Genomic DNA, 118,983 nt, shown 5'->3' with positions numbered 1-118,983 from the left:
AAGGCAATGGAAATGGTCATGAAAATAAAAAAACCCATTGAATGAGAAGGTGTGTCCAAACTTTTGGCCTGTACTGTATATTTACAATCAGCCGTTACAGTGAGGGTTTTGAATCTGTGACTTGTCTGCTATGCACCACAGAAACGTATATTATGGGATGTTTATGGGTGCATTGACAGCTGTTACTGGTGTAGACCCCTTTAAGGTGCTTGTTGTCTACTCTAAGGTTACATAAATGTACATTTCGACCCTTAAAGGTGTACACGGGGTTACTTTAAATGGTCAATAATTGGCCCGTTGTACATTGGGGAACAGAAATGGACAGTGCAGGCGAAACTCCCGTCAATCCCGAGGGAAGGTCCCGAAGGGCCCAGACACCATGACAGAGTTATTTCAGAAGTGAACCGATTTGGCGATCAAGCACAGAAGTGTCATTTCCTTTGTTGCACGCCATGAGGACATATTGACTTCCCTATCTTCTGTTTGCTCAGCTCGGCTTGGACACTCTAATCAGGGGTCCGCCTCCGTATTGCATCGTCTTCTTTGAAGACGAAATCATCTTTGGTGTTGTGTTACACTGACGTTCCGATTTGCATGTGAATTCCAGGCCGTTGAGCAAGAAAATATGGAAATTGTGCACAGAGGTGACAACTGAGCGCCGTTCACCTCCCTTCCTTCATCCATGTTCCGATGGCGTGCTTGATAAAAGCTTATCGAGCTTTTTGTTTCATGCACTTTAACCCCGGACATAACCTGCCAAGGCAAGTCGGCATGCGGATCTGCGATGATTTGGAAGAAAGGCGATAAGTGATGCATCGATCGCCGCACCACACGCGCTCATCGGGTTCCGTAGTGCGAGGGACTAAATTGACTTTTTTCGTAAAAGCCATCTGAGGCGGACGACGTCGGGGTGATTACGGCGAGTCCAGAGCCATTATGTCCCCCCTTTTCGCCCGGGAAGAAAGCGCAGGCCCGACCACGTGCACATCTCGGAGGCCGGGACCGCAACGGCGAATCCATTACCGCCTAATAGAGCTAAGAGCATCGGACCAGAGATGTGCGTGTGTGTGTGTGTGTGTATGTATGTGTGTGCGTGTGTGTGTGTGTGGGGGGGGGGGGATTGAAGTGGTAGGAGTTCCATTTTCTCCCAAATTGACATGTTTATTCATGACACAGCACACCGGCATGCGGAGAGACTTTGCACTTTATTTCATCTGTACAGCTAAGTGATGCAGACAGGAGACAAAGAAACGAATAGAGAGCAGGAGCCAGCGAAAAGAGAAACGTGACGGCCACTACGTCAGAGGAACAGAAGCCACACGGGAGTAGAGGATTGTGGGTAAGCGTGGCTGACGCGGTAGCGACCTACCATCTTTATTACATTGTCAGCGCCTCTTGGAAAATGAGACGTAAGTCCTGTCGATAGCAGAGCTGAGAAACGCGTGTGCTTGTGTACGTCCACATGGTGTCATGTCTTGAGGATTGAGGCTGGAGGAACAAGAAAACAGCAGATCTAACCAGAATGTAGCAGAACAAGAACCAGACAGAACCGAGCTGAACAGGAACAAGGCAGAAGAACACCAGGGGGGGGGGCAGAACAGAAGATTTTTTTTATCAATCAGTGTCTTTTGGGCCACTCAATAGCCCATAAATCCTCCATATCTCTTCTCCATCTCCGGCTCGTGCTCTTCATCATCGTCCTCGTCCTCTTCCTTTTCCTCCTTGGAGCGTTTCAGGAAGCCGCCGTAACGTTTGGCCTCCACAAGCCACTCGGGCCTGCCCACCCGCCTCATGAAGCCCCCGTAGCGCTTCTGTAGAGGTTTGGTCCCGCCCTCAGAGTCATAAGCCCCTCCCCTCCTCATAAACCCACCATAGCGTTTAGCCACGCCCTCTGAGCCTTCCTTGCCACTGAGCAGCTGTCTCAGCAGGCTGAGTGCCTCCTCCTGGTTCTCGTGGTCGCCGAGGTCGCGACTGGTGAGGATTTCCCAGCCGTGGTCGACGTCGTCTGGCTGCAGCTCGTCGCTCTTTTTCATGAAGCCGCCGTAACGCTTCATGAAGCCGCCGTAGCGCTTCATGAAGCCGCCGTACTTCTTCTCCAGTGGGTGAAGCTGGGCTTCCTGCTGCTTCGTCTCCATGAGAACGCTGTCACCCTCTGCGCCGTTGGCCCTCCGTAGGAGGTCTCGGCACAAACCCCAGGAGCCGCCAACACTGAGCTCACCCTCACACTGTAACACACACATCTGGAACAAACACACACACACACACACGCACAGTTGAGTATTCTTGTGTTCAGCTGATATTTATTCATATTTCAGCCTGCGCAGACACATCAAAGGCTCTGAAAATGGTCTTTTAAAGATTTCCACTTAAATCCTCCTACTGATGTCTACCCCCCCCCCCCCCCCCCACACACACACACACACACACACACACTCACACTCACACTGCTGTAAACCCCCATTCATTCAAGTATTCTAAACTCTGATGGAGGGAGCTAGACGATAGAACACTAAAATGTTAATACGAAAGACTGCGCCTCTGTATTTCACTGTAAATTCTGATATTCCTGGTTAATTACATGTGGACATCGCGGAATTGCATCACTCGTGCTATCACGTGAGAGGACGTTCTCTCTAACTGCTGATTGACAGTCCGTTTTGTGGCCTGGTTTGACACAGCGCTTTATCAGCTGCTATATTAAAGGCGCTGCCCCGCCCTGATTACCACGCTGATAGATAAACTGCGTTCTGTAAGGACTTTGATCCCATAATGATCTCAGCTGTCACAGGTCTGTGGAATTCTGCCTTTAATAAGGTTCGGCCAAACAGCACAGCACTGCTCTTTAAAATTCAATTGCAGTATTTAGGAGGCCTTTAATGAAGAAAGATTTTTCTTGATTTCAGAATTGCGCACCAACAGAACAATGCAAGGTTGTGCAGACTTTTGATGAGGATGTGTCCTGAATAATTCAAAAAGATATATATCGTGATGTTTTAGTGCTTCCTGGTGGCGCGGGGCGGAACAGCCCACCCTGAAAAGTAATTTTAAAAAAGGACACCCAAGCTGCGAATCGGGGGGTCGTAACTGCTGTCGGATAAGAAAATCCGATCTATTGCGACATTCGAAAGGCGGATGAATACATGGGGATGAATACGCGAGAAAAAGGCACTTTTTGCGCCTGTATTTGGTGTGTGAATCCGCATATTGCGTGTTGGCTATAAGTGCCCCCCCCGGCTGCCCCGTTAGAAGGAGTCGGGGCAGCCGCGGTCTGCCGGTTACCGGAACCTCAATTGAACCGCGCTCGGGTTGCCAGGTTGCGCGCGTTTTCAGCAGCTCACCGTGGGGCTGACGTCGCCGTGGCCGGCGCAGGACGCGCAGTCGGCACCGCAGTCCGCGCTCACGGTCAGCGCGAGGCAGGCGCCCAGGACCGCCGTCCAGCTGCAGGTGACCGGTACCGCCATGTGGAGCTCCGGGAGGAATCCTGTCCGTGGAGAAAGAGGCGAGGCGGAGTGAAGAAACTTTTCTTTTTGCGGTTTTATCTTTTGATTCGCGTGAAACAACTCAAAATGTTTTTATTCCCAAATAAAAATGAATAAGACAGACTAAAGTCGTGCGAGCTTTCTGTGAGTGACGCCTGGGTTTGAATGAGACTGGGACCCGGTTTTTGGGTCGATCCCTGAATATTTCAGTAATCTAATAAAAGACTGCTGCTCTCCCAGGACCGGGCTCCCTGGACCAGGCGCACCGGACCGGGCTCCCTGGAACGGGCGCACCGTACCGGGCTCCCAGGACCGTGCTCCCTGGACCGGGCTCCCTGGACCGGGCTCCCAGGACCGTGCTCCCAGGACCGGGCTCCCTGGAACGGGCGCACCGTACCGGGCTCCCTGGACCGGGCTCCCTGGAACGGGCTCCCAGGACCGGGCTCCCTGGAACGGGCTCCCATAACCGGGTTGAGGATACTCACTTGCTGGCGGGGGGAGGGTCGTGCGCTCTGAAGTCCGCTCAACTTCGGCTGCGCTTTGGTGCGTCCTCGATGCGCACGAAAGATGAAGCCACCGGACACGCAGCCTCGACAGTGCGGGTGTGTCTGTGGTTCACCGTGTGTGTGTGTGTGTGTGTGTGAGAGAGAGAGAGAGAGAGAGTGGTCCCACCAGCGCTGTCCCCGTTAAACTCGCCTCACTGTCTCGGGGGTCTCCGCTGCATCAGAACCCGAGACCCTGCTGTCTTAAAAGCGGCTGCATGTAGCGCTGCAACGGTTCCCTCTCGATGGGGGGAGGACGCTGCTCATCCTGATGTTAAATGACGCACAAGGAGCTCTAGGGGGGGTGGGGGGATGGGGGGGGGGTTAAATGATGAACCAAATATGGTAATGGAGTTAAAATGAAGTTTTACCCCAGACTATCAAAAAAATGACAACTCTACCTCTGTTCAGCCCCTGCATGCTTTTCCAGCCATGATGCAAAGGAGGAACTCCAAAAGATCCAGAAGATGCATTCATGGCCACCTGCTCTCCATCATGGCCAACATTCCCAATCTTCCATTCAAGGCCCATGTTCACTGTGCCTCCGTCTCTAACCACCAGGCCACGGACCTGAACTGGGCCACACAGGAAAAAGGAATCTTTTTGGCGATGGAGAACATAGAAGTGTGGAGGAATCTGATGCAGTAGTTGGATTGTTTAATTGCATTTGACAGTGAAAACGGTGAAAAAAAAGGCAAAATGGTGGCCGCTCGTCACAGGCATGTTAACTGAATCTCTAACATTGTTATTTATAACTGCATGGTATTCTGCAATTCTACAGCCAAGCACAGAGGGAGAACACATATTCTACCTTATGCAGAGGTTTCATTTATTTTGCACACATTAGCATGAAAATTGCATGAAAAATTAAGGTCTAAGAAAGTTTTCGTCTGCAGTTCAGTTCTTGACGATATCAGCGTTTATGACCTTACTCTGGGTAAGATTCAGAGGCAGCTGACTTAATGTATATAAATATGCTTTTACGACTACGAAGGTATTTTTCTCTAGTATCAGAACGTGGCAACAAAAACAAAACGACTGTCTGGAGCTCTACGGCTCTTCCTCAAAGTGCACATCAAGAGTCCCATTATGACTAAGTAGTGAATCACCGAGGGGGGAAAGTGAAGCGGCTGGTGTCACGTCTCGCTCTTTGATGGAACAGCACTTTCAGACGTTGAGATGTGGACAGAAGTTTTAAAGAAAGTGGAAAGAAACTCATTTTCAGCCGCAATAAAAGCATCAGGTTACAGTCCATTTGAATTTAACCAAAGTGGACAGGTGACAGGCAGACAGCATGGATGTGCAGACAACTTTTATACATCTTTTATTATATATATGAATTGCCGAAGTGAACACCCTTCAGAGGCAGCTGACTTATTTTAAATGTTTTCTATATTTTTCTGCTGCTATATGAGAATAACTGCCCAGCCAGGCTCCTTTTGTTGGTGTGTAATTATTTATGACACCTAGAAGGTGAACTTTAATGATGTATAACAATGTTCAAAAAGGGGAGGAGCCTGTAGGCATGATTGACAGCTCCCTCATTCTGAACAATTTAAACCCCGTCCTGTCAATACATGACACGCCCTCCCCCACTTCCCCCTCCGTTCTCTGTACTCATCACAAAGGTGACCACGCCCACCACCAACATGCAGATTGCACCGCTTTCAGTCAAGCATTCTGATTGGTGAACTGGTACAGTTGACATTAGTCTTAGACAGTGCCGGGAAAGTACAGGCCTTAATTTTATCCATGAGACGTGGTCCTCAGAGACAGAACAATCTGATTCAAATAAAAGCTATTAAATTTTCAAATCCCTTCAGATGGGGGACCAGCCCGCAATATCTCATAATAGCCTGTTAGAACACTCAATTAACCCTCAATTAACCCTCATGTGAATATTGTCTTTGGTTTGGGGTCACGACCACCAACTTCCCCTTTCCAACTTAGATCATTAATTTCCGCAGAAGATCGCACACCATTTCCATGTGGTAGTGGCATAAACGGATTTGTGAAGATTAGAAACACTGATAACTCAGTTTTGTGGTCAAAATGAGAGGTAATAAAATGATCAGCGAGGGGATATTAAGCCGTCCCCTGGACGTGAGTGTACTCGTTTTGAGGGCCATCTCACGTTGAGATACATATCTTTGTACTGCCTGTAATGATTTTAACGTACGTTTCATTTACTGCTCATTTACTGAGAGCCCAGGCTCCAGGGACAGGCGGTTAACGTTTGAATGCCTTTCTGAACATTATAAATGTCACCGCAACCTGACATCCTGTCACATATGAAGCATAGTCGCGTCTGATTAAGACTTTTTTTAAATAATCTGCCTACTCTTGTCCATAAATTGCATCCATTGACATCAGGGTTATTGCATTCATCAATATAAAACATTCACTGTCGTGGGTTTGACTGGATATGGCAGGTTTAATGTGGCTTTAATGAATATGGCTTTTTCGGTAATATATTTCCAGAGCTGCTTTAAATGCTAAAACAACACACATACACACACACACACAACTCTGTCTGGTGTCTGTAACGAACTGAATCTCCTCACTTGGGAGAAACAAACCAAAAAAAAATGCATTTGTTACAGATTTTCCAGCTTTGATCTTGTCAGTCAGATTCAAGACGAGAAACAGCAGCCCAGTGACCAAGACTTAACATGACGTTGATTCACCACTTCTTTCTGTTTTTTTGCTCTATAGCAGTAGATAATAGATTCTAGGAGGGAAGGTGGTGGCCAGAAAAGCCACAAGAACCTTGTTGGTCATTGCTCCACCAACCCAGAGTCATGGACCAGGGGCAGGCAAATAACAAGGGAAACATTCGCGGGTAAATCATGGGGCAGTTCATCATTTCGCTGAAAGCCATCACAGAAAAGGTAGAAATACAGACTGACTGGTGTGATTGACTGGTATTGGTTTTGATTATTTGCTGCAAAAATTCTGCTGCCAAATAATTCAAATAAATCGATTGATCTCTTCGGGCGTGTGATCAGCAACGGTGATACACACCAATACGCCCCTCCATTGTGAATCCCTGGAGCCAGACTTGGATTGGGTCTATCGTCAGTCTCTCAGTGCAAATTCGACCAGCCTGTCTGGAAAAAAACGGCATTTCCCGGAGCGTCCGTGAAATCCGGCGCTGACCTGCATGGCGGTGACACTCTGGCCCTTATCAGTCTTGTGCTTATTTGGTTCAAGTGTTGCATCTGGGTCAGATGGATATTCCCACCAATGCTGAACTAATTTGGGAAACCAACTTTCGATGCATAGGTACAAAACAGCAACGAGAAAAAATCTGAATATCACCGTGTCACCTTGAACATTTCTGACCACTCTGACCTTTATTCAAGGTCTTTGTTTTCATAAAACGGATGTATTTTTTTTACAAATAATCTCTTTAATGTACACCAGATTCTGGGTGAAACAGAGAGTGGCGAATCTGCACTTCAAACCGTGACAGGGCGCGAGACGTACGGCTCTTATAAAGGGTTTTATGTTACAATTTGTCCTCCGTTTTATTGCTCATTTGGCGAGTAAATGATCGCCGCCTGCCAGCGCATTCTTTGTTAAAATCACAAATCAAGCGCTCAGTGGTAAATGCAGACAAGCGTATAAATATTTCAGCCCCTTTTGTGTACAAGTAGGCCTTTCAGGCGGCGAAACAAATGTGGAACCGAGAGCCGCTCGACATTTAAACACCGCCGCTCGGGGGCGGAGACGCACACAGTGCTCAGAGGTGTAGCAATGTTGGGGCTGTATGCATGAGTGTGTGTGTGTGTGTGTGTCTGTGTGTGTGTGTGTCGATCCTTAAGGTGTTTTTAAAACTTTATAGGTTAAATCAATAGCTTTTATAGCAGCAGCACTGCAGGCAACGCAAGACAGCTTTTGTCTGCTTGGACCAATGGACCTACTCAACATAAAGTGAAAGAAAGATGTTAGACTTTTTATATACACACAGCCTCAATCCCATAACCTTTCTCCTGAGCATGAGGCTGTGTGTGTGTGTGTGTGTGTGTGTGTTCTCTGTAATAGTTGGGTTATTGATTGACTGTGCAACGGAATGGGATAAAAGCAGAAATGTCAGTGAGGAGGAGGTTGAGGGGTTGTTAGATCACAGTCCTTTACAGAAGTGTTTATAGAAGTGTCGACCAGTGGGAGTCTCTCGTTCTCTCAGACACTTATCGCATCGCAAGGCACTTCACTGGCGTGGGGTTTCACGGGGTTATTTTACGTTTGCTGTGCATGAATAATGTTGTGTTCATGAGCCAGCAGTTCTGCTATAGAAAACTACACAACAGCGAACAATGGCCACCTATGCAGCGTTCTGAAATAATGAAATTGCCTCATTTATTTTTCTTCCATTAATGACAGTACTACATTGTTATCACACTAATATTGTTATACTTTTGTGAAAGTAATCAAAAAAGGCTGTATGCACAATGAGGCAAAGCGGTCGAAAAGAACACAACTCTTATGCAAATGTGAACAAATATATCTGCAGTCCACTATAGAGGCGGGAGGCTGCTAAGGTGAGAATATGGTGAGGAATCTCCAGTCTGCCTGAAAATGTCCTTTCCACCACCGGGTCTGATTGTTTCAGTGCATCCAGAAAGTATTCACAGCACATTTTTAAATTAAATATAATAAATTTTAAATTAAAATTTATTATATTTAAATTGAGCTCAGTTGTCTCCTGTTTCCCATGATCATCCTTGAGATGTTTCTGCAGCTTAGTTTCTGTAACCTGGGGAAGGTTACAGAAACATTTCTGCTGCTTTTGAACGTTCCAAATGAGCAAAGAAGTTCAAAACCACCGGACTCTACCTAGAGCTGGCCGGCCACCTAAACTGAGCGACCGGGGGAGAAGGACCTTAGTCAGTTAGGTGACCAAGAGCTCAAGCAACGTCCCTAAACACACAGCCAAGATATCAAAGTAAGGCTTCAGGAGAACTCTGTGAATGTCCTTGAGTGGCCCAGTCAGAATCTAGACATGAATTCGATTGAACATCTCTGGAGAGATCTTAAAATGGCTGCACCAACGCTTCCCAACCAACCTGATGGAGCTTGGGAGGTGCTGCAAAGAGGAATGGGCCAAACTGGCCAAGGATAGATGTTCCAACCAAAAATTTGTTACAGTCACTACCAGCAAGTGTTTCTCTGCTGGAGGTGCGGTTGAACAGCACATGTAAGCAAAGTTCAGCGAAGGAGTTAATTGTTCTTGTCACAGGCGGTAAATTGAAGTGAATTAGCTGCTGGTTAATTTTGTTAAGTGCAAATCTTTGGAAAATTCCTAGAACACTAGCACATCCTTTACACGTTTCTTTTCCTTTTTGAAAGACAGTGATGTTCTTGTCTGTTATTGCAATGGTTGGCCATCGATGTGACAGACACAATAAAGCCGGTCTGCGAAATCAATAAATCAATGAACATTAACGAGCTGATAAATGGCCTCATTGACTGTGTGCGATTTTCGAAGTGAGCAAGTGGACTGGCTATTGTACTAAACTCGGCTGATACTAATGAGTGAGTCACTCGTCGTAGTCAATATTTGATCGTTTCTACGTACGTAGCCACGTTAAGTGGCTGCATCTGGCCATATTATTTCGATTTGTATGCCTGCTCCCAGAGGAAGGGGTGTAACCCAGTTATAACAGGCATAACAATAAGGCATAATAATAACATCAAATCAACTGTGAATGAAACATACATTTGTTCAGTGTATGGTGCACAGTGTTGGGAAGGTTACTTTTAAAATGTATTCCACTACAGATTACAGAATACATGCCCCAAAATGTAGTTTGTAACGTATTCCGTTAAGTCACTCAATGTGAGTGATTCAACGTATTCTGAATACTTTGGATTACTTTGGATTGTCATGCTTTTAACAACTACATGTGGAAATCACAGATATAAAAAAAAACCCTGTTTTTCCTCAACCATTTCTTTATTTATTAAGCTGAAAAGTGGAAGAGTATTAGACAAACATAAAATATGGCATTGAAAAGTATTTACTGTTATGGTCACCAACATATTCCATTACTTAAAATAAAAAGTAGCCTTGCACAAGGAAAAAATCTGCATTTTCAATGACCGTCTTCCTGACGAAAAAGGTAATATATAAAACAATTCTAAAAAATTAAAAATATACTTTTTTGGCATTTACTGTCAATATTATTCTTCTAAAGATTATTCAATACAAATCAGATATTTTAAACTCGATGTGACAATGACAAAATGCATTTTAAATCTTGCCACCAGATATAATTTTTAACACAAGACAATATATGATTTAATGCAACCCAGCAACATTAATTCATGGCCATTTAACAAAGGTATGCAAGTAGAACCATCTAAGGTGTCAGGGCTGAACTGTTTGTTGAAAAACTTAAACCCCCCCAAAAAAAATCCAATAATTGATTAACAATTGCCATAAACATATGAGGTGCTGCTTTTCTAATGCTTGCAAAAAAAAAAAAACACTAAGTTTACAAAAAAAATAGATTACAAGCCTTGTCAGTGAACAATACCAAGATATTTATTATAAAAATGATTATAAAAATGCATACTGTACTTGGAGAAAATGGAACATTTTGCGGAAACGTTTGGCAATTTTACGCGCAATATTACGCGCACTATTACGCGCACTATTACGCACACTTGTGTTTGCTCTGGAACGGGCAGGTGTCGCGGGGCGCGGATCAGACCGCCGTGTAATCCATTTATTTCAACAAAGTAACTGTATTCTGATTATCACTCATATAAACGGTAACTGTAACGAAATACGGTTACTAATGTTTTGCATTCTAAATACGTAACGCCGGTATATGTATTCCGTTACTCCCCAACACTGTTGGTGCACTACATAATCCTCTTTTTCCACGCAAGGATTACACGTTTTCTTCATAAATTGGGCAAAAAATAGTCACTCCACGAAAAAAAGGGAGAATTCATATACGCAGACACTTTCCTAAACACACATGCTCATAGCATGAGATGAACCCATAAAATAATTTAGTGCGTAGGCCACAGGCTTCAGAATTCTTTTGCTGCCATAGATTGTTATTTTCATGTATACTGACATGAAAATAATGATATGTTTACATGGCTATATAGGTGCACTTATTCCTGATTTTTTACTTTTTAAGGCCAGCATTCACTGGTGTCGAGAATGTGCAAAATGTACAATATCAGAAGCCTTTTCAGGCAAGCCAGGAAAATGGCTCTGCTCATATTTAAAAGAGCCTTTTCCTTTCTAAAGAGAGATTCACTAAGCCTCAGCAAATTAGCTTAAAGGATAGGAAGACTGGATTATTTTCTTTTTTTTTTTTGCTTATTCTGAGCATGGGGTGCAAAAACTGACATTTTGCAGCCTTGGCAGGAGAGCAGATAATGTCGCTGTGTTTAGGTTGGTTCGAAACACATGCATTTTCAACAAGATGGGATTAATGCAGGTGTCCTGAAGAGCTGTCATCTTCTCCCTGCTTGATAATTATAAGATTTCTAATAAGTCGAGGCTGCATAAATGTTTCATTTCTGAACAACTTAGCAGGGTTTGCTGTTAATTCTCAGTTTAATTTTTGTTTTTTTCCATATATTACCTTTTACAACTCTAAGCAGTTATTCTGTTATTGGGCACGCAAGATGATTACCCATCTGGAGATGCCTACAGACTTCCATTCTTCAGATGAAATGACTGGAGCCGATCGATCAATGATTGTTTCCTCTTGGCACTCCTTCAATCTCATTTGGGTCTCTGTGATTGAATCTGGAACGTTTAGCCGGCGGCAGTTCATCTTTTTTTATTGGGGTGAAGGGTTAAGGGTTCTCAATTTCAGTTTGGTTGGAGTTCCCTGAATGGTACAGTGTGTGTGGGCAAAGCAAAAAGGTTTGAATTTTTTTTTTTAGCAGACATTGGCTGTGCTTTGAAGCACTGACATCAAAGCACAGCACACATATAAAAAAGCACGACAACCCAATTTTCAACAATTTCAGTTCTTGTGTATATGCACAAATATACCTCTATTACCACATATTTCAGGATCAGTCGTACAGTGCCACCGCCTGCCGCTGCTTGTTTGTTCTCTCCGAATCAAGCGCACAGACCACCAACAGACTCCAGTGAAGAGACCACCAGGTCCCTGATAACTGAAAGAAGACATGAAAGTGAAGTGATTGTGAAACACTGCAGCACAGCAAACAGTGACACAACGAAATATGTTCTCTGTTTTTAACCATCAGCCTTGGTGAGCAGTGGGCAGCCATGACAGGCACCCGGAGAGCAGTGTGTAGGGATGGTGCTTTGCTCAGTGGCACCTCAGTGGCACTTTGACAGATCGGGATTCGAACCACCAATGTTCTGTTTACTGATGACTTAGCATGAAACGAACCAGAGTGTCACCACAGCCACCACCATAACAACTAAAGCTTCAGGGATCTTCAAATGGACAAGTAGCATCATAATGGACACGTATTGTACTCCATGACACTGTACTAAAAAACTACTCTGCACTGTCCAGCACCTCCAAACATGGACGAATACTACGAATATACTACACTTTGGACTTCTCCACCTCTACAACTGTAGGACTTTTTCTCTTATTGGACAAATCATCACCAACCCTGCACTGACACCAACTGCAGGCTCACCATACCCTGGGTGGCAGTAGCCTAGAGGGTAACACACTTGCCTATGAACCAGAAGACCCGGGTTCGAATCCCACTTACTACCATTGTGTCCCTGAGCAAGACACTTAACCCTAAGTTGCTCCAGGGAGACTGTCCCTGTAACTACTGATTGTAAGTCGCTCTGGATAAGGGTGTCTCATAAATGCCGTAAATGTAATGTAAATGGAAGGGGGTACCTCTCTGTATTACTCCTTCCCAAGGTTTCTACCTTTCTTTTTCTCTCTCCTAGAGTTTTTCTTTAATGGAGTTTTTCCTTGTGTGCAGAAGGGTCAAGTGTGGGGGTGTCAACTGTAGGGCCCATTGAGACATACTGTATCTGATTGTAGGATATATAAGAAATAAATGTTGTTGTTGTTGTTGTTGTATGAGTGTACAGTATGTGTGTTTTTGTGAGTCTGTGCACTCTCAGAGGCAAAGAAATAAGTGGTCTCTCCATCTTTCGCTCTTCCTGATAAGGTCATATAGATGCTGATTATCAGCCATTTCTCCAAAGAGGGCTGCGATCGTAATAATGACAATTATGGTAATAACAGTGGTCATTAACAGTGAGAGCAGATGTCACAGTGTGCCGATACGCACAAACACACACACACACACACACACACACACATAGAGTAAAACACACTGAAGCATATGCATGGCTTGTTTTGAGGACAGAAACCAAATACAACATTGACTTCTGGTCCGTGGCGCAGTCTGTCTTTTGCTAAGGAACAGAAATATGCCAAAGATATGGGATAAATACTAATATAAAAAAAAAAAAAACAGTATAGTGAGATTTTATATCTGATGAACACTGACAGGTTGTATTTTTTTTCTGAATTCCTTATTCCCACACATCTGCAGGTGCTCCTCAGGTCACCAGAGAGATTCAGTGTGGATCGCTTCGTGCTGCAGCGCCACTGCATTCATCAAATCATGCTGCTGCATCGCAATCCCCCTGCAAATTACCTGGACGTTTTCAATTTTCAAATTTTCAAATGGTGATTGTAACATGGGAGGGAGCGTAGTTATTTTAATTTGTGTTCAGAGACACCAAGTTGCTGAGGTGCTGGACCATGACTGAAGTAATTATGCAGTGTATTGTGGGGGGATGCCAGGCGACGCCCCTCTTCGCCTCCTCATTTGGCTTCAGGACGTCTTTTTTTTTTTTTTACAAACTTGTTTTTTTGCGGTGGCAGATGTCAGGTCTGCTGAAGGAAGTAAAGCCTCCCAGCTCCTGTACTGTTCTGATTCAGCACTCACAAGGAAGACACCCGTGTGTGTGTGTGTGTGTGTGTGTGTGTGGGAGGGAGAGGATGCACTTCATTAACCGCTGTGCAAAGAGAGAGGGAATACTTTATTTATTTTTTTATTTATTTTACTTGTCCATCTGGTGACACTGAATTACGTTGCCTATTGTTGCACTAATTGAATGTATTTCAGGCATTGATTTTCGGCCGGTAAAATAAACAATAAATTAGAACCGGCGGCTGCAATTGTGTTTTATGTCCAAATGAAACGAGGAGGTAATGTGTTTGTGTAGATAAACCATGCAAGTATGTAATAAAGCGGCCAAGGTGTCTGTGTATGTGTGTGGGAGGAGCGCCGGGCAGGCCCAGGGCTCGCGGCGGGAGCTTAACTCTCCTATTACAGAAACAGCAAGAGCCGGACTAACATAGAATCACCTTCACCTAGTCCGCTCCGGTTGAACACCCACCCACCCACCCACCTACCTACACACACACACACACACACACACACGGCGTTTGCATTTTCCCCTGCACCCTCTGTGTTTAAGCTAAGTTGTCACAATATTAGAATTTCAAACTCGATACCAATACCCAGGAAAATGCATGGATTCTTGAAACCGAAATTTGCAAAAATTCAGAAGCATATTCTAATACTGATAATTAAATTTTAATAATAATGATGTTACTACATAATTGTCATAACTAATGTATGACAATTATTCATCTAATAGTGGTAGAGATAGGCAGGATGATAAAGTTTGCTGCCAAGCTCCCACGAATAATGTTATCCTTTTATTATTTTTCGCTACGGCCGTTAACCGCTACATTAATGATAACGTAACAGACGGCTAATCTGCTAATTGCAAACATTTTGAAACACTCTCATTAGTTGACATTTAATAAACTTTCCTCCATCCACAGTGGATGTGAAGGCCACCAGCAGCATCACTTGCCGCGTTCTGTCGGCGTGTTGTGTGGCTCTGAATGTTGTGGGGCTGCACTGGCAATATCGATACTGTTTAAGATCAAAATTCCCTTTTAAAATAATGACTAGTATTTGAAAATTTATTCATGCAAGAATGTTTGTTATGGGTGCTTTTCAACATTTGAAAGTGAAGTGAAGTGATTGTAAAGTAAAGTGAAGTAGTTGTCACTTGTGATACACAGTCAATTGTGAAACACATCAGCACAGCACACAGTGACACGGTGAAATGTGTCCTCTGCTTTTAACTCATCACCTTTGGTGAGCAGTAGGCAGCCATGACAGGCGCCCGGGGAGCAGTGTGTGGGGGCGGTGCTTAAGATAAGGTAAGACGATCCTTTATTAGTCCTACAAGTAGGTAATGTACAGTTTTATTCAGAAACTGAAGGTAAGTTGTGCCGTTATACACTGATGGGGACTAAATCCATTATAGACATCATGAGGTTTTCGCTATTATTAGCTAGTTAGAACCACATTTATATTTATGGCATTTTTATCAGTGGGGTTTGAACCTGTGACAGTTTTGAGGTCTTCTGGTTCGTTCCCACTAGGCTACAACTCAGCTGCTCTGTGTTTTCACCGGCACCTCTCAGCTTTTCCCCACTATGGTACCGCAAAGAAAAACTAAGGAACGTATTGACGATGTAGTGATTTTGACTGCGCATATGACCAACTTGCTTTTTAACTGCACAATGCGGAGAATATGTTTATCCCAGATTACTGCTTATTCACAGTTTTGCTCCGTGATCAACGACAGTTTTTTATCTTGGCACCAAGAGCTTCTGCCTGAACGGCGTTCGCCACCCTGGCACCTCTAAATCTTGTTTCCATTATCTAGTCACACTCCGCGGGCCTTGGGGAGCGACTTCACCGCTGTCTCCCACTGCTCTTGTGTTCAGAAGTTCCGTCACAGAGGCGGGGAAGAATGAGATTTAGCATTTTTTTTCACTGACACCTCCATTGTCACGGCTGTCACGCTAGAGTCTCATGTCCTCAGCTGTTGGTTAATTGAGGCCTTGCAACTTATTTCTTTTCAGAAGATGCACAAGGCAGACACACACCCACATGAGAGCAGCGAGATATGCAAAGCCGTGCAGCTCAGCTCTTTTCAGAGCTCTTTGGCATATGAAATGAGGTTTTAATTGCTGGCCAGGCACTTGGAAATTTGTAGCATGAAAATGATGGCACTGGCTCTATTGTTCAACCACAAAGTGCATAAAGAAACAACGGCGGCATTGTACAGTTTGGATGGAATACATGGTTTTCATTTGCATGTCTGTGTGCATACAACGTGTGCCCACAGTTCATTTGAACTGTGAGTGTGTGTGCTCAGTATGTTCAGTTTAATCTTTCAGACACATACAGAAATATTCGTTGGGATCTATAAACTGAGGTAACGTATGGGGCTGTGCTCAGTACCACTAATTAATTTAATGGTTTACAATGTCCAATGCTGCACAAATGATGTAGGGCTGCAACAAAATTTTTTTTTAAATAATCAATTAATTTGTTTTTATATATATATATATATATATTTATATATATATATATATATACATACATACATACATACACACACACACACACCTCTAATATATATATATATTAGAGGTGGGCATAGATTAATTTTCTTAATCTAGATTAATCTCACTGTAATCTTGGAATTAATCTAGATTAATCTACATTAATCTATATTTTAAATTAATCTACATTAATCTAGATTGAAATGGCTCATTTGAATTCTGCTGAAGGCATTCAGAATATGTGTGTTGAGCACGTATATATATTGGATCAGATAAAAAAAATAAAAACACACACGCACTTACTTGCTCTCGCTCCCTTTGTCCACATGCTCCTGGCTCAGGCTCGCTCTTCGAGGCCATGTTGCCTGCTGCAGAAAACAGATTTTGTTGATGTGGCAGGGCTGCAGAGGTAAGAAGTGAAGTGAGCACTGCAGCACAGCACATGGTGACACAGTGAAATGTGTCCTCTGCATTTAAACATCACCCTTAGTGAGCAGTGGGCAGCCATGACAGGCGCCTGGGGAGCAGTGTGTGGGGACGGTGCTCAGTGGCACCTCAGTGGCACCTTGCCGGTTCGGGATTGGCGTCACGTGTTATTTATTTTAGACAAGTAATGCGTGGCAGTGTTGAGCATGTTCACACACCAGGTGTTCAAAGCGGCGTTTTTTTTCATAAAAACATGTGTGTTTAGTGTAAAACCACCCGTTAAAATGCAGGCGAATTCCTCTACCACCCTGTCTATGAGGCGCCAAACCACCCTGTCTATGAGGCGCCAAACCACCCTGTCTATGAGTGCGTGAGAGGGATGGAGTGCCAACTAAAGTCTTTTTTTAATAATCAAACACGACACAACAAATCGATTATGAAATTCGTCACCAACTCTTTTAGCAATCGATCTTTATTGATTTAATCGATTCATTGTTGCAGCCCTAAAATTATATGTTCTGTTCTATTGTCTCCATCACTTGGGACACCATCCGTTTTCAATATATATTAATTTGTTAGTATTCTTCTGTGCTGACATGTGCTACTAGTGCATCCCACTAAATGTGTCACTTAATCTGTGTCTAAGTCACACCCTTAGGTCAGGGACCTTCCCATGGGATTCACCTCCTCGCCTTTTCCACACCTGCTCCCTGTCCCTGACTAAGACAAATGTAAAGTGACACGTGCACACACACACACACACACACACACACACACCTGGACTCTCCTGTTGCTGATGTAGAAGTAGTAGACCACCTATAGCTTCTGGCACACCTGTTGCACTATCACAGAGATAAGTAATGCCATTGAATTTGTACCTAAATTGTTTTGCAAGATACTTATTTGGTCTTTTTTTTAAACACTTGTACACTCCATGTTCCCAGTGCGGGGTCCATGTGTTGTGTGCGTGCATGTCTCAAATGTAGGCCACCAGACACCGGTGCTCATGTGGAGCAGATGTTCTGAAAGGGAACGCTGGGAGCCTTTTGTGTGTTCGAACGAAACAGTTAAGATAAGAGCCCTGTCTGCCGCTCAATAAAGCCTGCAAAGTTCCCGTGGCCCCGTTTCCAGGGTGCGCTGAAATGAAAACGGCCTCCATGTGGTTCTTCCATAAGGATGGGAATTAGCACTAAAACCAGTTTTTCCGAATGATGTAAATCAATACATGTCAGTATATTTACATTGACTTTTAAAATTTGTCAGATGGGCCAGATCAGCACCAGTTGCAGACATGGCATTACAGTCGTAAAATTTACATTCACTTTTAGTGGGATCTGAGTTGCTTATCATCCTTCACTTCGGAGAAAGGCGTGCAAGACTGTGAAAGAATCGGAAATGAACGTGTTGGATGTAAATAGTTGAATGTTGCACGATGAGCTGTGAGTTATATGGGGGTTAAACACGGTTTAATGTAGGTGGGTGGTTGGGCATCGGCTCCATTCCTTGGTGCCAGAGAGTAAGATGCAGACATGGCGTTCTCGCTAGTCAGTAAGTCGTACTGTGGACTTCGGCTACCAGCTTGTACAAATAAAAAGCTTTTTCCAGCCAGAGTGAGCGCCGAGCCACATCATTCAAATTTTACTTTCTCAAGAATATGTCGTTTATACATTTATTCACATCGTGGTCAAAGTTGTCCCACGTCCCAGAAAACCAAAACGTGATCTCCAGAGACTCGAGTCGAAGCACATCACCTGACCGCTCATTTACCGCTCATTTACCGCGCAAGTGTAAGACAAGTAGTGTAATAGCAGCGTAAGAACGCGTCGGGATCTTCTGCTCCATCTGTGCCAAATGTGCCACAGGGTGGGACGCCAGGCTTTGCAGGACCAGTTCAAATGAGAGACGTCATAATTAGGACTTTATTTGAGCAATTCTGTGCCGATCTTCATCTTGCCGGGCTAAAATGTGTCCCGCAGACCGTACTTTACCCACCGCTCTGTTATACGGTAAATAGTGTAACGAAGCAATGTTATTCCGGAACCTGGTGCTGCATGTAACATTTGAACATTGTTAGATACTGACAGAAAGTGACCGTTTGTGACACCGACAAGCCGGGCAACATAAAAGTTCTTCCATGTGTCATTACTACATAATTTATTATACGTGTTTTATAACAAGTATTCCCCTTGTGTTAAATAAATGCAGGTTGGTTATTTCTTTTTCATCCAGTATTATTGAGAAATGCGGGACGTCCATGTTTGCGAATGTTTGGCTTGTGGTCTTATTTTATTGTGCCTGGCACAATTGTTTGGCACAGATGCTGTTTATTTCACAGATTCAGGTCGCAAGTCCCAACCTGCAATTTCAACAGGCAATCATTCTTTCAGTGGCGGCCACTTCAGAAAAAGACGTAACAAGCAGGATCGACTCGCTGCATTGAAGCATCTGAAGTAGAGCACATCCACATAATTCCACGCGAGCGCAGAACGGCGTCCTCACGCCCGCCGCCCGCTCTCATTTTTGCCCTCTCTTGCTTCCAAGCCCAGAACCAGACCCACGTGTTTACGAGAGATTTATTCATTCTGCAATTCCCCCATAACTAAAAAGAGAGCAGAGAAGATATTTTATTGTTCTCCGATTGACACTTATGTACTTTGAAGTTGCTGTAAGAAGAGAGGTTTTTGAAGTGATATTCATTTGAAGGGCTATCACTCAAATGATTAATGCTTTGCAACTTGTGGGATCTGATTGATTAATACATTTTGTGCGAGACAAACATATCCGAACATATCATTAACTTCTTTCTTCAGTCCAAAATATTGGATTCTACCCACGCACTCTCAAAAATTTAACAATTTACAGGCTGGGTTCTATTTAGTGGAATATGTAAAACAAAAAGCCTACACATTTTCAGGACGATATAGAGCACAGAGGCCGAGAATTATCATCTTTTTTATTAACTTTACAGCAAAATGACTCACAAGTAAGATAAGATATTAGTCCCCCAAGTGGGAAATTGCACTTGTCATGGCAGAAAGTGCATAGAAACAGAGGTAATAGCAGCAAAAACAGAGGTAATAGCAGCAAAAAAAATGTCTATGTATATATCTACAAATGTACAATTGAAATCTACACCTGTACAGTTAGTAATTACCGTGATGTATTTGAAGTGTGTGTTTGTTTGTCTGTGTGTGTGTGTGTGTGTGTGTGGTCAACTGTGAGGTCTTTGACATCGTGGGTGCAGTAGCCTGCCACTGAAGGAGCTTCTCAGTGCTGTCAGAGTTTCCTGCATGGGGTGGGAGATGTTGTCCAACAGGGATGACAGCTTATCCACCATTCTCCTGTCACTCACCACCTCCACTGGGTCCAGAGGGCATCCTAGAACAGAGCTGGCCCTCCGGATCAGCCTGTTCAGCCTCTTCCTGTCCCCAGCGGAGATGCTGCTACCCCAGCAGACCACACCGTGAAAGATGGCTGATGCCACTACAGAGTCATAAAAAGTCTTCAGGGGTGGCCCCTGTACTCCAAAAGACCTGAGCCTCCGCAGCAGGTACAGCCTGCTCTGCCCTTTTTTATAAAGTGCATTCGTGTTATGAGTGTCAGATGAACACCAAGGTACTTGTAGCTCTCCACAGCCTCAATGCGCACCAAACACCAAACACCAAAGCTATTATTCCAGGTACACACACTCCACAAACTCTTCCTCCGGTTCCATCTCCTGCGCCGGAACCATGGTGCACATCTAAATCAGATATGAGAACAAGAGCGGTTAAAATTGAAATATAATTTGTGACCCTCCTTCACTGATGTGATCTTTGCTTCTCTTCCAATGACAAAGCAATAATTAAAAAAAAAAGGAAAATCCATTTTGCCAAGCAATTAACAACAGAAGGATAATCTCCAGAGTGACTGTCCCCGGTTCAATCATGTCCTCATGGCACAGCGGCACAAAGCCAATAAAAAGAAAAAACGGACAGATAATAGTCTCAGTGATGGTATTAGAATTAATTGAGCTCGTCTAATAAACAGAGACCACGACTTAGAGCGCCTTATCTGGAATTAGCCCTGCTAGCCTCCCTGCACCCACCCAGACTTTCGCGCCATTTCTGGCTTCCGGTGTTTACTGGCGCTTTTCTAATCTCACATGAACATGCGCCCGAGGTGCGTGACAAATTTACATTTTACACACATTTTATCAACTTCAATAATAATAATGGCTTGACTGATCAACGCAGATCACAACTGGTCTGTTGCCATGGCAACGCCGTACCGCCACCGTTTTTCTTTTTTTTTTTTGCTTTTTTAATGTTTCGCTGAGCCCTTAGAGTGCATGAAACGGCGTGTTTAATTAAGCCCCGGGGAAACAAGAACAGGCTGCGTGACACTAAAGAGCTAGAGGGAAAAAAAAACAAGAATTCCATATGCAGTCCAACACCAACATTTCCGCTTCTAGACTGCGTCCAAAACCATCTACATATTTAGCCAATTAAGTGAAGTGAAAGTGAAGTGACTGTGCACAGCACACGGTGACACAACAAAATGTGTCCTATGTATTTAACCATCACCTTTGGTGAGCAGTGAGCACCATGACAGGCTCCCCGGGGAGCAGTGGGGACGGTGCTTTGCTCAATGGCACCTCGGTGGCACCTTGGAGAAACGGGATTCGAACCAGCAAACTTGATTTGATACGTGATGAAACATCCTCCCCAAAGTTCATCCTGTCTAACCAGCAGCATGACTGATCTTCAATCTTCCCAAACTCTCCACACCAGCCCACTGCTACGCTCCCTCCACTGGCTCCCAGAAGCTGCCCCCACCACATCAGATTCACTAACTTGTAACTTTCTTCTAGTCTCTTCTAAACTACAACAGAGTGAGTAAAATGATTGTATTCATGGTTGGAGTCCTAGTGAACCAGAACTGACTACCTCATTGATGGTAACATGGAAGCACGTTGTAAGTCGCTCTGGATAAGGGCCAAATACCGTTAATGTAAATGTCATTCTACTTCCTTAGGCTCCTCCAGCCAAACAAACTGCGTTAATCTTCAATAATCTTCACCCTCACTGCCAACGTGTATATTAAATGGATATACAGATATGTTTTCGTGTTTGAAATTCGCAGATTTCAGCGCCTCTTCCATCAGCCTCCCAAGTTTGTTTTCTGAATATATTTTAGTCTCCAGCAGTTTTCAGATCGTGTTCATGAGAAGACCTCATCGGCGTGGCATCAAATGGAGCATTTTCACAGCGTGGGCCCCGATCTCATCTTGCGGGTGCCGGGTAATGTACCGAATAAAAGCGGCTCTTTCAGCTCGAGTCCCTCCGACCTGAGCACGCCGGGCATGACACCCATCTGTGCTGGGAGCTGGTGAGCGGCCTGTTACGACTCCGCCTCCCACCTCCGTGTTAAGATGGGACAGCCTCTCCCTGCCATTGCTCACCGAGAGATGGAACAATACATTCTGGTAAAGTTTACAGGGGCTCATAAAAATGACTACTTTAATTATTTAATAAAAATCTAACTAAATGGGGATTCATGCTGCCATGGAAACCCACTTACGTAGCCTTCATTAGTTTTGACTAGTCAACATCAACAGTAAAAAAAACATTACTCTTTAATATGCTTTTTGCTTAATAATTTCTGCCAAAAATACTAAATATAGAGCACTGAACAAATGGCAGTAGTGAAACATTAAGGGATATAAAAATGTAAAACTCAGAAATGACATATTAGAAATTGCATATTTAATATTTAAACATTAAAAGGTGAATGTGTCAGTAATGGTGATGCTGATGTGTAGAGACGGTGCTAGAAGAACTTGTTGTCGGTCTCTCCCAAATCTGTAAAATAATAAATGATCTCCAACCAGTAGAAGTCTACAGATGGAGAACGTCAACGTTCTGCAATAAACACTTTTTTTTAAAAAATCAATATTTGCTTTTTTGTTAGGTTATTGCTTTAATCCTAGATAAACAGAGGGTTGTATTGGTACACATTATTTTGCACAGTACATCGCACATCGTCTACACAATGTGAATTTTTCAAGGTGGAGTCAGGACCTCATTAACTGGTGTTACTCACAGATCGAAAGCTGCTCTTGGACTACCTTTAATCTGCGCTTTAATCTGATCCTTTTAGAAGAAGAGCCTTTTCTTTGTGAAAATTCTCCTGGTTTATTCAGCATCAGAACGTGATTTTAGTGGTTTCTGTCGCCATCTAGTGGAATGAAAACTTTGTCACATTCCTGCGAGCTTCTAATTCTTGTATCTTCCCCTTAATCCAGGTGTGATGTAATGCATGTAACTGCTAGCTGTAACCGCCACACCACAGACTCATATCTGACTATGCTTCAAGTTTATTTATTTGTGCATTTTTGGGGGATAGTTTGAGATTGACGTGCACATACACACACACAAACACACACACACATGCATCCAGTCTTGACGTCAACTCAGGAACAGCTTCTGGCTGGATTGTCACACACATTGCAGCTGCACTTTAATATTTCTGTAATCTGCGTATTTTCTGTATATAACATTTGGTCTACATTGTGTAGCGTCGTTAATCTTTAAACCGCTGTGCTTGAGGGCCTTCGACTGGAATCAAATTCCTTGCACGCGTTCGGAAACATACTTGGCCAATAAATTGCGCTTGTGATGTAATTCAGAATGAATCAGAAGGTAAAAAGAAAAAGTGTGCAATCCAACTTGAAACATCTCAGATCCGAGAAAGCGAGGAACTCGTCGGGCCTTTCTTCAGGTTCAGGGCCCATGTGGGCACCGTGCGTTTATATCTTCCATCACCTTTTCACTCTGCATCGGAAATTGTGCAGAAATAGAGAATGTGGTGTGTGTGTGTGTGTGTGTGTGTGTTTGTGTAACTCGTGGTCTCGCTCTTGCAAGAGGAAATGATGCCACTTGGGGAACAACGGACACGCCAGGCGGTGAAGCGGCAGGAGCGGTGCGACGTGACCTCTGGTGCACCTCGCCTGCTCTTCGCCCGAGAATAAAAGCCCTCGGCACCTCTTTGGAGTCCCTTTTTCCTTTTTTTTTTCGAGAGAGGTGGGCCGCTCCTGCAGCAGGGCGCCAGGGAGGAGCGTCAGACCGCTGCTAACCGGACCGGAGGAGCGATGTCGGCGCTTCTCCTCGCGGTCCTGGCGGTGCTGCTGCCCCCGCTGCTGCTCTGGGCGTGTTGGGGAGCCCGGACGAGGTGCGTACGCGCCGCGTAATTAGCGAGGGACCGTGCGGAGACGTTCTGAACGCTTGCGTGTGTCCCCAGGCGCGCCGGCGAGCCCCCGCTGGAGGGCGGCTGGATCCCCTTCTTCGGGGTGGCGCTGAGCTACGGCAGGGACCCGCTGGCCTTCCTCCGGCGGACCCGGAGCAAATGCGGCGACGTCTTCACTTGCAGGCTGGCGGGCGGCTACATCACCTTCATCACCGACCCCTTCTCCTTCCCCGCCGTGGTCCGCCAGGGCAGGAACCTGGACTTCCAGAAGTTCGCCCAGTCCATCTCCTGCAGGGTAAACCCCCTGGGGGCGTGGCCCCCTGACGGCCACGCCCCCTTAGTACTGCTTCTTGCTAATTGGTTGACGCGTGGATCCCGGATTAAGAAAGTTGACCCGCCACTGTAACCATGTCGCGTGTGTTGTGGTGTAACAAGCTGAAAAACCTTCCTCCAACCTTCTCCAAACCTTCCTTTTACGAATAACGCAGCGACCTTTCACACTGAGCACAGGGCGGGGCGTCACTTTTCCATAGTAGCAACAGCTCTGGTCTGAAAAACGTTTGTGCAATGAATTATGGGATGGGTTGATGGTGAAGGATTCTTCAGATCTCAGGTTGTTACAACCGACTGTGTTTAATTATTTGATCACTTTCAAATTCAGGTGTTCGGTCATGTAAATTTCAACGCACCGATGTACACCAGCGGGTTTCAGGAGGTCCACTCCCTCTACCGTGAGATGCTGCAGGGACCATCGCTCACTCTCATCACCCAGAGCATGCTGGGTCATTTACAGACCGTGTTGTGGCGAAGCCTCCCAAAGGGTGGGGCCTGGGAGGAGGATGGCCTCCAGAGTTTCACCAATCGGATCATGTTTGAAGCGGGGTTCCTCACCGTGTTCGGCCAGGAGCGAGGTCTTCAGGCGGGCGGAGCGGGCCCGAAGGCGGGGCCATGCATGCGGCAGGTGATGCGCAACTTCATGGTTTTCGACAGCGCGTTCCCGGAGATGGTGGCTGGCCTGCCCATTCACCTCTGTGTCCGAGCGTGGCTGGCCCGCAAAGCGCTGGTGGAGACGTTCTACCACGCCTACCTGCAGCAGCACTACTGCGTGTCTGCCCTGATCCAGAAGAGGATGGACGCGTTTGACCGCATGCGTGTGGACGAGAGCTCAAAGGCCCAGACAAACCTGTGCATGCTGTGGGCTTCCCAGGCCAATACTCTCCCTGCCACCTTCTGGAGCCTCTACCACATGCTGAGGTAATTCTTTTTTTTACGGTAATGACACCTATTGAATCATTGGTTAGTTTGTGTAGAAGAACATTAGCATAACGAAATGAGTAGATTTCAATTTCAAAGAACTTTATTTGTTACCGAGGGGCAATTTATAAGGCACAGTGGAGCAGCTCATATATAACACTTGTTACACAATAGACGTAACATATGACACACTATGCACTATGAAAAATGATAAATAACTGTACATAACAGGAGCAGTAAGGTGCATCTTTTAAAAAGTGTGTGAGGTTATAATGGTTGTTTTGGGGGGATGTCCAGCGTTCAATAGAAGGACAGCTTTAGGAACAAAGGTGACCTTCCTCCTCTGTGTCTGCTGGTCACAGGATCTCACAGACAGTCTTATAATGTTGGAGCACACATTGACAGCGCTCTGTAATCGATTTCTGTTCTGCATACTGGTGGAATTGAATCAGCAGATGATGGGGAAAATGCACAGTATAGGACAAAAGTTTGGACACACCTTCTCATTCAATGTGTTTTCTTTATTTTCATGATCATTGACATTGGTAGATTCTCACTGAAGGCATCAAAACTATGAATGAACACATGTGGAGTTATGAGACCTGGCCTCCACAGTTGCCGGACCTGAACCCAATCGAGATGGTTTGGGGTGAGCTGGACCGCAGAGTGAAGGTAAAGGGGCCAACAACTCTGGCATCTCCTTCAAGACCCTTTCAGGTGACGACCTCTTGAAGCTCATCGAGAGAATGCCAAGAGTGTACAAAGCAGTAATCAGAGCAAAGGGTGGCTATTTTGAAGAAACTAGAATATAAAACATGTTTTTGGTTATTTCACCTTTTTTTAAGTACATAACTCCACATGTGTTCATTCATAGTTTTGATGCCTTCAGAGAAAATCTACCAATGTAAATGGTCATGAAAATGAAGAAAACACATTGAGAAGGTGTGTCCAAATTTTTGGCCTGTACTGTAGGTCGTAGGTTGTACACTGCATGGTGATCGTCTCACACTACAACACAGGACCACCGTTTAGGAACCATGACCAAATATATCTCCACGATTGTATCACGATTGTCATCTTTCATCTGGCACCGCCCGGAATCGTACAACAGCTACTGGGCATTCGGCAGTAGTGAGTGCGGATTTCCTGGCTGCCACCCCTGGCGTTACACAGTGGTATTACACGGTAACTTAGCTAAAAATTAAAAAAGATCACAGATTTAACCTTTAAGCCTTGCATTTTTTCCCAGGCAGTCTCCTCGACTACAAACACGTCTTTGGTCCTGAGCGTCTGAAATCTGAATGTGTTTCTCTTGTCAGGTCCCCCGAGGCTTTTCAGGCAGCACGTGCTGAGGTGGACAGAGTGTTGTCAAAGTCAGGCCACCAGTCAAGCGGCACAGAGACAATGATCAGCATCTCCAAGGATCAGCTAGACTCGATGTTTGTTCTTGGTACAGTACTGCATTAATAAAGGTTATTTAAAGACTCATCGGTACAGTAGGGTTGTCCTGAGCATTTGTTCGTTCCCGCTTTCCAGGCAGTATCGTAGAAGAAGCCCTGCGATTGTCCAGCGCCTCCATCATGATCCGGGTGGCCAACAATGATTTTGAGCTCACGCTGGACAGTGGTCAGACAGCCGCTATACGCCAAGGAGACTACATTGCCCTCTACCCCCAGTTCATACACATGGACCCCGATATCTACCCCAATCCCACGGTAAATTCTCACACCTGCCTTAATTACGGAAGGCTCAATTGCTGACTGCTGTCAGTCAATTAAAAGTTCATGGAACTTCTAGGCATGGTATTACACCACAAAGTCCCAGGTTCGAACCCCACTTACTATCGTTGTGTCCCTGAGCAAGACTCTTAACCCTGAGTGTCTCCAGGGGCACTGTCCCTGTCACTACTGATCGTAAATTTTCTGTCATACAAATCACCGATCTATTGCCATGTAGAATATTTGTTCATATTTGTTAATATTAATATTAGTTAATATTTGTGAATTATTTGTTAAATAATTCAGAGTAACTCTCTCCTGCAGGAGTTCCAGTTTGACCGCTTCCTGGACGAGAGCGGCCAGCGGAAGAGCGACTTCTACAAAGCCGGCCGCAGGCTGAAGCATTACTTGCTGCCTTTCGGCTCCGGGGCCAGCGCGTGCCCGGGGAGGTTCTTTGCCATGAATGAAATCAAACAGTTCCTGGCGCTGATGCTCTGGCACTGCGACCTGGAGCTTCCGCACTCAGGTGCCCCATTGGAGACGGACTGCAGCCGGGCTGGGCTGGGCATCCTGCCACCCACTCACGACGTCCTGCTCCGCTACAGGCTGCGTGACAGGGGCGCCAACTCCGGCGGGCGCAGGGAGGGCCAGAAAGAGGGCGAGGGGGAGACTGACGGGGAGAAGAAAGGAGAGGAGGCTGGGGGACTGGAAAAAGGGAAAGCGCTGGTGAAAACAGATTAGTGGCAGGGAGGTAAAGACATGCTATAAAGGGGGAAACCATGGCAATAATTTGTTAAGAAGAATAGAAAAGCTATAAAAACTCTGTATAAAGCCACAGTGAATCCAGTTTCAGATGCTTCCCAAAGACAAAATTGCTGGGGCATTGCAGGAAAGATTGGGAATAAGAGGGAATTTTTTATTTTTGTCTTTTGCCATGCGTTAATTCTACGTTCTGTGCACCATTAGGTTTGTTTGCAAGGCTTAACATTTCTCAGTGTGCTGATATATAATGAATAATATTTACTTTCAAGTATTATAGAGAATAATTTTAATGATGCTTGTCGCCGGTTGCTGGTCTGATCACAGCTGATTATGAAAATTTGCCAACTGTCAGAGAGATTGTTCAGGATGATTAACCCATGTGCCTTAATTTCCACAAGATTCTGAATGTGTGTGTTCTCCTACAAATAAAGCATGCTGCAAAGAAGGTCACTAATTAAATTTTCCTTGAAATTGTTTTGTTATTATACTCAGTTGAGCATTTAATAGGGTCAATAGGGCCCTTTTAACCACTCTTAGGTTAAAGGATGACATCCTTTATTAGTCCCACATGTGGGACATTTCCAATACAATTTTTATAAATATGAAAGAACTTCAGATTAGGTCTAAAGCAGAACTATTACAATAGGCATATTTTTGCCAAGGTTAAAGAGACTTTTCATGTAGAAACAGAATGAAAAATGTAAATAAGTATTCATTTACTTAATACCATTTTTACTTGTAACTTACTTAGTAGCACTTTGATACAATTTCATACGTTTTTCTGCTAGTAATTGAGGCCATGATGCAGATCTTTACTCTGCCCTCTAGCGTTTCCACGAAGAAGTACAAGCGACCTTGATCGATAAACCAGCCAACCTGCTTTTTAAAAAAAACAGACTTTTTGCAAGATGAGTGCACAGTGCAGAATAACAGCGTCGCGCAATTTCTAAGACGTGTAATCTACCGAGGCTAAAATTTCCGGGTGAGGACGCCTCCCGTTGCAGTACCCGCCCTCTGCGGACAGGGGGCGCCCTGGCGCCGCGCCGGGAGCCGCGCAACGAGCCGCGCATCGGGGCTGTGAAGCAAGGTCGTCGTCCCGGCGACACATCGTTACCGGTCAAACGGACGAGGGTCTCCGCCGACGCGACGCAACGCGACGCGTCCAGGCCGCGGTCGCCTTCAGGTGGGTGAAGACGCGTCGTGCACGAATCGAGTTCCATTCCGCCCTCGTCCTCCTGCCGGCAGTAAAAGCCGACGTTATTATTACTGTTATTACAGTCGTTGTTCATCATACTGCTTTTTCATCTAATGCTGGAATAGTCCGGGTTTTTGGACGCCTGGGAGGTTTTTATTACGTCATAAATGCTTATAAATGTAAATGCGGTCCTTCTTTCTTTCTATCATTTTTTATTTATTTCTCTTTTTTTTTGCAGCTGACAGGTAATCCATCCGGAGCCCGGACCAGAAACCCGAGAAGCATGTCACTCTATCCTTCGCTGGAAGACATGAAGGTGGACAGACTCCTGCAGGTCCGCCCCGGCCCGTCAATGATGCATGCTCCCTGCTCGGTCCGCGTTCGCACTGACCGTGCCGCTGCGTGCGTTCGCAGGAGGTCGCGCATGCGCAGAGCGCCGCCGCCGCCGACCGCCCGTCCGGAGCGACCTCGCTGCCGGAGCCCGGCGCCGGCCGAGAGGTGGAGGGCGGTGGCTTTGGAGGACCAGCGTCTGGAGGTGTGTGTGCATGCAACCTTAATGGCAAAAGAGGATGACTTGTTTGAATGTGTGTATGTGTGTCAGGTCTGTACCCCAGGCTGTATCCTGAGCTGACAGAGTTTATGGGACTGAATCTGAGCGACGAGGCTCTGCAGCGGGTGCTCGCGGTCCCGTCCGTGGAGAAGGCCAGCGGCGTAAGGCTCCGCCCCTCTTTGGGCCGACTGCGCGATTCCGCCAGATGGCGTTTGGCTTGCAGAATGAGTCTGTGCTGTGTCCCGTAGGCTGTGGCAGTCCAGTCGCCGGGCATGACCTGGGCGAGCGCGCCGATAAGCGGGAGTGACCTGGGCATCCGCCGCGCCGAGATCCGGCAGGGGGTGAGAGAGGTGGTGCTGTGCAAGGACGGCGAGGGCAAAATCGGCCTGCGCCTTAAAGCTATAGACAACGTAAGCCGCGCTTCGCCTCACACTCGCCAAGGGAACCAGGCCATCCTGTGTGTGAACATGCTTGTGCGTTTCAGGGTGTGTTTGTGCAGCTGGTGCAGGCGAACACCGCCGCGGCGCTGGCGGGGCTCCGCTTCGGGGACCAGCTCCTGCAGGTCAACGGGGACTCGTGCGCTGGATGGAGCAGCGACCGCGCCCACAAGGCGCTGAAGAGCGCCAGTCCGGAGAGGATTACGCTCGCCGTCCGTGACAGGTACGCACACCGGAAACGCGCGCTGGTGTCAGCGTGCTCGTGGTCACTGTGTGTGTGTGTGTGTGTGTGTGTGTGTCTCAGGCCGTTCGAGCGCACGGTCACCCTGCACAAGGATCTGAACGGCCAGCTAGGCTTTGTGTTCAAAAAGGGAAGAATCACTGCCATTGTTAAGGACAGCTCCGCCGCTCGGAACGGCCTCCTCACCGACCAGCAAATCTGCGAGATCAACGGGCAGAACGTCATCGGGCTCAAGGTCAGGCGCCGCGCCCGCCGCTCGGAGTAGATCTCTTGCACCTGCCGGCCGCTCACCCGCTTGCCCTGTGTCTGCCAGGACTCCCAGGCCTCCGACATCCTGAGCTCCGGCGGGAGTGTGGTCACCGTCACCGTCATGCCAGTGGTCATATACGAGCACATGATGAAGAGGTGCGTGACAGATGCGGCGAAGGCCCCGTCCACGCGAGAACGCTTTTCTCTAAAGCGGGTTTTCGGTTTCCGAAACGTGTAATCTGAAATGCTGCCATCCACACGGAGACGCAGAGTACGTCCCGAACGCTCTTGTAACCCCCCTCCAGACCGGAAGGTGGCGCTGTAGCTCCCCGCTCTCCTTGTTTGGCATCTAGTTCTCCAACACACGCATATTTTTATTGGATTTCGGGTACCACTTGCCAATCGGTTCCGTGCATGCGCTACGGTTAGGGTTAGGCTGTAACAGGGCGGGCTGCGTTCAGCAAGTGGTACCGACTGGGTACTGACAAGCACAACGTGTTATCCGGCATTTTTGTATGCATGACGGGTGTGGGGTTATAGGTCAGGCTGATATGTCAGCATCCCCACTACTGCCCCAAAAACCTTCTCGTGTGGATGGGATTAGGACATCTAGCGAATTCATTTTGTCGGTAGTGTAGTTTAATTTTGCATGAGCCATCAATGCATAGCCAAACATTCCTTTAGATTATAAGCATTGTGGGGGAAAAAAATGCAATTAGCATCAAAAGTGCAGAAGAATAACACCGTTTATCAGTAAAGTGCTGGGAAAAAGTGAAAACTACAGATCTCCTAAGCTGCCAATGATGCATCCTGCTGCTATAATACAAAGGGACACACTAGTTTTATTCTCCTTAACAATAAAGCAATTAGTAGACATCATGAAAAATGGCTTATCTTTTTAGCAGTTAAAACCTTTGGTGACGTTTAGATATAAAGAAACAGATTAAATCATTAAGTACGCACACTTCAAATACACAAAATGCACATATCTTAAACGTGATCATGACTTACAAAAGAATGATTACTTGAGTGCAGTGTAGGAGGTCTGTCCTTGACTCTCTGTGTTACTGATTGTGTAATTCTGAATGCCGTAAAGCCTTTTTGTCTGATATGTCTGCATCTGGTGCTGGTACGAGACAATACTATATAATAGAAGTCAATGTGGCCCCCAATAGAAGTCAATGTGGCCCCCAATGTGGCCCATTCCTGTACTAGACAATACTATATAATTGTGAATAATATAATATCCTACCCTGATGACCCAGTATAGCCTCTGGCACCTATGACCCTGGTGTAAATTAAGCCTGGTTATATTTCATGCGTATAATAATTTGTATTACGTTGCCTCACACTTACTAACTCCACGCTACTGCACTTCTCTTTGTAAGAGAAACCCTGTTCTGCACAATAGGTAATTTATTTGTATTTACTTACCTTCTTCCTGTAATTAATACTATTCTCTCACGCACGTCCGGTTACATGCCTCCTGCCAGTGAAGTAAAATCTGATGCTAAACAACTAACTGAGCAAGTTTATATCCAATGTTAAATCTGAATATTAAATATTACTGAATATTCACTGTGTTTTTCTCCGTCTCGCTCTGCAGGATGTCCTCCAGCATTGTGAAGTCTCTGATGGACCACTCGCTTCCCGAGGTTTAGGTGGGAAGGAGAACATTTTTGCAACGGTCCGTGCGTGTGTTGGGATTACGGTTGTCAGATTGAGAGATTGTAGGTCCTTCCTCTAGCTCGTTAAATTACTTGCATCCTTGAAAATTAACACAATTCCAATGTGAAATTGTTTGAAAACTATGCAGGGAAGGAAAAAACACGAATCTCACACAGCGTGAAAGTTTTTCTGTTTTCAATTTGTTGTTGTATACATGTGTATATTGGTTAGTATTGGGAATACCTTCTTTTAGGCCTCAGGAAAACTAGATCACTAGGATCCCGCGTCCAGGCCACTGTCAGCACGTCTCCCATGCCCTCAAACCCGATTATCTGGTTTGGGTGTCTTGGGAACCGGGACAGAAAAAGCCTCTGAAATCTGGGTTGGAAGCAGAAATGAATTGTTAATAGAACTGAGGTATGTCTTGACGTCCAGAGATGTGTACGGCACTGTGCCAAAGTCATAGGCACTGATACAAACCAGTGAAATTAAACCACTGTCAATTTGAAAATTCCTGTACGTCAAATTGGAATTGGATTTACCTGAATGGTTTCTTGCAGAATTTTCTTCTTTTCATGAAAGAGTGACATGATGTGTGTAGAAAAAGAGACTCTGTTCTCCTATTCTGTATTGTTTTGCTTGTAGGAGATCATACATTAGTTTGCAGTGTTGGAAGAGACCAACACCCAGTTCTTCGACCGCATCTCTATATATCGACGTCGACAGTGGGGTGGTAGTAGCCTAGTGGGTAACACACTCGCCTGTGAACCAGAAGACCCAGGTTCGAACCCCACTTATTATCATTGTGTCCCTGAGCAAGACACTTAACCCTGAGTGTCTCCAGGGGGACTGTCCCAGTAACTACTGATTGTAAGTCGCTCCTGGATAAGTACATCCGATAAATTATTAAATTTGTGTATTTCAGACATTTCAGAGTACCTGTTGGGAAACTAATTAGCTTTACCACTGCCTAACAGGTTTGCACAGTACTGTATATATAAAATGGACGTTTTTAAAATGTTAAATGCCTTTAGAAAATAAACCATCATGTGTTTCCAACTGCCAACGACTCATCTGTCATTTTTAATGCTGTATTAACAAGAATATTTAATGTATATATGCATGTAGGTCCTGCCCATGGGGTTTATATGAATATTTGCAGTTACGTGACCAGTGGAGAAATAAAGAAATAAACCCAGACGCGCCAACTATCGCGAGAAAACGCACCTCTCATCTTGCCACGTTCTATTGTCGCGAGTAGCGGGGACTTTAAATTAGGAAAGGCAACCTGCCACTTGATTGGCCCCGGAGTAGACATGTCCCGCCTACTGCCACTTCAGACGCCAGCGATTGGCTGCGCCACGCCTACGTCAGAGACGCACAGCTTTGGACTTTGCCGAACAAGGATTCTCACGCAGGCGGCGCAGCTGATTCGAAAAAGCGAAACTACAAAAATAAAACAATCTACGTCCTTCAGCTCGGAGGCAGAAATGGGCGAGAAGAAAAAAACGCGCAGCCAAGGCAAAAGAGGTGAGCACCCTCCTCCGCAGTGATGCAGAGGGCCTGGATGAACTTTGTCCGGCCGGGGCGCGTTCGCGGCCACTGGCGCCGCGCCGCGGAGGAACGTCCGGACCCGAGAGAAAAATGTCTGTCTGCGGCCAGCCTGCTGCTTTGAATTCGTGCCACACATGATTAAAGACCTTCCTTGTTGCGCGCTGCCTGGCTCGGATTGGTCGGCGCCCTCGAAACGCCGAGGCGGAAGTGACGCACTTGCACGTGTTTCGCGGTGCTGCTTCTGCAGGATGGGAACGCGGGTAGACAAGGCCCCAGTGTCAAACAGAACAGAACACGAGGCATTTACTGCCACTTTACCCACTTACAGTGAGATGAAATCAACTCCTTTAGTGCAGACATTTACAGTACAGGCCAAAAGTTTGGACACACCTTCTCATGCAATGTGTTTTCTTTATTTTCATGACCATTTACATTGGTAGATTCTCACTGAAGGCATCAAAACTATGAATGAACACATGTGGAGTTATGTACTTAACAACAAGGGTGAAAAAAGGGGTTGGCCCCTTTGCCCTCACTCTGCGGTCCAGCTCACCCCCAAACCATCTTGATTGGGTTCAGGTCCGTTGACTGTGGAGGCCAGGTCTCCACTTTTTGTTAACTATATAACTCCTATTGACATAAATGGTGGTATGGCAGTATTTCACGCTCGCTACACCAACCGGTTACTTGCGAAATCTGCTGCATCGATGTTTCAAGGGGCCGCAAATGAAAACGCGATGTCTACAGGCATCATGCAGGAGAACACGAGGGGATCATTGAAAACACAAATAGTGGACAAATACTTATATTTGTGAAATTGTTACATTTGTCTTTCAAGTAAAGAAAATAGCATGAAGTCCGTTGCAGTGTATTCTCAGGCTCCGTCCACACTACAACGCTTTTCTGTAAAACAGGTTTTCGGATAAAAAAAACCTGTGTCCCCGCGGAAGCGTTATCTGAGGTGTTGTCATCCACGCAGAAACACAGAGAATGGTCGCCCTCCACACCTGTAGGTGGCGCTGTAACTCCCTCCGGGGTGTGTGTTGACCGCCGTTGTTGTACATAGGCCGCGTTTGGGGTTATCGGTCGTGTACGGGTTTGGGCCTGAAACTGTTCAGGGTCCCCTGAAACACCGTTTCCAGATCAGGAAAACGCTCTCGTGTGGACGGGGCCTAAGCCTTCTCCTCCTTACATGCTGTATCTGATTGGTACTTGTGTTTGGCCGAGATCCAGACACCCCGTATTTCGGTATTGGATCTGCGAAAGCTGGGCCTGTGCGTCCCTCGTCGAGACAGCTGTAGAACTGGTGCGGGTGTAAGGCGAGTGACTTCATGCAGTGTGTGTCGGGGTGTCAGCCGGCGTCCTCTCCATATGTGGCCCCGTTGAGAGAGAGCGTGTGTTCAGGACGGCACTAAAAATACCCCTTGCGGGTATCGGGTTCCCGCTGAGTTAGCGGCAGCCGAGTTACAGCGCGCTCCCTCGCCCACTTTTCCGCGCTCCTCGCCCTGGACCCGTAGAAATGGCAGAGAACAGTGCAGATGGGAGTAACATGGTGCCAGAGACAGGTAACAGCGTGCCTGTGATGACCAGGAGTGTGAATAAATTCTATACGACCAGCTGTCATGTAAAGGGGCGTTTTTGTGTACGTGTGTGAGATATGGAAAGGGCCTACTGATTTTTTCGGGATTGTTATTATTTATAGGCAACAAGGCCTAGTGGCAGCAAATGCAAATTTCAAGTTGCCACTATGTATCTTGTATCTTTGTAATTTTAATTCAGAATCTTTGATGGTACCCAGTAGATCTCAGTTTCCTCTTCAGGTCCAACCTTGTGTGTGTGTGTGTGTGTGTGTGTGTGTGTATACCGTGAATACATTTTTGACCGATCGTAGGTAATATACTGGTAATCTGCGGTGCCGAGAGACCTGTGTTGTGCTAATTGGCCGCCTGACTGCTTTGCAGTAGATGGTAGAGAAGATGCATCTGGCACTTTCTTGTTCGCGACCTCGCGGAATGTTTTGTTAAACATGCCAGTTCTTGATTAGCCTTGTTGACACGTATCCCTAAATGTGTGTAGTTTTCAACACGTAGGACATTGTCTCCTGGCTGCAGGAATTCTTTCGGAGCACATGATGCCATTATACATGGCATGTGCTGGTGTCCGTGTGCCCATGCAGTCTCGTCTGCACATATATACACATGTACAGTACACGACCTTGCACTGGTTGGCCTGACAGCTATTTGATCCCATGGTTATTTTGGACACGACCCTCTGGTCCCTTACCATTGTACCTGTTCCGGCTAGTGTCTAGTACTAGAAAATTGGCCAACCAATCACCGATACATACAAACTACCCACCCATATTTGGCTACATTTATCATTACACTGGCTTATCATGAATGAGAATGTCTTCTCGTATGGTTTGACAGTCCTCAGAAAAGTGCAGCCTGAATGTCATATACTGTCTTATTGATATCGTATCTTATTGTTGGACTTGTGTGCAAAGCATCTTGTGGAAATGTAACCTGTGCTGCTTTTGACCGAGGTGTCTTAACCATGGTTTCTTTTTAATAAATTAATTCTGTATCCACTGCATTTATAGAACTCCTGAACAAAGCAAGCTAAATTAGTGCCTATGTGCCTTGTGTTACAACAGCATGGTCTATAGTAAAATTCTTACTTCTTTGAATGTTTATGCTTACATTTTACATTTACAGCATTTATTAGACTCCCTTATCCAGAACGACTTACAGTAGGTACAGAAAAAGTCCCCCTGGAGCAACTTAGGGTTAAGTGTCTTGCTCAGGGACACAATGGTAGTAGGTGGGATTTGAACCTGGGTCTTCTGGTTCATAGCCAAGTGTGTTACCCACTAGGCTACTACCAGACAATTAGGACAGGTTAAACCAACATATAAAGGGTAACTAAAAATGTAACTATGTAATGTGTGTTATGTATATTAGATGTGCAATATACATAACACACATGTTTTGTTTAATACAGATTTTTTTTTTGTGGCAGCTAGCTCCTTAAAATACCAAATAATTTGAAAAATTCTCCTACACCTACATTTGAATTGAATTACCAGGTGTTTTTGTTGTTGTTGATTTGTGCTTTTTCTTTTATTTGTTGTGTTCACCAGAACCTGCTCCAGTGCCAGTGAGCAAGAATGGGAAGAAGACAGAGGGTAGCTCCATCTTCACCTGGTTTTTCGTCTTGGCTCTTCTGGGCGTCTGGACGTCCGTCGGATTTGTGTGGTTTGACCTGGTCGACTATGACAGTGTAGTAGGTGTGTCTCAGCACACATGAACCCTTATTATAATCAGTATAATCACCCCACGCCCCCTTACCACCAACCATATACAAAAAAAAAATATGATGGACGTGCTGTATCTCTATAGTGATAGCTGACAAGCAAAGTAACTAGAAATGTCTGGTTACCAGCACTAACAAGTTTTTACTTTCACTATTAAACAGATGAAAAATCTGTCTTCACCAAACGATTCATCTCCTATCACAGTCACTTATTCCTTCGGAGCTAATAATGCTGTTCTTGACCAATTTTTAGTAATTTTGCTTGATGCCATGTGAAACGGAGGGTTTGGTTTAGGGATGGGGCATGTCTTCTGTCATTCTTCTTCACCGCATCAGCTAAGAGTAACATATTGACACTAATTAACCAATCAGAGGCTCTTTTAAATCCCGGTAGTGAATGTATTTTTTGGCAGGGCGGCATATCATGATGAACAGAACTGTCTGGATGTGTATCTGCTGTTGTGCTGTGCTGAGGATTGTGGTGCTGTTTTTAGAGATTTTTGACTATATTTATAGCCGTTGTCCGAGGAAAAAGATCCCGCTCATCCAAGATCTTAATATAACTCACAGAACTGTAAGACCCGGCCAACTATGCTACCCTTCCCAGTTTAAACAGCCCTGTTGACTATCCTGACCATGCGTTAGTGCTGCAACTAATGACTAGTCATCAGCTATAATTGAATAGTCATCGACTAGACTATTTACAAATTGCATAACAATAAAACTGTTCCTATTTAGCTATGAGCTTTTACAGTTAGCATAGGTGTGGAAAAACACCATGTCAGAGGGTCTTATTTTTTGGAAATTGCTGGCTATGTGAAGAACATCTTATCTTCCTTTATCACCATTTTGATGTTGTCTTTTCTTTGCCCATGGTGCATTGGTGGCCTAGCCGCTAAGAAAATGGACCCGTAATAGGTTTCCAGTTCAAGTCTCGAACCACCAAGGTGCCACTGTGGTGCCATTGAGCAAAGGGTCAAAATGCATTTCATTGTGTGCACCGTGTTCTGTGCATCACTTCACTTTGACTTTATATAGGCTTTCACTTTAACTAGGCAGTTAATATGCAATAAGCAATGATGCCTGATTTGTGATATAGTTGGTATAGTTACAAAACTCATTATGTGGTGGGATTGTGAGGGTGGTGGCGAGAACGGCGCTTTTACAGGTCTGAAAGCATAAGCACAACCGGCTTTTCTCCATTCAGAAATACATCTAGTGCTGATTATCGACAATCAAATTTGACTGTAACTGTTTTCACTCGCACAGTGCATGCACGGTTCCACACTACACTACCCATAGAACTCATGTGCAGCATGCACGGTGCACCAGCTCAGAGAGATGTTGACGCCTGTTTCTGACCCCCTCTTTTAATGTCTCTGGCAGATACGCTGGCCATATATGATGTTGATGGAGATGGTCACTTTGGTGTGGAAGATGCCAAAGTGTTGCTGGGTGAGTACTTTTTTCCACGTTATCTCCAGCTCTCACTTATATCAGCTAAGAGCCTGTCACCATAACCATATGAGGATATCATAAGAGCCTAAAATGAATGACAGCAGCTGTGTGTGTGTGTGATTCCATTTGCGTTCCTTACACACATTGGCCACTTGTTTGTACATTTTCCCCTCCTTACTTACGTTCTGGTGCTTTCACCTCATTTCTTGCTTTCTTGCTTTCTCCTCTGTGCTTGTAGGCTTGAGCAAAGATGGCGCTAGTGCCAGTGCTTTAGCAGACGAGGGGTCTTATGGGTTGCCGGGCTTTGCACGGTTTCTCTCTGATGTTCTGGTTCCTTCTGAGAAAGGAGAAGATGGAGGCAGTGTGGGTACGTCAGGTTGTTCAGGGGGCTGCGGATGTCCCATTCAGAGGGAGCAAATAGGGCTTATGTACTCTGGGGTCAAGAGGTCACGGCTTGGGGAGATCAGACAGGATTTATTATTTATTACATCTATGTACAAGCTACACATTGCAAAGATAATTTTTAACCATCTCTTCGCTGCTTACTAATACAACGATTAAATGTTTGTTCCATTAGTCTGTCAGACGTTGTAGTCATGCCACTGATGTTTTTCCCAGATGAAAAAGCAATAGGTGCAGCGGCTGTTAAAAAAGAAAGGAAAGCAAAGTTGAAAGGTATTTTCCCATCCCGTAGTTTTCAGTTTTTGGGTTGTCCTGCATGAGATGGTATCGTCTCGTGGAAATACTGTGTTCTGTTGCGGTCACTGTGACAGTCTTCTCCCTCAGCATCAGAAGAAACTGCTTTTGGTCTTTTAGAACCTCCTTCTGAAGAGCTACTTTCAAACCTCACCTATATACAAAAGGAATTGACAAAAACTGTAACAGGCACATTTTGCTGCAGAGGTGTAGCGCTACCTAAAGAGGGTCATGAAAAAGATGGCCGAACAATAAAAATAAAGTGCTTTTAAAATGTATTGTGCATGGTGCTGGGACCAGCAATGCATGAGTTCTCGGTCACAGCTTTGTAGAATTGGAAACGTGGAAAAGGCATCCTTGTGTTAATAAGTTACAATTGCATGATTCGATTTATGCTGTTTGTGTAGGTTTGTTACGTTTAAATTAGGCAATAATTTCCTATATTTTTTATGAAGCCATGTCTTATAAATCAACAGACCAGAAGGTTTTAGGTGTGCCGGCTCACAAAAAAGTAAAGAAAGAGAAGCTGAAAGGTAATTTTGCTTCAAAACCTTTGTCTTTTGTTTGAAGCTTCTGTGTAAGGTTTCATTTCATATTGTATATTGAATTTTGAATAGAAATCTGAACTAAATGTTTGAGTGCCTGTTCATTTGTTCCTTTATTTCCATTAGTCAGTTAGTAATTGCTCTATACCAATATTATGTCAGTTTAATCCGTGCATTTTAATTCCTAATCAGAAGCTCCTGCAGTTGAAGTTAAAAAGGCTGTCAAAGGTACTTGCTTGTTTTTCCTTGATTGGTTCCAGGGACTAAACACTGATCAGCCATTATATTATAACCTTGAGAGGTAGCAAGGTGTCAGTAGCAGACCTGGTGGTGCCTCCACCTCAAGCCGTTCTTGAAACATCTGTCTATCATCATCTAGCCATCATACAATGGCCCTTGTGAAAGTCATTCCAATCCTTACACCAATCCAGTCCCTTTCATGGACAACTTATTGAATTGATATCTACTTAACCTGTCAGTGGTCATGATGCTATGGCTGATATGTGTATATTCTTCACTGTGTCTATTTGTGAATAGTGGTTGCCCTCCAATCATGTATTCATTTTACTAAGTTTACTGTTTGGTAAGGAATGTGCACTGCATTGGCAATGGGGAAATGAAGAATATAAAGATCTGTATTTGAATATTTTGCGTTTTGAGAATGTTTGTTTCAGAAATGAGCCAGTTCATTTGCTTGTGTTGTCTGTGGGATATTATCTTGTTGCTGTCTTGTCTGTGGGATATTATTATTATAAATTAGACAGCTCGTGCTGACGCAGTCATTTTTTTTGACTGTTTTTATTTGTACCTTGCGCCTAGTGTATTTAGGGATGGGCACCAAAAAAAAGGCAAATAATTGCCGTGTACTAGGTAAAATTTTTGGTAAGCTGGTTGTCAGGGCATCCATTTTTCCTCTGAAGACGCAATGAAGTCGTTTCACCCCCAGTGACTGAACAACTTCATTACAACAACAAACGTTCAGTAGCCGGCCCTACTAGCTAAAACACTGTCCACAGTTTACAATGCCTGTTACGCCACACAAATAATTTGTTTGAATAAATTAACCTTCATTAAAACCTTATCATGCCATCCAGTGGTCTGACTCATATGCCCCCTTTACAGATGAAAAGCTCCAACCAGTGCCCCCTAGAGAAAAAGGTATTGATGTATCTTATACTAAATATTGCACACCTTGGTTTGTCTATTTGTTGTAATTTGATGGTTGTTTGTGGACTGCATGTCTTTTGGCCTTAAAAAAATTAACAGCCCTGTTTTTGGGTGGTTGTGTGAAGTTCTCTTTCATCACCTTTAAGGCTTCTCTGAAATATGCAACTTTTTGCTTGTAGAACTCCAATATAGATTTTGTTCTAGGATGTGAATGTGTGACAAGTTTAATGTCTCACAAAGAACATCTGTTTGGGAAGAAACATGCAGCACTTGACGTTATTATTTTTGGCTGGAGGTTCTGAGTTTGTCTGCCGTATTTTGAAGAGAAAGTCAAAAGTAGAGGCATGTTCAACCTTATTTGACCCCACTAACAATCTGATGCATATACCTTGTATTTTTCTTTTTAAATGAAATTGCTGGGGTTTGCCAACTGTTACCAATATTCCCCATATTCAGAGCACCCTACCAAAGATATTGGGCGGAAGCTGAAGGCAGCCCTGAAGGAGCAGCTGAGGATCATCCATGAGAAGATTGAGGCAAAAAAGATTGCAAAGTTAGCTTTAACTGAGGTGCGGACTGTTCTGGCCCAAGAAGAAATGGAGAGGCAGGCAGCTCGAGCCCTGGAGCTGAAGAAGCTTGAAGATGCTCGTAAGGCAAAGGAAGAGGCAGAGGCCAGACTTCAAGAAGAAAGAAAGAGACAGGATATGGAGGAAAAAGAGAGGGAGGCAAAGAGGAAGGCAGAGAGGGAACAAGCAGCGCTTGAGAGTAAAGCTAAAGAGAAGGCAGAGAGAGAGAGACTGGAGAAAGAAAGAGTAGCCAAGGAGCAGGCAGAGAAAGAATTGCAAGCAAAAGAAAAGGCAGAAAAGGAGAGGCTGGCCAAGGAGAAAGAAGAGAAGGAAAGGATAGAGAAGGAGAGACTGGCCAAGGAGAAGGCAGAGAAGGAGAGACTGGCCAAGGAGAAGGCGGAGAATGAGAGACTGGCCAAGGAGAAGGCGGAGAATGAGAGACTGGCCAAGGAGAAGGCGGAGAATGAGAGACTGGCCAAGGAGAAGGCGGAGAATGAGAGACTGGCCAAGGAGAAGGCGGAGAATGAGAGACTGGCCAAGGAGAAGGCGGAGAATGAGAGACTGGCCAAGGAGAAGGCGGAGAAGGAGAGACTGGCCAAGGAGAAGGCGGAGAAGGAGAGACTGGCCAAGGAGAAGGCGGAGAAGGAGAGACTGGCCAAGGAGAAGGCGGAGAAGGAGAGACTGGCCAAGGAGAAGGCGGAGAAGGAGAGACTGGCCAAGGAGAAGGCGGAGAAGGAGAGACTGGCCAAGGAGAAGGCGGAGAAGGAAAGACTGGCCAAGGAGAAGGCGGAGAAGGAGAGACTAGAGAAGGAGAAGGCGGAGAAGGAGCGACTGGCCAAAGAGAAGGCAGAGAAGGAGAGACTAGAGAAGGAGAGACTGGCCAAGGAGAAGGCGGAGAAGGAGAGACTGGCCAAGGAGAAGGCGGAGAAGGAGAGACTGGCCAAGGAGAAGGCGGAGAAGGAGAGACTAGAGAAGGAGAAGGCAGAGAAGGAGAGACTGGCCAAGGAGAAGGCGGAGAAGGAGAGACTAGAGAAGGAGAAGGCGGAGAAGGAGCGACTGGCCAAGGAGAAGGCGGAGAAGGAGCGACTGGCCAAGGAGAAGGCGGAGAAGGAGAGACTGGCCAAGGAGAAGGCGGAGAAGGAGCGACTAGAGAAGGAGAAGGCGGAGAAGGAGCGACTGGCCAAGGAGAAGGCGGAGAAGGAGAGACTAGAGAAGGAGAAGGCGGACAAGGAGCGACTGGCCAAGGAGAAGGCGGAGAAGGAGCGACTGGCCAAGGAGAAGGCGGAGAAGGAGCGACTGGCCAAGGAGAAGGCGGAGAAGGAGCGACTGGCCAAGGAGAAGGCGGAGAAGGAGCGACTGGCCAAGGAGAAGGCGGAGAAGGAGAGACTGGCCAAGGAGAAGGAGAGACTAGAGAAGGACAGACTTGTCAAAGAGAAATCAGAAAAAGAAAGGTTGGAAAAGGAAGAGAAAGAGAACGTTGAGAAAGAAAGACTTGCTAAAGAGAAGGCAGAAAAGGATAGACTAGCAAAGGAGAGAGCAGAGAAAGAAAGGCTGGAAAAGGAAAAACGTACTAAAGAGAAGACTGTGCAAGAAAAGGCTGAAAAAGAGAGGCTAGCAAAAGAAAAGGCAGAGAAAGATGGAACTGAAAAGGAGAGGCATGCCAAAGAACAAACAGCCAAGGGAAAGAGTGAGAAAGAGGGATCAAAAGAACGCAGAGAAGCAGATAAGAAGGAAAAAGCGGAACAAGACAAGGAAAAGCATCCCAAAGAGGATAGAGTTCATGTTCGCGATCTTATGAAATCCCCATCCAAGAAGTCTGGGAACAAATAATAATCACTGGCCAGACCTGCGAAATCTGGATTGGAACCTAACATCGCGACATGGTTTGAGGCCACCTGGCCAAGGCTTGTGACGTCAGACCTGAGTTGAGGATGGGGACGTTATGGGATGTGAGCAGAACTGATTATCTTGTGATTATCTGCTTTTTTTAAATGCGTTCTGTTCGTGGTTTAGGGTGGTTCATATTCTTAACAGAACAAAATGCAGAACTTTCCACCTTCATTAAATTTCTTTGTCTTGAAGATTCAGTATGAAGAATTTATGGGGCTCTGTTTGCAATGAATGGAATCAATTTTTTTCATTAATGTGTCATCTTTTGTGAGAGCATAATGTTTTTGTAAGCCCTTCTATGTATGGAGCAGGTCCTTGTCCATGGACCCTGCCATTGCCGCTGTTTCTACAATATCACAGAATCATACACTGGCATTAGAGTAGTGTATTTTTTAATAGCTTTGCCAACTGCCCTCTCCTTTTATCTCACAGTGTTGCTGGATGGTCTGGATGGTCCACAGCAGTCACAGTTTGAGTCTTCACCAAGTATTAGCTAATGTATTATAATATAATTTCTTTTGGTTGGAAAGGGCAATGGAAAATATATTGTTTGCAACTTCACGACTAGTTACCATCAAATCCTACATGTTGCACCTTGACTGTTCATAGAAGGGATTATAAAAAGGTCTACTGCACCTAGATATACACTAAGTTTGCACGTTTGGACACACCTCATTTATGAGTCTTTTGGACATACCTCATTTATACATGCTTTTCCAACAGCTTTGAAGGCTTCCGCTGAACACTTTCTTATCATTCACTCATGTTTAATGAGCACCTCATCAAGCGGCTTTTGATGATGACAATAGTGAACAAAGCAGCCATGTAAAAAGTCCACTCTAAAAAAACAGATTCATCAAATACACTACACTTTCTCCTGATACAACAAATGCAAATTATGTTTCTTACATTAGATTCTTCAAAATGGCTCTATCTTAGTGTTGACTTTTGATTGATGGCGTAACTCAGGAAGAGTTATATTGAACTGTCTGATCAAAATGATTGATTCAGAAACCATGTTTTTATGTATGTAATTATCCTAGCATTGAATTTGAATAATGCAGTAAATAGAACGACCTTGAATCATTTCATTAATTTAAGTAACATTGCATTACCTCTCTGGAGAGTTTATTTATGGTTTACGCATCTGTGCATTGTATTTTCTATTAGAACCAACATAGATTGTCTTTTCTGCCAGTTTGGAAGTCAGGCTTTATTGCTGGGGAAAGTAAAATTTAATTAATTGTCCTGTCCCTTAAAGCCACTGGTCTGGTAACAATCAACAGTACTTAAATGATAAGTGAATTAATTTCTTTCATGTGTTTCTTGTTTTGTTTTTTGTTTTTCAGAATTTTTTGGAAAACTTATTATTATTAATTATTAATTTCTTTCTTGTGCAGTTGGATTAGTACTGATTGTGAATTGATGACATTGCTGATAATCGATTTATTTATTTCATGTACATATTTATGTCTTTTGTAGTGTTTTTTTAAAAACATTACATAGGCAATTGTTGAAGTGGCTGATGAAAGAAGCTGCAGATATTGCAGTCATTGGTGCTCATCACTAAAAAAAACGTTGACTAGATTTATTTGATGTGCGTGTTTGATTTTTAGAGAAGGCTATAGAATGCTGATCCTTAATTTTTCATCCTCGTACATTTTTTGTTTCCATCATCTTTAATTATTACCCTTTCAGGGCATCTTGTGATCTTGTAAAATAATTTTGATATATATTTTTGCTTTTCTCCAGGCGAACCTGAACAAACATAAATATTTAGATAACTATTAATAAATCTAATACACATTTGTAATTTTTTCCCAATGTATTTGAGACTTAAGTAATAAAATGAGTAGTTTGGGCTGCTGCTTTGTGTTCTTTGTGCGGAAATCTCTGCCTTAGTCTTTGGAACTAGAAGGACAAACAGTGCAGAGGTTATAGTGGATGAGTGGAACAGTGAGTGTTTATTGTGCAGCCTGTCACCTTTTCTGTCTCACTTCATCGCCTTCTTTATCTTTTTTCTTTTCACCCATCTGTGTGTGTGATTTATGTTTTTCTGGGCCACAACCCCCGTTGGACTCCTCTTAGCCCCACTGACATGGTCCAGTAATCCCCAGTCAAATACAGCATGTGTTCTAGAAGCTTGTGCTGATGATTCCACATCCACGTCCTTCACACACAGGTCTGAAAGAGAAGCTGGTTGCTGTGGAAACTAGGGAGGGCTCACCTGTGCATGGTAAGTTCCCTGACTCTGTATATGACATTCTTAGGTTTATGGCGAACATGGTATGGCGAATGTACTTATTTGGCTGGTATATTTAACAAAACTATGCTGTTTTCCAGAGCCAGTGGTGCAGAAAAACTCTGAAGATCAAAGGGGTGTGAGGCCTGATGTGGCACAGGGTGTGTAGACTGAACCTTATGCAGCCCTCATGAGCTGCATCAGATCCTGACTCTGCACAGGATGTAGCACAGCGTCTCACATATGACATCACAACGCCCAAAAGTCCCAATTGGCCAGTCCTTCATAGAAGGGGAGAAATCAGCAGAGAAAAATGTTTTCTCCATTATGCTCCCTTTGAAATAAATTCTAATTTGCAGGTAGATTTAAATTGTCTGTAATTATCTATAAATCTCATTACGGCTGCATAGGCCACCACCAGCTATATCTGACTTACACTTCAAGGCTTTGAACTTCTGAAGCAGTGTTTGTAATCTCTGAGTACACACATGTACTTTTGAAAGGAAAAAAAAACAATCGATGATCTAAACTAAATGGATAGTTGTTTATTTAATTGTCATCTTCCTACTGTTTCTCAGCAGCTCGACAGGAAGTGCTGGAGGACGACTTTGTGCCATTTGGTATGTTGGTATTTCTAACAAATGGTGTGAATTTTTTCCCCACTTAAAACTTTTTTTTTTTTTTACTTTGCAGACCAGTCAGGAAGCAACTCAGAGAGTTTCTCTCAGGGTAAGTAGAAAGGGTGTTAAAAATATCAATATAGAAATATGTCGCAATATTTTACGTGGTGATATTGTATTGCTACACGGACATCAAATATTGATATTGTTGTATACACATTGAATCCACTGGGTGGAGCTGTTTTCTTTAGTGAGGTCTGCAGCTGTGAGAATCCGTGTGCGACTGCAACCTCCACTCCTGTAGATGGCGCTGTACAGCTGGGTACTTTGAATTACTGCTTGGCATTTTAGGCATCGTGACATCACAAAATCTTGAATTTCAGCTCTGTTTTTATATATTCATCGAGCTGTAAAATATCACAATATGTAAAATATCAAAATATATTATATTGTGATATAAACCTTGCCAATACACACCCCTATTAAGCAGATGTTTTTGGACCCCACACACCTCCTCCATTCTTAAAAAAAAAAAATCACAGATGTGTCTGCACTGTCTGCACAAAAAGTCTCTAGTAGCATCTCCCTATGGCATGAGAGCAGCAGTGTCTTAGATAGAAAGGCACTATGGAGAGTCATGACAGCAGCCAAGATGATCACTGGGGACTCGCTGCCATCTGTAGAGGACTTGGCCAAACAGTGTTGCCTCAAAACAGCCCCACAGCATGATACTGCCACCACCATGCTTCACTGTTGGGACTGGATTGGACAGGTGATGAGCAGTACCAGGGTTTTCTCCACACATATCTTGGTCTCATCAGACCAGGGGATCTTATTTCTCACCATCTTTGGATCCTTCGGGTGTTTTCCTAAAAAAAAAAAAAAAAAAAAAAACTCCATGTGGGCTTTCATGTGCCTTGCACTGAGGAGAGGCTTCCGTCGGCCCACTCTGCCATAATTTATCTTTCTCACCAAGGCTCTTCTCCCCTGAATAGCTCAGTTTTAATTTATTGTGGTTTTGTTTTGAGCCGTGTACTTATGAGCATCTGCACTGATTGAATGACAGTAAAGTGACCTGAATGAATCTGAAATATTCATTATCCTGTGTCGTGAAGAGGAGTCCAATGATTTTGAAAGCGTCTCTTCTCAAGGTGTCATCCTTTTGCTTTTCTCTCTCAGACGAGAACCTGGAGGGCCTTGATGCTACAGGAGGTAGGCCTGTCTCCGCACTCTTTACTACTGCTTTTACTCCCCACTCTGAGTATTTACTGCTTTTTTACAGAGTTAGTAGTGGAATCACCAGAGGAGGAGAGTGATGGTAAGTATTTTTTTTTTTTTTTTTTATGAATATTGTGTTCTGGAATTCTTTGGCCTTACTGATTTTCATACTTCATGATAGAAGACAACTCTGACACGGTGATGTACAGTGAGCGGTCCAGCAGTGTGCAGACTGCTGAAGCAGGTTTGTGTGTCCGCGCACACACACAATCCCCCAGAATAAAATGTATTTTCATTTTGTATAAGTGTTGGTTTTAACATATTCAGCTCAGAGTCCAGCAGAATCAACACCGGACCCGCCGAGAGACTCAATTCCAACCTCTATTCAAGAGTCTGGTCCAGAAAGTTCTCCAGTACCTGAGCCCATACCCGCCTCTGTTCCAGAAGGTTCTTCAGAACCCAGTACTGCTGCTGAGTCAGTGCCAGAATCGAAGCCCGACTCCACAGCAGAACCTGTGGGTGTGTACAGTCAGAAAGAAGAATAGTCATACCTTGGCAGCAAAGCGGTTCAGCCTGCTACTGTCAATATTTTTATACTCTGTTGTCCTTTAAAGCCAAAAAGAAGAAGCCCAAATTGCTCAACAAGTTTGACAAAACGATCAAATCTGACATTGATGCGGCAGAGAAGCTGCGCAAGAAGGTACGAACTGGAGAAAAAAAAACATCTAAAACATCTACATCTTATATATTTACTTTAACAGTAAGAAGATATGTGTGTGTTGTGTGATTAGGGTAAAGTGGAAGAGGCTTTGAGAGCTTTTGAAAGTCTTGTACAGAAGTACCCTCACAGTCCCAGGAGTCGATATGGGAAAGCACAGGTACAGACATGCAATTGACAGTTTTTATTTCTTTATTTAACAATGCATGCTGTGCTTATATGTATATTTGCATTGTGTGTGTGTAGTCAGAAGATGACCTTGCTGAAAAGCTGCGCAGTAATGAGATGCTGCTGAAGGCAGTGAACACCTACAGAGAGGCCGCCGAACTCCCAGAAGCCCCAGAGGCTCTCGTCAAAGATGCATTGAAGAGAAGGGCAGAGAGACAGCAGTTTCTTGGTGATTAAACTTTCATTTACTGACACACACTCACACACACACACACAGACATTTATACACACATTGGGGATGGAGCACAATCTGAATATGGTATTTATAAAAGCACAAATATTTGTTTTTTCCAGAATATTAAAAAAAGAACAAAAAGGTCTAGAAGCGTTTCTAGCTGAATATCATACATTTGAAGTCTAGATAAACATTTAGCTGTAGATGAGTATTTTAATGCATGCTTATTAGCACATTTGCCCAGTCAGAAAAGAGAAATATTGCTTAAAAATAACGAGAGGAAATAACATTTACACGTTTTTATTAATCAACAATATTACATTCTAGATTTCATTATAGATGTGTGTGTGTGTGTGTGTGTGTGTGTGTAGGACGAATGCGTGGGGCGCTGGGTACCCTGCAGTTGCTGGTTCAGACCTTCCCTGATGACGTCAGCCTGCAGAACGACCTGGGTGTGGCTTACCTATTGGTAGGAGACAACAGTGGTGCAAAGAAAGTCTATGAGGAGGTGAGAGGGACTAGAAAATTAGTTTCAGAGGGTGACTGTGAAGTTGTCATGAAGTTGTAATATCATAAAAATATTTGTTTGCCCTCATTTCTAGGTTTTGGCTAAAGTCCCTGGTGACGGGTTTGCCAAAGTCCATTATGGCTTCATTCTGAAATCGGAGAACAAGATTGCAGAGAGTATTCCTTTTCTCAGGGTATTTACGGCATCAAGAAAGCCACACCCTGTCAAATTGTAAATAAAAATACACACCCAGATCTTTTCACAGAGCACCATTCTTCAACTGAGAGTAAAATATAACCCTCAGTCAGTTCACCTTTGCGTCGCTTTTCCACGCTGGCTTGAACACAAAATGTCTTTTGTTTGTAGGAAGGTCTTGAGTCAGGAGCTCCAGGCACGGATGATGGCCGCTTTTATTTCCACCTGGGTGATGCTCTGCAGAGAGTAGGGGACCAGAGTGTGAGTAGCATCGTTCACATTTGTATTAATGTAAACAAATATAATAATTAGCTTGCTTAGTCTGTTACACTGGTGGGTGTGATTTTTATAAACACCCAGTGTTTGCTAATGTTTGCATGTGTTTGTGTCTGTGCATGTCAGGCCTACCACTGGTATGATTTGGGACACAAGCATGGCCACTTCGCCTCTGTGTGGCAGCGCTCACTATACAATGTCAAAGGACTGAAGGCACAGCCCTGGTGGACCCCGAAAGAGACCGGATATGGTGACCTGGTGAAGGTGGGCTACTCTGCCTGGTATATAGACCACGTAGGCAGATTATGTGGTGGATGTATAATAACACAAACTGAAATATACACATACACACACACACACACACACACACACACACACACACAGTACAAGCCAAACGTTTGGACACACCTTCTCATTCAATGTGTTCTGTTTATTTTCATGACCATTTACATTGGTAGATTCTCTCTGAAGGTATCAAAACTATGAATTAACACGTGGAGTTATGTACTTAAAAAAAAAAAAAAGGTGAAATAACTGAAAACATGTTTTATATTCTAGTTTCTTCAAAATAGCCGCCCTTTGCTCTGATTACTGCTTTGTACACTCTTGGCATTCTCTCGATGAGCTTCAAGAGGTCATCACCTCAAATGGTTTTCCAACCATGAAGGAGTTCCCAGAGGTGTTTAGCACTTGTTGCCCCTTTTCCTTCACTCTGCAGTCCAGCTCACACCAAACCATCTCGATTGGGTTCAGGTCCGGTGATTGTGGAGGCCAGGTCTCTACTTTTTGTTCAGTACATAACTCCACATGTTAATTCACAGTTTTGATGCCTTCAGCAAGAATCTACCAATGTAAATGGTCATGAAAATAAAGAAAGCACATTGAATGAGAAGGTGTGTCCAAACGTTTGGCCCGTACTGTATCTATACACACACACACACGGAAACTTAACCTATGTATTTGAAAAAAAATGAATAAACTGTAAAGATGCTAATTATTATTATTAAGTATTGTTTTGTGTGTAGACTCTGGAGAGGAATTGGTTGACCATCAGGGATGAAGCCTTGTCTGTCATGAACACCACTAGTGGGCTGTTCGTACCCGAGGACGAGAACCTGAGAGAGACGGGGTCCTGGGGACAGTTCACTCTGTGGCAGCAAGGTATCAGAAACACACACAGAGTCACATGACTGCGCCATTGGTCCTTTTTAAAGTCCTATACTGTTTCTGCTTCAGGGCGGAAATCTGCTAGCTCTTGTCAGAGTGTCCCTAAGACTTGTGCCCTTATGGAGCGCTACCCAGAGGCCATTGGCTGTAAGAGGGGTCAGGTGAGGTGAACTTTTTTTCTCTGTATAGCACACCAAACCACAGAATGCTATTTAGCTGAACCTTTACAGCATTGAAAATGGTAGTAGCCTATGAACCAGAAGACCCAGGTTCAAACCCCACTCACTACCACTGTGTCCCCGAGAAAGACTCTTAACCCTGAGTTTCTCCAGGGGGACTGTCCCGGTAACTACTGACTGTAAGTCGCTCTGAACAAGTGCGTCTTGATAAATGCCTTGAGCACACTGAATGAATGACACAATAAGGTGTAAAAGAAAGCAGAATGTGTGGTCAAAAACATGTAACAAACCAGAACAAGTCAAATAAACGAAATAGACTGAAACTAGATTAAAATGTTCAGACTTTTAGTCAGCTAGACTAAAAAGATTCTGGACATGACTAAGGCTAAAATGACAGTGTGACGCAAAGACTAGACTAAAACTAATATTAAGACAGGCCACAGAAAACAACTACAGCCCACAGTCCATAAATGGGGAATTTTTTTTTACTGAAGACCTTGTATCCCCCCGCAGATCAAATTTTCCGTGATGCAGCCAGGGACCCACGTCTGGCCCCACACCGGCCCCACTAACTGCAGGCTGCGGATGCACCTGGGCCTGGTTGTCCCCAAGGGCTGCAAGATCCGCTGCACGACCGACACCAGGTCAGGCGGCGAGCTGCTCCGCCGGCGGTACCAGCGGCCACCTTCTCTGCACCTTCTAATTGTGAATTCTCTGTGTGTCTTCAGGGAATGGGAAGAGGGGAAGGTGCTCATATTTGATGACTCCTTCGAACACGAGGTTTGGCAGGAAGCAGACACCTACAGACTCATCTTCATCGTGGACGTCTGGCACCCGGAGCTCAGCCACTCACAGAGACAATCGCTCTCTCCGATATAGAGCACGGCCAATCACAAACAGACTCTTTTAACACTGACACAGAGCTCAGCCAATCACAGAGAGCCTCTGCCTCTTGTCTTTTTGTCCTTCTCATCCTGTTCAGATGCATATGAGCCTGACAACCAGACGTGATGATACAGGCATGATGGGAATTCTGGCTTTTAAATGTTACCTGTGGTACTAAGATGAATGTAAACCAGGGTTGAATTAATAAGGAACAATGAAGCTGCACCTCAAAAACCAACCCTGCTTATTACATCATGAGGGGCGAATTTGATGTTACTCTTAATAACTATATAGATTTGAGATTTTTTTTTTAGTCATTTTGCCCCTCTGGTCCTCACCCCTCGAGACGACTTGGACTATATTCAGTTGTGAGGATTCACAAGAAGCTGGGGCCAAAAGACAGATGTTGGGGGTTTCCAGTTTTAGTAATTCAGGTGATTATTTGAGAATTTTGTGTTACAGAAAGCCTGAAACGCTGTTTTTGTTACGAGACACTACTATAGTCATGATTTCATAACCCATGAGCTATGGTGTAAGTGTGATATATGTTGTAGTGTTATGGTGTGTGTGTGTGTGTGTGTTTTTCATGAAAGAGTGTGTGTGTGGTTGAGAAGGATGATTCGTAAGAAATCCAAATCTTCGTGCCATTCCTGTTTAAACCGCCAGCGGATGAACATTTTCACTCTTTCCTGGGAATCAAAATGCGTTTCTCGTCTTAAGTTTGGATTTTTGGAAAATGTTCATTTTGCAGTCGCTGAATCTGTGTAAAAACTGACTAATTTTCTCTGCTCTTCATTTTCATTTTAAGGCGTTTCTGAGATGTTAACAGGTCTGTGACTGGAGACTACTGCAAAACGCTGCATTTTTTTTCCTTCATCATCCCCTCTTCTTCAATCTTCATGTAACACAATCCTGTCTTTATTGTGTCACGTTACAGTGAACCTATGCAAATCTGGGTTTTTCCTCATATTTTTTTGTAATGTTTGAGTGTCGCACTGACTGACCAGATGCCGTCTTTTTCAGTAAGTAAAGCATCATTTTGTTCTTCATTTCTGTTTATTTGGAACACGCAGACACAGCAGTTTACCTTTTTCTGTATATTGCAACCTCTCACATAAAACTTAGTCAAGTTCACTATACAGCTCTAGAAAAAAAATAAAACACATAATGCAGCCAGTATCATGGGTATGAACTTGTTTAGCATTATTGTAACATTTGTGTTTCTCTCAGCCTATATGTTTTTTCCATTAAAATTTTCACTCAAATGTCAACAGTAGTTTACTAACTAGTATAAAGAACAATGTATTTTTTTCCAGAGCTGTATATTAATTAAAACAATATTAAACTTTTTAAGGCAGTTTTATTTTTATTGCATATTTTTCTGTGTAGATTTAAACATTGTTCACAAAAAAATCCTTTTTAAATGCAGGTCTGTGAAAACTCCACTAATTTCACTCAATACTAGTCATAGGGCTAGGAGATACAGTCTAAAATATCTAGGTGTTTTTCTGCATTCTAACTGTTTATGCAAGAAAACAAAGGTTTAGGCCACATCATCTCACTCTTCATATTGAAATTGGACTGAAAATATGAATGCACACTGTCATGAAATGCTACTTTAACGACGCACCACCCAGCCCCGCATGCACATTCATTCAGCCTACGCTCTCATGCATCTGGAATATTACAACTTGTGCAATTACAAATTCTACTTGTGTAATTCAGTTCTAAACTGTTTTTTTATGCAAAGTAATAGACCTGTTCGAAAGAACCACCAGTGTACGAAGAATCGTAGTTGTAGATGAGCGCCTTCCTCTCCTCCTCTTCAGAGGTGAAAGAATGTAAGTTTTTCTTGGCTGCGGGACGCGACACAGAGACACAAGTTGATGAAGTGAGAGGAGAACAAAGAACCAGACAAGAACAGGTTTCTCAGGTCCAGTACCTTCATTGATGAAGAAGTTGGCCATGTAAAAGGTGGTTTTGATGGCAGCCGGTGAGTGTGGGTAATGAGGCTGGCGCCACTCGAAGGCATTTTTCTCCGGGTGCCACTGGGTGGCGTACACTGGGTAATCGTACGCTGCACAAACACAAGCAGAATATTCAATTATTAAAAAATATATATATATAGTTTCATCTCCACAAATAAAATGATTAATTTATTATATGGAACTAAATGTTAAATACAGAGGACACATTTTGTTGTGTTTCACAATGACGATCACTTAACTTTCATAAAAAACTATTTCTAAAAACAAGTCCTAAAAAGACCCAATTTAATCAAACTACTAAAAAAAACAATAAATACCATGAATAAAACATTAATGCCATCGTGACGAGCTACATTCCTACAAAGACCCACATTTAGGGGAAGAAATCTAACTAATGAAATATTTGATTACCAGGGAGCATCCCTTACCCTCCACAGTGGAGATAAACTCGTTGCTCCCATCTGTGTTGACACTCAGGACTTTATAGAACTTTGTCAGTTCTTCAGTCTTATTGAAGCTCTTGGACAAGAAGAAGCAGAATCAGGTCAGTCCCCTTCTGCTTGTTCACCAACCAGAGCGTCTTCTCCCCCCACCCACCTGCACTAAGATGCTCCACTTGTGAGAATTCTCAGTAAGAGGTTCAGTGGCCAGTGAGGTCATCAGGTCTGCTGGGAAGTCCTGGAACAACCGACTGCTCATTCCATCTGTGTGGAGAGAACTTCAGTTCTGCAGGTGGGCTTTTTCCATCATTCATATGTACTCAGGTGTGCTGGGTGTGTGTGTGTATGTGTGTGAGACCTTTGACTAGTACACACCCAGGGTGAAGTGCAGAGGCAGAGACAGTGCGGTGGTGTTGGTCTGAGAGAGCAGGTTCTTCCCAGAGGTCATGAGCATCAGTTTCTCCATGCCCAAACACGTCCCCCATACTGGGAAATAATCCCCTCTGGAATTTGCCTGTTAGTCACCAATCATATGATTTTTTACATTTTTTTTTCTTAGGCATGTCTGTGTTTATCAGAATTTATCAGCAACCCACTACCTCGTTCACCAAGGATCAGTTTAGAGATTGATCTTATAAACGAATAATATAACGGAACTATTTAATGTCACATCCATATGGCCTGAATTCAGAATAACTCAGAATAACATACATCCCCTTCAAAAGTTTGGGTCTTTTAAAAATGTCCTTGTTTTCCACGAAAGACAAACAGGCCCCGAAAAACAACTAATAGTTCTAACCTCCAAGGCCAGCTTGTAGAAGATTTCTGCTGCTCTGGCGTAGCCTGATGTTGTCAGGCTTGCTCCACCACCAGGGAAAAGAATGCTGGGGGAGGGGGAAAGAAAATATCTCATCTTGTACCACTCCATCACGGGCCTGTGAACAAACCAGGGCCTCGTCCTGGACACCTACCCGTTAATGGAGTTGAACAGTTGCTGGTACTCCTCTTCAGAACGGTTAACCCTGGGGGGAGACACACAAATAAAACCCTGGCAGTCATCCTGGCCTCGTGCAGCATACGCATTGGGGCTGTCTGAGGTGTGTCTGGTGGCGGCCTCACATCACGGGGACCACCCGCGCCCCAGCAGACTCCAGGTACTTAATGTACGAGGCGGCGATGTAGGAGCTGCGCTTCGAGGTTGGCTTGAACACCTCCTGAGCCAAAATACCTGGGAAAAGGATCAGATTTTCTCACCCATTTTTTTATATGAAATTCTGATCACAACCCTTGCCATTCCTTAGACAATTTATTATCGGGTGCAATTAAAAATGCAGAATCAGTTCAACCATTTAATCAGTCACTGGGACGCTTCAACTCACCAACCAGGGATGTAGGGCAGGGTTATCAGATATAATTTACATGACTTTTTTTAAAATGAGACGTGCAGCTGAGAAAGTTCTGGAATTTGATGTGGTTCACTACGTAAAGCCAGCAAAGATCCTACAGACCTGCGCTAGTTGTAAACGTTGTGGCTGTAAATGTAGAAAAATCAATCAGATTTCAATGACAGATTTCCAGACATTTCGATGTTTATTAGCTATTCAAAAACTTTACAAGGCCTGGAAAACTCTTTTCAAATTCCATGAACCTGATTTCCAGGTTTTTAAAGACTGTTGGAACCCTGGTCGGGTCGTCGTCCATTAAAAACTGGTCTGTTAATTCTGTTTTCGTTAACCCATGTCTGTCACTTTAAATACTTCATTCATTATTAGAAAGCCACTTTGAGTGATTTTGCTACACATTTATAGATTGACTTACCACATTAACAATAGCACAGTATCTAGTGCAAATGTGGGTTCAATTACTTTTACGTTTATTATAATTTTTTTTTTTTAATCACGAGGAAATCTGAAAATGACTAAACTTTTGATCATCTGTCCACACTGAGCTCCTTTGATATTTTAGTGACTGTGACAGTAACGCTGTCGGCAGAATCCATGTTGTGTATCTAAGGGGCGGGGCCTGTGATCTAGAACCCTCGTCGGCCGGACGTCGAAAGGTGAAAGGTCACAATGTCTCGAGCTCACCGATGACGGGCCTGTCGTTCCTGTCCGCCCGTTTTATGACCGCGGCAGACGAGGCGCAGGCGGCGACGACGACGCAGAGCAGAGGGAGCAGGCGCATGGCGGCGGAGTCGCGGTCGTCCCCTCGGTTCGGACTGAAGGTCCGGAGTGCGCTGTTTACGTGCCGGGTGACGTCATGTCGGACGCCCCGCCCACAACCGCGCGTGCCCTAGAGGCAAATAACAAAAACCGCGAATTCATTTCTAGCTTTATTGGTTCTTTTTATTGACTTAATCTGTCAATTTTATTCTACCACTGAAATCATGGATTTTATCCTACCACTGAAAATATGGATGCAAATAGGCTGACAAACAGATTGACAAAGTTCTGTGGATGCAGAATGAAACATATCTACCTTAAAGAAAGAAGTCCAGTTGCCATGACACAACTTTCAGACGTATTCCGAAGTAGTTTTTGGTGTGTGCTTTTCATGGCAGTACGTGTTAGAATAAACCACCCTCCAGTCTACGATAATTACATATACGGCATGAATAAAACAGCATTACGTTCGTTTAAAGATATCGAATCGCTGCACGCCTACAACGCGTTTAATATTTCTGCAATAAAAGCTCAGTTTTACTTGCATCCCAAACAAATAATACGAGAAGCAGCAGGCACCGCGAAATAAAATCTTTCTGACTGTGCGTGGCACAAAAGGGTCCACGTAACTATTTCACTCTAAAACACATTAAATCCCTAAGTGGTGTGTACAATGCCTTGTTTTAACAACTATATTTTACTATAGTTTCATCCGCTCCCCGGAGTGACGTCACGCGCGCGCCCGCTGCGGATGGGAACCGCGGGCGCGCGCACGTCATGCTCGGCGGCGCGCGCTCCCCCGACCCCGGTGCGGCGGAGCTACGGAGCGGCGGAGCGCCATGGCCTTCATCCGGAAGAAGGAGCAGCGCCGCAGGGAGCGGTGGGTTGTCCCGGGCCTCGGTCCGGCGCGTCGGTAGAGGAGCCCATGTAAACAAAGCGAGTTGTTTCTGTGGAGAAAAGAGGCGCCAGTATGGCGCTGCTCGTGCCGCTTATAGCGCTCGGCCGTGCGGAAGGGACTCGACGTTCACCCGGTCCGTGCTGCGATGCGCCGCGTAGTGAAATGAAAATGCACGAAAAGTATCGATGCGAGTATCGGATATCGGCCAAATATCGACTCCTGTAACCGGACCGGGTGTCGCGGTCGATCTGTTGTGACAGATGTGGGTTTCGGGGGGTGTTATGTGCTCCCCGTCATGTGTACGCAGCAGCCAAAGTGTAATTTGGTGGTTCTTCTTAGCGACACTCAACGCGGCACAAATGTAGAAGCAATGAAACTCCACCAGTATGGAGGTCTGTTACCCCGAAAAGTTTGGAGGGGAATTAAAACCAAATCAAACGTCCAGAAGCACGATGATCAAGAACACGAGGACGTCCACGCAGTGTGGACACACATTTCTTCTAATTATAGGTATATTATATCGTCTTACTTGCCAACAGAAAAAGACTGTATTTAAGTCAGATGTTTCCTTTAACGTGACAGTAATCACAGTCTCCTCTTTAAATCAGGGTTCCTACGATCACGAAGAACCTGGAAAAGTCATGGAATTTGAAAAGAGGGTTTTCCAGGCCTTGAAAGGTTTTGGAATACATTGACATTTTACACTTACAGCATTTATCACACGCCCTTATCCATGGCGACTTACAATCAGTGGGACAGTCCCCCTGGAGAGACTCAGGGTTAAGTGTCTTGCTCAGGGACACAATGGTAGTAAGTGGGGTTTGAACCTGGGTCTTCTGGTTCACCCACCCATGTTCCTGTAAGACTGCACAAGAAACGTTTTTTTCTACGTTTACAATGTGCTTTTAAACATCCTGTAAATGGAGGCGCATGGGCCACGTGAACTTTGAGGAAGAAAAGGCGTCTTTTCAGGGTCGCCAGATATTCGGTTCAACATTTTTTCGGTGAATTTGCAGAACATGTGGTAGTGAAAGTTGTCCTGGAAATTCTTCCTGAAACATGCGTATCGGTACTCTGAATTGATGTTGTAAACGGCAACGCCGGGCTGCGTGGCAGTGAAATTGCTCTGTCCCTCCTGCCTCTCAGGTTTTCGCTGCTGCTGCTGGACCTGGAGGAGTATTATTTCGAACAGCACACCGCGTACCACCTGACCTCCGGGGGGTCCGTACGGGACAGGTGAGCGTGCCGCTTCCGGCGAGTGTCTCTTTACGTCCTGACATGTGGCCTGATGTGTCCCTGTCGCTGAAACATCCACAGGAGGGTCCGCGGCTCCTTTAAGGTCTGCTCCAAGTCGGTCATATTCGAGCCGGAGGACGCGGCTGAGCCCATACTGAAGGTAGGACGAGGCACGGGGCGTTGGCACCCCAGATGATTCTCTGGAGTGAACCTTCTGCGCTTCTCCTCCGTCAGATTCCACTGAAGGACTGCAGGAGGATCGAAGCGACGGAAGACCACGGGCGCAACCCGTTTGCCGAGTGAGTGGCGGAGCCCCCGTTAGCGCTCCCGTTTTCGAGTGATGGGGTAAAATAACCGGCGTTAGGCCTTCGGTCTCCATGGTTACACGCTGCTTATTGGAGATGTGCCGTTTTAAGCCGATCCCCTGGGGTTTCTAGTTATTGGGAATGTTGAGAGTTTTGTCGGGGTGTCATTTATTTCTTCATCTCCGTATTCGTTCCCACATTTCTCTTTCTTTTATAAATCTATAAATAATTTTGAAAAATTGAAAACACTGAAAAATTGTTGATGAAAAACACCTTAAGCTAAAAACCGGTTTATTTGTCTGTTAATTTATTGAAGCGACCCTGGAGAGAATGATTGTCTTTCTTTAAAATTTTAATTTCAGAGGTAAACCACCATGCGTGTCCATGGAGAGTCGCCAGGTATGCACGCACGCGTGTGTGTGTGTGTGTGTGTGTTTGTGTGTGTGTGCGCATGTTTTATTGGTTTTCCGTTATATCGTTATGTGTCCATTTTTCATGGTTTTGTTTTCTAGGTCTACCTCATTAAGGAAGGGAATGTTGTCGCACCGTATAAAATCGAAAGGGTTGGTGTTACTTTTTGTCACGATTTAGTGTTTTCTAGAACTTTTGCTTCAGGAGGTAGTAAAATATGCATGTGCTGTGTGTTCAGGGGGACCGAGACTATTTGTTCCATCTGGAGACCACAGTGAAGACGGAGGACGTGGTGCAAACGCTGTTGCAGGTGTGTGTCACGGTGACCTGCAACTGGACACGGTTACACTGTTCTGGCTTTTTTTTTTTTTTTTTTTAAAAAACAGTCTTCCGCTTTTAGCTCCACAGAGCGTCTTGCCTGGACAAACTGGGAGATCAGACGGCCATGGTCAGTTCCAGCTTGTGCGCAGAGTCACTGTGTGTCCAGCTTTGCAGTTTCACTATGACAGGGATTATTTTTTGGATTTTCAGATTGCAGCGAACTTGCAGTCCAGGCTGGCGAGGACATCATTTGACAAAAACGGGTATGTCCAGTGATGGCCAAATGTCTTAGATGACATTCACAATCTGGGCTATTTGTTCAAAACAGTAACAGTACATCATTACTCTTTGGAATTTTTGATGCATAGATCATAAAAGCATTTTCTCTGGAGCTCTCTGACTCTGGAAACACGCTGAACGGCCGATTTTATCCGGCCCATTATGCCCATGGCCGAATAGGTGTGGCCGATGCTTATTTAGCAGCCAGTGATTGACTCCAGTGTTCTACCCTGCAGTTTCCAGAGCGTGTCGGAGCAACCTCACATGGAGTGTGAGGCAGAGATGGTGTCTCCTCTGGTGACCAACCCCGGTCACGTGTGCATCACCAACCAGAGTCTCTACTTCCAGCCCCTGAACAGCTACCCGGTGAGCGCAGCCTGTTTCTGTTAAACTGGCCTGTTTCGTCTCTTATCTTTATATCCTCAATGAATGAAATGAAAAATACGAAATTCTTTTGCGTGGAGCGCATGTTGCTCTGAAATGGATTGGCCTGTGTGTCTTTGTGTGTTTTAGGATTCAGTTGTTCAGATTCGGCTGCACAGCATAAGGCGAATCTACAAGCGAAGGCATGGACTGCGGCCGCTGGTGTGTGTTTTTTTTGTTTATGGGAGCATGTGTGTGTGTGTTGTGAGTGGATAATTATGGTGTATGTTGCATCGATCAGGGCATGGAGGTGTTTTGCTCCGAGGACGACCTCTGCTCTGACATCTATCTGAAGTTCTACAACACCAAAGACCGAGATGAGCTGTATTATTATATTGCCACATTCCTCGGTTAGTAAAGCCACCAACACATGACGGTTTTAAAACTATCTCACTTTCCTTGTTATTATTCTATGGAAGCATAATGCTTGGTTTTACTGAATTTAAAAAAAAAAAAATGTGTCTCAGACCCAGTCCAACGTTAAACATAATTAACTGGAACACATTGTATAATGAGCCAAATGGGAGCTGCTTGTAGCATTTTAAGGTACCAGACAGAATAAACCTTGTTTATTCAGAAAAAAGCTGAACTATTGTTAGACTATTAATATAGAATAAACTATTTACATTTTTATTTGGGATTAATAGTATTGTAGGTGGCCCGTTTGGAAGTATGGACTCCAAGTCAACACTTAATTGAGGCCAAGTCAACACTTTATTTATTTATTTTCACCCGCTGTTGTAATGATAGTTATTCACATAATGTATTTGTCATAATGTAATGGCTGCTGACTGCAGGTGGCCATGTAACAGATACTGAGGGATGACATCAGATATGATATTTGAATTGGACAACATCCTGTCGTTTAGAGAACCACATGGCCGAACACACGGCGGAGAGCTACATGCTGCAGTGGCAGCGTGGCCATATTTCCAACTACCAGTACCTGCTGCACCTCAACAACCTGGCCGACCGCAGTGTCAACGACCTGTCCCAGTACCCAGTGTTCCCCTGGGTCATCAGCGACTACAGCAGCCCCCGACTGGGTGAGTCGGGTGCTCTTAATAAACACACACACATACACTGAGGCTGTAGGGGCTGAAGAAAAGACAGGGGGCGGAGCTGGAGGCAGCATATTTATGTTGGGGGTGACCAAGATGGACAGGATTAAGAATGAGTGCATTAGGGTTGGAAGGGTTTGGAGACGAAGTCAAGAAGGCGAGATTGTGTTGGTTTGGAGAGAAAGATGCTGAGGATGGAGCCACCAGCAGGAGTGTTGAAATTAATCTAATAATCAATGCATCGTTAAGTAATGTAGAAAAATTGATGGAATGCATCAATAATCGAGGCATTTCTAATCGTAATCGATCCGTCAGACCAAAGAAGGTTCACTCCACTAGCTACCAGGCAGGAGGGAAAAAAAAGATGAAGGCCTAGTAGGAAGTTTATGGATGTGATGTGAGAGGACATGCAGGTGGTATGTGTGGAAGAGGAAGATGCAGAGGACAGGGGGGTGGAAATAGTTGGTCCACTGTGTCCAATCAGGAGTAGTCGAAGAAAAGAAGAAAAAGAAGACACACACACTCTCAGATTCTCTACTTCTTTCCTCTACTTCAGACCTGAACAATCCTGCGTCGTTCAGGGATCTGACCCGACCAGTAGGAGCCCTAAACACAGAGAGACTGGAGAGGTTACTGGTGAGGACATCCACATTGCATCAGGGCAAAGCTGATTTCAATGTTTTATGTCATAGTTAATGCATTCTAAAAGTATTCTCTTTTTTTGTATTCTGAATACTGAATACAAATACTTTTTTGTATTATGAGTACTTGAAGATGTTTGGTATTTATCTGTATTATTGTTAAAATGCAATGTTTGTTGCAGTTTTGATTAAACACCCTTAATGAGTCACTGCATGTAGGTGGAAAGTGTATGTGTGTGTGTGTGTGTGTGTGTGTGTGGTCAGGCGCGGTATAGAGACATGCCGGAACCCTCCTTCATGTACGGGAGTCACTACTCCTCTCCAGGATATGTGCTGTTCTACCTCGTCAGAGTGGGTGAGTGTCTCTCTGCCCCGCGCTTCGCAGCCACGCGTTGCTGTGGCCACCGTGTTCACGCCGCAACGTGTGCGTTCCTCCGCAGCTCCCGAGTACATGCTCTGCCTGCAGAACGGCCGCTACGACCACGCGGACCGCATGTTCAACAAGTGAGGTGGACTACGGGGTTCAGCTTTCCACCCAGCCTGCTGGGTTTTCTAGCTGACATGACCTCTGACCTTTTATTCCCCAGCATTGCAGAAACCTGGAGGAACTGCTTAGATGGAGCAACAGACTTCAAAGAGGTCTTTTATTGTTTTCTTCCAAATACACAGATACATTTGCTGAGTTTTTTTGTCGTCACAGTATTTTAATGGTGTGTGTGTCTGACAGCTGATTCCTGAGTTCTATGGGTCGGACTCCAGATTCCTGCGGAATGAACTTTGTCTCAATCTGGGAAAGAGGCAGGGAGGAGGCAAAGTGGGTGATGTCATTTTACCTCCATGGGCTTCCGGTAAACAAAAGAAATTCTAATCAGACGCACCCACACAACAAATACGTATTCATAACCTGCCTTAATATTCATAATATTAAGTTTGTGTGTGCGCGTTTGCAGATGCTGATGACTTCCTTCAGAAGCTGCGCTGTGCTCTGGAGAGTCAGTATGTGTCCGAAAACCTGCATGAGTGGATTGACCTGGTTTTCGGTTATAAACAGAGAGGCTGCGAGGCTGTGGCAGCCCACAACGGTGACCCATACACACACACCCCAATATCAAATATTACTGCTACTGCCATACTGGAACATCAGTCACTGTAGAAAGTTGAACTTTTATTATGATTCTCTTCCATGACTTTTACTGGGACCTTTGAGCAGGTACAGATGAATTGAACAGTCATTGATTAGGGGTCGAGCTGTAATCGAGCCCGACAGAATTTGGTCCGACCCGACAAGTGAGCGACTTTAAAACGTAATCGATGGAGGCTAGCCTCTGTTCCACCTCCTAAGCATCCATCTTCACATCGATAATTAAAATGCATCTCATGACGACTGTGGCAAATCAAATTAACATTTCGTTAAAAAAAATTGACATTTAATAAAACTAATTTACAACTAATTTACATTACACTTACCAATTTGGCATTTTGGAAAGGACAGGAACGATAGGCCTGCTATAGCGTGAGTTCGACCCGACCCAGTAATTATTAGGAGAGGGGTGCTGTTCCTCTGCGGAATTCACAATGGATTCTCGTTTCGCATTAGAAAATGACGCTGAGCGGAACAGCAGAACTACTCACTGTTGACCTATTTTCATGGAAATATGTGAAAAATGATTATCCTTGGTCCTATTAAGCTTTTGTTTTATACCTGTTTTCCAGTTTTCCACCCATTAACCTATGAAGGAGGGATTGACTGTGACAGGTGGGTCATGTCTGATGTGGCAGTATGATAGAATTATGAAGAATGTAGATGAGTAGAGTTCGTTTATCTATAATCTGTGGCAGTTATTATTATTATTTTCACATTTGGACAGCATTGAGGACCCTGATCAGAAGATCGCAATGCTGACACAGATCCTGGAGTTCGGTCAGACGCCGCGGCAGCTCTTCTCCACTCCTCATCCTCAGAGGATCACCCCCAGATACAGTAGCGTCTCCACGACAACTCCCTCGTCCAGCGAGCTCTCGCCAGGTACGGATAACAGAGATGGCCTGATAACCTCTTGTTATTTCACATGGTCATCCTACTTTGATGTGTGTGTGTGTGTGTGTGTGTTAGTCACCCCCAGTGAGGACTCCTCATTTGAGGACCTGACTGAGGAGAGTAAGAAACTCGCATGGAGCAACATGAGCAAACTGACTCTTCAGTGCCGCCACAAACTCCACAAAGAGTGAGTCCTTGTGTGTACATGGGAATTGAAATACTCACACAAATTTCTAGGTTCCGTTACAGGAGTTTTTATTCTTTGGCATGCGCATCACAAAATTATTAATATTGTGTGTGTGTGTGTGTGTGTGGTTGTCTAACTTTGCCGTCCGCTGCGACTCAGGGCTGTGACTGGCTTCGCTGTGACTTGCAATGGAGCGTCGATTTTCTCCACCTCCCGAGGTCAGGAAGTCACACTCACCTCACAACACAAACCAGTTCAACTAGTGGACCTCACTCAGCCAATCGGGTTTTTTGTGTAGATGTTGCGTGTTGCTCCAAGCTCATCATCTTCCCTCGTTTCCCTTTTTAGATTCAACTCTGAAGATGTTTTCCAGAGAGTCGAACTCCCTCCAGAGGAGTATTTCCTTTTCAAACATGGTGAATATATATCTCTCTCTCTCTTTCTCTCTCTCGTCCATGTGCGACTTGTCTGGCTTTAATTTGCATTATGTATTTTAATTTTTTAAGTGCTGTATAGTGTTGTTAGTTAGAAGCAATATACCATGATATTTTAGGTGGTGATATTGTATTGATACAGGGGCCTCAAAATATCGATATTTTTGTATAGAAATTTAGTTATGTTGTTTTAGCTGAATTATTAATGTAATGTGATGCACACAGATTGTACACAGCATCTTGTATATCAGCTCTGTTTTTACATTTTTAGTGAGCTGTAGAATATCTGAATAATATGTATAGTATATCTGAATAATATGTTAAGTATCACTATATATGATGACCTATGTATCGTGATACGTATCGTGAGATCCTTGCTATTACACACCCATAGTGTTGTACTACCTTTTAATTTTCGATTATGGCACTTTCTGGCAGGATCTACCATTCTACTAAGTATGATTTGTGCAATGACAAAGTCTTTAAACTAAACTTAAATAAGTTTGCCTTATTTTCCATCCCCTTTCCCCCCTTCCAGGCCTTGTCATCATGTCAAATGTTGCCTGAGGATCAGACAGTCGTCTGCTCTTCGTGGGATAATAATATGTAAGCGGTCACATCTTTCCATAATCGCCCTTCCTCTTAAACAGTAGAAATGTTGAGAATTGTCTCTCTCTCTCTCTCTCGCTGTAGATATTTTTACTCGGTAGCATTTGGCAGGCGACAGGACACCCTGATGGGCCACGATGACGCGGTCAGTAAGGTCTGCTGGAAGGACGACCAGCTCTACACGGCGTCATGGGATTCTACAGTGAAGGTCAGAGGTCATGCAGCATCAAGTTAAGGCTGTCTTAAGTTTATTTATTTATTTTTAATATAAGCGTTTTTTAAATTATTTTATTAACTTGATTGCAGATTTGCATTTGTAATATAAATAGTAGATTTATTATGGCCTGCTGTTGGCTGGTTTTTATATAGGTCCTGCAATGCAGAAAATATTATGTGGTGTATGCGTGACAAAGGTCAGAGGTCATAAGTGTGCTGTTATTATGTATAAATGCGTGTCCCTTTAACAGGTGTGGCGTTGCGTGGCAGCTGAAATTTCCACAAACAAAAGATCCCAGTTTGAGCTGCTGGCTGAGTTCGAGCACGATGCAGGGGTGAGTTCCAACCGCAGCGGCTTTAAGCCCCGTCTCCGCAGCGCGGCGTGCGTTGGCTCTGACTTACATTCTTCTCCAGGTCAACACCATCGCCCTCAACCCAGCCGGCACGCTGCTGGCATCTGGCACTAAAGAGGGCACCCTCAGCCTGTGGGATATCCCCAGCTTCACCCTGCTGCACCAGATGCCCTGCCATGCGGCCAAGATCCACCACATGGCCTTCAGTCCCGGTGAGAGAGCGTTTTTACTTCTGCGTTTCGTATTTATGCTGCTGTAATTATTCAATTCAATTTTTCAAATGATTTTTATCACAATTTTTTCTGATATTGCCAGACTGAAACCAGGGGTGTTGAACGTAATCTTATAATCGACGTGGACGATTCTGCATCGATGCAGTGTAGAACATAATCAACATAATTTTCTGCTGGCTGTATAAAAATTCTCCTTAAAAAGTAGTTCCGGTAGCAACTGTTGTGGCCTGACAGGTGAACGCGGACACATTGTAGCCAATCGAATTGTCCACACGGGTGAATGCAACCTTAACTCTTGTAAAGTTATATAGTAAAATTATGGGATGTGTCACGATGATTGAGGCATTGATCATCTGAATCGAATCGTGAGACCGTGATACAGTGTCTGTTGCTTCCGTTTTCCAGTGCCTTGGCAGCCGGGTGTCTCCATTTAAAAGTAAATACACAAACGAGGCTCATTTCGGCCATTTTTATCATCATGGTGAAAAATGGCCAAAGCTGGTCACCGAGATTGAGCTTCAATTGTTCATGGACACTTGCAGACAGTCGGCACATCCTCAGCGTGGGAGAAGACGTGACAATGAGGGTTACGGACGTCCAGACGGGCATGCTCATCTCAACCATTCCTACCGAGGAGGAGCAAAGGTAGGAGCCACGCCCCTTCCGATGCGGGGAACCAGTAGCCAATCAGACATGGTAACATTCTTCTGGCAACAGGTGCTTCTGTTGGGACGGCAACACTGTTCTGTCAGGGGGGCAGTCAGGTGACCTGCGGCTGTGGGACCTTCTCAGTGGCAAAGTGATGCACAAAATTCCTGCACACAGAGGTACTGGTACAATCTGCTACACAAAACTGAGTGAACAAGTATTAAATTATGTGAAAGTTTGTCCGTAACACACACACACACACATTCTCTCCCAACCTCTCGTGTGCTTTTGTGTGCAGGGCCAGTGACGGCGGTGTGGATGAGTGAGCAGTGCAGCACCGTGATCACGGGAGGAGAAGACAAGCAGATGTTGGTGTGGAAACCTCAGTATTAACATGTCCCTCCATGAAGGGGGTTTCGCGGCCGCCGCCATCGGTGCAGTAACAGCTGGTAACTGGAGCTTGCCCGCCAGTCGTCTACACTCTATATCTCGCCACTAGCTTGTCCCCATATGTATGCCGTCCTTGTAGCAAGTGCTCATAAGTGCTTCCCTCCCCCATAAATCAGCACATCTCTGTTCGGTAGCTGAGCAAAAATTCAGGCTTCAGCTCCGTGTCCCAACCCCTGGTCTTTGTGTCCTTGTGCATCAGGAGCTACAGTCGAACGTGCCTTAAGGACTTTTCGAGCCAACAGAGCAGATACACACACAAGCACATGTATTGTGCAGAGTTTGTGCAGTTTCATGTTAGCATTCGCAATCTTATTCATATTACTTACGCTACAGACAATACTTACTGATACTTTATTTCATTTGTTAAAGTGAGACACAATTTGGTGGAACCAAAGTCAGTGCATGTCTATTTAACCTTTTCTCATTTACAGAAGTTTGTACTTGTAGACACACAAAAGCATATCAGCAAGAATCCGTCTAAATTCTGCATCTTGTGGGACATTTGTTGAAACGATGAAACGTACAATGCAATCCCTATTCTCGTGAATGTATTCCTACGTGTCCTGTTTTTTTTTATTATTATTATTATTTCTGAGTGTTATTTTAGTGCAGGAGGACGGCATCAGTTTTGTACACGTCGAGTCCCGTCTTCGTTTTTTTTTCTGTCTTCCGTTTTAACTGAAGAAACTGTGTGCACCTTTTTTTTTTAACGTGGAGAAAAAGTTTTATTTATTGTTCTAAACTGGAATGTCCATCCATGCTTTCAGGACAAACTTTCTGGACCAACATCCACTGGTTGCGAGTATTGTATGATGTGTCTGTGGATCAATTAAAAGTATTTCATGCCTGAAAATCGTTCATCGTAAACGAGACTATTCTCAAAGATCATAAAATGAACAATATACACACACAAAATTCAGTCGCACAATTAAACATGAATCAAGGACATTACATCATTACTTTATCTTTATAAAATCTAGGAAATAAAAAACAAAGGTCGTGGAAATTCACCTGAACCGATTCTATCTGTGCATCTGTGACTAATGCACCACTACCATGTCACCACACTTCTCCTTGGTGACTCAAGGTTAACAAGAAAGAGGAACTATAAAGATCCCTTGAGTGTGTCAATTTGAACTTTTCTTGATTTCATTATTTTACTGTTGAATCTAAAGTTGAGCATGAACCCATAAAACGAACTGTACGCTTGGTTTAAGACTCTTTAAGCAGAAGGATACGCAGCCAAGGCATTCTCGTTAAGGTTTACAAATGATAACCCCAGCCCAAGATTTACTATATGTAAAAATGTTAAAAAGATAAAAAATATTTTTCTCCTTTGCAGCCTTTCACCTAATTTTGTCTAATATAAATTACTGCTAATACGTTCATATTTTTCATTTTTACAACCATGTTAACTAATTGTGCTGCCATTAAAATTATGTAAATAAATCCAAAAAGAAAGCTCAGTAGGGTCAAGTAAAGTTGAAATTTTTATTAATGCATCAGCTTCTCATTTACAGAGTAGAAAAGCATTCCAGTCAACAATTTTTAAAAAAATTAACCGGACATTTGCATAAATGTCACGAGCGCTGCATCTCCCACGTGCCAGCCCGAAGCAGTGATAAAGATTAAAGTCACTAATGGAGTGTAACAAGGTGAGAACAATGCAAATCCTGAACCGCTAACCTTTTAGGAATAAGGTTCAATTTACGTAAAATCTGGTTTTAATTTTTAAAAAAGGATTCGATGTCATGAAATAACCTTGTATAGGCTTTGTTTACGGGGAACATTCGGATGAAAATGTTTCTGGGGAGGTCATGCAGAACCTGGTCGCTGCCCTGACCTGGGACATCGTGAACAGTTCAACAGGCGACGCTTTACGTACAGAGACATGCAGGAGTTCATCAGGATTTACCCGATGTGTCTAGCAGGCATGCTACATTCTCTGGCCTGGCGATGTGACAAAAAATTAACAACAATGAACCAGTCAGCAGAACCTGAGATCTTTGACACTCGCTACCAATAACCTAAGACTAGCCTTCATCCTAAACAAAAGGAAACCAGGATCGGTTTAGTCTGTGTTCACTGGCTACTGCCCACTTAAGGGGAAGTTTCTTTGGTGTCTAACCTGGGAAGTACAAAAAAAAAAAAAAAAAAGACTCCACCAAAACAACGGGAGGGATGGAGTGACGTGGTGTGGGTGAGTTTCTACGACAGTAAGGTGCTGCTGAGGATGGAACGGTTTCTGTTACACCAGAGTTCTTCAAATCCAGCCCCTCACACTCCAATTCCTTTCCTGGTTTTTAATGTGACCAGATAAATAGCTATTAGGGGTTTTGAAGAAGCCTGTTGCAGACTAACTGTACCTACTACAGCGATAGGTAAAGACATTCATGGAGGGGAACTCCCAACACCATCTTTGGCATTAAAGGTTAACGGTGAAAACATCTAACTGAACACGAGCACAGATGCAGGAGTTGACCAGCCGGGGACAGGAGGTCCAGGAGAGCCTCCACCCCGCTCTGAGTAGCGTAGGGCATGGTGGGAGGATTCAGCGGGCGGAGGCGGGGCCTAACCGCAGTAACTGGTGCCCAGCGATGCTCAGTTGGCAGTGACCGCGGCATCGCAGTCATCGTCAGAGACCTGGTCGGGCGGGATGGCGCGGGTGTGGCTGGCGCGGACACTGGTGAGGCAGGGGCAGGAGGATATCAAGCTGGCGACGCCCATCAGAGTGACCCCTGAGCCATCCAGGTTGATTTGGCTCAGGCGAATACGCCGAAGGAACTTGAGTCCTGAGAAGCAAGAAAGATAAGAATTTTCGTTATTAACAATCCTTCTGGATAAGAAAGTATTTATTTGCAGATCTTGTTTTTGTTGGCCTGTCTTCATTTTTGTTTTAGTCTAGCGTCAAGCTGTCACTTTAGTCTTTATTAGTCACGTCCAGACTCATTTTAGTCTAGTCAAGTTTCAGTTGACTAAGTCTAGAATTATTTAGTCAGAATTATCTATGACAATTTTAGCAATGCAATTCTATTTAACCCAGTTAAGACAGTTGAAGTACCCAGTAAAAGAGAAAAGCCTTTTAGTCAAACCCATTTCATAATTATTGTTATATTATTGTTACCTTCTAGACTCAAGAATACTCTACATCCATTCCAGTGGCTGCATTGCTTCTTGTGTTTGTCGACACACATTCTGTTTTCTTGTGAAGAAATTGTCAAAAGGCGGTCTGCTAAATAACCACCATATATCTATAACCCACCACAAGTATCCAGAAATCTAATGTACGAACCAGAAGTGAGGAGACACAGGAAACAGAAATACTGCATAATAATAATAACAACTAGAGGAAATAACGTCTCGTTTTAATCAACAAAAATGAAAACTGCATTATAGTGGTTGTTATTAGGCAAAAATGTATTTAGTTATAATTACATGATACAGCGTCAGTGGGCAGTGGCCTAGTGGTTAAGGAAGGCCCCGTAACCAGAAGGTTGCCGGTTCGAATCCCGATCCGCCAAGGTGCCACTGAGCTAAGCACCGTCCCCACACACACCACTCCCCGATGCCTGTAATGGCTGCCCACTGCTCATCAAGGGTGATGGTTAAATACACATTTCGGACACATTTTGTTGTGTCACCGTTTGCTGTGCTGCAGTGATTCACAATGACAATCACTTTCACTTTTACATGAAGACCATTTACGTCTGGTCTCATTGGATTACGTCTGGTCTCGTCTGGATTCTTTGACAAAGATATTTGGTCAAAAAAATGCATTGCACAAGGACCCTAGATCTTACCCTGATCAGTGATACGGGTTCTACTAAGGTTGAGTTTAAGAAGTTCGGGACAGTGGACCAGACCTCTCCTGACCACTGAGTCCCCGACCTGCGTACTCGCCAGACCCAAAACCTGCAACACACACAAACACATTCCAGATTTGGTCTTCCCACCACACTAGTTAAATGGATTGAAATGGGTGTTCCAGTCGCTGGGACCTGCAGATGCGGCAGGCGAGTGATGAGGGCGGCGACGCCTCGACTGCTCACGCCACAGCGATCCAAGCAGAGCTCAATCAGGTCCTGCAGGGTGACAAGTGACGTCAGGCCCACGTCGGTCACCTGGGTGTTACTCAGGGAGAGTTTCTTCAGCCTGTGTTACGATAAGAGATTCCACTTACTATCAAAAATACAGACCAGTCATGAAGGGAAAACTGTACATGGTGATAGTACATCATTTAAAATTGCGAGGATATAAAAGGACCTGATCATGGCTGAAAGCCGGGCGATTCCCTGGTCAGTGACGTGTGTGTAATCGGTCAGGTCCAGCTCAGACAGCATAGTCAGCCTGGACAGGAAGGCCAGTCCGTCGTCCGTTACAGAGTGTCTCCCTGGGAGGGTCAGCTGGGTCAGCCTGAGGGCTACAGACACACCCCGGCACAAAAGAAGCGTCAAATGTTGCCCCCGACTGGATCTCCTCTACAACAGCAGATGGGACGACGCAGATTACAAAATGAACCATAACCATATATAAAACATGCAAAACATGAACCTTCACTGGTCTCACGATTCGATTACGATTATCAATGAATCACGATAAAACCGTTCGAGGAATCAGCTGAGTGCGTACTGAACACCGACCGTTTTTCTGCTCATTGGAACAAATCAAAAGTGCTGACGGGTGTTCAGCACCAGCGTTTGGTCGGCGTCAAATAAACGCTGCATGCAATGTTTTGCTCTACGTTTTAACTAGAATTTTTATACCGCTGCCAGAAAACCACCAAGCAACGTCATTATGAAATAATCAATTATGTTCTGCACTGCATCGATGCAGAATTGTCTAAATCTACATCGCGATGCCTCCACACCTGAGATGATCTCCAGAGCGTGGTTGCCGTCGGAGACGGGGATTCCCGCCAGGCTGAGAGACGCCAGGGCCGGGTGGGAGCCGAGGTGCAGCAGAGATTCCTCGGTGAGCCCCGTGCCGTCCAGGTGAAGCGTCTGTAGGTTGGCCAGCTTCGCCAGCGCCGACACGTCAGTCACCTGAAATACGAGCCACGGACTTACTGCCCGCTGCTGATGTCATTCGCAACGCGACTCATTGCGACCTTGTGCTTGCGATGGTGCATGCAGTGGTCTGTAAACGAGTAGCCATACTCTGGACGTCAAGTGTGAATGTGTTACCTTGGTGTGTTTGATGCTCAGCAGTCGAAGCTGGGGCACGTGGGATGGCAGCTCCGCCAGCGTCGCCTCGGTCACCGCCGTCTGGTTCAGACTCAGCTGACTGAGGCACGATGGCGCCGAGCGCAGATAGAGCGCCATGCCCCGATCGCTCACTTTGGTCTGATCCAGAGACAGGAAGGACAGACACTTGAGTCCTGCAGGGGGAATAAACACAAACGTTACGTCACATTATGATTTAATTACACCTTAGTTGGAAGTGGGCGTGGTCAGGTTTCTGGAAAAGGGTCATGACTCCGGCTCCTACAGCCTTTTTTTTTTTTTGTAATAGTGACCTTCACCTGTGATGTGCTGCAGACAGCAGTCGGTCAGCTTGCTGCAGGAAGACAGGTTGAGGTGCTGGAGTTTCTGCAAACTGGATAAGACAGACAGGCCGGAATCTGGAGGAAGAGTCAAAGACGGACGCTCACAACCCCGAACAGGGTGCGCGGTACGGGCAACGTACAAGCAGCCAAACGTACCGGTAATGAGCGGGGAGTTGAGCAGGCTGAGGTGGCGGAGGGCGGGGAACGCCCGCAGCTGCCGCAGGAGCTCGTTGGTGGAGTACGGGTAGCAGTTGAGGACGAACGTCTGCAGCGGGCAGCCGAAGAACAGCTCCAGGGTCCGCGGGCGGAGCAGCCGCTCCCGAGCCATGTGGGTGAGCAGCAGCTCGGCCAGCTCTGGGGTCAGACCTGCAAGGCTGCTGCTGTACTGCATGCTGGGAGCTGAGAGACAATGACCTTTCAGGAGAGTGCATATCCAAACTGGACTACTGTCCCTCACTCCTGGCTGGTCTTCCTATTGTCACTACTTGACCTGCAGCACAACGTGTTCTCAAGCTTCCCAAATTCTCCCACACCACTCCCCCTAATGAACTTCCACTAGATGTCCACACAGCTGAGTCACTAAAGATCTTCAGAATACACTTGGACTAAAAGCTTTTACGTTCACGAACGCTAGTGACCCCCCCCAACGAGGGATTTTAATGATGGATATTTAAAGCACTTGTACTTTAAATGCTGTAAATTTACATTTACAAAAACTGTAAATGTATTATAAGCAATAGGCTGTGATTAATCATAATCAATCACCAGTTCAAACTTGTATTTTTGGAATATGATGTACATTGCTGATGCTAGTTACAGGGACAGTCCCCCTGGAGACACTCAAGAGTTAATTGTCTTGCTCAGGGACACAGTAAGTAAGTGGGGATTTAACCTGGGACTTTGTGGCCTTCTGCTTCTTAGTTGAGTGTCTTACCTACTAGGCTACTACTAAACAGATGCATGTGCAGTCTTGGAAACGGGTCATTTTGATTATTTCTGGCTTCCAGGCCTTTAAATAAATTATTTTAGTGTATTGATTATTAATTTTATATTGTGTCAAAATCCTTGTCTGTTTTCGATCTAATCGATAGCAGCCTCCCAATTTCAGAGATGTTATATGGTCAGTCAGAGCAAAGCAGTGGCGGGACATCGTAAAAGCTCACATTTATTTCACCTTTGCATATTTAAACATTTTGTTTGCAAGTGGCAGATGGTAAACTTTGACTGTGCGATTTCAGTGTCAAGCTGAGAGCGTCTGATTCTAACCCGTCATGAGGCTCACTGTGGCTCTGGTTGCCAGGACGCAGAGAGAGGGCACGCTTGGGGCCCTGAATGGCTTTTTGGGGGGTGACGGGTGACCCTGAGTAGTCTGGTCTGGCTCCTGGTTGGCCGCTCTCTGGAGGCGTTCGACTGCAGCCTGCCCCGCTGCCCTCGGCAACTCCCGGCCATCCTCCGGGTCGGCGGGGAATTCTGGTTCTCTGTGACACACACGGATTTAGAGATGGGGATCTGGAACAATATGCAATTCGATTCCCACCATTGCTGGAAATTCAGCATCAGGTACATGGTCCATATATATATAATATATATATATACACACACACACACACACACACACACACACACACACACACACACACATACACACACAATCAACTGCCTGCATCTTACCTGAGCCGGTTCCCTTGGTCTGGCCAGTGGTGCCTGGGCTCCAGCCCTTCTCGAACCCGATTCTCAGGGAAAAAGGGCAGCTGGGGAAGACCTGAGAAAAGAGTAGAAGCGCAGAAAAGTGGCATCATCAATGCAACTCTCAGCAGACTAAAGCACCCCCACACACGCAGGGATAACATGCCTCTCAGCAGCATCCCGCTAGACAGAACCGTTGAAAATGAAATCGGTGAAATCAGCACAGAGTGGTTGGACGTTACGCTTTGTTTAAGTACCGGGTTTAAATGGACTCTGTTCCAAGTGGCTCATAAAACTGGGACACAGTCAGATATTCACCTCTTTCCCAATCTCGCCATTTTTCTCACGGCTGGGACAGGGGTCAGCGAGGGCAGTTTCTTTGCTCTGCACACGCTGACTTTAGCGTTAATCGGGCCAAAGGGCGATGTGCGGGGGTTCGCTGCCACTATGAAAGGTGATGTTTGCTGAGGACGTTTCCTCAAATTCCTCCATCTGTACGTTCGATCCTTTAAAAATGTAGCTGGTTCCTCTGACTCCAAAAAAGTAACTACGGGTGTAGAAATGAATCTCATAATCGATGAATCACAATGCAGAAGTGGGCAATTTTGCATTGATGCAGTGCAGAACATAATTCATCATAGCTGCGTTCGAATGAACTTGTAATGCTCGCCGCTGCTTAACCTTAAATCAGCATTTTAACAGAGACTGATGGCAAGAAAACATTGCATGCAGCTTTATTTAATGCCTTCCGAACTGAACGCCGACCGAACGCTGGTGCTGAACGCCCGTGGGAACACTTTGAAAAAAGATTAATGTTCAGTCCATGCTCACCTGTAATGTAGAAAAAAAATCTTGATGCATCGATAATTGTAACTGAATCGAATCATAAGATTCATGCTGATGACACACAGGCAGGAGCTCAAAAAGTAACTAAATAGTGTAAATAGATACTGTATAATACCATTAGGGAAGAGATGCAGCATGGGGTCTTCATTTGGATTGTCTTCATCTTCAGAACTCCGCTCTTCCTCACCATCGCCAGGAACCAGCTTCTGGCCTCGGCCTGTAAAAGTGGAACGCTGATATCATAACCAGCGCATTTTCCAATCACTTTCAGTCCTCCGGGATGTCTCAACATCAGTAATAATACTTCCTGTTCAAAAAAGTAGGTCACAAAGATGTGATTATACCAACTGCATGCGTCTCAGCACGTTCAGTGATGGGCTTATCAGAAACAGGACAAGACTAAAAATATAGATAAACATTCATGGTGACCAAATTCAGTATAAATGTGGTGAGTATGTTGTGCACGTCGTCTAACATACAGTTCAGGCCAAAAGTTTGGACACACCTTCTCATTCAATGTGTTTTCTTTATTTTCATGACCATTTACATTGGTAGATTCTCACTGAAGGCATCAAAACTATGAATGAACACATGTGGAGTTATGTACTTAACAAAAAAAGGTGAAATAACTGAAAACATGTTTTATATTCTAGTTTCTTCAAAATAGCCACCCTTTACTCTGATTACTGCTTTGCGCACTCTTGGCATTCTCTCGGTGAGCTTCAAGAGGTCGTCACCTGAAATGGTTTTCCAACAGTCTTGAAGGAGTTCCCAGAGGTGTTTAGCACTTGTTGGCCCCTTTGCCTTCACTCTGTGGTCCAGCTTACCTCAAACCATCTCGATTGGGTTTAGGTACGGTGACTGTGGAGGCCAGGTCTCCACTTTTTGTTCATTCATAGTTTTGATGCCTTCAGTGAGAATCTACCAATGTAAATGTCATGAAAATAAAGAACACACACTGAATGAGAAGGTGTGTCCAAACTTTTCACCTGTACTGGAATTACACCAAGGTATGAGCCAGATGTCAGTAAACTTAAATTATCATTAACACTATTTGTTCAGAAATCCTCTGAACCACCTGTTATTTTTCTACATTAAATTTAAAACACAATTAAACATTTATGACTTGAATTAACTTTATCTGTCATTATTGTTGTTTGTTAACAAAATTTATGATTAAATATCTTTTGACATGATGGAAACAAGACAAGATGAGATTTGTAAACTCAATATTCTATAGAAATCGAACGAGAATTGCTGGTGTCTTCCTCTTGTAAGTCGCTTTGGATAAAAGCGTCTGCTAAATAAAGTAAAGTAAGTAAAGTAAATATATGATGTAATATTGTTAACTAATTAAAACAAGACTAAATATGGGTTACAAAATATAAACTATACTAAAGTGTTTATTTTCATTGAAGACAACAAGTTATTTCCTGTTTAACCGCGTTATTATTTTTATGCAGTATTTCTGTTTCGTGTTTCTCCTATCTGGTTGTACAGATGACGTCACTTCCTCAAGCATTAATTTGATTTCAGGATACTTGTGATGGGTGAGCAGGTGGGTGGGAGAAAATGATGAAGCGATCTTTGGATGCACTTTCTTTACAATCAAGTGGAAAAGAAAACAGAACGCGTGGTCAAAAATAGTTTGACCACTGTAAGATTGGACATCACAGGAGCATGCTTTTGTTTTGCCTAGCGGCCGTCGCAGGACCATACCTTTGTTTTGCAAAGTGGCCGTCTACAAGAAAAAATGTGACATTCCTGTGCCAATTGTTGTGCATGAAGATTCAACACCTCTGTTTTTCCTGCCTTTTGTGAGACGGCAACGTGTGAGGTGTTGGCCGTCGGGACCGCCTACCCTCTTTGTCTTCCCCAGATGGGAGGCACCGGGGGGCGTGACATCAGAAACAACAACAGGTTCTGATTGGTCTGTGACAACTTCCTGTAGGCCAATGACAACTTCCTGTAGGCCAGTGACAACTTCCTGTAGGCCAGGGGTATAAAGGTCTGCTCACATGTGGAAAAGGGACTGAGCTTTCTTGCTCAGGGGGTTTTCCATCGGAAGCCGGAAGGCTTCTGAGTCTTTTTCTCTTCTCCCATTTTTTCTCATGGCTTTTTCTCTCCCTCTTTGCTTTTTCTTCTTATTTCTGTTTTCTCTGTAACATTGGTACCTTTTTACCGGTGTTAATAAATTAGAAACTGTTCATTGTGCCATGCCTCTTTCTGCCAAGTAACATCAAATTGGAGTGGTTGAATACAGTGTTTTTACACCACATACACACACATATACATACAGAGTTGGACAATAGAGTCAACAAGTTAACAATTACTTACTGTGGGTGGTAGTAGCCTAGTGGGTAACACACCTATGAACCAAAAGACCCAGGTTCAAACCCCACTTACTACCATTGTGTCCCTGAGGAAGACACTTAACCCTGAACCCTGAGTGTCTCCAGGGGGGGACTGTCCCTGTAACTACTGATTGTAAGTCGCTCTGGATAAGGTCGTCTGATAAATGCTGTAAATGTAAATGGAACTGTACTTGTACTGGGTTAAATAAAATTGCACTTCAAAGACCTTAGGACAATTTTTATTGACTAAAACTAGGCTAAAATAGTCAATTATTATTTCTGACTTTGCTCAGACTTTTAGTGGACTGAATCTTGACCAGACTGAAAATAGTCTGGGCGTGACTAAAACTAATAAAGACTAAAATGACAGTTTGACACAAAGACTAGACTAAAACTAAAATTAAGATCGGCTGCCAAAAACAGCTATAATTGGAAGATGATTTGTCTGTTGTGTTGTTTCCCAGCATACATCAGTTTGCTCACCCCAGTAGTGCGATGGGCCGGACAGGGGGTGGCGACCCCTTGGGATCCCTGCGTAGCCGGCAGCCTCGTCCCACAGCGGCTGGGGGAGTGGAGGGGGCAGAGCCAGGTCCTCCTGACCCACTTCCTCCATCTCTGGCACCTCTGCCCGCTGTGTGGGGGGAGGCGGAACTGCCGGCAGCAGCTCCTCCGGTTCCTCCAAAGGCAGCGGTGGGGCAGGGCTTGGCGGCTCGGACGGGGTCTCAGGGGGCGTGGTCTGAATGCAGAGAGCGGCGTTGGGGGTGAGACCGAGGGAGTGGAGAGAGCAGGCTAACTCCGCCTCGCTGAAGCGTTTCCGTGGGAACCCTTGGAGTAGGGTGAAGGCGGGGAGTGAGGGGTGCTGCTCAGTGATTAGCTCCACCACTTGACGAAGGGGGGGCGTCGGCTGGGAAACGCTCCCGCATGGATGCTCCGGAGGGCAGCCGAATCTATAAAACCAGATACAGAACATATTCCTATATAATAACCGCAGATGTAGGGATGGCATGCAGCATGGAGGTGGTTTTAAGCCCTGCTCTCACCATGAGGATGCAGTGGTTGTCCAAGCTGGTCTGAATTCGGCCGCCCAGCCGGTGGCCTTGGCTGCCACCATGTGACACCTCCACGCTGGCGTCCGCCTGGCTCTTCTCCTGCAGGCTGCGCCGGTCCTCCGCGATGCGCTTCAGCACCAACTCCCGCTCCTGATGGTCACAGAAACACAAGAGCTCTGCCGATGGCTGTTCAGTTCACCAACAACTTCACTTCAGCTTCTCGCCAAAGCAATGAGTGCAAATGTAATAAAATATATAATTTCAATATCTTACATTCAAATGCTACTAAATCCATTGAAAAGTTTATACAGAACATGGACCAGGGAGTAACAGGGCGTGGCCCATCCATGCTGCAGTCCACCTCTCACCTTTTGCTTCTGCCTTTTCTCCGCCCGCGCCTCCTGCGCCACCCGCTGCCGCTCCTGCTCCTCGAATTTACTTCGGTCCTGGCGCACGTGCTGCTCCAAGGACGGGGCGTTGGTGACGGGGGCCGGATCAGGCGGTGAGGCCAGGACCAGAGAAGGGCCTTCATGCAAACCAAGAGTCAGAACACAATCCTTCCTTTCACACATAGGTCAAAGTCTTTGATATCCTATCATAGGAAAGGATTCTCTAGCAAGATGCCAAACGAACCTGCTCTTTCAGGACTGCTGTGAGCAGGGCTAACGCTCCCTTTAGGAGGATTAAACGCAGAGATGGCTGATAGCGGGGGCTGAGAGGACTGCTTCACCAGCCTGTGCCTGGGACTTCCACCCTGGATAAGCCTAAAAGAAACCTGGCAGAGGTTACTGATGTATATACTACACCATGGTCTGAATTACTGCAGCTCTTTTTTATTAAAGGTCCCATTACATGCTGTTTTTGGTCCCCTAATACTGTACCTGAAGTCTCTTTCCAAAACTCAACCTTGGTGCAGAATTACAGCCACTTTTATCCAGGCCCACAATGTGATTTCCCCTCATGGGCTAATGTTTACAGTGTATAGCAATGGCGCATAGACACAGTTTTTTTATGGGAGGGGTACAAAATTCTCTGGGCAGGCAAAGCATGAGAAATAGGAGGTAACCTTTCTCCTTATGATGTCATAAGGGGACAAATTCCAGATCTGGCTGACTGAGCTGCCACTCTCTGAACAGTGAATCAGAATGACAGAAAAAATAACCATATCACCATTTCTAGACACTGCAGGACCATAGACAAGCATTAACGAACATTAATTAATGTACAATGTTAAGTGACATTTTCATGTAATGGGACCTTTAATGCGTTGACCTAGAATGAACAAAGGTACAGAATGGGCATCTGGGCCAAAAAAAAAAAAAGAATGAACAGTTGGAGGGAAATGAGTCAATCAAATGAAAGAATAAAACCGCTCACCATTCCGTGGCGTCTGCAACCGTGAAGTAGCCGGCCTGGACAGCTGCCTGGATCTGGTCCTCTTTGAAGCCCATCTCGCTCAGCTTGCAGAAGAGCTCCCCGATGGTCTGCACCAGAGGGCCGGCGAGAGATGGGTCACAAAACATCCGGGGAATTAAAATGTCCTTCATTATATTAATCAACTATGACGAACCATTAATTAACTAGAGAGAAAATACATCATTTTACTTTACAGACTGCAGGACTCACAAAGACCACTTGGGAATGTTTGAAGCAGCAACATGAAGCAAACGCTCAGGGTTCGCAAAGAACAGTCACGAAAGAAACTAATCACACCAGTCCTGTTTTTAAAGAACCAGAGCTCACGTCCAGAGAGTAATTCCATTTTAACGCCTCTTAAAATACACGAACACAGCACGCCAGGTACTGGGCCAGACGTCACGGCAGGCCGCGGCTTAATATTATAATGAACGCGGCAGGTACAAAGCCTCAATACGTCCCACGACGCGGGCGCAGGAGCAGAAAACGTGAATATACGACAGCGCGACGGTCGAGGACGAGCGCAGAGCCAGTTGGTTTAAACCAGATCCCTGTTAGCGAGCTGTGCTAACAATCGCTCGACGGCTCGCTGGTTTGAAAGCCTCTTTATTGTAAACTCGACGTGTGTTCATCTCACCGGAGGGGGATCCATGTGTACCTCGCCAGATTTCGGCTTATCGTTATCTTACAACGGTGTCAAGCTTGTTTTGATGTATGATTAGGTGGGAATTGCTTCCGGATACGTCGACGGTGTACAACGTAAACACGGGTCGCGTCTTTTTTAGACTTCCGGGTCATGAAGAGCAAAATAAAGGTTTACGTCAGGAAAAGTTCAAGGAGATATGGTCACCATTTATTAATTATGTTAAATCATCCAGTTTAAGTCCATCATAGGCACGTAATTTCCTAATGCATATACTAAGTAAAATACTATAATACTGATAGGAGACTGCTTACTGATTTCCATCCCTCGTTTTTATTTTATTTATTTATTTATTTATTTACATTTTTCTCCTTGTTGTTTGACGGGTGGGGCTGAGGGTAGATATTGGTCAACAGCTATTATTTGTCCACAAATATAACATTTGAAAAATAGAAAATACATTATTTCGTCAAAATAAATGCATCAAGCATGTCCGCACAGGTTTAATTAGGTTAAATCCACTTTTATTTTGATACAGGGCGTCCGTCAGACTGCAGTTTATATAGCAGCGGAGGCTGTCCGAGTCGGGGTCACGTTTAAAGTCCACGCCGCCTGACGACGTGCAGCTGCACGGCGTGGACAGCAGAGGTCGCGACAAGATACAGAAACTGCCTTATGATTAGGCATTTATTCATAATCTGATAAGAAGCCATCAAACATTTTATAATGTTTATAAAAAATGAAGGACATCTTCTCCAGTCAGCTTTAGCGTGTAAAACTCTCTCTTTGAAGCCTGAAAGGGTATTTTGGGGGTTCGCACCCCACTTACTACCATTGTGTCCCCGTCACTACGCTCTGGTGAATGCAGGGTTATCCGTCCACGCCTGCGTGTAACGGAGGGATGTTAAAAGAGAAAAAAGACGTTTGTCCTACGCGCCAGAGGTATAAAGTGTCAGAGGATGTTCTCCTCCTGGTTTGCACGGTTGGTGTCACCTTACTGTCAAATGTTCCTGCAATCTGAACCGAAACGGGTGGAACGGAAATTAATGTTCTTTTTTTTTTTTTCTTGCATCTGGAATTCCCTGCAGATGAAACCGCGGGCAGTGGCGCTTCTTTCCCGGCGTGCGTCACGGCCCGTTCGTGCAACGTCGACGACTCTGGGATGGAAGAGCCGCGGATCAGCATCCCGCCCGCCCGCACGCAGGCGCAGCGCGGCTCTTCCACCGGCAGGGACGCGCCCCGCGCTCCGGTAAGCGCCGCGCTCCACGTTTTCGGGTGCGCGTCCACGACGCGCGTGCACGGACTTGATGCGCGCGCCCGTTTAGCTTTTAGCCGCCGGTCCGACTGGACCGCGGGAGTCTCGCCGCCACCACAACCGTCTTCGCGGCTCGACGCCGGCGCGTTTCGGGTGAGTCCGTGCTGTGAGAACGCGTGACTGGTTCGTTCGGCGGGAAACCTTGAGCTGTTCGCCCCGGACACGTCTTCACTCCTGGGTGGAGGAAGCGTGGCGACCGGCGGCTCTTCTCAGCTGTTCGCCCCGGACACGTCTTCACTCCTGGGGGGAGGAAGCGTGGCGACCGGCGGCTCTTCTCAGCTGTTCGCCCGGACACGTCTTCACTCCTGGGTGGAGGAAGCGTGGCGACCGGCGGCTCTTCTCAGCTGTTCGCCCCGGACGCGTCTTCACTCCTGGGGGGAGGAAGCGTGGCGACCGGCGGCTCTTCTCAGCTGTTCGCCCCGGACGCGTCTTCACTCCTGGGGGGAGGAAGCGTGGCGACCGGCGGCTCTTCTCAGCTGTTAGTGGCTCTTTTTGCACTTCTCAGCTGTTCGGGAAGAAGAAGAACAGCCAACCTTATGAGGCCACGCCCATGTGGCTGGCGGGGTGTGGCTTAATTGAATAATTTTTTGTTGTTGTGGCATTTATGGATTAAAAAAAAAATGCATGTTTATTTTAAAACCCCCAGTGTAATAATTTTCCTTTTAACGTGTCATAATTATTATGGTTGTCAGTTTTTGACTGGTGCGATGCATCCATGTGGCAGTAGTGGCCTAGCAGTTAAGGAAGCCTCCAGTACTGCTCGCCTGGTCCCTCCATCGCAAACATTCATCTAGACTCTTCTCCGTCTTGGCCCCTCGGTGGTGGAATGAACTTCCCCTCGAGGTCAGAACAGCTCAGTCACTGAGCACCTTCAAACGACAGCTCAAGATTTTCCTCTTTAGAGAATATTTAGATTAAATTGTAATGTTCTTGTTGTCGAACTTTGTGTACAGAATCTACAACAGAGTGAATAAAATAGATGTATTCATAGTTGGGGTCCTAGTGAACCGGAATTGATCTCTTCATCGATGGTAACTTGAAAGCACGTTGTAAGTCGCTCTGGATAAGGGCGTCTGCCAAATGCCATAAACGTGAATGTAAATGTAAGCGGCCCCGTAATCAGAAGGTTGCCGAATCCAGATCTGCCGAGGTGCCACTGAGCAAAGCACCGTCCCCATACACTGCTCCCCAGGTGCCTGTCATGGTGCCCACAGCTCACCAAGGGTGATGGTTAAACACAGAGGATACATTTCATTGTGTCACCGTGTGCTGTGCTGCAGTGTTTCACCGTAACTTTTTTTTTTCACCTCAAAATCCTATCAGTTTGCACACTCAGGTCTGATTTAGAATGCAAACGTGAAAAGGTAAGGAACATTTAAAAACATTTTTGGGAGGCTGCCTGTTGCTCGGTCCGGCCTCGTGGCATCCTCTTTAATCTGCCCGCAGCCGTAAGGACGGAAGGAACTCGCCCCTCGTTTCTTGAGCACGTGAGTGGGCAGCTTCAGCGTCCATGGCCGGGACGCCGCTCGTCACTTCGTTGTCGCCTTAAACAACCTGAACGTGCCTCTCTTCCACATGTTTGCTGCGGGCGTGGCCCGCATTTTTAAGCAGCACGTGTGAGATGGGTGTCCGCTGACGCACCAAACTCCTGCTGTGCCGCTGTGTTCTGGGCACCATGTTCAGTTTGTAAAATTACGCCCGAACCTTGTAAAAAGCCCACGGAATTCTGTTGCTTAGGTGCACGACTGGAAAGCGAACGTCTAGATAACGTACAACAACCAATCCAGTACGTTCCAATAATGTTCCAAAATTCTACATTGATGTTTCTCCATCCCAGACCTCCGCGGTGCAGCTCCCTGCAGTGTTATTAACATTGTTCATTGCAACTTAATCATTACACACGCTGGCCCGTTCAATAAACGACTTGTTGAACCGCACTGTGCCGGCGGGCGGGTCCAAGGTGGGTTATGAGGCGTGAGAGGAGAATTTAAGGGGGGGGGGGTGAATATTCCCGTCGCTCTCTTGGCTCACTGGGGGTTCCGAGCGTGTGGTTTTAGTAACAGAATAGCCAGGACAGTTTTAATGGTAATTATGGACCAACTGATTGGTAGCTTGATCGATTTCAGTTTCCCGAGCACACATTGTTTTAATAGTGAAACGGATGTTCGAGGAAGGATCTCCCAAGTTTCAGATGTGAGAACGAACACTGACCTTCTGTCGGACCGCAACCTGAGCAGCTCTCAGGTTCATGGAACGGTGATGTTTGTGATTTGTGCTACAAGACCCTTCCCAAAAGTCAGCATTCCCAGAATATTGATTTCCTTAACACGTTTATTGCAGAATTTCTTTCTTTTTTTTTTTTTTTTCATGAAACAGTGCTATGACGTGTAGAGAAAGAGACTCTTCGCTGTTCTCCATCTGTAGACTTTTGCTCATAGGAGATCATTCATTATTTTACATCTCCACATATCAACTACTTGTGTTTTGAACATTTAGAACAGTTTCAGAGTGACTGTTGGAAAGCCTTTAATTAGTTTCGCTCCTGACTAGAACCTTTGCACGCCGCTGTATGTGACGTGTCCAATGCTGCGGGCGCTGGGGCTTCTTGCAGCTGCTTCCTTGCATGTTCTTGTCCGTCATGATCACACCCCACCCTCAGACGAGGGTTCGTTAGCACGCAGGCCGAGTCCGTGACCATAAACTTGACTTCAGTGGAGACTTGGTGGTTCTTCCTCCTCCTCCTCCTCCTCCTCTGCTGCTGCTGCATGAGTGCGCCGGGCCTGGCCAAGTCGCAGCAGAGGGTGAAAAGCGTCGAGGGGGGGATGCAGGAGCCGAGCCGAGGCTGGTCGCTCTTGGAGATAAGCAACCCTCGCGTTCCAATCGGGGATACGTTCCAGACGCATCCCATAGAGAAGATGGGGACACCGCCTTGGACATGAGGCAAGTTAAACTTGAGGAGATCTAGTAAGACGTTTGAACTTTGTGGTGTTTTTTTTCTATTTGCTAATTCCTGACTAATGGTGCTCTATGAAGATTTATTATATATAAATAATAAGAAACGAAAGCTTCTGGATGATTCCTCTTTTGCCCCAATGCTGGTTTGCCCTGCTCTCTGCATGGTTTGAATGCAGAAGCTACTTCTTGTTTTGGAAATCTGATTGGAAAAAAAGAAATATATATAATATTTGAGTCTGTTTTATGATCGTATCATCCAGGAGTTTGTGGCTTTGTAAAACTTCTTAGTTCAACTTTTAAATAGAAAAGAATATATAGTGAGTTCATATTTCTATGATTTGAGTGTATTGGTGCACCTTCATGTGTTGCTGGGTTGCATAACTCTTCCGAATGCAGTTTTTAGCTGTTCCACTCTTTTTGTGGTGAAATGCATGTCAAAGCATGACTGTTCTGTTAACTGATGTTACTTATCAGCTCGTGATCTCGAGTCGTGCAGGGAGAAAAATGTTGAGCACGTCACATACGTTTTTTTTTTAATAATTTTTTTACTCCTCAGTTATGATCAGCTGAAGTGAATCCAGAGGAAGTTCATGGCTTGAAGATGCTCATCAAGATTACTCAACCAGAGTATGAGATGTCACCCGAGTGCAAAGGGTTGTGTCGGACTGGAAGGGGGATAAGGGAAAGTTTGACATTTTTATGCAAGATTATTGACACAGACGCAGAAGCGGTTATCATGCAGATCTTTTTTTAGACTGCAAAGTCCATCAGCAGGCCGCAGGAAAGCCCCTTTGAGTAAGAGTGGAAACGATTTGTAAAGTGTTGAAGAAAGCACCTCAGGTAAATATGGAAATAATTGATCAAATTGATTATCTTTAGCCTCTTCCACTGGGCCAAAGGGCCCTGCCACATTGGGACGTCGGGAGGGGTCTGTGAGTAGGGCTGCAACTATTGAATATTTTTGGTATCGAGTATTCTGTGTGTTTGTTTGTTTGTTTCTCATTGATTATTCGAGTAATCGGATAAATCATACTTTTTGTGTTTTTTAACAACTCTATCAATAGTGTGTTATGCAACATGAAATTCCGCTTAAAATGAGCAATGTGGTTTTTTTTAATTTTTTTATTCAAACTCAATACTTTTATTAAACAAAGCTTAAAACCTTTGGGCTACTGGTTCCAGAATTAAGCCCATTTAATCAATCATTCTGTGAAACATTTATGATGTACATGGAAAAAACTATGAAATTCACGAACATAGGTTAGCCTATTTGTTTTTAGTTTAATTTTAATATAAAATGGAAAAAGGGGTGTACCCCCTGCTATAGCCCATTATTAATAAACAATTCAAGTATTACTAATAATCCAACTTAAACAATACAGTTCAGTTTCCAGTTGTATCCTGATGAGGTAGGTAGGTAGAATGTTTGTCTTTGTGCAATGTTATGTGCAAAATAGAGAGAGAGAGAATTTGTCTTAGTGCATGTGTGTGCAATGCATGTGCAAGCCTGCACCGCTGTGATGTACAACAAATGCTATAAACTCGGCCAAAAGTAAATCTATATGCTAATGAATTTAGATTTGTCCATCTGTTTCATTTATTATTACTACCTTATGTATGGGGAAGGCGTGTTTTGAGATGTAACTTATCTGTGTGTGTGTGTGTGTGTGTGTGTGTGTGTGTGGGGCGCACGCGGGAGGGAGAGATGGGGAGGGATGAATTACTTGAGTGAGATCTTGGTGTATTTGCTCTCTTGCTACTTATCATGCCTCGTCACTATCTACTCACAGCACGATCTTCATGTCATTTCCGCTTTTCATTTTAAAACCCGCTTTGGGCCAGATCAGGTTCGAACATGCAGCTACTGTCTGTCTACAAGATCTAAAGCCCAGCAGGTCTGCTGTGAAGTGGACACTTGGTCTGGGAAATTAACCTATTAATAAAAAAAAATTTAAAAAAAGGATTTTGAAACTTCCCTTTTTTTTTTTTTTTTTTTATTATTTCTGTAGGATTTGTTTCTTTCCCTCGGATGATCAGGTGACCCTGGGGTTTGTTCAGTCTACCCGCTGACACATACTCATGCTTCTACACTCACTCTCACACAAGCACCATTTATAAAGCCCGTTCTGGAATCTTCTACCAAACCGCGCTGGAACGGAGCAGAACATGAATACTGTTGCTGTTGAGGTTTGAAAAACGTAGACATCCTTTATCGAAAGGGTGAGAACCGTATGGCCGTTGGCTAAAATTGGGCAAAAAGGACATGGTTAAAATTTTAAACAAGAACCAAACGACTTTACACCGAACACACAAAATGGCGCTTGTGACTATTTTTCAAATGTAAAATGTAAATGATTATTTTATTCTTGATTTAAAACAAAATTATTGTTCACATCGTATACTGTGTTGAAATGTGCTTCTAAAAGAATCAAATCAGCACACAAAGTCTTTCATTGTGGTTTTTTTTTTAGTTTGTGCTCCTGTAAAGTTGACAAAATGTCACTAAAGCCAAGATGCAAACATTTATACTGTTATGTGGATACGTGTGCTCATGGAGTCTCGGTTTCAGGCCAACCAGAGGTCTTGTTGAGGAGCCTCAGGGCGGAGATGTGATCTGTGGTTGTTGTGTAAATCGGTACTGGTTTTTTGTCGTTAGTGCGTCCGGCCTACACCGCGAATGTTGACATTAACAACAGGAGGGGGTCGGGCGCTGGGCTCCGTCTGAATCCACGTGAACATTGATGCGCTCCTTTCTCTGCTGGACCCTCTGTTGTGTGACAACCGTCCCGTCACCGTGCGTTTTAAAACTGTGGCGTGGCGTGTAAGTGGACGCCGTGTACGTGAGGCAATCGCTGTCTATCTCGCTTTTCTGAATCTCGAGGTCACTCGTATCACAATACGTACAGTACTGCCACAACAGATTATATTAACCGCATCTGACGGGCCTTCAGATGTTCATTTATCGTTTTTTTAAAAAAACTACTATATTTTCACGGGACCGATTTGTCATTAAGATTCTTATATTAATGGAACAAGTATTAAGTGTAACGTTGAAGCATGACCACAAGGTCCAAAATTAATGGACATCGGTTAAAAATGGTCGATGTCTGAATATTTTCTTTTTTTTTTCGGTCTGTTTTTTGTGAGTGGGGAAAAAAAACTTTAATTGTGTGTATTTTGTTCACATTTTGAAAATATTTTTTTCAAAAATGTTGTAAAGTTGTAAATTTCTTCTCCACGGGCTCAGTGTTATTGATAATTGTTAATGTGTTTGGTAGGATTTGGGTTGGACTTGATTTTTTACCATTTATGACCTGTCTGATGCAGAATGGTGTGTGTGTGTGTGTGTGTGTGTTTCTGACTCAGTATTGAGCGTGTCCCTCTGGTCACATGGCAGCTTGTCAGAAGTCTGACGGAGGAAACATAATCCCTGCCTGCGAGGACTGAGTTATCAGTCCCACAGCAGCCCCGGTCCGAGCCGCAGACGCCACCAGCGAGGAGGAGACGCCGCACGCTGGTCTAATCTCTCGTCTTTTCTCTCTCTCTCTCTCTCTCTCTCTCTCTCTCTCTCTCTCTCTCTCTCTCTCTCTCTCTCTCTCTCCCCGCAGTGACTCCAGCCTCTGTTATACGATGTCAGCGGTAGCTCCGCAGCAGTGAAAAGACGAAGGTAAGATGCTCCCTCTCGCCTACGTTGCCAGTCTCCTGGTTGGTATCCTTCCCTCTCAAACGAGTGATATTTTTGCTGATCAAATTGTACTTGCCCACTAATTTGGTCTTTTAATTTCTACAATCTCTTAAAAAGAAGAGTTTTATTCTTCCACCCCAATGGCTGTAAAATGAATGAATGAATGAATGAATTCTTAATTTTTTTTTGTGTGTGGTTTTAAAACCCTGACTCCTTTTAACGCTTTCTAGAAATGACACGATTGACTGGGAACGGAGGAGAGCGCCGAGTTCCGTGCGTTTGATAAATCGAGTCGGGACTCCGTCGCTGCCAGGGCCACTGAAGGCGATAATCCCGTCCGTCCGTTTCATCCGTGCGCGGGGGTGCAGGGTGTCCCTTTAAATGCCCCCCCAGGGTGAAGAGTCGCGTCTGTCTGCTTTCCTCACCTGTCATCAAGCGCCGCCAACCCGTTTCTTTCATGTTGTGTTGAGGCGGGTGTTGCGAAACCCCCCTTTTTTTTTTTTTTTTTTTTTTGCGCCGTGCCTGGGAGCATGTCAGCCACCCATAAAACTTGCCAGGCAAACTATATTTGCTTCCCTCCCTGTTATTGCCCTGTTTTTGCAGGGCGCCGTTCCTTCATGAGGTTAGCGCTCTTATTGGTTTTTATTTCAGGAACGGCATTTGTAGCGTCAGTCCAGTTTTTCTTTTAATTGTTTCTTTTTATGCGTGTTCAGAGTGCAACCCGCACCTCCTGAATGAATAATGTACCAAACGGAAAGAGGCCCTGACGTCCCTGTAATTTGTAGTTCTTGTGCAGGTTTTACAGAATCTGTTCAGCGCTTGACCTCCTGTCCACCTTCAGGGTTCTGACCCTGGAGCGTGTCGCTTTTCCAAGCAACTTCTCGTTTCTGCGCTGTGGTCGGCCTTCGGCAACCCAAAAATACTGCAGTCGGACTGTCATTAGCTGCGGCCTGCTGCCAGATACGCCCAGGCGCGGCTTTCTCGGCTTGCACCTTGACCACCGCGGCTCTCTGCAGCGAAATGACAGTCAGAACACGTCCAGAGCTCAGAACTAGTTTTACCACTTAGTGGCTGCTTTGTCATCATCAAAAGTCGCTTGGTGATTAACGTGTGTGATTGATCACACACGTTAGCGTTCAGTATAAACCTTCTGGACTGTTTGAAGCCGTCCTGCTTGTCCAACTTAAGGTGGTGGAGAGAAGACAAGAGAGTGAAATGGTGCCTTCACAGCAAAAGAGATGCAAATCTTCAACTTTGTGGGTGGTAGTAGCCTAGTGGGTAACATACTCGCCTATGAACCAGAAGACCCAGGTTCAAACCCCACTTACTACCATTGTGTCCCTGAGCAGGACACTTAACCCTAAGTTGCTCCAAGGGGGGACTGTCCCTGTAACTACTGATTGTAAGTCGCTCTGGATAAGGGCGTCTGATAAATGCTGTAAATGTAAACTTTTTACCTTGTTTAAAGACTATTTCATAGTCCTGCATCTTCAGTTTTCTTATCTAGTGTAAAAAAAAAAAAAAAAAAAAGCAAAGGCACAGAAATGAGTAGGTGCGTCCAAACATTTGACTGGTACTGTAGGTCAGATTTGCATTATGAACTGTCCTCTGAAACCTGGTCAAGCTGATAACAACCCAATTAAAACAGGCGCAGAAGTAATTGCAGCGGTAACAAGCCACGCCCGGTTCTGATGTGAAGGGAACCTGCAGGACTTCTCCCCTCACGCTGCGGCACCACTGGAATTTTTTTATGTGCATAATCTGCATTGGAACATTTCTGCAAAGTGCAGGATATCGCCGTGGAATATAAATTCTTGTGGTGGCGACGCCCATGCCTTGAAGCAAAAGCCTGTTCTGGACCAACTTGGTGTTTAACCATCTAGAACGATGTAGAACGCTGGTTCTTTAATGAAAATTCGCAACAAATGCTTTTATGAATTGCACCAATTTTAATGTTCGATAACGCTTGTGTGTGCGTTATGACCTTGATGTGGATGGTCCGGCCTTCAGAAAGAAGCCATTAGAGCTGCTCATCACGGGGAATTGAGCGACTTCCTATTAGTTTGCTTTTGACAAGTCGAGTGGAGCTTGGCAGGGAGCTTTTCCTGTCTTTATTGTCACTTCCTCACCAGTAGTTAAACACGTCCCAGTTGTGAAATATGACACTTTTTTGTGTGTGTATAGTGCAGCCTTATAGACACCGGCTGTAAGCACTTGGCGTTGCCAAATCTTTGTCAATATGGAAATGTATCTTTTGACTATTGATTTGCACAAATGGGCTCAATTCAATAAACGTAATGATTTAGCTTTTTTCTTTTAAAAAAAACCAACAGACGTGGTTGGGAATTGGAACTTTGATTGGCTAAACTCCGGCCTAGGTTAGTGTGCCGTTTGTGTTGAACTGCGGTGTCCGTGTTGGATTTCGGATTCCCAGGCTGCTTCCCGTTTCAGTAGGAACGCTCCCCACCTGCGCGAAGCGTGAGACCTCCGCTCTCCAAACAGAACCGGCCCGGGTTCCTCACGTAGGCAGGTGGAGGTCCGTATCGTTTCGCCTCAGGCGGGCGGGGCCCGCGGGGTGCCCCATGGTTCCGACATCGGATCTGCCATCCCAGTGGTGGGATATTTCACCCCTTCTGGGAACTGGAGTTGCGTGAGGGAAAGATGGAGTGGCCCTGGTGATGAAGCTCACTGCTGCCAGGTTGCCGTGACAGAATCATGCACCAATGGCCATTGTTACTGTAGGGTGTCCAATTTCCTGCGAATTCCTGGGAAACGGGGCGCTGCATCTGTCTTTACTTTTTCGTTTGTTGTTTCTTTCCTTATCGGAGAAATGGACATCAGAACATCCAGGAATGATTTCAGAAAGAAGTATGCGGTCACCGATTGCTGGGCCACGCATTTAACAACGACGTCACTAATGGTGACCTTGTCATTTTAATGATGCACACAAAAACTTATCACACGAAATGTTTTACAGAATTAAAAATATTTCATTATTTATGGTTCAGTGTTCTGAAGGGGTGGGGGTGAAATAATTTCTCTCTGTTCTCAGTATCACTTCATTATCGACGATGTGGACAGTTTGCTCAAAGCGACCGTGGCTTTCGCAGCAGGCTGGCTTCCCCGCTTCAGCTCTAATCATATCAGCAACCTTCCGTGTTTAAAAGCCACGTATGCTACGTCTGGACTCGATTAGGCTCCCTCTGAGACTTTTTGGGCCCGTTATCGTGGGCGAGATTAGTGCAATGAAAACGCGCCGCGCTGGGCGGCTGTAAGCTCTGGATAAGAGACAAAGGCAGAAATTGTACCTGCACACAGTCTACTGTCTAACGTATGTAGCTGGTTGGAATTTGATGATAAAATCAGTGGGATGGAAGGCAAGTTGTGCCGAATCAATTGGATTCAATTATAAGGTGTTGGTTTGTTGTACGTTTTCTAGATTTGTCTGATTTTATTCTCAATTGAATTATACAGGCTATAGGTCACATGGGAAAAGTTTTTAAAATAAATTATTGTGATGCGATTTTTTTTTTTTTTTTTTTTTTTTTACATAATAACCAGCTGGGATTTTTTATCAGGGGTGTGTACGTGTATAAGAATATTGATTCCGTCAAATTATACGTAAACTGGAGATATATATTAAATTGCATCACGCATCCTTATTCAATTTTATCCCCACTATGTGTGAACATTTGTTGGAAAAGATCAATTTAAAATCCTGTCATAAAGGTTGATGTGGTGCAAGAAACAGAATACAGGTGCCATCCTGCCGGCCTCTCAGATCTGTCGCTTTGTTGAGGGCCACGCGCCACTTCTCCACATCGCTTTTCCTCGGTAGTTGCATCTTATCTCACTCTTATCGGAGGTGGTATAGTTAATGGCCGTGGTTACTGTTTTGCTGGCATTACTATTTTATTACTGGATGTGAATATGATAAAAATGAAAAGAGTGTCAGGAGCTCCACACATTTCAATGAAACCATTTCCCTCTTAGTCTATCGCCCGTAGCATGTGCAAAGCATGCTGGTACAGTCGAGTCCTAATATCGCAATCATTGATCGCCAAGCAAAAGTGGTTCTCACTTTTATGACTACTTTTATTCTATTTTTTTAATTTATTGTTGCCTCCCTGTCATTTAAGCTTTTCAGGGTTGTAATGAATTTAGTTATTTTAGTTATATTTTATTTATTTTATTATTCTTTTTGCACGGACATTTGCACACAAATTTCTGAGGTGATAGTCATGAAAATTTGCCTTAAGGTAATTGAAAAGCCATTGAAAATATTTTGTAAAAACCGATACTCAACGGTTCTTCTCCCTTTTTCTTACTCTGGATTTGATGATTTGCCTTGTGCTCATGCTCCGTTTGCTCTCTTCAGGTTATGCTGCCCATAAGCTCCTGCCTGAGTCCTAGTGAAAAAGAGAAGGGTTAAACCTGACCCAGGTCTGACCCAGTGGGTTTCGCAGAGCCACGTTACCACCTTCACCAGTAGCACAGACGAGAAGGAACCATGAGCGACCCTCAGACTCCAAGCAAGGTCACGGATGCAGTTGCACTGGCTGTCCAGATTGTGAGTACCACACATTGATCCATCCGTCTATCCATCCATCCTGCAGACCTTTCAGAACCTCGCTACTGATGTTTCTGTGATTCCTTCCTGTCCACGATACTGTGACTTGGAAAATGCCATCCTGAGACCTGTGCTGGGAACCATGTAGGTCGTCTGTATAAGCGTTTGATAAAATCAGTGTATCTCCCTGTACAGATCTAGATACTAAACGCATTACATTTGTTTTCAACTTTGCCCCCTGCAGGGGTTCAAATAAACCGTTAAGTGCCGTTGTTATTATTCCTAGTTGTAGAGACATGATTTGATCCAGTAATTCATACGCTGCCACATTACTTTGGGGCCTGGAGTGGATCATTGTTTGTTTCTTAGTTTATTTGGCACTAGCTTCATCAGGAAGCCATTTTCCTGAGATAGACACATTTTTTCTGTCCAGTCAGCTTCCTTCCTTCACCCTCTATCCAGTGTTTTTGCAGCTCTGACAGGCACGGCTGTTCTTTGAGACTCAATGTTGTGGAAATAATACCAAAAAAAAAAACCACCTGCTTTCTGCTGGAATGCTGCTTGTCAGCATAAATATAGAGGAGTTCACCTCTGTCTCACCATGACCACTTCAAAGATGAGATTTGAGTTTTGAGCTGTTGTCAAATTCAGATTGCTAAGCTGAAAACACATTCTCATAGACATTTTTCTACATGTACGTCTAAAGGCTGTCGACTCGTTAAAAACATTAAAAAACCTATTGATTGCACATTCGCCAATGACTTCATCGCAATTAATCATTAAATCACGATTAACCCACAAGACTAAAACTTTTAATATTACTCGCTCACCTGATTCCGTGAAAGCCAGAAAAAACGGCTGTACGGTACTCTAACGGCACTCCCACATGGAGACGGAGATGCAAATGCTGAACGAGCAGCAGCCAATGAGATTAGTTGCTTGCCCCTCGCGGCATGGCAGCTCACAGTAAGCCAAACATCGCCGCGTCGAAGGCGTGAATTTATTGAAATATTTTAAACGCGCTCCTTTTGGCAGGCCCAGGTTTTAGTCTGTTTAGTCAAGATTTTTATATTTTCGAACAAAAAGTCCCACATTTTCGTTGTGAGTAAAGGAAGGAGCTGTATCGTATGCCACTCGTCCAAGGACCCTGGTTGACTGGCGTCTCGACAGCCTGCAGAATCTTGTGATGGCACCCATACGTTGACGATCCACTTTCGTAGCACTTGTGCCGCTCCTTACTTATGCGGCTACCTTTCTTACCATACGAGTGTTTTTATTAAAACAGTAAAGCCCTCTGCGAAACAAATTCTAGCGGAAATAGCGACGTAGCCGGAGGCTTTACCAACATACACGTGCTTTTTTTGGAAAAAAGCCTGTAATGATGCGTCGGCGCAGTTTAGAGACCAAACCTGCCCGGCCCACATATTTCTCCCGTGAGGTTACACGGTGTCTGGTTCTCCTGCGGTAGTCGCAGTGCGCAGCGGGGTGCGTTGGAGGTCAGGATTGCCCTTTCCCTCCGCAAATTTGCCCTCCGTTTGTGCATCTCGGGTGTACGTTTGTCATGCGTTAGTCAGCTCATCGCGCGTTCATTTTCTCCTCCGAGCTCAGCTGGTTACGTGGAGGACTTGTAACCTTCTTAACCTCCTAACTTGAAAAGAAATTTGCCCCACAATCTCCATGCCTGATTACACAAGTTATTTGTCCGGCCCTAACCTTGAGGCTTGGAGTGGCCTTATCACCATCCCCTCGACCAAGGGCAGATTCAGAAGCGCGATAGCGAGGTCGTTAAACAAACGAACCCCAGCAATCGAGTCAAGCCAAATGTATTAGCTGCTTGAGTGTAAATCCGCGGTTTGGGCACCGTAATGGAGATATGAGAGGCCTATATCAATTATTGCCAGACACTCTGAACGTCTTACTAAATTTTGTGCGTGCACGGCCTTGTGTTTTATACGTATTTTTTGCAGTTGCCCAGCAGTTAATGATTACCCCACGCGAATGATGAGTATGTGTTGTCCGTGGGTGTGTTCCTCTGGACAATCAGCATTGCATTTTGAAATGGGGCCCTGCCACATCCACTTCCTGCTGCCGAGGACTGCTGGAATCATGTGACCGCGAGCGGAGGCAGCGGCTCCCAACGCGTTTCGGCAAATAAACAGAACTCTGGGAGATAGGAAATAAAGGCAGAACGTGGCGGCGTGGACTACGTAACGTGGGAGGCTTGATGGATTTCCTTTTCTGGGTTAGTGTGCTCTGGCGCGCCCACTGAACAGAGTGGGAGATGATATTCATAACGGCCGTATCTCAGCGGCGTGCGAAACTGGTGTTCTGTGTCCGTACAGGTGAGGTGAGGGGATTAGGTACGCCGAACGTACAGCTGGCGGTCAAACTGTTCCTCGTTTCCCATGTTTGAGCTGCTGCTTGGTCTGATAAGGGTGAAACTCGTGTTTACACTACTGCTAACGCCATGAAGTCAGAGTAACGCATGTTGCTAAATATTTGCAATATCGCTCTGTGCATTAAAAAAATGTTATTCTTTATATCATTTATTCATTGTGGTGCTGTCTGGGCGATGCATCATTGGATATCTGGCTATTAATTTCCCGGTGTTGGGTCTTTATTTAGAATGTTATGTTTCGCCTCTAATGAGATTTGTTGGCCTGAGTTTATAGGTCTCCCATCGTAAATCCCTGATTGATGTTTGTTTTCTAATGGTCATGTGAGAAGGCGGCGTGAAATAACTTCTGCTCCGGCCCGGTTGGTCTGGCTGCGTTGAGTAATCTGTGAATCCACTAGTCATCTCCTTCACACTGTATAAATGAATCGGTGCCATTTTTCTTTGCAGTGACATTCAAAATCATGCTTATTAAAAAAGAAAAGTGAAGTGAATGTTATTGTGAAGCACTGCAGCACAGCACACGGTGACACAACAAAATGTGTCTTCTGTATTTAACCATCACCCTTGGCGAGCAGTGGGCACCATGACAGGCGCCCGGGGAGCAGTGTGTGGGGACGGTACCTTGATTAAGGGCACCTTGGCGGATCGGGATTCGACCTGGCAACCTTCTGATTACAGGGCTGCTTCCTTAACCACTAGGCCCCCACTGCCCCAAATGCACATTATTAATGCACATTAAACCCATATATGGCCTTTAGAGGATCTGGGACTATATCTCCACTAAAGCAGTTAAAGGCAGATACATATAGGCCACAAATTATTGAACAGAATATGTTTGTAATGAAGCTATATGACTCATGGGTATTTGAATGGCGATCTTCCTGCCTCGTATCGTGCTGACTCGGCGGGATTTCCTCCACCCTCTGGCTCTTGGTAATCTCCCAGTGGCTGAGCAGATCTGAAGGCGCAGCTATCCTCAGGCGTGTCCCGGCTGGCATGGGCGAACACCGCTACCGATCAGGTGCTGATGAGACCAGAACTAGTTTAGGCCACGCCGGGTCTGATGCGTTCCCATGACCCCAATCCATCCGGCTTTCTGCTGATGTATCGCGCTGGCTTTAATTTTAACCAAGTTTGAGAAGCAGATTTTTTTAAACCCCCTTGAGACCAGAGATTTGTTTAAACATTAATTATGAGATTGAGATACGTTTACAAAAGCTCTGTCGTGAACAGGAGACTGCTCTCATGAGTGGGAAATGCTAACAGAAAGCAGGATGTGGTGGCCTAGGAAGCAGTGGTAAACCAAAAACGCCAAGGTGCCACTGAGGTGCCTTTGATCAAGGTACCATGCCCACACACTGCTCACTGGGTGCCTTTTATGGCTCCCCACTGCTCACCAAGGGTGCTGCAGGGTCAAATGCAGCCAAATCTACTCTGCTCAGTGGAACCTTGTGGGTTCAAATCCCGAACCGCCCAACCTGCTCCCTTACCCACTTGGCCACCATTTCATTGTGTGACCGTGTGCTTCGCTTGCAGCGTATCACAATGACAAGATGTTGGATGATTGTCATGTTGAAACAGGGCTGCTGGTTTCTTCGACAGCTTCACACGGTGAATTTAGATGGTGAGGAATGGACCTGAAGATTGCAGGATTATAGTTTATTCATTTTTGCCACAGTACAACCAATGCTTTGAGAGAAGACCCAGCGGGGACTGCGTGTTCTTGTGTTATTTTAGTTTTGTGTAACGTTGGAGGGCTGGACCTCAACATGGGTTGGATAGAGAGACACCTTGTTCAGGTATTTGTTTGACCGGTCATGCCCATACAGAGCTGTTAGTCCTCTGAGGGACAGCGGTCCCTGTTTGCTGTGACTGCGTTGGGGACTGGATCAATGCCAGGCATAGGGTCACCCTACGGACGCCACGTGACCACAGGCAGAAACCACGTTCTAGCTCTCTCTCTTTCTCTCTCTCTCTCTCTCTCTCTCTCTCTCTCTCCCCCCCCCCTTTTCTTTCTTTTTCCTCCACCGGAATGTTTTATTCTGTCGTGATGAGAGTCGCGTCATGGAGTAGTGGCCCTTGGCTCCTCTGGAGGGCCGTGCAGATCTGAGTAGTGTGGGCAGGAGCCAAGCCATGAGTCTGGTAAGTGCCGTGGTGCAGGGCGGAGGACGTGATGTTCTTCAGAATGCTGCACGGAACTGAAGTCCTTAGGCTCCTGTTTTTCATGCATCTTTATGGAACCTTTCAGATTTAGACCTCTTAACCATGATAATATTTGGTTTATAATATTTATTGCATATGTATGGCATTTGCATGCTGTAGTGCCATCATAGTTGATGTTTTTATTTGTCGCGCAGGTTGCTACAGAAAGAGGCGTTTTGTAATGGTCCTGGCTTGTTGTTGTTTCTGCTGGCTCTTCTCTTGCCACACCAACAGTCTTTCACACCGCCCCACCACCTCTGGAGGTGGACTGTGAAATGTTCCGGGGGTGGAGGGTGGCTTTTGCCAGGATGTTGGCCCTACCTTTTTGCCTTTTTGTGGGTCCCTGGGGCTACGATGTTAAGATGTAAAACAGAGCTGTAGTCTTTCATTCATTGCAGGCAACATAAACTTATGACAACAAAATGATTTTTGGATCAGGATGTTTTGTTTCGGCAGGTCAAAGCAGGCCCAACGCACCAGGATTCCTTCAGGCAGCAGGGGTGTGATGCCTGGTATTGTTCTGCTGATGGGGCCGGACACGTTCCCTTTCATTGTGCGCTTATTCCATACGTGGCTTTGTGGCGTGTGCATGACGTCGTGTCCTGGTGGGGTATTGTTATAGAGGGAACCTCCTGAGATAGTCATGCATCGAGAGAGAGAACATTTTTTTTTGAGAGCTGCACAAGCTGAATGTCTGGTCAGACTAGATGTGCAACGTTGTAAATTTCCATTAGGAAAATTACTATTTACTACTATTTACTTAAATTATAATAAAAAATTATATATGCATCTGAACTTAAATTTCTCATCATTAGGCATGTCTTCCCTCAGATTTTTTTGAGGCGTGTTTTTTTAAATGAAGTGAAGTGATTGTCACTTGAAATTTGTCCTCTGCATTTAACCCATCACCCTGAGTGAGCAGTGGGCAGCAATGACAGGCGCCCGGGGAGCAGTGTGTGGGGACGGTGCTTTGCTCAGTGGTACCTTGGTGGATCGGGATTCGAATGGCAACTTTCTGATTACGGGGCCGCTTCCTTGACTGCTAGACCACCACTGCCCCATTTTTTGTCCTATTTGGTCGTGCCGTTTGTCGTGGAGACTAGGAAGCCATATGACTGCATAGTATATTTACCGCTGTCAATCAGGTTCTGCCTTCAGACAGGTCATGGAGATTTCGTGGAGATCCGAGGATTCAGCTGGTAGAGCTGTGAAATGTGGTCTGGCTGGTTTGCCCTGGAACCTGTATTAGAACCGTAGCTCTAACTGTTCTTTGCTCTGTGTTGCTGTGTGTGTGAGGACTGTGGGGGCAGTTATTTGGTGGCTCATCCATCAAGGTTTTTTTGTGTTTTTTAAATGCAAGGTCTCAAATGGTCCAAGTCAGCTGACATGCTGAATTATAGACCAGAGGTCTGATGAAATAATCTCCCATTTGCTCCGAGGTGTCCAGTGTTTATGCCAGAAGTTCAGATGGGAAGGCGCTGTGGGATTAGCACAGGATGAGAGGGGTGTGGCCCGCCCACTGTCACCACAGGTTGCTGGAGCGCCAGAGAGAGCGCTAATCCCCCAGTGACGTCCGATGTCCCTGGAGGAGATGATTGCTTCTGGGTTCCCACAGTTGTCAGGAGACCTCTCGTCTTGTTCTTTTGTTTAATTTGTGTTACTTGTATTCTATTATATCTAATAGTTTGGCAGTGTGTGTGAATTTTTATGCATTCCTACATATAACAAAACCTCCGGGGGTTTCAGTCTGTTTTTTAACCAGGTAGAGAGAAATGCCCAAAGCGTTTTACCCCTTCATCTATTCTTTTTTTTTTTTTTTTTTTTTCTCTCTCCCTTCTCTTTCAAAACAATTCTTTCTGTGCTGTGCTGGTCTTGTTGCTTTATACTGCCCTCTAGTGTTGGTTCAGGTCAGCACTGTTGAACTTTTCCTAAGGTGTTGAAGGGCCACATCCTTTTTGAGCAGGTGAGGTTCTTCTGGGACTTTATGGACCAATCCAGGGTGAGAGGGGGAGAAAACCCTAAACTATCGAGGTCACAGTGATATGGATGGCCAAATAAAGCCACCTTCTGAACTTCTAATCAAACCTGCCCTGTCCTCCTGACAGCCAGAGCAGGCAGAGCTGCGCGGCGCACAGAGGGAGGAAGAAGAGGAAGATGGTGACCTGAACAAGGCCCTGGGGGTTCAGCGCTTCGATAACATCCTCAGTCCCACCCCCAGCGTCCCGGACGAACAGCACCGCACGTACAGCGAGGAGGACTTTGAATGTGAGTGGAACATTCTGTGAGTTTAGCACTAGTACTAATAGTCTTTAGGTACTCTAGCACTCTTAAAAAGGAAGGCCATTTTGTGACTAGATCTTCTTGTGCCTGTAATCTTGTTTAGACCATCGCCACTCCTCACACCACATCCACCACCCCCTCTCCAAACTGCCCTTCGATGGCAAGAGGAAGAAGAGCAGCAAGAAGAGGAAGAAGAGCCGCGACCACAAAGCCTCGCCCCTTCCGAGTGGAGCGTCCACCATAGAGGAGGGAGAAGATGAGGAGGAAGAGGATGAAGAGGAGCCTGTGGAGGCCGCCGGCATCACCTCGCCCCACCCCGAGGATGAGAGCACCGGGCCTGAGAGGGTGCAGGTAGGATCTGCTCTCTAGATTTCTTTGTGTTGTGCATAGTCAATGGACTGATATGGATAAAGAGCGTTTTCATGTGTTCAGGCGTCATTAACATGAAAAGGAACGTTTGAAAGCCACAGAGCACCATGTGAAAATGCCCGCCCTGACCCCTCATGTTCATTTTGTTTCAATCCTTTTCATTGCCATGACTACCTGTAGCATTTGCCGAATGAAATGTGCATTTTCCATCTGCTCGCACCCTTTGTCTTTATTCTGCCCGCTTGCTATCAGAAGGACAATCGCACATTCAGTCACTGATATATGTCTTTGATACTATAATGACTATTATGTATTCAATTAGATGTTCATTTCCCGTTCAAATGTACAGGTGCCTCTAATTTGTTGACGTAAATTAAAAAATACATTTGGACAAGTCTGTGGTGAAGATGAATATAGCATAAAGGGCCTTTTTAAGGGCAATGGTTTGATGGAACCATGCATAGACATACATGGACCTGGTCTTTCTTTTGTTCCAACACAGTTCTTTGTTTCTGATGATGACCCTCCTCTGACCCCCTCCGCCGGATCCGAGAGCCCTCACCCCGCGCGGACGCTCCACATCATACCGGCATCAGCGGTGGACGCTGGCCACAAGGACGTGACGTCCACCGAGTGAGTAAAGCCCCCACCCCCCCTCTTCTTCCTCTGTGTGCCAGCCCTGCCCGGCTTTTCGTAATGTTGATATCGGCTCTTGCACATTTTTTAGATCCGTAAAATTATACGTCCTTATAAACACCAGAGCAGAGAATTGTTCCCTTTCATCCTATTACTGTAACTTGGAGTCACAAGACCTGAGCAGGGAATTGTGGGAAGTGATTTATCTGCTTGGCGCCGACTTTTCATCTGACTCTTTCTCACCCTGTTACGGTAAGAGTGGCGCAATGGGGCCCTAAAGGTGAGACCAAGGGGACGGTGCGTTTCTCGGCCCTAGCAATTTAGTGAGTCAGTGGGGATGCCGCCGGTTTCCACGTCAACCGTCCTTACTTTAGTGTGCCTATCCTGGCCATCTTTTACAGTCCATGTCCATTGTTTCTCCCTGCCGTCTCATGGTGTGTTGCGATCTCGCCTGGAGATATCTAGAGCGTCCCGCTCATCCGGCCCAGTACTCAGTGTCTTTCGCTGTCCCGCACGTGTCTCGAACTCCGTTAGACAGACAAAACCCCAAAAAAAAGCCTTAAAACAATTAGAGTAAAGGTGAGTGGCTTTTACTGGATTGTTTTATATATATATTTTTTTTTTAATAGAATTGTTTAATATAAGACATTGAATATTTGGTGAATTTGGATCTGCATTAAGTTTGAAAATTTCATTTCAGAACATGCAATGACTTCCATTCATTTGTGTTTTGTAATATATGTCGATTTTGGTGGGATCTGTGATTTTTAGTTAAAAAGTCCCTCGATTTGAAATAATAATGTAAATATTTTAGGGAATTGATACATGATCTCTTTTTTTTTTTTTTATGTTTTGTTATAATGGGGCTTACTGTGTGATTTTCACTGACTCTTGTAATTATCCTCACAGAGAACCCACGTCACCTAAAGTAATAGCGTCCGAACCTTCGGCCACCAGCCCACTGCCAAGAGTGTCGAGCCGAAGTTACGACCTCCAGGAGCGCCGCCGCACCGGGAACATGACTGGCGCCGAACAGGCGAAGTACCAGCGCATCCCCACAGACGAGAGCGAAGCGCAGACGCTGGCCTCTGCTGATCTGGATGGCATCAAAAGTGAGATTTTTCAATGGCCCATCATTAAAATACCATAACACATGATGAGGAAATTCATATTTTAAAATTGATTGGGCTAATCTCTATATTTAGAATGGCAATAAAGTAAAGATTTTGTTATAGAAAATATATATGCATATGACCCAGACATGTTTGTTGGGGGTAAAAGGCCATCACAAGTTTCAAGATTTTGAACCTCAGCTTCTGTGTGTCTCAATCCAATTATGATTTTCCATTGCGACTCGTCTATCTGGCCAGAGCTCCTTGTCTGGGATTTTAATGAGAGTTATCTCTGGCAGGCAAACACTCTGAGCTGTCCCTTTAAATTCAACTTCATCAAGCTTAAGGTCACTTTCCGGTTTTTAAGAGATTTGGAGTGTCTGTCTGCATGTGTTTGTGTCTTTGAAATGAAAGTGCTGGCTGACTCCCGGAGCTTTTGGCTCCGGTGAAGGTCAGAATGTAGGTAGGGGGTATGGGTGAGGGGCCAGTGCTCCTGGTTTCCTTGTTCATTTTTACTTTAAACCATGTAGTGTCGGGCCCTCATCCGCCACTGTAAGAGAGTGTAGTTCCAGCCTTCGGAGAATAACCTGGAGCCCGGCCCGAGTCAACTGGCTCCCAGTTGTGCTGGCAGTGACGTCGACAACGACACAGTGGGGAGAAGTGTGTTCGCGGAGAAGACGCCCATCCAGATCTTATCTGATCCGCCTCACACCGGCTTTACGGATTCAGCTGGTCAGGCCTGCTTCCAGATCCAACAATATGTCAGGAGCGCCTTTATTCTGCCATGCTAATTATCCTGGGAAACCGGTTCCCGTCCCTGGCCGACGGTCAGATGCGGGAATTATTATGTTGCCCTCGACCCTTTCTGGCCAGCTTTAGGATGTTAGCACTTACGCTGTCTAATGGGTCGGTGTTGATTCGTGATGGGGTGGTGCTTTGGTTACATGCCCAGTGATAAACGTGCCCAGAACATTGGCTCCCGTGGAACAGGGGTCAACGGTCCTGGGTAATGATCGTGCCACGCCCACCCAAATCTTTTTTTAATTTTTTTTTATTGAAACAGTAAGGAGGTGGCTTATCTGTACTTGATGGGTAGAAGTTGCTCATCTTCTCCATCTTCGACTTCTACTGGCTTTTACCGATATTAGACGTCCATGTTGGATGCTCTTTTTCCAGAACCTCCTTCAGATTTCCCTGGCATTTGGATTGGCGTACGGATATAAAATACCACTCACTTCTCTGATATGGTCTTGAGTTTTTTCGACTTTGGAATTTTTCATCGGTCGAGGATGCCATCTGAGATCTGAACGTTCAGTGACTATGAAGAAACTAAAAGAAAATAATTTTCCTCAATTAGGATCAAGCGCTGTTAGGAAAGGTAGGACCAGGCTCTGCTGTAAATGTTCTTTCCGTTCTATTACAGTTTTCTACCTGACAGTGTGCTAGTCTGTCAGTAAGGGAACCATTTAGAACATGGTTATGGGTTGTAGTACTTGGGTCAGTGGCGTTATCCTGGTAAAATGGGTTCTCACTCCTCATTAGAATCAATCAAGAACACCCATCAGCACGGCTATGCATGTTTGGTGCGTGGCCAGGGCTTGTAACTGGACTCTGAGCAGCAGGGACCGGGGAACAAAAGCTGCCCGGGTCCCCTGGATTTTGTGTGCCGAGATTTGATCCGGTGGCTGAGGTCATTCTGTCAGGCCAGTGATTGGAACAGGTACACGGAGTCCTGTTTTTTTTTTTTTTTTTTTTTTTTTTTTAAAGGAATCCTCGCCGAGCTGAAGTCACCCCACAGGACCCTTTTAAGCAGAGTTGTCTGGGTTTACGGCTCTGTGTCAGCGTCACCTCCGTGTCACCTCCAGTTTTCCGAGCCTTTTCCGAGCCTCCATTATAAATACCTACTTCTGTGTATCACCCTGCTATTATTAAAAATGTTCACGTATAGCCTGTTGCATGATGTTCTATGGCATGTTCAATTAAAATTGTGTGTGTGTGTGTGTGTGTGTGTGTGTGTGTGTGTGTGTGTGTGTGTGTGTGTGTATATATATATATATATATATATATATATATGCATATTTAATTTTTTGTTACATTCAGCAAATGTAAAACAAGTTCATAGGCCAAACTAGCCAAACGCTAGCATCATATGCTTTTTGCACCCTTACCGTCACACTCGTCTCTCTGTTTGTCTTTGTGTCAGGTCATCGATTTGAAGATGTTCCTGGGGTGCGGAGACACCTCGTCAGAAAGAGCAACAAAGGCCAAGTTGTGCACATCAGCAAGGCCCACAAAGAGCCCAGCACCCGAACACGAAAACTGGACCGCACACCACATGAGGTGAGGCGTTTCTCATACCACAACATTAGAAAAGATTAACTAACTACGCGCCCAGCCCTTTTGTTGGTGTGTAATTATTTATGACATAAAATGATCTCAAGATAGTGATGTTAATGATATCAAAAAGTTTAAAATAGGGAGGATCCTGTAGGCATGATTCACAGCTCTCACACCCCCCAACCTCCTCGCTCTGGAATATTTGAACCCCCTCTGGTTTAAATGCCACGTTTTAGAGCACCTTTGCTCATAACACCCTTTGTGCTCTGTTATATCTGCACCTCAGGACCATGCCCACTACCAATCCAAGCATTCTGATAGGTTATTAGAGCTTTAATCCAAGTGATCACTGTATAACATCTTTATATTTATTTACGCTCCAGCCACTTAAGGGTCAGCCATGGTTCATCAAGTTTGTGTGAGAAACTGTGCTCTGGTCACCTGTGCTATAACCACACCCCCTCCCTCCAAATATGCTCACCTCACGTCCCCCCAACTCATTGCTTTTAACTGCGAAAGGGAGGGGCTTAGGGACCTAATTAAAAGTGAATGACTGAACGATCTCCTATCCTTTCACACCCTGGAAGAATGCCACTAGGGATCAGCTCAGGTAACCGGACACCCGGGGCTCATGAGAGCTGAACATGTTTTATTAACACGCTCAGACCCCCCTGGCACACAGGTAAACAGGTTCCTCCCTGGGTCTGTCTGTGTCGGTGTGTGTGTGTGTGTAGATGTATGGCCCCTCTTTGGTTGTCTTTCTGTCCACACCTTGGCTTCCACGCCCCACGTCCAGTCAGTTGCTCTTTGTCGCTCTGCCTCTCAGCCTGGTGACATGGTCCTCCTGGACGTCTCCCACCAGGCGTCACGGCATCACGAGGTTAGAGGTGAACCTGTGTGTGTGATGTAAATTTTTTCTCCCCTTGTTTAACGGGCTAACATTCAGCATGGACCGGGTTGTGCTGCAGCGCTGCTCTTTCTGGTTTGACTTGGTTTGTATGGTTGTCGTCACTCTGGTGTTCTGGTGTGTGCTGCATGTCAGGTCGGACATCAGAGGTCATGCTGAAAGCGACGAGACGCTTGCGATCGTGACGCCGCTGTTTGTGTGTCCGGCCAGGTGTTCGTGGAGCTGAACGAGTTGATCGTGGACAAGAACCAGGAGCTGCAGTGGAGGGAGACGGCCCGCTGGATCAAGTTCGAGGAGGACGTGGAGGAGGAGACGGATCGCTGGGGCAAACCCCACGTGGCATCGCTCTCCTTCCGCAGCCTGCTGGAGCTCCGGAAGAACATTTCTCATGGTGAGTTCAGCATGACATGATTCACAGTAATGCTAATTTCAAAATATCTACAGTATGAAGAATTCACAAAAATGGCGGATAAACTACATTTGCTAAATGTTTTAGCATTACCTTAAATTTAATTTCTGAATAAAGTGATGTTTGGTTGGTCTCAGGCGCTGTTCTCCTGGACCTGGACCAGAAGACCCTGCCTGGCATCGCTCACCAGGTGGTGGAGCAGATGATCATCTCAGACCAGATCAAGGCTGAGGACCGCGCCAATGTTCTCAGGGCCCTCCTGCTCAAACACAGGTGAGTGAGGAGCTCTCTGGCCTGCTGCTGCCAGCACGGCTCCCCAGATGAATTGTGAATGAGGGTAATGCATATGGGGGATGCTTTTGACCTCTTGCAGAGGAATGCATGGGTTTCCATGTTTTTTTCCTCTGGAATTGAAATATTAATTCCTCTCTATTGACTTTATTAACCGCAACTGTGGAACACTGAGCTCTTGCTGTTGGTCCTCCACACTTTCCTGCCTTCCCATATCCCTCAATGATTTTCAAACTGCTCATAGATCAGTGCTGGACCCCCTCCAGTCCCTCCTCCTCCGCCTCACCCGCTGTCTTCCCTTCCTTCCCTCCTCCCCTAGCCACCCGAGCGACGAGAAGGACCACTCCTCCTTCCCAAGGAACATCTCTGCCGCCAGCCTGGGCTCCCTCATCCACCACCACAGCAGCACCAACCACATCTCCGCCCTCGAACCCTCAGTCACTGACCCACTCATGGGCGGCACCAGTGCTGGTCCCGAGGGCGAACTGCACATTGACATGGAGAAGAACGATGTACGTCCCAGCAGAGCTTTACTCGTTCAATACACTTCTAATTACATTTAATATTCAAAGCCAGACATGTTTGCCTCGACAGAAGGATTCTATTTCCGCTTTGGGAATGCACAAGTCCAAGTCGAAGCATGAACTCAAACTCCTGGAGAAAATTCCAGAAGATGCGGAGGCTACGGTTGTACTTGTTGGTGGGTTTCTGTCCTAGTATTCGGCAAAACGTCAGCTTCACTACCGAGTGGCCCAGTATGGTCAACGGCAATTGCTTTTCATTTTGTTGGCTGCAGGCAGCGTGGACTTCCTGGATCAGCCCACCATGGCGTTCGTGCGCCTGCAGGAGGCGGTGGAGCTGGACTCTGTGCTGGAGGTGCCGGTGCCGGTCCGCTTTCTGTTCGTCCTTCTCGGCCCACCCAGTACCAGTGTGGACTACCACCAGATCGGCCGATCCATTTCCACACTTATGTCTGACAAGGTGTGTTTGCGTTACTGTAGAGGGAACGTTTTTTTGGGACGTGCTATCGAGGCACAACGCTAATTATCGATTCGATCTTCCCAACCAGCACTTCCACGAAGCTGCTTACCTGGCTGATGACAGGCAGGACCTGCTGAACGCCATCAACAGCTTCCTGGACTGCAGCATTGTGCTGCCGCCGTCGGAGGTGGGCGGGGAGGAGCTGCTGCGCTCGGTGGCGCGCTTCCAGAGGGAGATGCTGCGCAAGAGGGAGGAGCAGGAGGTCAAGCTCATGGTGAAGGAGCTGAAGAGTCCAGAGGAGAAAGGTACGGGGCACCTTTAATTTTATAACACTTCAATTTTGGATTTGTACTTGTACAATTTTGACTGTGTTAAATAGAATTACATTACAAAAAAAGAACTAAAACTACACTAAAATAGTGACTGACTAAATTAAGACTAAAATGGTTACATTAGTCGACTGAAACTTGACTAGACTGAAATGAATATGAATGTAATAAATAAAAACTAAAATGACAACTTGATGCAAAACTAAAATTAAGACAGGCAGACAAAAACAACTATAGCTCACAATGTTCATCTTTCCCCCAGGAGCTCCAGAGAAGCCTGGTGACGACCCTCTCCGGCGAACGGGTGTGCTGTTTGGGGGCCTGATACGTGACGCGCGACGCCGCTATCCTAAATATATCAGCGACTTCAGGGACTCGCTGAACCCCCAGTGCATGGCGGCAGTCATCTTCATCTACTTCGCGGCCCTCTCCCCCGCCATCACATTCGGGGGTCTGCTCGGCGAGAAGACGGAGGGCCTGATTGGCGTCTCGGAGCTCATCGTGGCCACGTCAGTGCAGGGCATGCTCTTCTGCCTGCTGGGGGCCCAGCCACTTCTGGTGGTGGGCTTCTCGGGGCCCCTGCTGGTGTTTGAGGAGGCCTTCTTCTCTGTGAGTTTGTTATACTGTGTGCACTCTACTTGCGGTTTGAACTGGGTATCCCCGGATCCTTGAGTCTTAAACGAAAATGTCTAAAAAAAAATACTGCAGACCCAATAAAATCTTTCCACTCGAAATAATTTGGCGGATTTCTAATACCTGTTTTGCATTTTTGTGTATGAGATCAAAATCAGCGGAACCACCAACATTTTCCGGTTGTGTATGTGTGTGAGGGAGGGGGGCTTTTTTCAGGTATGCACATTAGCAGTTTTGCCAGAGCTTTCCATCCGGCCCCCCAATGGAAAATAAATGGATGTCTACGGAGGTAGACAGCTAAATTCTGCACTCACCGGCTGATGTGTTTCTGAGAGTGGGGATTCTTCATTTATTACAAATTTCTGATATTTCTGAATCCGGAATAGCCTAGTGAGGAGGGAAAGGTATTTTTTTCGAAATCAAATGAAACACGCATTTAATCTGTCAGTAATCTGCCAGTGATGTAGCGTTGCACACTTCCGGGTTCATGAAGTATAGTGTGCACGTGGAAATGACGTGGAATATGACAGGCTAAAAAAGGCTAAAAAATAACTGAAATATGGAGGGAACATTTATAATATATATATTACTTCAAACATCATATAACATCAAATAATAATATATTACTTAAGATTCAATATTAATATTAATTGCATTTTATTTTAGAAGAACATTTGGCCCTTACAGTGTCTGCCAAGAAAAACTTAAGGTCTTAAAAAGTCTTAAATTGTCATCTTTAGATAATCTGTTTAAAGTGAAAGCGAAGTGATTATGACATACATGTGTCCTCTTCTTCTAACCATCACCCATGGTGAGCAGTGGGAGGCCATCACAGGAGCCCAGGGAGCAGTGTTTCGGGTCCTCTTCCTTACCCACTAGGCCACCACTGCCCCAAGTGTCCTAAATTGACCAATAATTATTCTCACATGTGAATAGGCACAGACACATTTGATAGGACCAGAAAATGATTAGGGACATGGTTGAAACATGTTAGCAGTAGCATTTGTCTGTTGAATTATCCCTTGGAAAATACAAAGTTAACGTAAACATTAGCGAGGAAGCTAAAAAATTTTTGCTTGGGCTTTCAAAGCTAATAATGTTAATAATGTTAAATAAATGGCAAAAACATGTTTATTGTACTCTCACACCTACATCAGGGCAAAACCCCCCTAAAAATACTAAATGCAGCTGACAGGATAATGCTTCGGGAAAATTGGATACGTTGATTTGACTGGCTGACGCTTTGTTCTGTGCTTGCAAACTTCTGCAATTCAGTTTAGCTACATGACACCACCCGTTTTTACGTTAGCTGGCTTCCTACGTTTTTCTAGGGATATAAATTTTTATCATGATCTTTGGACTGTTTAGATCGTTGCTCATGTGTTGGTCCTGTGTTGCAGTTTTGTAAGGACAATGAGATGGAGTACCTGGTGGGCCGGGTGTGGATTGGGTTCTGGCTCATCATCATCGTGGTCCTCATGGTGGCGTTTGAGGGCAGCTTCCTGGTCCGATTCGTCTCACGCTTCACCCAGGAGATTTTCTCCATCCTCATCTCACTCATCTTCATCTACGAGACCTTCTCCAAACTGGCCAAGGTGAGACCCTCGGAAATTCACTGCTTTAATTACATGAAGATAATTACATTAAAACGTTGCTCGTCTTTCATTGTCTGTTACAGACTTTCCTGCAGCACCCACTGCGGCGATGCTCAATCACTTACGCCGACAACAGCACAGCCGACAACACCACCGCTAGTATCTTACCAGCAAATGAGACCATGCATGTCCCATCCATCGTTAGTGGAGAACCCAACACCGCTCTGCTTTCCCTGGTTCTAATGTCCGGAACGTTCTTCATCGCTTTCTACCTGCGCAAGTTTAAAAACAGTGCCTTCTTCCCTGGCAGGGTATGGCATTCTCCAAATATCAGAAATCTTCATGAATGGTTATTGTAGTAGCACAGTCATTTGCTACCAGTGTCCAAAACATACATACTGGCAACACTAGAGATGAAAGTGATTGTTTTTGTCATTGTGCTACATAGCAAGCACAGCATGCGGATTCTTAGTGAGCAGTAGGAGTGTTGAAATTAATCTCATAATCGATGCATCGCAATGTAGACATGGACTGTTCTAATCGATTATATCATAATGACGCCGCTTGCTGATTTTCTGATGGTGGAATAAAAATTCTCGTTAAAAAGTAGTGGCGGTAGTGACTGTGACAGCCTGATCTGAGTACAGCGCCACTTCGGGTAGGAGTTCGGCCTCGTCCACACAGACATTCGAAACGAACGCCCTCTGAATGCAATATGCATTTTTCTGTGCTGCGTTCACTTGATTTTGTTTTATTGCTCGTCGCTGTTTGGAAATTGACGGCAAGAAAACTTGGCATGCGGCATTTACTTGACTGCATCCGAATGCGCAGCCGACCGAACAGAAAAAGGGTGCATGTCCATGTGAACAAGGCCTTAACTCTCATATCATTGACTTATTTTGAAAATAAAATGTGAAGTAATGTAGAAAAATGTTTGTGATTCATCGATAATCCTAATCGAATCGCGGGACCATTCCTGGTTTATGAAGGGTTTAGGTGGGGTGTGTTCATATATGGCAGGTGTGAATCACACTTGACTCCCCGTTGTTCTGTTGCAGCTACGAAGGGTGATTGGGGATTTTGGTGTTCCCATTGCCATCCTCATTATGGTACTAGTGGACTACAGCATTCGGGATACATATACGCAGGTAAATGGTGCATTTCACTATTTGGCAAAGAGATTTTTGTTCTGTTTTTGAGAAGTCAGTCCCACTCTGCAAATTTTAAATAGAAATTGTAACGCCTTGGTCAATTTGGTCAAGCATGCTGCTTACCTTTGTCTCCCACACTTTCCAGAAACTGAGCGTGCCCAGTGGCTTCTCTGTGACCAGCCCGGACAAGCGAGGATGGATCGTGAATCCGTTAGGCATGAACCAGTCATTCCCCATCTGGATGATGGCAGCCAGTATCCTGCCAGCCCTGCTGGTCTTCATCCTCATCTTCATGGAGACACAGATCACCTCGTGAGTGTCCTGTAGCACGATGCGCAAGCCATGCAATTATGTGAATATATCTCAAATAAATAAATGTTTATAATTTTATATTTTTTGATTAAAGCTACAAATAATACTATGGATCTGTGTGCAATATGTTTGCAATATTTGTTTGCATGATAATGCAGCGCCATCTAGTGATTTAGTTACACGACAACGAAAACTTATTTTTGTCTGTAAATAGTTCTGATATTGATACATGTAGTCACCAGAATTGTTTTCCGTGTGACGCTAGATGGAATAACAGCCGGTAATGTTCTCGAGGGACCCATATTTCATTTTTGATTCTTGCTTCCTGTCCACCCCCTTCTCTGGACACCGCAGGCTGATTGTCAGTAAGAAGGAGCGGATGCTGGTTAAAGGCTCCGGCTTCCATCTGGACCTGCTGATCATTGTGGCTCTGGGGGGAACCTGTGCCCTGTTTGGCCTCCCTTGGATGGCCGCGGCAACAGTCCGCTCGGTCACCCACGTCAACGCTTTAACAGTCATGAGCAAGGCCGTCGCCCCCGGAGACAAGCCACGTATTCAGGAGGTCAAGGAACAGAGGGTCACTGGGTTCCTGGTGGCCCTTCTTGTAGGTACGTCTGTTGGCTCAATATTGCAGAAATAAATAAAACGACATTTACAATATTACATTCAAAATAAATGCACACTTTGTCTATGATTGTGAAAATAAGTTACATCCTAGCTTTTTCCACAATATATTTTATAGAGAAAATTTATGTGATTATGTACAGAATATAAATTGGTATTGCACACATGTCCGATACTTGTCTTAACGCAGTGTCCCTCGTCAGGTCTGTCCATCGTGATTGGTGAACTGTTGCGCCAGATTCCCATTGCCGTTCTCTTCGGCATCTTCCTCTACATGGGCGTGATGTCGCTGAACGGCATCCAGCTGACTGAGCGAATCCTGCTGCTGCTGATGCCACCCAAGTACCACCCGGACCACACCTACGTCCGCAAGGTGACTGAATAACGTGACTCATAAAAGTAAAAAAATTATACTAATGAAGGAATGTTTTTATTGTGCCCGAGACTTACAAACCAGTCCAAGTTGTTCTGAACTTGACAATTTCTAACACAACTCAAAAGAATCAAAATCAAGCATAAAAAAAGAGCAGAGGGATTTCAAATGACGTTGCTTTAAATTTAAAGTAGTTTCTTTAGGAAATGTCACTGTACCGATGTAATATGTTCAGTCAATATTCCAGATCCTAATTAAATTTTTTTTCTGGAATCTGAGGGACAATGGGTTTTCCCATTGTCCATATTTTGTGGATTATTACTAGTAGTAAAAACATCATATCAGGATCTCCTTGTTTCCCAAGTATAGCGAGTCTCATCTGAATGGAAAGCTAGTCTCAAAAATATCTAACAGGTTTTACAGTAATGTATTACAATTACATCTGATTGGATGCTGCTGGATGAATTCATAATTTGTATAAGATTCATAGATTATCAGATAAGATTTAAAGCTAATTTCTATGAATATGTTCCGTGTCATATCGATCATTGATTGATGTTCAGTTTGACTCTTGCCACGTTGCCAGGTGCGGACTCTGCGTATGCACCTATACACGGCGGTGCAGGTGGTGTGCCTGGCCGTCCTGTGGGCCGTCATGTCCACCGTCGCCTCGCTGGCTTTCCCTTTCGTCCTCATCCTCACCGTACCCATCAAGATGTTCCTCCTCCCACGCATCTTCAGCTCTCGAGAAATGCACTATGTAAGTTCCCCGGATGCGCCCCGCCCCCCTCTGTTGACATCTTGTGACGATCTTAATGATTATTTCAATCTTTTGACAGCTGGACTCCGACGACGCAGAGCCCACCTTTGATGAGAAAGAGGGTCAGGACGAGTACACAGAGATGCACATGCCCGTCTAACGCTCTGGCCTGTGACATGGGACCATGGTGCCTTTATACCCCACCCACCCAGACGCTCTGACAGGGAGACGTAGACCAGCCAGGATGCAGAGACATTCCCGACTTCACTTTTATTGAAAACCGTTGTCCGTGGCAACACTAATCACTGTGCACCGTGTATTCTGTGCCTTATGAAAGAATCCCATTGACTGGAAAATGGAGACAGCTGGACATTCCCCTCCCCGTCAAAAGCCACTTTTATGTGGTAATTGAGTATGAAAAAAAAAAAAAAAGAAAAATCCAAAATGCATTTTATTGTATTTTTATATTTATTTTTATATACATCACTACACATTTCAGAAGTGTCATAGTAGGCAGGTTGTGTTTGTGTCTTTAGGTTGTGTGGAGCTTTACGTTTGACCGTCATTGTACCAGGGAGAATGTTCCATCTGATTTGTATGGGTCTGTGACCTCAACGAGGAAGATGATGATGATGATGATGATTATGATGGTTGATGATTATTTGAATCGGCGATGCTGCCAATGTCACTCAGTGAGTTTGTTACGTGGAAGTGCAAGACAGTCCCTACACCTCGAGTAGACTGGTGGCCAGTTGCTGCATGGCGCTGCCAGTTGCCAGTAATCTCAGCTGAGTAACTCTTTTAGAACGTTTTATGCTTTTTAAGCTGAAGCAACAAAATATATATTTTTTTTAGCTGATTTTCAGAAGCCTTAAAATTTCACATCTTTAATGAATGATAAAGTGCCAGTTGATCAAACATTTCCTAACACTTAGGAGTTTCTCTTTATCAGTATATCTTACTAATGCCTTTTAATAAGTAACTCTAATGAGGTGTTACTTATTAACGTTCTAGAACTTTTTTATCGCTGTAGAAGATTTTTAACATTTTACTTTTGGGTGGTGGTCTAAAATATCCATCTGAAATTAGGGTATCGGACACTGCACACAGGTTCTAGATGTTGGTCGACTGTCGGTTTCTCGTTTTTCACTTACGTACACAAGGGAGCTGGAACATTTCTGATGTATGTGTTCGTGGTGTGTCTGTATGTGGTCGGAAGGAACAAAATGATCCCTGTTAATAATTTGTGTCAATCAGTTTAGTGGAATTATTATTATTATTATTATTATTATTTTTATGTGGCTGGATGTCATCATTTCCACATTCCTCATTTATTTTTGTGTTCCCTTTTGTTTAATCTGTTTAGTGTGTATGTGTAATTTTCTTTAATACAAATTTGTCAGTCTAACATTCTGGAGTAAATTATGCATCTCGTTTTATCTTAAGTCTAAATTATTGGTGATTTATTAAAATGTTATAGATTTTATGTTTGATCTTTTTTGTAAATGCTGCATATCTGCTCTGCCAGTTACAGTATCATATTAAACAGTCAGAAGTGCCACCTCACAACATTTTACAGGCTCTTAAGAACATCAGCTGTTACCACCTCAATGGCCACTTTATTAGAAATCTTTTGGCTTTGCAATAATTATCATAAGCAATAATTAATACGCACAAGTTCTTCTGAGTATGATTTGGATGGGGTCTTATTGGTTTGTATAAAATGGCCTGTTGGTGTGTATTGCAGGGTTTAAATAAAATTACTGTTTTAAATGGGTAATAAGGTTGAATTGTCTCAATCATGAGATTCTGGTTCATATTATATCCAAGACAAAATAAATAATTGCTATATTGGCCTTGTGATCTTAATTATTCCTTGGACAATTAGGTGTCTAAGATCCATCCTTGAATGAAACCCTGGTCCTGGGGGAAGCTGGACCTGGTTCATATTTTACGTTTTACCTGGGGATTCTTCTCAGCTGAAGACAGAAGTAACAAGAAATAAATTAGATTTCAGCTCAAAGCTCAAGCAGACACACCATTGTTGAAATTAATTAATTAATGAATTGTCACACATAATAAAGTGTGTTCTCTGTATTTAACCATCACCCTTGGTGAGCAGTGGGCAGCCATGACAGGCACTCAGGGAGCAGTGTATGGGGACGATGCTTTGATCAAGGAGACCTCTTTGAAACCTTGGCAGTTCAGGATTTGAACCCGAAACCTTCCAATTATGAGGCCACCGCTGCTCCTGTTGGTTGACGTTGCAGCAACAGTTGATCATTTGCTTCAGAGGAACATCTAACCCCACCTAACCCCACATTTAATGTCACTGGTTGAGTTTGTGTTAAGTAAAGTGTGTACATAATTTGGGGCAGTGGTGGCCTAGCGGTTAAGGAAGCGGCCCCGTAATCACAGGGTTGCCGGTTTGAATCCCGATCCGCCAAGGTGCCAGTGAGCAAAGCACCGTCCCCACACACTGCTCACTTTTTAATAATTCAAACAATTATGGAAAAAGGTGGTGTAGTTCTTCAGCTGACCAGCAGGAGACAGCAGTGTAACTGTCGATGATTGTGTAACAGCGTCTGCCCTCAGGAGGTCCAGCCCTATCCAAAAACCAGATGAAAACAACCTGAGCCGAGTTGGACCAACAAGCTTCGTCCCTTCGCTCCGCCTCTCCTGGGCACCTACTGCTCAGCAGTCAGGGATTTCCTGCTCATCTTCGGGAACCCTGCAAGGAACTCCAGAGGGAACATGGCTCCTGCATTCCTGGTTGTGCTGCTTGCCGCTGGAACCCTGCTTAGCTCCACCGAAGCCCAGGAGGCCTACGATAATCTGCCTGAGACCTTCAAGAAGGGAGTGGACCTGGCCGTCCAGCACGTCAACTCCCACGCCAACATTCAGCAGCTGTTCCTCTTCTTCAAGAGCCTTCAGAAGTCCAGCATCGATGTGAGTATGTTCTGGAAAAGCGCAGCCGTTTACCTCTCGTGTGCAGTGCTGGTGAAAATCCGAGTTCTTTTCCCAGTCGGGATTCAACGTGAACGTGATCTACCACCACTTTTACCTGAAAGCCACCAAGTGCTCCAAGGCCACAGAGAATCCAGATACAAAGAAATGTCCCTTCAGGAACGACAGAGTAAGTGCTCCCTTTATCATGCTGACCTTTGACCTTTCCTAAAGGTTCCCTAAAGGCATACTGTACCCGTAAACTGCATTTAAATTGATTTGGATTGGTCTGTTCACTCAGCCCCTCATTGACTGCGCTCTCTGCTACAAAGCCTTTTCCGGGAAGATTGAAGAGAACCCTGTGCCGTATGTCAACTGCGTCCACAAACCGGTGCTGACCGAGGTGAGCGTGTCCCTGCGGCCCCGAGCCGCCTTAAAATGTCTCCGGGCCCTTCTAACCTCGCGCTGTCCACGGCTTCAGGAGATGAAGGCGACTCGAGTGGAGCGCTGCAACGCCATGGGCTACAGCATCGGCGCCGCGACCCTGCTGGCGTCGACCGGGACAGACTGAGGTCCAAATTCCGTCGTTACGACACTCCCTCTCATGTCAACAGAGGGGAGGCCTTCATTCTTCAATAACTAGTATTTAATAACTAATAACCGACCACAGGTTAATCATTTATTACTTATTATCATTTTGTTTTTTGTAAGGTTTAATAAAGGAGCTTTGACTGTCTACCACACTGTTTCAAGTTGTGCAGAGTATGGCGAAGGAGACAAATTAAAAAGACTGAAGTGTGTGTGTGTGTGTGTGTGTGTGTGTGTTTGTGTGTTTTTCTCCTGCTGACCGGCAGTCTGCAGCACTCGTACTGTTACTGTAAGTGATTGTGTAACAGGATTTAGCCTCAGAAAGAATGTTCACCCCCTCCGCCCCAAAAGCAGCTCCGAACGTCTGAGGAACAGACCGTCTTCCTCCTGCCTCCCCCATCCGGCCGCGTTTATTTTCAACTCCAGAGGGAACATGGCCCTTGTGTTCCTGGTTCTGCTGCTCGGCGCTGGAACCCTGCTGAGCTCCACCGACGCCGACGAGGCCTACAGCAAACTGCCTGAGACCTTCAAGAAGGGAGTGGACCTGGCCGTCCAGCAGGTGAACTCCCACGCCAACATCAAGCAGCCCTTCAACTTCTTCAAGAGCCTCGACAGCTCTGAAGTCGACGTAGGTCTCACAGCATTTCATTCAAATAACCAATCTAAATGTTTCATTAGCTTTATTCCAACAAAACTATTCTGTAAATAATGATGATGATGTGTTTAAATCTGACCGTAAATAAGAATTTTTATTATTCATATTCTGAATTACGAAAGTAACTTGCTGGAATGAAATGAAACTGAAATGAAGTGTCTGGATCAGATGTTTTTTTTAAAAGTGGAAATGAAAAAAGTGGAAAATTGGTGTTGTTCTTCTTTCTTTCAGGGGAGTTTTAGTGTGAAATTTATCTACCACAATTTCTACCTGAAAGCAACAACATGTGCGAAAGGGACATCGAACCTGAACCAGTGTCCATTCAGAAACGACAGAGTGGGTGTTAGAGTAAAATAAACACACACACACACACACACACACACACACACACACACACCAGTTCCACTTTTTTTCTCTCCTGCTGTTTTCCAGCCACTGATCGACTGCACAGTCTGCTACAAGATGTACGGTCAGAACATTGAGGTGGAACCAAAACCCTTTGTTCACTGTGTTCATAAACCGTCAATAAATCTGGTAATTCATTCATTCATTCAACATCTGCTCCCACTAATTAGTAATATTTTTTAAATGTTGCACACAGTCAGCTAGCTGAAACAGATGATTTATTAACCATAAAAACCATATGCTAACATTGGGTTCATTAAATAATTATTCTGATATTGAACAGATTAAGTACTAAATGGGGACTTCCCACTATGGGAAACTGTTTTTTATGCCTGGTTCCATTTTGACAATAAAACAAGGCAAATTACAACAATGTGGACGTTGCTAGAACTCATTATTCGTGTTGTTTTCTGTCTTTTAGGAGGTCCGAACAAAGAGAATAAATCATTGTAATCACATGATCTACTTGACCGGATCCCCAACCATTTTTGCTGTGAAGAGTCCTGAGTAGAAAAATCATGCGATGCAAATCTGCCAACGGGCGGGGCACAAAACATTATAATTTCACACGCTAAGCTTGACATTCGTTTCACTTTTCAACCAAATATTAAATAAACACATTTATTTGATCATTATAGTGAAGTGGTTGTGATTATGTCATCTGGCATCTGCTGTCATAATAATAAAAAAAGTAGCCGGTAAAACTAGATTGTGATGTTTTAGATTAAAATAAATATTTGGCACCCAGGTCAGCTGTGTTTAGTGTTGTTGATGTGAGAAATCAGTTGTGTGTGACTTGGTGTGAAATTATTAAAATAATGTTTAGAGATGTTTAGAACACTCCGGTCTGTGAACCACAAGAACGGCAAAAAAAAAAAAAAAAAAAAAAAAAAGACTTTTCCAATGAGACATTGTAACGTTCCTAAGTCTAGGGGGTCTAAGAAACGCGACAAGGGTGTGGAGAGGAGGACGTCCCCTGTTACACACACAACCAAACAAAGCCTACAAACAGTGCTTTTATTTACAGTGAGCTAACAGGTACAATAAAACAGCGGACGCAGCACAGCTAACCAACATCAGTACAGCCTAAAGGAAGGGATGGTCCAGCGGGGATAACTCAAACACGCACATAAGTTAACAAAAAGGGCACATAAAGCTAACAGGCTAACACAGGCTAACAACAAAGGAGTCTATCACACAAAGCAACAAGACACACAAATGAGACCTCCTTGCAAAGCTCTGTGGATCCTGGGGACCCCCAAAAGAGTAAGGGCCTAGAAGACCCTGGGGACCTCCTGAACACCATCTGAAGTCTGTTTATATAGGTGGAGGTGACCAATAGGCAGATGGTAGGTGGAGCTGGTAGGCTTCAACTCCTCCCACAAAGTCAACCTAAAAGAGACAGAACACAAAACCACAGCCAGCCACACAGAACACATGGGAGCGTACGTCCAGGGACGTAACAGATATGGTTAAGGAAACTACGGAGTTACTAGTTCATGCTCT

General features: G+C 44.9%; 9 protein-coding genes across 17 annotated transcripts; 5 read left to right on the top strand and 4 right to left on the bottom strand.

The window, feature by feature from the left end:
• Positions 1 to 1,186: 1,186 nt before the first annotated feature.
• Positions 1,187 to 4,257, bottom strand: penkb (proenkephalin b). The gene is made up of 3 exons (XM_028969937.1): positions 3,965 to 4,257; positions 3,339 to 3,481; positions 1,187 to 2,240 (listed from the first exon to the last, which is right to left on the bottom strand). The coding sequence occupies exons 2-3, from the start codon at positions 3,459 to 3,461 to the stop codon at positions 1,638 to 1,640; spliced, it is 726 nt and encodes a 241-aa protein (XP_028825770.1). The 5' UTR covers positions 3,462 to 3,481; positions 3,965 to 4,257; the 3' UTR covers positions 1,187 to 1,637.
• Positions 4,258 to 23,819: 19,562 nt separating this feature from the next.
• On the top strand, positions 23,820 to 28,304 carry cyp7a1b (cytochrome P450, family 7, subfamily A, polypeptide 1b). Its single transcript, XM_028968643.1, has 6 exons — positions 23,820 to 24,096; positions 24,166 to 24,406; positions 24,773 to 25,365; positions 26,685 to 26,815; positions 26,902 to 27,080; positions 27,408 to 28,304. Exons 1-6 carry the CDS (start codon positions 24,017 to 24,019, stop codon positions 27,822 to 27,824), a joined length of 1,641 nt encoding a protein of 546 aa, XP_028824476.1. The 5' UTR covers positions 23,820 to 24,016; the 3' UTR covers positions 27,825 to 28,304.
• Positions 28,305 to 28,873: 569 nt separating this feature from the next.
• Positions 28,874 to 33,248, top strand: sdcbp (syndecan binding protein (syntenin)). Of its 2 annotated transcripts, XM_028967625.1 has the most exons (9): positions 28,874 to 29,028; positions 29,279 to 29,374; positions 29,455 to 29,575; positions 29,642 to 29,751; positions 29,839 to 30,000; positions 30,075 to 30,250; positions 30,332 to 30,503; positions 30,582 to 30,673; positions 32,124 to 33,248. In XM_028967625.1, exons 2-9 carry the CDS (start codon positions 29,324 to 29,326, stop codon positions 32,176 to 32,178), a joined length of 939 nt encoding a protein of 312 aa, XP_028823458.1. In that variant the 5' UTR covers positions 28,874 to 29,028; positions 29,279 to 29,323; the 3' UTR covers positions 32,179 to 33,248. The 2 variants fall into 2 exon arrangements, with proteins under 2 accessions (XP_028823458.1, XP_028823457.1); XM_028967624.1 differs by lacking the exon at positions 32,124 to 33,248 and having other exon boundaries at positions 30,582 to 32,096.
• A 326-nt stretch (positions 33,249 to 33,574) lies between these two features.
• unm_hu7910 (un-named hu7910) lies at positions 33,575 to 52,836 on the top strand. Of its 3 annotated transcripts, none has more exons than XM_028956956.1 (22): positions 33,575 to 33,715; positions 36,882 to 37,028; positions 38,441 to 38,509; positions 45,559 to 45,612; positions 45,720 to 45,779; positions 46,197 to 46,238; positions 46,312 to 46,347; positions 47,418 to 47,450; positions 47,521 to 47,556; positions 47,638 to 47,700; positions 47,784 to 47,975; positions 48,071 to 48,156; positions 48,248 to 48,334; positions 48,421 to 48,571; positions 48,949 to 49,085; positions 49,180 to 49,278; positions 49,452 to 49,541; positions 49,683 to 49,820; positions 50,582 to 50,717; positions 50,793 to 50,884; positions 51,416 to 51,546; positions 51,631 to 52,836. In XM_028956956.1, the coding sequence occupies exons 1-22, from the start codon at positions 33,676 to 33,678 to the stop codon at positions 51,779 to 51,781; spliced, it is 2,070 nt and encodes a 689-aa protein (XP_028812789.1). In that variant the 5' UTR covers positions 33,575 to 33,675; the 3' UTR covers positions 51,782 to 52,836. The 3 variants fall into 3 exon arrangements, with proteins under 3 accessions (XP_028812789.1, XP_028812783.1, XP_028812778.1); XM_028956950.1 differs by lacking the exon at positions 33,575 to 33,715 and adding an exon at positions 35,174 to 35,304 and having other exon boundaries at positions 46,200 to 46,238; XM_028956945.1 differs by lacking the exon at positions 33,575 to 33,715 and adding an exon at positions 35,174 to 35,304.
• Positions 52,837 to 53,133: 297 nt separating this feature from the next.
• Positions 53,134 to 56,475, bottom strand: ggh (gamma-glutamyl hydrolase (conjugase, folylpolygammaglutamyl hydrolase)). Its single transcript, XM_028956968.1, has 9 exons — positions 56,303 to 56,475; positions 55,335 to 55,443; positions 55,187 to 55,237; positions 55,015 to 55,099; positions 54,591 to 54,729; positions 54,373 to 54,479; positions 54,204 to 54,294; positions 53,730 to 53,864; positions 53,134 to 53,643 (listed from the first exon to the last, which is right to left on the bottom strand). Exons 1-9 carry the CDS (start codon positions 56,397 to 56,399, stop codon positions 53,528 to 53,530), a joined length of 930 nt encoding a protein of 309 aa, XP_028812801.1. The 5' UTR covers positions 56,400 to 56,475; the 3' UTR covers positions 53,134 to 53,527.
• Positions 56,476 to 57,109: 634 nt separating this feature from the next.
• Positions 57,110 to 67,978, top strand: nsmaf (neutral sphingomyelinase (N-SMase) activation associated factor). 2 transcript variants are annotated; one of them, XM_028956926.1, is made up of 31 exons: positions 57,110 to 57,257; positions 58,422 to 58,511; positions 58,593 to 58,671; positions 58,746 to 58,810; positions 59,179 to 59,215; positions 59,329 to 59,379; positions 59,466 to 59,537; positions 59,628 to 59,675; positions 59,759 to 59,811; positions 60,064 to 60,193; positions 60,341 to 60,412; positions 60,492 to 60,600; positions 61,120 to 61,296; positions 61,868 to 61,947; positions 62,217 to 62,307; positions 62,393 to 62,456; positions 62,540 to 62,591; positions 62,680 to 62,800; positions 62,903 to 63,034; positions 63,666 to 63,708; positions 63,821 to 63,978; positions 64,066 to 64,177; positions 64,337 to 64,395; positions 64,526 to 64,593; positions 65,150 to 65,217; positions 65,305 to 65,428; positions 65,688 to 65,771; positions 65,851 to 66,001; positions 66,565 to 66,667; positions 66,740 to 66,849; positions 66,969 to 67,978. In XM_028956926.1, exons 1-31 carry the CDS (start codon positions 57,217 to 57,219, stop codon positions 67,061 to 67,063), a joined length of 2,739 nt encoding a protein of 912 aa, XP_028812759.1. In that variant the 5' UTR covers positions 57,110 to 57,216; the 3' UTR covers positions 67,064 to 67,978. The 2 variants fall into 2 exon arrangements, with proteins under 2 accessions (XP_028812759.1, XP_028812767.1); XM_028956934.1 differs by lacking the exons at positions 66,740 to 66,849; positions 66,969 to 67,978 and adding an exon at positions 66,428 to 66,458.
• Positions 67,979 to 68,587: 609 nt separating this feature from the next.
• LOC114784840 (uncharacterized) lies at positions 68,588 to 78,416 on the bottom strand. The gene is made up of 12 exons (XM_028970593.1): positions 78,035 to 78,416; positions 75,313 to 75,414; positions 74,337 to 74,427; positions 73,932 to 74,143; positions 72,822 to 73,064; positions 72,642 to 72,740; positions 72,304 to 72,497; positions 71,988 to 72,162; positions 71,384 to 71,540; positions 71,119 to 71,272; positions 70,921 to 71,032; positions 68,588 to 69,912 (listed from the first exon to the last, which is right to left on the bottom strand). Exons 1-12 carry the CDS (start codon positions 78,162 to 78,164, stop codon positions 69,722 to 69,724), a joined length of 1,860 nt encoding a protein of 619 aa, XP_028826426.1. The 5' UTR covers positions 78,165 to 78,416; the 3' UTR covers positions 68,588 to 69,721.
• On the bottom strand, positions 78,359 to 80,804 carry LOC114784841 (uncharacterized). Its single transcript, XM_028970594.1, has 6 exons — positions 80,654 to 80,804; positions 79,978 to 80,084; positions 79,234 to 79,364; positions 78,969 to 79,126; positions 78,592 to 78,750; positions 78,359 to 78,498 (listed from the first exon to the last, which is right to left on the bottom strand). Exons 1-6 carry the CDS (start codon positions 80,666 to 80,668, stop codon positions 78,415 to 78,417), a joined length of 654 nt encoding a protein of 217 aa, XP_028826427.1. The 5' UTR covers positions 80,669 to 80,804; the 3' UTR covers positions 78,359 to 78,414.
• Positions 80,805 to 81,808: 1,004 nt separating this feature from the next.
• Positions 81,809 to 113,315, top strand: slc4a2b (solute carrier family 4 member 2b). 5 transcript variants are annotated; one of them, XM_028970590.1, is made up of 23 exons: positions 81,809 to 81,908; positions 88,538 to 88,596; positions 92,993 to 93,184; positions 99,890 to 100,049; positions 100,168 to 100,415; positions 100,936 to 101,066; positions 101,979 to 102,181; positions 104,385 to 104,521; positions 105,636 to 105,816; positions 105,972 to 106,107; positions 106,370 to 106,637; positions 106,720 to 106,825; positions 106,922 to 107,106; positions 107,195 to 107,411; positions 107,698 to 108,044; positions 109,469 to 109,663; positions 109,747 to 109,974; positions 110,722 to 110,811; positions 110,960 to 111,126; positions 111,481 to 111,734; positions 111,954 to 112,123; positions 112,710 to 112,883; positions 112,963 to 113,043. In XM_028970590.1, the coding sequence occupies exons 3-23, from the start codon at positions 93,125 to 93,127 to the stop codon at positions 113,041 to 113,043; spliced, it is 3,738 nt and encodes a 1,245-aa protein (XP_028826423.1). In that variant the 5' UTR covers positions 81,809 to 81,908; positions 88,538 to 88,596; positions 92,993 to 93,124. The 5 variants fall into 5 exon arrangements, with proteins under 5 accessions (XP_028826423.1, XP_028826421.1, XP_028826422.1 ...); XM_028970588.1 differs by lacking the exon at positions 81,809 to 81,908 and adding an exon at positions 81,943 to 82,067; XM_028970589.1 differs by lacking the exon at positions 81,809 to 81,908 and having other exon boundaries at positions 88,314 to 88,596; positions 112,963 to 113,315.
• Positions 113,316 to 118,983: the final 5,668 nt, after the last annotated feature.

The sequence above is a fragment of the Denticeps clupeoides genome, chromosome 2 (assembly GCF_900700375.1).
Source record: "Denticeps clupeoides chromosome 2, fDenClu1.1, whole genome shotgun sequence".
Taxonomy (NCBI): domain Eukaryota; kingdom Metazoa; phylum Chordata; class Actinopteri; order Clupeiformes; family Denticipitidae; genus Denticeps; species Denticeps clupeoides.
The sequence above is the reverse complement of the archived record's forward strand: the minus strand, read 5'-3'. Positions and strand labels throughout refer to the sequence as shown.

Excerpts from the sequence above, each read along its gene's own strand:
- LOC114784840 (XM_028970593.1), bottom strand. The coding sequence starts at position 78,164 with ATGGAGGAAGTGGGTCAGGAGGACCTGGCTCTGCCCCCTCCACTCCCC. Across the intron at positions 72,741-72,821 it reads CAACTCCCCGCTCATTACCG|ATTCCGGCCTGTCTGTCTTA; the intron begins GTACGTTTGGCT and ends CTCTTCCTCCAG. Across the intron at positions 71,273-71,383 it reads CGGCTTTCAGCCATGATCAG|GCTGAAGAAACTCTCCCTGA; the intron begins GTCCTTTTATAT and ends ATCGTAACACAG.
- nsmaf (XM_028956926.1), top strand. The coding sequence starts at position 57,217 with ATGGCCTTCATCCGGAAGAAGGAGCAGCGCCGCAGGGAGCG. Across the intron at positions 57,258-58,421 it reads GAGCAGCGCCGCAGGGAGCG|GTTTTCGCTGCTGCTGCTGG; the intron begins GTGGGTTGTCCC and ends CCTGCCTCTCAG. Across the intron at positions 63,709-63,820 it reads GGAGGGATTGACTGTGACAG|CATTGAGGACCCTGATCAGA; the intron begins GTGGGTCATGTC and ends ACATTTGGACAG.
- penkb (XM_028969937.1), bottom strand. The coding sequence starts at position 3,461 with ATGGCGGTACCGGTCACCTGCAGCTGGACGGCGGTCCTGGGCGCCTGC. Across the intron at positions 2,241-3,338 it reads ACGGCGACGTCAGCCCCACG|ATGTGTGTGTTACAGTGTGA; the intron begins GTGAGCTGCTGA and ends TGTTTGTTCCAG.
- unm_hu7910 (XM_028956945.1), top strand. The coding sequence starts at position 35,259 with ATGGCAGAGAACAGTGCAGATGGGAGTAACATGGTGCCAGAGACAG. Across the intron at positions 45,780-46,196 it reads GAGGCCTGATGTGGCACAGG|CAGCTCGACAGGAAGTGCTG; the intron begins GTGTGTAGACTG and ends ACTGTTTCTCAG. Across the intron at positions 50,718-50,792 it reads GTTCACTCTGTGGCAGCAAG|GGCGGAAATCTGCTAGCTCT; the intron begins GTATCAGAAACA and ends TTTCTGCTTCAG.
- sdcbp (XM_028967624.1), top strand. The coding sequence starts at position 29,324 with ATGTCACTCTATCCTTCGCTGGAAGACATGAAGGTGGACAGACTCCTG. Across the intron at positions 30,001-30,074 it reads GCCTTAAAGCTATAGACAAC|GGTGTGTTTGTGCAGCTGGT; the intron begins GTAAGCCGCGCT and ends TGTGCGTTTCAG. Across the intron at positions 30,251-30,331 it reads ACGCTCGCCGTCCGTGACAG|GCCGTTCGAGCGCACGGTCA; the intron begins GTACGCACACCG and ends TGTGTGTCTCAG.
- cyp7a1b (XM_028968643.1), top strand. The coding sequence starts at position 24,017 with ATGTCGGCGCTTCTCCTCGCGGTCCTGGCGGTGCTGCTGCCCCCGCTG. Across the intron at positions 25,366-26,684 it reads AGCCTCTACCACATGCTGAG|GTCCCCCGAGGCTTTTCAGG; the intron begins GTAATTCTTTTT and ends TTCTCTTGTCAG. Across the intron at positions 27,081-27,407 it reads ATATCTACCCCAATCCCACG|GAGTTCCAGTTTGACCGCTT; the intron begins GTAAATTCTCAC and ends TCTCTCCTGCAG.
- slc4a2b (XM_028970589.1), top strand. The coding sequence starts at position 93,125 with ATGAGCGACCCTCAGACTCCAAGCAAGGTCACGGATGCAGTTGCACTG. Across the intron at positions 102,182-104,384 it reads TGATCTGGATGGCATCAAAA|GTCATCGATTTGAAGATGTT; the intron begins GTGAGATTTTTC and ends TCTTTGTGTCAG. Across the intron at positions 107,107-107,194 it reads CCACACTTATGTCTGACAAG|CACTTCCACGAAGCTGCTTA; the intron begins GTGTGTTTGCGT and ends CTTCCCAACCAG.
- ggh (XM_028956968.1), bottom strand. The coding sequence starts at position 56,399 with ATGCGCCTGCTCCCTCTGCTCTGCGTCGTCGTCGCCGCCTGCGCCTCG. Across the intron at positions 54,730-55,014 it reads TCTACAAGCTGGCCTTGGAG|GCAAATTCCAGAGGGGATTA; the intron begins GTTAGAACTATT and ends GGTGACTAACAG. Across the intron at positions 54,295-54,372 it reads AGTGGAGCATCTTAGTGCAG|AGCTTCAATAAGACTGAAGA; the intron begins GTGGGTGGGGGG and ends TTCTTGTCCAAG.
- LOC114784841 (XM_028970594.1), bottom strand. Across the intron at positions 79,365-79,977 it reads GTTGCAGACGCCACGGAATG|GCTTATCCAGGGTGGAAGTC; the intron begins GTGAGCGGTTTT and ends GGTTTCTTTTAG. Across the intron at positions 79,127-79,233 it reads CAGCAGTCCTGAAAGAGCAG|GCCCTTCTCTGGTCCTGGCC; the intron begins GTTCGTTTGGCA and ends GTTTGCATGAAG.